Raw genomic sequence first — 137390 nt, 5'->3', positions numbered from 1 at the left:
TCACCAGCTTTCCTTAGCCTCGGGGAGATTCCACAACCCCTTTCTTGTGTCTTTGACTCTTAAGCCAGAACCACATGGCAGAAACTGCCAAGCTCTGCTGTTTGCTGGAGCTGTAATTCCGTCCCTCCCCAATTAAATTTTCACCACCTTTCTGTTGGTGGTGGTTTCCTTCACTGATGAAGCTTTTCTTTAGCTCCTTTCCATAAGTTGGAAGTTTAGCTGGTGAGGTGTTGCTCTGAGGTCACCACTCCCTTTATTTCATTTAGCATGATACTTTTCTTTAAACTCTTTATCTCCCTAAGCACTATACTTAGCTCCATTACACTTCCTGGCGCTGCTTTTCTCCCCAAACTAATTTGTATTTCTTTGTCCAGCTTGCTCCTTTTCATCATTATAGATCTGCATAAGAATAATTACTAATAACCACAGGACAGAGTCAATACTAGGTTATCTTGAAATCTCCTCTGCCAAAGCCATTAATCCAAAACTCTTCAATTTAGCCTCAGGCAGATTTTTACGATGAAGACAAAAAGCAGCCACATTCTTTGTCAAAATATGGCAAGAGTGGTCTCTAGGCCACTTGCTAATATTCTTCCCCTCTGAAACTGCATGAGCTGGGCCATCATAATCTATGTTGCTTTCAACACCATTGTCTTTCATGTTCCCAGTAAGCCCTACTTAAAGCATTCAACTACCTTCCTAATCCAAAGTCTGTATTCGGCCAATAAGCAGCAATACCCCATTGCAGCAATACCCCATTCTTGGTACCAATGTCTGTCTTTGTCAGTGGGCTTTTTCTGTGAAGAGACACTTAGGCCAAGACAACTATTATAAGAGAAAACATTTGATTAGGAGCTTGCTTATACTTTCAGAAGTTTAGTCTGTGATCATCATGGCAGGGAACATGGCAGCATGCAGGGAGTGCTGGGACAATAGCTGAGAACTACATCATGGTCCACAGGCACAGAGAGAGACTATGGGCTTGAAATTTCAAAGCCACCCCCAGTGACACATTTCTTCCAACAAGGCCTCCTAATCCTAATCCTTCTAATCTTTTCAAATAGTGCTACTCCCTAGTGACTAAGAATTCAAATATGTGAGCTTATAGGAGTCATTCTATTTTTGTTTTTGTTGTTTTTTGTTTTGTTTTTGTTTTTGTTGACAGGGTTTCTCTATGTAACAGCCCTGGCTGTCGTGGAACTCACTCTATAGATCAGGCTACCTTGAACTCACAGAGATCTACCTGCCTCTGCCTCCCAAGTGCTGGGATTAAAGGTGTGTGCACCACCACCACCCAACTATGGGAGTCTTTCTTACTCAAACGACCACAAGCTGTAACTAACTAAGATGCCTCAGTGATTCACTTCCATTTTGCTGCACCTGATAGTGTCACTGCTTCCAAGTTCTGATAATTGTGAAGAAACTTAAGATGTAGTTCTGGCCCATGTTTGTATGCCATTGCCTGGGAGGCAGTTAGAGGCTCTCCAGCCTTCACTCACCTGTGCTTCATAGTAAGATCCTGGGTTTTGTTGTTTGGAGTTTTTGTTTGATTGTTTGTTTGTTTGTGGGTTTTGTTGTTTTCTTAAAGTTCTAGTCAGTGATTGGAGTAATGCTGATTGGAATCCCATCTCCAGCTGCCTTTGGGCATTTCCAGGCTTGTCCTCTTAGATCAAGTGTGCCTTATCATTGGCTGGTTAGGGAAATTGGGAGAATTCAATGATTAGAAATGAGAGAAATCAGGCAGGTGGTGGTGGTACACACTTTTAATTCCAGCACTCAGGAGGCAGAGCCAAGAGGATCTCTGTGAGTTCAAGGCCAGCCTGGTCTACAGAGCGAGATCCAAGACAGGCACCAAAACTACCCAGAGAAATCCTGTCTTGAAAAACCAAGGGAAAAAAGAAAAGAAAAGAAATGAGAGAACTCTTAGTTAAGAAATATTTTGCTAAGGTTGAGAAGCCAACCTTATTACTAGGCCTCATGAACAAAATGACAAAAAAATCAGAATTGCCTTTACCAATACCTTTCTTCTAGTGTTTAAATATTTTGATTCTCATGTTAATTGGCACTAAAAATCCCAGAATGGGAGTTATCTCCATGAAGCAGATTATTCAGAATACCAGAGTTCCTGCCTTTCCTTACCTGTGCATTCATGTGCATTTGAAAACTGGAAGTCATTTTGGGTGGTGGGGACTTCTGGAAGGAAAGAATTGGATCATACCCATCCCCTAATTGAAGCCCAGTATGTTTTTGCACTGGACAGGCCTGGGCTGCATCTGCCCAGATAGAAAGTGAGAGAAAGCAGTGACTATGAGAATGATAATGTGGAGTGTCCAGGAGTGGACTAGGACTCAAGATCTCAATCAGGAAGAAACATTGCCAGTGAGGCTTGCATGATGGGGGAAACAGCCTATGTTCACACTGGAAATCTGGGTACCTGGAAGGAACAGCTCTAAGCTATCACAGGACTGCCTGAAGACTGAACTGCATAACAACAACAAAATCTCCCTTGCACTTGGGAACAAGAAATTGGTGGTTTCCCATTACCCACAACTGAGTTAAATTAAGACAACCCCCTGCAATGTCTGAAAGTCTGACATTCCCACAGAAGACAACTCTCTCACCCTCACTCTCTCTATTGAGAATCACAGATAAGAAAAAAAAAAAAAAACTTTTCAGTCAGGTGTACTTATGGGAATATGATATGGAATAATCTTGTAGTACACTGTAAAGATTTGTCACTCAAATTGGTTTAATAAGAAGCTGAAGGATTGGGGATTTAGCTCAGTGGTAGAGTGCTTGCCTAGCAAGCGCAAGGCCCTGAGTTTGATACTCAGCTCAAAAAAAAAAAAAAGAATCTGACTGATTGGTATCCATGACAGCCAAACTAAGGATGCTGGGATGAAAAAGGCATAGTCAAACTCAGAGAGAAGAAAGATAGGCATGCTGTACTGAGAAAAGGTACCAAGCCATGTGGCAAAGCATAGATAAGAAATATGGATTAATTTTAATGTAAGAGTTGGCTAGTAACAAGCCTGAGCTGTTTACCGAGCATTTATAATTAATATTAAGATTCTGAGTGGTTATTTGGAAAGTGCCTGCTAGGACAGGAAAATTCCCCCTAGAGGAATACATTATATTCATCAATATGTTGCCATAGAATAAAGGGTAAGAATCAGTGGCCACAAATATCAGAACACTTTGTATTTCCAGCTTTAGTAAGATATAACTGCTACAGTCCAGTTGATCCTCCACCACAGCATCTAGCCAGATTTTTCTGACTTCCATTTTGTTTGGAGCTATGTGGTTTTGATGAAATTGGTGAAACCTGTCAGTTGTTAAAGGTAGATGTGATAAAATTTGGACAATCACAAATTTTTATAGCTCTTCCCCTCAAAGTGTACTTGACCAGTAGTATATAATATGACAGACATCATGCCATGTGAATTCCAAGTGAAGATGACAGGAAGCAGTTATGCTGTTGAATGGCTTTAACCCCAGGACTTTGGGAGACAGAGGAGAGGGATCAGCTGTTTGAGGCCAGCCTCGGCTATGTGAGTTCAACCAGCTTTGTCTGCACAAGACCCTGCCTGGAATCAAACAGCAAACAGAAATAGAAGCAAACAAAACAAATTTTGTGTTTTCCTTAATACTTTTGTAGTTTATGCTTCGTTTTATGATTTTAAGGAAACTGTAATCATCTTTTCCACCAAATCCCAGACTGATGTTCTCTCTAGTTTACTAATGGGTTGCATAGATTTTGTTGATTCTATCTGGGCTCTGACCTGAATAAAGAAAGCACTAAGCTACAGAAACTCACCCATATACAAGCACCCTAAGCAACATATAGTAAGACATGCACTTCACTGTTGATGATAATGAAGATGAACTCATGAATCACTTGAATGGTTGTATAACAGTGTGATAGATTCCTGGAAGAGAACACTATTTATAGAATAAGAGAAATGTATAAGTCAGAAATACATGTAAAAATGGGCAAATCTCAAAAACATAGCTAAATTGGGCTAGGTATAGTGGTAGATGCTTCTAATTCCAGGTCTTGGAAAGCTAAGGATGAGGATCACTGCAAATTCAAAGCTAGTTTGGTCTATATAGTGAATTCCAGGCTAGCTGGGCGACACAGTGAGACCTTGTTTAAAAAAAGATAAATGTTGAGCCAGGCGGTGGTGGCACATGCCTCCCAGCACTCAGGAGGCAGAGGCAGGCAGATCTTTGTGAGTTCGAGGTCAGCCTGATCTACAGAGTGAGTTCCAGGGCAGACTCCAAAAAGCTACACAGAGAAACCCTGTCTCAAAACCTATTGCTAACTATTCATGCAAAATTAAAAAAAAAATACAAATGCTATACATCTGTGGACATACACATTTGTGATAGAATTTCAGCAGCATACATTGTAACTGAAGAGAAGAGAATAAAATCTGTAAGGCTAGTGTTGGAGATTACACAACATATAACATTGTGGAGTGTACACACACACACACACACACACACACACACACACACACACACGTGTATGTGTGGCTTTTTGTTTTTAAGGCAGGTCTCACTGTGTAGCTCTGCTGGCCTGGAACTAACTATATTGACTAGACTGGCCTTGAACTCACAAAGATTCACTTGCCTCTACCTCCCCAGTATGCATGTGTGTTTTCATTCTGTACTGCATTTTTATTTCTTTTCTGTGGCTGTGGGTAGCCATATAACACAGCATACATGTAGAGGTTATAGGATAACTGTGCATGTAGGGTGTCTCTTTCCACCATGTTGTGATTTGAATGAGTGATAAACATCCCTCAGAACCTATGATATCTGATTTGCGAGTTTAATGACTCACACTATTTTTACTTCTCTCTTCTTGCTTCATGCTTGCTGTTCAGTGTGAGCCCTGAACTGCTGCTTCAGCTGCTGTCTTAGTTACTTTTTCTGTTGCTATGACGCAGCACCATGACCAAGGCAACTTAGAGCAGGCAGGCAAGGTGCTGGAGCAGTACTGAGAGCTTGCATCCTGATCCACAAGCATGAGGCAAAGAGAGCTAACTGGAAATGGTGTCAGTTTTGAAACCTCAAAGCCCACCCTCAGTGACACACCTCCTCCAACAAGGCCACACCTTCTAATCCTTCCCAAATAGTTCCACCAAGTAGGAGCTAAGTCTCCAAACATAGTAGTCTATGGGGGCCATTCTCATTCAAACCACAACAGCTGTCATTCCTACTGCTTGCTTCCATGCTTCCCCACCATGATGAATTCTTTCTTTCATATAATTTTTTTCTTAAGATTTATTTACTTATTATGTATACAGTGTTATGCCTGCATGTATGCCTGCAGGCCAGAATAGGACACCAGATCTCATTACAGATGGTTATGAGCCATCATATGGTTACTGGGAATTGAACTCAGGACCTCTGGAAGAGCAGCCAGTGCTCTTAACCGCTGAGCTATCTCTTCATCCCCCCATGATGAATTCTTATTCTCTAGACCCATAAGCTAAACAAACTCTTCCTTCTATAAGCTGCCTTGGTCATGCTGTTTTATCACAGTAATATAAAAGTAACTAATATACACCATGTGGGTTCCAGGGATCAAAGTCAGCTAGTTAGGCTTTGTGGCAGGTGCCTTTCCTGGTTGGTTTTTTAACTTGATACAAACCAAATTACCTGAAAAGAGGGAACCACAACTGAGGAAAATGCCTCTGTAAGATTTGCTTGTGAGTGAGCCTATGGGGCACTTTCCTGATTAGTGATTGATGTGGGACAGCTGAGGAGCCACTCAGCCAGCCCATTGGGTGTTGTGCCAGTCCTGGACAGATGGTCTTGGGTAGTATATGACACCAGGCCATAAGAATCAAACCAGTAGCCAGGCAGTGATGGCACAAGCCTTTAATCCCAGCACTCGGGAGGCAGAGGCAGGCGGATCTTTGTGAGGTTGAGGCCAGCCTGGTCTATAGAGTGGGATCCAGGAAAGGCACAAAGCTACACAGAGAAACTCTTTCTCAAAAAAACAAAGAAAAAAAATGAAAAAAAAAATTAAAGCATTAAACATGGCCTCAGCATCAGTTCCTGCTTCCAAGTCACTACCTTGAGTTCCTGCCCTGAATTACCTGGATGATGGACTAAAAGCTGTAAGATGAAATAAATCCTTCCCTCACTAAATTGCAAAAGGTCGTGGTGTTCTAGCAAAACAATTAGAAGCCCTGACTTGTGTTTTATGACTTGTCTCATTATGTAGCCTTGGCTGCCCAAGGGTCCTCTGCAAGTATATTAAATGCTCTTACCCACTGAGTCATTTCTCTAGCCCAACTGTCATATACCCTTTTTTTGTTGTTTTAATTTTAGTTGTCTTGTTTTTTTATGTTTGTTTGAGACAGGGTCTTACTATGTGCATCACTCTGGCCTTGAACTTGCTATATAAACCAGGCTGGTCTTGAACTTACAGAGATCCACTTGCTTCTGCCTCTTCAGTGTCAGAACGAAAGGGATACACCACCATGTCTGCCTATTAATTTGATTTGTTGTTTAGATTTATTTATTTATTGTGTATGTGTGTGTGTGTAACTGTGAGAATCAGTGTGCACCAAGTGCATGCAGAAGCCCATATAATACTAACTTTAGTGGCTAAGAGAAGGATATCAGATGCCCTGGAACTGGAGTTACAGGTAGTTGTGAACCACCATGAGGGAGCTGAAACAGGATCCTCTGCAAGAGCAGTAACTGCTGAACCATCTGTCCAGTCTCTCCTACCACCTCTCCCTCTTTTTTGGTGGAGAGTTTCACTGGCCACAAGACTGACAGTTTTCCTGCTTTTGTCTTTCCAATTCTGGGTTTACAGACATGAACCACCACACCCACTCTCCTTGTTCTCTACCTGGATCCACTAAAATCATTACTAATAGCCAGAATGATCTATCAGTAAAGCATATCCAAATACCCTTATTTAGAACTACAACAGCTGCTGGGCGGTGGTGGCACACACCTTTAATCCCAGCACTTTGGAGGCAGAGGCAGGTGGATCTCTGTGAGTTCAAAGCTAGTCTGGTCTGCAAAGTGAGTTCCAGGATAGTCAGGGCTACACAAAGAAACCCTGTCTCAAGAAACCAAAAATAAATAAAATAAAATTACACTAGTTTAAAAGGAGAATCTAATTCCCTACCACAGTCCTTTAGTTCAAAGTTTCATTGTCCTTTCACTCCATGGTCATTATCTGTCTTCTGACACTGCTTTATTTTCTTTATAAAATGAACCACTATCTTAAATCATATTAATTCATGGGTTATGGATATAACAGTCCTAACATCTGGCCCCTACTAGAAAATAAGTTTCATGAAGGCAGACTTTGTCTGAGTCTCTTTTGCCAAGAACATTGATTCATAACAAGAATGAAACAAATCTCTTGTAAATGAATGGATAAATAGATGCCTTTATTTTCACTTGAAGGAGGGAAGGCCTAAGGCATGGGTTCCATCTGGAGCTCAAAACTGATGTAAAGAGGGAGGAAGGGAGACAGAGAGAAAGGAAGGTCATTTGAGCAGTAAACATGGTGTGATGAAACATGAAGGCAGAAAATAACAAGGGACCTACAAATACGAACCTTAGTGGCTAAGATCCACTAGAACTATGTGCTGGGCATTTCCAAGCGTTCTTGTCAGATACTTTTAGGTTGGTGGGCACGTCAGGGTTGCTCTCCCTCCAGGAGGCTCTTGCAGACCTATTTCTAGTATGAGATCATACACTATAGCCAGGGCTGATCCGTCGTCTGTCAGCCAGGAGAGAGACATTCCATATCTTCTAAGTTTGGGCTGAGTGTCACATGGCTAACGAGGCTTTAAAGTGAGTCATGCTAATGGCAGGACACTTGTGAGTGAAAGGGACAGCTGCCGAAGCTGCTCTGGTCACAGCCCTTTTGGAACTGTGTTGTGCAGTACTTTCTGGTATAGTGATCCAAATAACCACATTTATTCCTTCCAGTAACACATACTCCTTTTTGTGTGTGTGTTTTCTTTTAAAACTTGAATACACTTTCATTAGAGTTTAAATGAAAATCTGGGTGGCAGAGATAGGCTGACTCTATGAGTTCAAGGCCAGTCAGGTCTACAGAGTGAGTTCCAGGACAGCCAGAACTATTACACAGAAAAACCCTGTCTTGAAAAACCAAAAATAGAAGAAAGAAAGAAAAAGGAAGAAAGGAAGGAAGGAAGGAAGGAAGGAAGGAAGGAAGGAAGGAAGGAAGGAAGGAAGGAAAACTCCAGGTTAGGCAAGCCCAGAGGAGGAAGACAGAGAAGAGAAAAAGACAATACCTCAGAGATTGAGTTAATCTGGGGCCAGCTACATGGTGGAAAATACATATGGCACTGAGGGGAGTTTTAGAGAAAGAAAGAAATCCAGAGTATTAGGGAAAGCATACATAAGAAAAATATTGAGCACAGTGCCACCAGCCTTCAATCCCAGCACTTGGGAGACAGAGGGGGCAGAGGCATCTGAGGCAGCAGAGGCAGGTGGATCTCTGAGAGTTCAAGCCAGGCTAGTCTACATAGTGAGTTTTAGAACAGCCAGCCAGAGCTACAAAGTGAGACCTTGTCTCAAAAACACAAAATAAAACAGAGGTGGGGAGGGGAGGGAAGGTACACTCTTCTGAGTCAGGACATGGAAAGATGGGCAGGTAAAACAGAACCTCATGGTAATCAAGGGTTGCTGTGTTGCTGTACAGAGGGCAGGAAAAAAACCTGGTTTTATTTTCTTGGGTCAGGCAGGGTCTTACTTATGTAGTACTGTTGTACCCGTTTCTCAAAACTCTCAGAAACTACCAAGGAGACAGTTTCCAATGCAAGCACATAGGGGTGGGTCCTTTTATTGTCAGGTTCTAACCTGGGCCGCCAACCTATGCTCCAACACAGAAGATGGAGGGGTATATCATGGCCCAGGGCTCAAGGGTTGGGGGATTTTAAAGGAAAAAAACCACAAAACGGGAATTACATGCCTTGGTGGTTTTGGGGATTGGATAGAAGGGATATGGGGCAAGGTGATTTTTTTGAAACTATTGGTCTAGACTTTTGGCGCAAAACTACATTTGAAACTATTAGGTTAGACTCTTGGTGGGGGGACCACAGCTTGCTGACAGCATTATCTGGATATCTTCAAGGGCCATAAATCTCAGACAGAATGTCTGCAGGAGCATCTGGATCTTGTTAAACTTTAGTGCTCTATATCTGTTTGAGGTGTCATGGCACATTCCTGAGATTCTTCCTGGAACTGAGTACAGCAGGTGGTCTAAGAGAGTGGCCCTTCCCTAAGATGGAGCCTGTAAAGTCAAGTCTAGGCCTTCACAGTCTAGGTTGGCCTTGAATTCAAGATCCTCTTGCCCCAACCTCTCTCAGTGGTGCTAGAATTACAGATAGGAACTATCATACTTGGCTAGCACTTTTTTTTTCTTCAGTGATAGGAATTGAACTCAGGACCTGACAGGCATCTTCCTCAGAGTGACATCCCCAGCTGTCTTCAGTTTTTAAGGCCAATATAGCAAGATTTATTTGTTTTGTTGATAAACACTTCTAAAAACTAAACAACCCAAATTTTTGGAGACAAGTTTTCACTGTGTAGCCCTGGCTAACCAGGAACTTCCTGGCTGGCCTTGAGCTCACAGAGATCTGTCTGCCTTTGCCTTCTGAGTGCTGGATTAAGCCATGCCCATCCGAAATCAATTCTTTATTTTGTTGCTGTTGTTTTTTTGGGATAGAGTCTCACTAAGTATCCTTGGCCAGCCTGGAACTCTCTACGTCAACTAGGATGGCCTCAAAGTTACAGAGATCCACCAGCTTCTGCTTTCTAAGTGCTGGGATTAAAAACATGCACCAGCACACACAGTTCAAAACCAATTTTTAATGAAACTGGAGTCTTGCCTGCTCCATTTAATCCTTGCACAGCTGCACATTTTACATAAGAAATCAAGGCTTGAACCGCACTCATACATTTCTTAGAACAGAGCAAGAGTCCACCCCTGACCCTGTATCACCTTAGACAGGGTTTTGAGGCCCTACCTGTTTCTGAGGAGAGGCATGGTTCTGTGGTTTAGGATAAATAAGAAAATGGGCCAGGTGTGGTGGCACATGCCTTTGATCTCAGCACTCGGGAGGCAGAGGTAGGCCGATCTCTGTGAGTTTGAGGCCAGCCAGGGCTACACAGAGAAGCCCTGTCTCAAAAAACAAAACCAACCAACCAAACAAACAAACAAAAAAATCAAACAAGCAAAAGAAAAAAATTTCAAAAACTCAAAAAGGAAAGAAAGAATAAGGAAGGAATAAAAAGAGGGGGAAGGAGGAAAATACAATATTGGTAAAAAGAACAAGTGAATTTCACTTAGGTTCACTCAAAGACTCTGCATTCTTGTGCATCAGCAACTACTGGCAGAGAAAGCAACATCAACACAGAAAGTCCAAAGGATGAAAACATTTTTTTCTTCCCAATAACAAACAGTTGACAGTTTTTAGCATCATAAAGACCCATTTTTAATAATTTTTGCTCAGAGATGGCTGCTCAGGAGGGAGTCAGACAGCAAAGAATAGAAATGGATAGATTGTAATGATTTTTTCAAAGGTGTATTTATTTTTATTTTATGTATGTAAGTGTTTTGCCTGTCTGTGTGTACATCATATGCAGATAGTACCCAGTGAGGCCAGAAGAGAGTGTTGGATCCTCAGGAACTGGAGTTACAGATGGTTGTGAGCCACCCATGTCACTAAGTATGTATGTGGCTCACATGCATAAAATAAAAATAAATAAAATCCTTTTTAAAAATGTCCTTGCTATAATCAAAAGGAAAAAGAACAAGTAGAATAACAGTCTTTTTTTGAGACAGGGTCTCTCTCTGCAGCCATGACTGTCCCGGAGCTCACTTTATGTAGACCAGGCTGTCCTCCAAATTCACCTGCCTCTGCCTCCTGAGTTCTGGAATTAAAGGCATGCACCACCACACCTGGCTTAATAGCTGACCTTTTCAATACCTTTAAAATATACTTTGTTAATGTAGAGAAAGGCCAATAAAACAAAGCATGGTGGTGTAGTACTTGGGAGTCAGGAGGGTTGCCCCAAGTTCTAGCCTGGTCTAAACAAACAAACAAAAAACCAAAACCAAAAGAAAAAAAAAAAAAGAGGTAGAGAAAGAAATGTCATTAATCATCATAGAATACAGAAATTTGGTCTTTGCTTTTTTGTTGATGTTGTTGTTTTGAGGAGGGTATTTTTATTATTTATATTTTAATGCTTATGGTTGAACCCAGATCCAAAGCATGATAAGCTTGAACTCTACCACTGAGCCCATCTCTAGTCCCAAATAATATTTTTTTTGTAAACTAGTCCCTTCTCACATTTTAGTGCAGGCTGGTCTTGAACTCACTTTGTAATCTAGGTTGGCCTCAAACCTAAAGCAATTCTCCTGCTTCATCATCTCAAATGCTGAGATATAGGATTGAGTCCACTACTCCCAGCACAAATCATTTAAATTAAAATTTTTTTTATTATTGGTATATGAGTGTTTTGCCTACATGTATGTCTAGACTCCACATGTCTTCAGTGCCTCTGGGGGCCAGAAGATGATGTCAGATCTCCTGGAATTGGAGTTACAGATAGTTGTTAGCTAACATGTAGGTGCTGGGAATTGAATCCAGGTCCTCTGGAAGAGCAGCCAGTGCTTTTAACTATGGGTCCATTGGCTACTGGACCATGAAGGCAATGGTACAATGGCAATAGCCTTCTGGGAGACTACTTCAGTGTTATAGCTCAGCTTTATTCCCAAGTGAGGGGACAAAGGCTGGGCATCACCTAAATTGCATTAAACAGCACTATCATAAGGCTCCATGAGTAGCAACAGGGTCCTACCGCAAAGCTCCTAACACCATGTCTGATCACCAAATGGTGCTTAGCAGGGGGAAGCTTCTACAGGGAACTGTGTCAAGGGTCACACAGGTAAGTCATGCATCTGACCCTAGAGACAGTCTCCAAGTAAAGTCAGGTAGAGAGCAGGAAGCCCTCCGCCAAGGTAGGGGTAGGGGTGGGACAGGGGATGGAGGATGTGAGGAGACCTACCTGTTGCCAAGCTCAGAAACAGCTGCCAGGCCATGGTAGACCTCAACCTCTGACCAGCAGGTCCTCCCAACCCTTAACCACTAAGCCATCTCTCCAGCCCCTAAATACTCTTTTTTTTTTTTTTTTTTTTTTTAAAATACACAGGGTCCTTGGGGTTGGAGAGATGGCTCAGTGGTTAAAAGTACTAAGTGATCTCCCAGAGAACCTGGGTTGGCTTCTATGCATCTACACAGAGGCTCAGAACCATCTGTAACTCCAGTTCCAGGGCATCTGACACCTTTTTCAGGCCTCTTTGGGCTCTAGGCACATATGGTGCACAGACAATACATGCAGGTATACCACTCATACACATAAATCACAGGGTTGCTACAGTTCTTAGGCTACTGTTAAACTATTGTGCTCAATCAATCCTCCTGCCTTGGTCCTCTAGATAGCTAAGATAGCTTCCTTATAAAGCAGGGGAATTCTTAATTGTTCTGTAGGAATTAATGGTTTAGGAAGTAGTAAATTGATATTTTCAAGTAATTATATTTATCTTTAAGCTTCTTTTAGTCCCCCTGTCTCCTATGGTTCTAATGGAGGGGAGATTTTGCCTCCAGTGGCCATTTGGCAAATATCTGACAGAAGCAGCTGAGGGAGAAGACATTTCTTTTGACTCAGTCCATCATGGTGGGGAAGGCACAGGGGAGGCTCTGGCCAAGGGTATGTGAGGCAGCTGACAGGAAATGAGAACACAGGCCAGAACCAGGGCTTGGTCTAGGCTTCAAAGGCCTGTTCTTAGTCAGCTGTTCCATCACCAAGCCCACCCCTGTCAAAGCCTCTACAACTCTTAAAACTCAGCTACAAGTTGGGGACTGAAAATTCACAACAGGAGCTCAAGCTTGTGGCAGTGTCCAGGGTGCATTTCTGATCAAACCCTGACAGCCAGGCCTGAAGGAAGATGTCTTGTGGTTGTTTCAACTTGAAGGCAGGGTACAGGCATCTAGTGGACAAAGGGGAGGGGAACTTCCTCCAGTGCACAGGACAGCCCACAACAAGAGTGTGATCCCAGATGTCAGTGTTGATGAGCCTGAGAAACTCCATCCGATCCTAATAAATCCAGCTTCGGAAAGCTTCCTGAGAGCAAACTGTGTGGTTCATACTTGGAATCCCCACACTTCAGAGCCAGAGATAGGATGGGTTGTGTGGTAAGTTCAAGGCCAGCCTGAGCTACATAGTGTCTCAAAATGATAAGAACTGAGAATATAGCGTGGTGGTAGATCTTTGCTAGCATGTGCAGGGCCCTCAAATCTCTATCACTACAAAATTCAAACAAAACTTCCCGACAGGAAAGAAAACAATTCTTCTTTCTGCCTCTGCTTCTTTCTAAAGTAGTGAGATGAGACTCAGGCACTGTTCCTCAATGAGGGGTCTAGGTGTTCTGTGACACCACAAAAGGCTGTGCGGTAGTATTTGTAGGATCATACTCTAGAAAGGCCAGGGCCTGTCTCATAAGCTCCTTCTGATCTCCATCACTCAGCATTTGCCCCTTCAGAGTCCTCTTGGGGTTGTTTTCCTTTTCTACTTTCTTCACTACTTGCTGTGCAGTCCGGAAAGGTCTGGAACTCAAAAGGTCACAGAGGCTGGCCTCAACCTCTGTGTTCTGCCTCAAGTATTCAGTGCTGCCAAGTATTAGTATTGCAGCCATGTGCAACCATACCCCAGCTCCCGAAACTTTTCTTTCTCCCCCTCTCTCCTTGCTCCCCCACCCTCTCTCATCTTGCACTATAGTCTGGGCTGGATTCGAACTCAAGGATCCACTCCAGGTTCAGCCTCTTGAGTGTTAGTTAGGGCTGCAGGCGTGGACCACCACGTCCAGCTCATGAGTGCTATTGATGGTTTCTGGAATGGCAAATCCCAGCATGTTTCATTTTACTTTGCCCAGATCTTTAAGAAAAGGTGCTGTGGAATCACTGCCTATGCCACAAGAGCTTTATGTGTCTTAAATACAACTTGAAAGTTAAATTACTGTATTACCCATGGGCTGAAGATGTCTTTTTCAAAGACATGAAAACATTAATCTTGTAGGTCTCCATTGGAGCACTTGGGTAACCACAGGAATTGTTGATGAGCAATATTATTTTGAAAGACTCGTTTTTTCTTCTGATCAGTAGTTCTGAAAAGTGCTTAAAATATTGAGTAAAGCATGTTGTAACCAGATGTACAGATACTCAAGCTTTGTTATTCCGTTTATAGAACACAGACATTTAAGAAAATGAGGCACCCTAGGAGGTTTTGAACAGGAAATAAACATTGCTTTCTTCCTTTGCCACCAGTCCCATTCGCTCCCAAGAGGAGAGTAAGCCTGTCCTTTGAACTAGGCATTGACTTCTTTCTACATGCTGAAGTCCTAGATAGCATCCTTTCCCAATAAAAGTCTGTTTCCTCTCCACTGATAATCACTTTATTGTTTAAGACAGGGTCTCACATAGACTGTTTTAGACACTACCTCTCTATGTAAGCAAAAGTGACCCTGAACTTCTGTCTCAGCCTCCCGAGTACTAGGAATATGAGTCTGCACTACCATGCCTGGTCTATTCAGCTCTGTGAATTGAACCCAGCCTCTTACATTCATACATACTCTCTGGTAACTGAGCTACATCCCAGCCTGATAATTAGTTTAATATAGCCACCCTCATCAAGAATCTTAGCTTCATTTTCTAGACAACTTGCTTCAGCTTTTACATCAGGCTTTGTGCTTCTTTTTGTATCAAAAAAAAATCTTTCTAGGAACACAGGAGACTTTTAAACAATATTTATTTTACTTATATGTATGAATGCTTTGCCTGCATATATTTGTACACCAGATGCATGCAGTGTCTGTGGAGATCGGGAAGAGCTTATCATTCTCTGAAAATGGAGTTACAAACACTTGTGAGTTACAGTGTGTGCTGGGAACCAAACCCAGGCCTTCTGCAAGAGCGAGTGTTCTTACCCCCTGAGCCTCTCTCCTTGTATTTTACACTGCAAAGCCAGCTTATTTCATTAATCTTCATGAACCAACTTGTGAGCTTCAGAATTGTCTGATGCTTCCTTACATGGCTTGGTTTTCATTGACCTGAAGCCAGGCCCTTGCTCAGGATGAGATGCTGGCTTGGTGTTCTGTTCAGAGTGTTCTCAGGAGGTGAGCTGCCTTCCTTCCTTGTCAAGGGTGCTCACTCAAGCAGCACTTTCAGTTTCCTGCAGACACTTCCCCTTTGCATTTATGACTTGGCTAGCTGGTGTAAGAGATCTAACTTTCGGCCTACCTTGTCCTCATCTGTTCATTTATTCATATAGTACCACTGGGGACTGGACTGAGGCTTTCACAGAAGCTGGGCAAATGTCCTAGTACTGAGCTACATACCCGGCCCATTTTAGCTTTTGACACATCTTGCTCACTTAATCATTACAGCCTTGTGATTTAAAGTGATAGGCACAGGTCTCTTTCTTTTAGTTGGACACTTAGAGGCCACTGTAGGTTTTTAATTGGCTTGATTTCAATATTGTTGTGTATCTAGGAATCTATAGGCCAGTTAGTAGGGGACTGTATGAATGCACACACCACATACCAGTTTAGTTCATTATCTTATATGGGTACAGTATGAGATACACCCCCAAACAATTATAATAGTAACATGACAGATGTGGCACAAATATAGCAGTTAAACAGATGCTGAGAAAATGAGACCAATTGTTTCCTTACTGCAGGGCTGCCATACACCTTCAATTTTTAAAAATGCAGGGGTGCTGGGCAGTGGTGCCGCCCGCCTTTAATCCCAGAACTCAGGAGGCAGAGCCAGGTGGATCTCTGTGAGTTTGAGGCCAACCTGGTCTACAGAGTAAGTTCCAGGAAAGGCACAAAACTACACAGAGAAACCCTGTCTCAAAAAAACCAAAAAAAAAAAAAAAAAAAAAAGCAGGGATAAAGAGATGGTTTAGTGGTTAAGAGCACATACTGCTCTTGCTGGGGACCTGATTTTAGTTCCAGTACCCATGGCACCAGCTTACAATTATCTGTAACTCTGGCTTCAGGGAATTTAACATCTCTGACCTCTACAGGCACCCACACTCACTCACAAACAGACACACACACATATACTCACATAATTAAAAATAAAAAAATGTGCCGGGCAGTGGTGGCACATGCCTGTAATCCCAGCACTCGGGAGGCAGAGGCAGGTGGATCTCTGTGAGTTCAAGGTCAGTCTGGTCTACAAAGCTAGTCCAGGTCAGGCTCCAAAGCTACAGAGAAACCATGTCTCGGGAAAAAAAAAAAAACCAAAAAATTGTAATAAAAACTAAAAAATGTTTTTAAAATACAGTTGCTTCATAGGGCAACAAAACACAGCACAATAAAATGGGGTAGGACTGACTCTAAATCACATAGTACCTGGGTGCTATAGATGTTTAATAAATTATAGATGGTAGTACTTCTAAAATGGTGGTCAACAATTTTTAAAAACAACAAATTAGAATTAAGAAGGCTGGGTATGGTTGCTCATGCCCGTGATGCCAGCACTCAGGAGGCTGAGACAGAAGGACTGCCTCAAGTAAGACCCACCCTACCTCCCCAAAAAAGACAGTGTAAAATAAATTGTTACTGAATTTTCCAAATAGGAAAGAACCCAAAAGTGCAGGTGTAGAATGTGTTGAAAGTGAATATGGGAGGAGAAGGGGAAGACTAATTCTTCCAGAATGTCCATAGTGGCCGAGAGGCATCTTAATTCGATGGTTAAGAAGGCAAGACTTTGTTTTAAGACTGAGGACACCAGTATTTTGTATCTGGATGGGAGAGAATGGATGAAGAAGACAGAATATAACCAAGAGGGAAGGTTTGGACAACAAAGATAGAAGGGAAAAGACACAGAATTGCTGTGGGATGTCTTTCTGTATGCTGTGAATATATTTCGTTCCCACTGGTTAATAAATAAAGCTGTGTTGGCCTATGGCAAGGCAGGATAAGAGCCAGGCAGAAAACTCAAACAGAAATACAGAGAGGAGAAGGGCGGAGTCCGTGAGCCTGCAGCCCAAGGAGCAACAGGCCACCACACAGGTAACCACGTAGCCACATGGCAAAACATAGATTAATAGGAATGGGTTGAGTTATGTTATAATAGCTAGCTAGCAAGAAGCCTGAGCCATTGGCCAGTTTGTAATTAATATTAAGCCTTGGAGCAACTATTTTATAAGCAGCTGGGCAGACCAGGGAAACCTCTGACTACACAGTATAGTCGCTCATGCCTGTAAATCCCACAGCTATGGAGACAGAGGCAGGAGGATCACAGCAATATAGAGAGAGGTCAGTCTAGTGAAAATAGTGAGTTCCAGGCCAGCTAATGCTGCAGGATGAAAGTTGAAAACAAGAAACAAGTGGGGCTGAAAAGATGACGGTGTGGTGAGCACTTCTTGCCGGAGGACCCAGTTAGGTTTCCAGCACCGACATGCTAGCTTATAACTGCTTGTAACTCCAGCTCCAGGGGATCAGATGCCCTCTTAAGGCATGTATTGGCACTCGACCCCCATACACACACACACACAAAATAAATAAATAAATAAATATTTTTGTTGTTGTTGTTTTTCGAGACAGTGTTTCTCTGTGTAAGAGCTCTGGCTGTCCTGGAACTTGCTTTGTAGATCAGGCTGACCTCGAACTCACAGAGATCCTCGTACCTCTGCCTCCCGAGTGCTGGGATAAAAGGTATGAGCCACCATGCCAGGCTTAAAACAAATCCTTTTAAGAGAGTGTTCTATTCTACGTTAGGTTCTTCAAAAGAAGAGGAGGAGGAGGAGGAGGAGGAGGAGGAGGAGGAGGAGGAGGAGGAAGTAGTAGTGAGGGAGGGAAGAAAAAAAAGGAATCCAATGAGGTCATGAATGACTTAATACAGTAAGAAGGAAATCCTAGAGTCCACGTGTGTCCACTCCTGACGGAGACCGGGCCGATGCAAAGGTAGATGAAGATGGGAAAGCTTGGTGCGCGGTTGTATTCCTGAAGGCCACTGACAGAGTGCTGGTACCCTTCCAGTCCGGGCACGATTTCAAAGAAAAGCCCTGGTAACTGCCTAACCTTTACCCTTTGCCGCGGAGGCGGGGTGTCAAAACACAGCCATTGGGCCACAACCGCCTCACCAACTGCCCAGACCAAGGACAAGCACGAATTAGGAGGATCCAAACAATCGCAAAGCCCGCCCCCAACAGCTCTACCAATCACACTCCCTCAGTTTCTTGATTGACTGGGATCGCGCAAACGCTCTGGATCAAACGTTTAGAGTAACCTTGATTGACTCGTTAAAGAATCTGTCTGAGGCCGATGATTGGCTGGGGCGTCTGGGCCCCGGCCAATCCCGACGGGGGCGGGCTGGTTGAGCGTCGGATTTCCAGCAGCTGTCCTTAGACACGGGTCCCGGGACTCCTCTTCACTCCTTGTAGGGCCCTGTCAGTGTCTAATGGAGCTTTCTTACCAGACTCTCAAACTCACGCACCGGGCGCGGGAAGCGGTAAGGAAAGCTATCCCAAGCAAGCAAAACCCAGGCTTGTGCCAGGAACTCCTGTTGCAACAGGCAGATTCGCGAGTCTCCAGTTGCTATGGCGACAGAGGCGGCTGCCCAAGTGGCGCAAGCGCATTGGCCCTAGGTACCCCTGGTGAAGGAGGCTGGGTTTGAAGTGGTGATCAAGGCAGGATAAATCTAGGGTCGAAACATGGAGGAGGGTTTGGGCATGACACTGAACTTTTTGAAACATAGCTGCACGGTCTGTATGTGATTAAGGAAACTGGATTTTGAGCGTCAGGTTAGGCTGCTCGTGGATGTGAATTTGGAAGTGCGCAAAATGAGACTGTTGAGCGGGGCACGCCTTTAATGTCCGCTCCTGGGATGCAAAAACTGGCTGGTCTGTATAGTAAGTGCCAGTCCAGTCAGGGCGGATACATAGTGAGAACCTGTCTCAAAAACAAAACAGAAAGAGAGAGAGAGAGAGAGAGAGAGAGAGAGAGAGAGAGAGAGAGAGAGACGGAGAGAGGGAGGGAGTTGAAAGAGCCTCCCCACCCCCCAAAACAAAACAAAACAAACCAAACAAACCTCCCATAACCCGAAGAGAGAATTCTAGGTTTGGGTTCTCAGTTGTCCTCACCAAGGCTAGAGCTCATAGGCATTAATTCACTCCCCCTACCCCACTTCAGGGTCTCCCTGTGAAGTAAGAGAATTAACTGTGATCCCTTTCACACGAGGTTTTTGTGAATTTACAATACATCCCATGGTATCCTGTGGTCTGGGTCGTCTGCTACTGCCAGCAATATTTCCACAACAACGAGCATGAATTGAAAGCTTATCGTATTGCAGGCACCGGGCATGAAAACAATACTGTGGGTACTGGGGGTGGGGTGGGGAGTGCTGCGGGTGCTGGGGAAAGATGAATAAAATTAAGGCCAAGAAAATACGGACATCTGGCGCCTACTCGGGGATTCAAGATGGGTCCTTTCTATTGATATATATATTTTTAAAGCTCCACAGGTGACCACTACATTGTGTAGCGAAGGTTATGAATCGCTGTTCTAGTGTCTTTTATCTTTTTTAAAAAGTATTTATTTTTTGTGTGTGAGTGTTTTATTTGTGTGTATGTCTGTGCACCACCTGTGTTCAGTGCCTGCGGAGGCCAGAAGAGTGCATTGGAGCCCCAGGGTCTGGAATTACAGATGATTGTTAGCTGCCGTGTAGGTGCTGGGAATTGAACCCAGATCCTCTGGAAGAGCAGAGCGATTGTTGTTGTTCTTTAACTTGGTTATCATTATTATTTTTTAACCGAAGGTTCCCCTCCCTCCCACCTCCCCTCTGCCCCTCCCCCATCCACTCCTCCATTTCTATTAAGAAAAGTGCAGGCCTCCCATGAATATCAACCAAATATGGCATATCAAGTTATATTAAGACTAGGCACCTCCCCTCGTAGTAAAGCTGGGCAAGGAGTAGGGTCCCAAGAGCCGGCAAAGAGACAGACTGTACCTGTTCCCACTGTTCAGAGTCCCAGTAGAAGACCAAGCTACCCATGCAACTACAACAATATGCACAGGGCATAGGAGAGTCCCATGCAGGCTCCATGGTTGTCCATTCAGTCTCTGTGAGTCCTCATGAGCCCAGGTTAGTGGGTCTTGACCCTTAGGGCAGCCAGTGTTCTTAACCACTGAACCATCCCTCCAGCTCTTCTACCTTTTGACCTGTCAATAATACCCCCTCCCCCCCAACACACATCCTTCTGTTAGGCAAGTTCTAGTGAGAGAGTTGCCTGCCCGTAGCTTCTTCCTCACCTTCGCTGGTGGTGGGTTAAGCCTACTCCACTCTGAACTTGAACTACCTGCATCAGAATCAGAAGCGCAGCCTGATAATAAAATCGATTCTTGGGCTTCAGCAGGACTTACTGAAACAAACTGGGATGGGGCTTGTGAAACTGGCACCATAAACACAGGCCATGCTTTTTTAAGCACAGCCCTAAATGATCTCATGTTTCCACCATTCCAATTCTATCTAGATGTAGAAAAACTCCAAGCTACTTCCAAAGCACTCTGCTCAGTGGCAGATACTCTACAGAGAAGACAGTGATTGCTCATGACATAGCCAGTGGGTTATCTTAGGAATCTTTGTCTCAACTTGTTCAATAACCAACTTTCCTCCTTCCTTATACCTGTTCCATCTTCCTGACTCTGAGATCATGCACCAAGACACACCAGGTTATTCGAAATCTCCCACAGTTTCCCTTATAGAAGGAAAATGTCAACAAATATTTTTTTCTTTCTTTCTTTCTTTCTTTTTTTTTTTTTTTTTTTTGAGCTCAGGATCGAAACCAGGGCCTTGTGCTTGCTAGGCAAGCACTCTACCACTGAGCTAAATCCCCAACCCATATAAATATTCTTAATTCTACTTCTGTAACTTATCTTTAGTAGTTCCTGTTACCACCCCCATCCTGATACCCAGTGAGTCCTCACCTGCTTTGTTGAGTCTGCCTCTCTCCAGTCTTCACTGAATGGGATCCTTTTAATGGCTTTCCATTACACTTGGAAAAACAACTGCAAACTTTGACAGAACCTATGGATCAGTACTACAGTCTGTCGCAGGGTTCTTCCTCACCACCTTCTTCATCTCCCTCAGTAGCAGATTTATTCTTTCTGATCAGACATATCTCCAAACGCCATAGAGTTTGTACATTAAGAGCTAGTATCCAACTGTGATTAATTTATTACCTGTTGTCTGTAGGTAACATACTCTCAAAAACGAATTTTCTAAAGCAGAAAGACAAAGATTCAAATCTGGTTTTGTTTCCTTGTTTAGTTTTAGGCCCTAGATGGCGCCAAAGCAATGTTTAGATGTACTCAGGGTTAAATGCTACAGGATTGTTCTGCTTGTGTGTCCTAAGGAGGGAAAAAGCCATAGGTGGAGGAGGTGACCGGTGAGTTCATTATAAAGAGAACTGGCTGTCCACAGGAATTTTGGTCGCCTCATTCAGATACCATATCAGGATTTCCAGAATGTTTCCTTTAAGCCAAGTGTCTGGTGTGGCCCAGTATGTTCTCAGATTTGTCATATTTAGATAAAAGGAATTCATGCCCTCAGCTCTGAAAAGTACTGTAGCATATTGTAAGATATTTTCCTCTTCTCTCCTCCTCTTCTCACTCATTTTCTTCCTCTCCCCTCCTTTAGGAAGAATTTTTAATGGATAAGTAGTCTAGAGATGACTTTAGGTATATGGGGGAAAGTGTGTGGGTTATGTGCAATATGCTGTTACATTTTACCTAAGACATTGGAGATGCACAGGCTCTATCATCTGAAGGGGGTTGTGGAGCCAATGCAGCCCAAGACACCAAAGGATGCCTCATCCTCCACCCCGAAGTGTGTGTGTGTGTGTGTGTGTGTGTGTGTGTGTGTGTGTGTGTCTGGTATGGTGTGTGTGTGCAGGCATATATGTTGTATCTTGCAAGTTTTATCTCTTTGGAGAATTCTGATAAATACAAGTTTGTATCATAGAATTCTATGAAATACTGATGCTATTGGTGTCTTTGGGTGGCAGATTTTCTCTTACAGTATTTTAAATTTAGTGTTTAATTAAAATTAGACTATATCCAGGGGCTAGGAATATAGCTCAGTTGGTAGAGTATCTTTGTAGCATGCAGGAAGCCCTAAGTTTCATCTCCAGCACAATGTGAACTGGATATGACACTGAATGCTTGTAATCTGAGATAGGAGTTCAGGGTCATCTTTAGCTACGCGGTGAGTCTGATGCCAGGCTAAGATACCTGAATGGGACCTTGTCTAAACACACTATTAGAAACAAATAATGACTGGATGAATGCCCAGGAATGGTTTTTGGAAAGCCTGGTGTACACACTCATGTGTATATGCCAGATAACTGGGACACGAAGCCAGTTTTCCTTTCTCTCACCCAATCTCAGCTGATCAGAAGACGGCTATCCACTTCTTCCTCATGTACTTTTTAAGAGGTTTCTGCTTTGCCTAGGGTGAGCCTTTTATATTAAAAATTATTTAGTATATGATTAGCTAATTGATGAAGCAGTTGAGTAACTTTTAAAACGAGTGTTAAATGCCTTAGCTTTTAATAATTGCATGGATTCCTAAAAAAACAAGTAATTGAAAAATCTAATTACTTCAGTGTTTTCCTTCAAAGAACTGAGGCTTATTAAACTTTAAATGTTAAAACATTTAAGCATCTATTGAAATACCAATAGCTATAAACAATGTTCAGTTCTAAATACTGATTAAACAAGTTCTAAATCACCATAAAGCTAGGCTGAATTTTACGTAACTCACGCTTTATGCTCTGCTCGGTTCTTACACAAGGAAGATGAACCTACTTCAACGTTGACCACTGCTGCAGCCCTGTGGGCAGCTTTCAGAATGCTGCGGCTTTTAAAGCCGCACGTTGTATGCACAGCTGTATCCCAGCACACTGGAGGCAGAGGCAGGAGCACTGTTGGGAGTTCAAGGGTAGCCTAGGCTATATAGTAAGTCGTGGGCTGAAAAGCTTGACCATGTTTCAAAACAAAACAACAACTCAGAACATAAATAAATGAAATGCTGTTGTTAAACCATGTTCTTCTTGTACAACCTGGACCAAGAAAGGGAGACTTATCAGAGAAGCTAGAACACTTTGCCAGCATCATGTGGTACACATGGAGACATATTAGCATCACCAGGAATATCCAGGTTTTGTGTTAAAAACATTCTTACTGGCTTTCTTTTGCACAAATAACTTATTTTGGGAGGAGGGTTGAGATAGGGTTTTTACAATCAAACTCACTGTAGATTTTGCTGTTTTCTAACTTGCATTGATTCTTCTGCCTCGACCTCCCATGAATTACTGCCATGAGTCACTGTGCCTTTTAACCACCAAGATATATCACCCAGATATATCTTTTTTCTTTAGATTTTATTTTTAAGGTTTATTTTATTTTTCGCTATATGTATAAGTACGTGTATGTGCAAATGTGAGTGCAGACGCTCATGGAGTCCTAAGACAGGACAGTTGTGGGTGCTAAGAACTGAACTAGGGTCCTTTGAGAGAAGCACATGCTCTTAACCATGGAGCCATAGCTCCAGCCCTGATTTGATCTTTATCTGGATGTAGGTGTGTCTGCCATGTTCGTGGAGATGCCTGCAGAAGCATGGAACCCCATAGCTGTTGTTATAGGCAGTTCCTAGTCACCCAGTTAGGGTGCTGGGAACTCAGGTCCTCTGGAAGAGCAGCAGATGTTCATAACTTAGGAGCCCCATCTCCAGCCCTACCCAGATACATCTTAAAAGGACTTTTAAAAACTGGTATATGGCTGGGCATAGTGGCACACACCTGTAATCCTAGCACCTGGGAGGTAGAGGCAGGCAGATATCTGTGAATTCAAGGCCAGCCTGAAAAAGTTCCAGGTCAGCCAGGGTTACAAGTGAAACCTTATCTCAAAAAATTGATGTAGCCTTCTAATCCAATAGCTGGTGGCATAGCTGGTCCCAGAAGTAGCTCCCTTGCTGTAAGGACCCACGTTTGATCCCTAGTGCCCATGTAAAGAGAGGGATGTGGTGGTGGATGCCTATAGAACTGGACCGGCAGAGACAGAGGTTTCCCTAAACTTCATTGATCAGCCAGTCTAGCCAAATTGACAAGCTCCAGATTCAGTGAGAGATCCTGTCTTAAAAACAACAGGGCTGGAGAGGGCTCAGTGGTTAGGAGCACTGACTGCTCTTCCAGAGGACCCGGGTTCAATTCCCAGCACCCACACAGCAGCTAATGACAAGATCTGACACTCTCACACAGACACACATGCAGGTGCAGGCAAAACACCAATGCACATTAAAAAAAAAAAAACAAACAACAACACTACTACCACCACCAAAAAACCTATAGAAATAATTGAGGAAGATACCTGAGTGGATCTCTAGCATGCATGTGAGTGTACACACACACACACACACACACACACACACACACACACAGAGAGAGAGAGAGAGAGAGAGAGAGAGAGAGACAGAGACAGAGAGAGAGACAGAGACAGAGACAGAGACAGACAGAGACAGACAGAGACAGACAGAGATGAACAAAGAAAAATGAACTAAATACGCAACACTGGACCGCTGACTTTGGACAAAGTGGTGAAGTGGTGAGAGATGATTTTCTTCTTGGGAGCAGTGCCTGGATACAGGCACAGGATGGAGACCTTGAAGCATGGCAGGTTTTCTGAGTCAGGTTGGGATTTGGGGATTGAGGAGTCATAGAGAAGAGAGAGCTACACTGAAAAGTGACCCCATAGTTTTTCAGTTTGGGCTGGATATTAAGTTGCACGTGTGAGGCTGAGGAGACCCGTTACCAGGGAACTAACTGTAAACGGAACACTCACTGGTGCTCTCACATACTGGGAGATGTCTGAGTTCTGACCACGCCTGTGTGAAGAAAACTTGTGACTAGAGATCCCAGAACTGCAAAGGGACAAGCAAAACTTGGCTGAGTAAAGCCTGCTTCCGGCACTCTCCTCAGCAAGCCTTGGTAGGATCAGACTGCCCCGGAAAGCTACCCTGTCTGCCAAAAGAAAACAATTTCAAACAATGCCATGAAATGCTGACCCTCTGCGCTGTGCTGGTGACTTGCAATCACAGCACCTGGTAAACTGGGTCAGGAGGATCACCAGTTCAAGGCCAGCCTGGACTACCTGGTAAGTTTTGGGTCAGTCTAGACCTTATGTTAGAAGACAGCAGAGGCTTGAGAGTGTCCTGCTACCAAGCCTGACAACCTGAGTTCAGGACCTTCATGGTTAGAGAGAAAGCCAACTCCCCTGGATGTCCCACCTGTACTCCCCCCAAATAAATACAATTTAATAATGTTTTTAAAATAGAGAAGACAAAACAGAAAGTCTTGATATCCTCAATGTCTGGCACCTGATGAAAAATTGCTACAGCCATAAAAAACAAGAAAACCAGGACAAAAACTAGCCAGTATCAAATTGATCAGAAATATTACCAAAAACAAAATTAGTAGACAAGAACTTTAAAAAAAATACATAGTCAATGGGGCTGGAGAAATGGCCCAGGCTTAAAGGCACTTGCTGCTCTTGCAGAGGCCTGGGTACAGTTCCCAGTATGTACATAGTGGCTCGTTATTGTCAGTAACCACAGTTCCAGAGGAACTGATGCCCTCCTCTGGCTTCCACAGGCACCTGGCACATACATGGTGCACAGTCCCACCTGCAGGAAAGACACGCATAAATAAATACCCTGTCACAATATATTTAAAGATCAGAAGGAAAACTTGACCACAAAAAGGAGAAAAGCACGGGTATAAGAATAAAGTGGAAAGCTGGGTGTAGTGAAGCACACCTTTGTTTGTTTGTTTTTTGAGACAGAGTTCCTCTGTGTAGCCCTGGCTGTCCTGGAACTCACTCTGTAGACCAGGCTGGCCTCTGCCTTCCCAGTGCTGGGATTAAAGGCATGCACCACTACCACCTGGCTAATCCCAACATTCAGATGGCAGAAGCAGGTGGATCTCTCTGAGTTCAAGGTCAGCCTTATCTACATAGTGAGACCTTGTATGGTCAAACATATTCCTATAGATCATAAAAACCCCAAAGCCTCCAAGCAGGAGAAACACTTACTGACTTTGACAAAGCAAGCTGTTTTTGTGGGCTGCTGCTTTGAAGCCGAGATGACAAGGAACTGAGACAGCTTCCAGCCAACAGGCAACCAGAAACAGGCCCTCAGCCCCGAAACCAATAAGGAGCTTTCCACAGTCCTCCCATTTCAGTATTCTGAGTGCTGGAATTACAGGCATGTACCTTACCCTGCTTTTAAAAAAGAAAAAAAAAAAATCTAGATTCTTTGGAGAGAGCATGTGACATTTGTTTTTCTGATTCCAACTTACTTTGTTTAGCGTGATAATCTCCAGTTTTGCCCATTTTCCTGCAAACAATGTAATTTTGTTGTTAAATTTATTCATAAAAATTAACATACTGTAAAATTTCTTCTCCTTAGTGTATAGCTTCGTGAGTTCTGACAAGTGCATACAGCCATACAGCAACCCCAACAGACAGATGTAGAATGGATCTGTCGTCTCAAGAGGGTCCCTCAGGTCTTCCTTTATGCCTTCCTTACAATACATTGGAATCCCACACTACACTTTGTCCATCTCTCCACTGGTGGGCACCTGGACTGACTCCATAACTTGTCTGTGGTGAATAATGTCTCCATGAACATGGATGAGCAGGCATCTTATTGTATTCTTACTAAGATTTTTCCAAGTCTATATGCAGGACTGGTGTAGCAGATCATATTATACCTTTGTGTCTTGTTGGGTTTTGTTTGTTTCTGAGACAGGGTCTCACTGTGCTCTTACCACACGTGTTCTGTCACCCTCCCTACTGTTCCCTCTAAATGCTTTAGGAAGTAGTCTTGCTTTTCATTGCCCTTGTTGTTGTTGTAAGACTGTATCACTTGTAGCCCAAGCTGACTTCAAATTCTACTGTTGCTGAAAATGACCTTGACTGAACTTGTGAGTGTTGGGATAATAGCCATGTACTCTGTCCGAGTTACTTTTCTATTGCTGTTGTGATGGCTGTTTTTGGTTGTCAACTTGACTACACCTGAAATTAACCAAAACCCAAATGACTGGGCACACCTGTAAGGTTGTTTTCTTAATTAAATAATTTGATGTGGGAAGAGCCACTTCTAATCTGGATCTTTGTGGGGAAGATCCACCTTTAATCTGGGCCGCACCTTCTGCTGGCAGCCTATACTAAAAGACACAGAAGGAGGACACTTGCTCTCTTTGCCTGCATGCTCTTGATCTCCCTAGCAAGTCCATCCCTTCACTGGCATTAGAGCCTGTTTCTTTGGGATTGTGGCACACACTGAAGACCAGCTGAGACATCAGCCTCATGGACTGAACAACTACTGGATTCTTGGACCTTCCATTGGTAGACAGCCATTGCTGGACTAGCTGGACCACAGTCTGTAAGCAATTCTAATAAATCTTTCTCTCTGTATATAGATTCATTCTATATATTCTATTTCTCTAGAAAACTCTAATACAGCTGTGAAAAGATACCATGACCAAGGCAACTTGTAAAGGAAAACATTTAATTGGGGGCTTGCTTACAGTTTCAGAGGATGTCTTAGTGTTCTGTTGCTGTGAAGAGATACATGACCATAGCAACTCCTATAAAAGGAAAGCATTTAACTGGGGCTTGCTTACAGTTCAGAGGTGTAGTCCATTGTCAACATAGAAGGAAGCATGGCTGCACATAGGCAGACACAGTGCTGGAGAGTAGCTGAGAGTTCTACATCCAGATCTACAAGCAGTAGCAACATAGTCAGACACTAGGTCTGGCTTGAGCATTGGAAACCCCAGAGCCCACCCCCCCGTGATGCACTTCCTCCAACAAGGCCACACCTATTCGACAAGGCTGTCAAGTTTCTAATCCTGTCAAGTGTCACCACTCCCTAATGACCAAGCATTCGAATCTATGATCCTATGGGGGCCATTCCTATTCAAACTGCTATAGAGGGTTTAGAGCCACAGACAGGCAGGCATGGCATGCTGGAGCAGTAGCTGAGAGCTTAGCATCCTGATCCATAAGTTGGCGTCAAAGGGAGAGACTGGCATGGATTTTTAAATGGGCTGACAATGGACTACACCTCTGAAATGTAAGCAAGCCCCAGTTAAATGCTTTCCTTTTATAGGAGTTGCTATGGTCATGGTGTTTCTTCACAGCAACAGAGCATTAAGACATCCTCAAAGCCCACCCCCAGTGACTCCTAATCCTTCTCAAACAGTTCCACCAACTAGGAACCAAGCCATCAAATATATGAGCCTATGGGGGCCATCCTCATCCAAACCACCACATATTAGCAACTATGAAGGGAAAGATTGATAAAGTAGTCTTTATGAAAACTCTGTGTTTGTAAAAGATCCCTTAAGGAGAGGGAGAAAACCACAGGCTGTCCAAGGAGATGCTGGCAATCCAGGAACATCTTGGTCCAGTTTCAGGGATTGAAATTTTCTAGGCCTTGTACAGAATAGGAAAAGTGATCATGTGTGGCACAAACCTGTAATTGGAACATTCAGGAGGCTGGGGTGGGAAGCTTATGAGTTTGATGCCAGCCTAGGTTAAATAGTAACATTGTGTCTCCAAAACACTCCAAGCAAAACAAAACTGGGACAGGAAAGTGGGCTGAAGCAGCTTGATATCTTTTATTTCTTTCTAGGACAGAGCCCTTGGTGTTTTACAGGCCTCCTGACTTTCTGGGTCCAAGACTCAGCTTTTGTGACTGACTGGATCACTAAGAAGTCGACATCACCACTCAGTGTCTTAGACTTTTTTTTTTGAGACAGAGTCTCACTATGTAGCTCTGACTACACTCACAGAGATTTGCCAAACTACCTTTTGAAGCTGAGATTAAAGGAGTACACCATGATGCCTGGCCCAGACTTTTTGAGAGCAGTAAATAGCCTTGGAAAAGGTGGATTCAAAGGCCATCATGTTCTGTACAGCAGAAGATATGCACACACATACATATAGGTATACCATAAGGATAAACTCTGAGAGTGTGTGTGTGTGTGTGTGTGTGTGTGTGTGTGTGTGTGTGTACCTTGAGCCTATGTGCACAGGCTGTCCTTGAATGCCAAGGAATGACCTTTAACTCCTGCTCTTCCTGGCTTGCTATGTCCTGTCAAGACAAGGGACCTTAGATAAAGAATATTTCTGGAGTTAAATGGAAACCAGCGAAGAGAGAATGAGAGATGGTGTTTTCCAGGGCTGGCAAGAGAGTCCACCAACAGCAGTCTTACACAGAGACTCAGAGGCACACAGCAGAGAGTGAGAGCTTCCTTATGAACAAGGAAGAGGGGCTGGAGATTTCCTTTTTCATTTTTTTTCCTTGAGACAGCAGCTATGTAACTCACTCTGGCCTTCAATTCACTGTGTAGTTCTGAATCTGTATCTTAAGCAATGGGATGGCAGCTGTGTGCTACCATGCCTGGCTTGTTTTCTTTACAGTGAACTATGTTTCCTATGTCTTCCTTGTCTATCATTGTCTTTTAAAAAAATAATTTATTTTTATTTTGTGTGCATTGGTGTTTTGCCAGCATGCATGTCTGTGTGAGGGTATTGGATCCTGGAGATACAGATAGTTGTGAACTGCCATGTGGGTACTGGGAATTGAACCCAGCTCCATCTGGAAGAGCAGTCAGTGCTCTTAACTGCTGAGCCATCTCTCCAGCCACCCATCATTGTCTTTATATAATCAAATTTATCAAGGAAATCTGGAATACAAAGGGACAAAAATTGCAGGAAAATGGGTGAAACCATCACAATGCTTGGCAGAAGAAGCCAGAAAGAGAATCCCACGTGCTCCTCATATGCAGAATCTAGATTTTTTTTTTTAAAGATTCCATCCTGGCTAGTTTTATATCAACTTTACCCATGCTAGAGTCATCTGAAAGGAGGGAACGTCAATTGAGAAAATGCCTTCTAAAGATCTGGCTGTAAGGCATTTTCTTTCTTTTTTTTTTTTTTAATTTTATTTATTTTTATTTTATTTGCATTGGTGCTTTGCCTGCATGTATGTCTGTGTGAGGGTGTCAGATCTTGGAGTCAGAGACAGTTGTGAGCTGCTATGTGGGTGCTGGGAATTGAACCCAGGTCCTCTAGGAAGAGCAACCAATGCTCTTAATCACTGAGCCATCTCTCCAGCCCCTTGTAAGGCATTTTCTTAATTAGTGATTGATGGGGAGGGCCCAGCCCACTGTGGGCTGGAGGTCCTGGGTTCTATAAGAAAGCAGGCTGAGCAAGCCATGGAAGCAAGCCAGTAAGCCCTCCATGGCCTCTGCATTAGCTCCTGCCTCCAGGATCCTGCCCCATTTGAGTTCCTGTCCTGACTTCCTTCAATGATGAACAAACAGTATTGGATGTGTAAGCTGAATGAACCCTTTCCTCCCCAACTTGCTTGGCCATGGTGTCTCATTGCAGCAATAGAAACCCTGACTAAGAGAAGTAAAAGTAGAAGGGAATTAAGGGGACCAGTGGGAGAGAGAGGGGTTCAAGAAAGAAAGTGAATATGATTCAAGTACATTATATACAGGAATATAAGTTCATACGGGGCTGAAGAAATGGCTCAGAGGTTAAGAGCACTGACTGCTCTTCCAGAGGTCCTGAGTTCAACTCCCTACAACCACATGGTGGCTCACAGCCATCTGTGATGACATCTGGTGCTCTTCTGGCCTTCGGACATACATGGAGGGAGAACACTGTATGCATAATAAATAAATCTTTAAAAAAAAGTTCACCAGGGCGCAAAAGCAACTCCTTTCCCAGGCTGCATCAGGTGCCCACCCATCTGAGCATGACCTGGACTTGGCCATCTTTCCACATCCTGGGGAAGATCATTTGCAGCTGACTAGGGGTTGAGAGGAAGCAGCTTCCAGACACAAGAGTCTCCTGGGCCAATCCCCAGCAAACCTTCTTTCCAGCCATAGGCAGAGGATCCAGGGTGTGCTGCGGTGGGGGATATGTGTGTCACTTTTGCCATAAGCAAACTTTGTGCCTGTCCCACAAGTGAACGTTGTTCAGTCCAAGAAACTATTGTTCCTGAGCTTATTTAAAGGCTGCAGCTTTTTTGTTGTTGTTATTGTTGTTGATGAAAGAATTCTTTGCACGATTGTGTCATTGTTTGACAGCGCCTTGTCATTTGCCTAAGACAGCATTCTGACCACACTTGTGTGCTGTAACCTCATCTACTTCGGATGGTTTTTTTTTAAAAACTATTATGACTTTAAAATAAGGAGATTAAAAAAAACAACACTAATTTTTGCTTTGTTTTCTTGAAAAAAAGGTCAACACTGTTTTGTGATTTTTTTTTAAATTTGTGTAGCTTATGCACACTGTTTTGATAAAGGAAGGCAACATATTGGGGTCTATTTAAACTCCCCCTCCTCCACGCATAAGACCGTCTCTTCAGCTATGTGAAATTTTCTCTAAATTCTATGTGCAGAGCAGAGCAAACCACCCCCCAACTTCCTTTCCCTACCCCTGCCCAGCCCAGTGGTACTTTTACTAAATTGTTGTCTTGGATTTTTTTGTTTGTTTTATTTTATTTTTTAAATAAACTGACAAATGACAAAATGGTGAGCTTACAATGTTTACATAAAAGTTCTATAAGCTGTTATTTAAAATTTTTTTTTAAAAAGTTCATACAAAAACCCATTATTTAGTACAATTAATTGATGTTAATAAAAAAGGAATTTTAGAAAAAGTGTTGAATACAAGTATAGTTACTGTAGATATAAAAAATAAGATAAGTCTGGGTGTGATGGTTCATGCCTTTTATCCTAGCACCCAGGAGACAGAAGCTGGTAGATCTCTGTGTGTTTGAGGACAATGTGACCTACATAATGAATTCCAAGAGAGCCAGAGCTACATAATAGAGACCCTTTCTCAAAAAAAAAAAAAAAAAAAAAAAAGAAAGAAAGAAAGAAAAGGAAAAAAACAGCCTTCAAATAAATATGTCAAAAATTGTCAGTGTTTTAAACTTCAAGACTCTAAGACTTGGGGTGTCTGTCTTTAGTCTGAGATTTAGCAAAAATCCCATGTATTATGTTTTAGTAATTTCTCGGTTTATACAGTGTAACCAGAGATAGTTATTTATGCAAGTCCTGCACTGTCTACAAAGCAGGTTTTTAAGGAGGAGCAGCGATTTGAGGTGGGATGACAGGCACAGCCCTAGAAACCTGCAGGGGTCAGAGCCCTAGTTGGGATCATGAGAAGGATTCTCATTTCTGTCACAGTTTCAATCCGAGGAGTGCTCCTGGTATATCTTTGGTCCAGTCTTCTAATTTCTAACCTACTTGGCCACAGGGTGGGCAGTTCTCTGAGCAGTGGCTTGCCGTTGACCATTGGCAGGGTGAGAACCTTTCTGGTGCTGTGAACTGTGTAATCCAAGCTGCTCCTGTGGCTGGCACTGCTGGCAGCGGTGTCTCTGTGGGAAGGGCTGGTGGGGTCATGGCTCTGTGGTAGACTGCTGCCCCTTCCCTCCTGTTCAAGACTTCTGCCTCCCGGACATGGCAGGGTGGTGTGGTCAATGTCTGTTCCGCACCAGAGCTGTGTTTCTCAGGATTCTCCCCTCTTAACGCCTTTGCTATGGTGAATTTTCCATAACTGGTTTGTCTCTTCAGGTGGTTCCTCATTGTGTGTCTCTGTGCCATACAGTTAAGCAGGCATGCTTTCCTGCAGAGCCGGCTCAAGGACAGAAATGGGGATTCCTGTCACTTTTGAGATGAAATCTACCTGGTTTGTGAGTACCAGGTTGCAAAGCCATCTTTTTGGGAAGATCGCCACACCTGGTAGCAGCAGAATACACTGGCACTTTAGAACTCACTGTGACCAACATGACCAGACCCTTCCTCCTTTTCCTCCTCTTCCTCCTCTTTCTGGGGTGAAGTGTTTTTCCATCTGGTTGGAAGGCCATTCACTGGGGCAGGAAGTGGACTACTGTTGGCCTGTAGCCTGGGTAATTCAGGGTGTGGCTGCCCTGTGGCTTCAATGAGACCGTTTCAGCTTGCTCCATCTGTTTTTACAGGTTGCAGCTTCTCTGGCTTTTTTCATAGGTAAATAAAACCATGCCCACATTTTCGCTTTTGCTTTAGGAATCCCTCTTACACTTCTTTTCTCCTTGAGTGGAGGCTGAAGTTTTCATTGTCTTTTTCATAGGTAAAGTATGCCTCAAAGACAAGCTTCCGTGCCGGCTGGGTATATGGGGCTTCCCTTTCTGTGACTTGGGAGTGCTTGAAATCTGTTTTGCCCCGGGGAACCAGGTCTGCCACCATCTCTCCTCTGTTCGAGCAGTTTGGATCTGGCATGTTTGGGTCAGACTGGGTTTCCTTCAATTGCTTTGGCCTTTCCACTGGTTTTCTGAGTCCTGCCTATATCAGAAGGCATTGGTGTGGCCTTTTCCAGGAATTGACTGGGAGAGGTGGGGTCGGATTCTCCAGGGATTGATTGTGGTTTACTGATGTGGGATAGGGACAGGACAGGTAGACCAAGAGGAGGTCTTTTCATTGTCCCTCCCTCCTTTTTGAGACAGGGTCTCATCTAACCCAGGCTGGCCTTGAACTTTGATTTTCCTGGTTTCACCTCCCAAGTGGTTGAATATACTCCAGTGTATATCTCTGTTGGTCTTACAATCCTGAAATTTAAAAAAACAATGTAAATTACCTTTATTCTAAATCTTGTTCAGATGATTATTTTTATTTTTATTGTTCAGATTATTAGTATTATCTATTATCTGAACACTATCATCATCCTGACTCCCCCTCTCAATGGCTATAATTATGCTCTCGGGCCCAACTGTCAGTTTTTAAAACTGTGAAAGCTTAACTTAGGATTATTTGAGTTGCAAAGTTATAGTACTAAGGATATTGAAAGCAGTAATAGCAGTCAAGACCTTTTAATCTTATAAACTGCTAATGACAATAGTATGGTATGGGAATCTTTTCTGCTTCCCCAGACTTTGTTTTTTCTCTGAACTCCTAGACCAGTAACTAATGCAGACTTATATTAGTTACTTTGTTGCTGTGATGAAGCAGCATGACCCAGGCAGCTTATAAAAGTTTACTGGGCTCCCAGTCACAGAAGGTTCAAGTTCATCATGGTGGACAGCATGGCAGCAGAGGCAGGCCTGGCAGTCAGAGAAGAAAGCTGAGCGCTCACATGGTGAGCTGCAGGCAGGAAACGACACAAGGCCTTTTGAATCAAAGCCTTCCCCTAACAATGTACTTCCTTCAGCAAGGCTGCACCACCTGAACCTCCCCAAACAGCACCACCATCTATGGACCAAGTGTTCCAATGCCCGAGACTATGGGTGGCATTTCTAATGCAAACTAATAGAATAGTCATGATTATAAACCAGTCTCCCTCCTCATCAATGCCAGAGTTACAGGTCTTCACTACCACCACATCTACCTCAAAACTTCTTTTTATATTCAGGAACGCAGTTGGTCAATTCTGGATCTGTATTAAATGCAACAGTCTCCTTCTTGAATTCTGGAACATTCTAGTTCTAGTTCTAGAACTAGAACATAGCTGTAGTGTTCCGTTGAGTTCTAGTGTTCCGTTGGGGTGTGCAGCCTGTGAAATTTAGGAAGTTTCTCAGTAGAATCAGGGAGTAATCAGAAAACAAACAAAAACAGATTAGTAGCTGTGGGCACATCTACTCAAGCTTTTAGGTGAATATTAGAAGCAGGGACTGTAGACTAGAGCTATAATAGAAAGCATTTGAAACAAGAGATGTGTCCTTCTTAACTGTTTATTTTTGAGATGGAAACCTCAGTGCAAAATTTAGATCTTATTACAGAAATTGAAACAAGCTCATGCAAATTAATCTCCGCTGCACCCGTAAAAGGAAATTGAAAGCACTAATGTTGCATGTGTTGTACATACAGTAGCATTTCCTAAATATCTTTGGGGTCTAAATCTGGGAATGATATTCAATGCTTCCTTTTCCTCAGGCTACAGTATCATAGGATTCAATTTTGAAGCTGATAATGGAGGCATTTTGTGGCACACTAGCCCACAAAGGAAAGGAAGGAAGAAGTAAACAGCCAGATCATTGAAACAGGCAAAAAGATTAGATGTTCACTTCTGAGCTTCTTTTTGTTGGTAGACAGAAATTAATTGAGCGTCCAATTGTGTCCGTTTCTGGGGCACACTGTCACTTAGACTTTTAATTGACCATTTGTTGGTGGCTCATTCTTGGTTTTTAATTTAGAAGATGATTTTCTATGCTAATTTGAAAGGCATGAACAGAAAGATATTGTAGGCCTGGAAGACTTTATACCATTAATTTAAAATTTTGTGAGTCAGGCATGGTGGCTCAGGCTCATAGGCAGAGGTGGGAGGATCAGGAGTTCAAGGTCAGCCTCAGATAGAGAAAAAGTTCCAGGTTAGACTGGGCTACAGAGGGAGACCCTGTCTCAAAATTACCAGTAAAAGAAAACAAATGGGGTCATGTGACGAAGATGAAGTGTTGACATATATGAAGTGGTAAAAGACATTCCATTTAAAACCAGCAAGCAATTCTGTATGACCATTGTGCTGGTTAGTTTGGCACTCCCAGAACCACTGGGAAGAACCTCAGCTGAGGAACTGTTTTATCAGATTGACCTGTAGGCATGTCTCTTAGAGACTGTCTTGATTGCCTTCATTGTATGTGAGGACCTGGCCACTGTGGGTGGCACTATTCCCTAGGCAGGAGACTCTGAACTATATACAAAGGAAGAGAGCTAGCTGGGCAGGCAAGCAAGCAGCCTGCTTACACCCTTTTCTCTCCATCCTTTACTATGGATGGTGACCAGTTGCTTCAGGCTCCTGCTTCTATGACTTCCCTGTTGTGATGAACTGTCCTGGAATTGTAAGCCAAATACACCTTTTCTAAGTTGCTTTTTTTGTCAAGGTGTTTATCACAGCAACGGATGGGAAACTGGAACAACCATATTTTGTGTTGGACAGAAGTACATCTTAAATATTTCCCATTAGATTTTTCTGTATCTCCTTCCACTGTATTAAATGGTGAGTTTCTATCTTCTTTTTAAAGTAAAAATTACTTTTTACTTTATTTCAAAGCTGGTGACTCCAACTGTAAGCTTCATCTCAGTTTACGTAATACAGAAGCTTTTTTCCTTCCCCAGTACTGGAGACTTTAATAACTAAGGCCTCTTGTATCTTACCATCTCCGGCCCTTTGGAAGCCATTTTTAAAATGGCTCCATTCTCAAACAGGATTCTATCTGACTAAACTATAGAGTATTCTGTGATTTTTACCTTCTGTGTGTTTTACAACAGGAATGTGGAGACTGCGTTTAGTGAATGAGAATCAAACAAAAGGAAATACTTCTGGAGAGAAGTGGAATGGTTACTGTTTTCCAGGAATGCCGCAGAAACTGCACGTTTCTCGGATAGGCCGTTCCCCCTTTCTTCTTTTGAGACTGCGAAGCAGGCCCCCACCCCCATCTCCTGGGCCTATAGGCATGTGCCGTTGTGCCAGGCTTTCTGAGAAACTGCACTGTGTCAGATCAGTGTAGGATCTGCACTCCCCTCCATCTCAAGAGTCAGGGGTTCTGTTGTTGTTGGAGTCAGGGCTCTCACCTTCTTGTTCATCCTGATCAAGTATTTTCCTAGGTTGGTGGGTCAGGGCCTAAAGATTCTCCAAAGATTTGATAATAGTCAGTTGTTACGATCCTGACATATTGTGAAGCCCACTCTTTCTTCTGCTCCTCTAGAGACCCTGGCATACGGTGTGTTTATTTTCTGCAGTCTGAAGAATTCCTTCTAGCACCCACTGTGGAGCCGGCTTAGTGTCCTGCTCTCCTTTAGCCTGCCTTTGTCATAGACTGTTTGTATTCCTCCACCAGTTATGACAGTCAGGTATAGTGGTCTGGGTTGGCATCTCTGGTTTTCAGAACTTGAAATGTATCATTCCTTGCCCTTCCAACTTTTAAAGTTTCTGTGTGAAATCTGCTGTTGTTCTCATCTCATAGGCCTGCATTTATACATGATTGGGTGTTCCTCTCTTGCATATTGTAGTACACTTTCTGTTCTGTATGTTTAGAGTTTTAACTGAAATATGATGTGGGGAGTTTCTTTTCTTGTTCCATCTAGTTGGTGTTCTATATATATATATATATCTGTTGTATTAGAGGAGCCTTTCCTAAGACTTACAAAATTCTCTGCTATGATTGTATTGAAAATATTTTCTATGCCTTTGACATGAAGTTGTCCATCTCCTGTGCTCATAATTTATAGATTTTATCTTTTTGTAGTGTCCCAAAGATCTTGCCTGTTCTATTCATATGTTTAAAAAGTTATCATTGGTCAGGTGTGGTGGTGCAGCAGCTGGGAGGCAGAGGCAGGCAGATCTCTGTGAGACAAACCTCTGGGCCTGTCTGTGAGGGATTATCTAGATTAGGGTAACCAAGGTGGGAAGACCCACCGCACATGTGGGAGTCCTAGACTGAATAAAAGACAGACTGTGAGCTAAGCATCCATTTCTCACTGCTTCCTGACTATGGTCACAGTGCCATCCGCTGCTTCCAACTTCTGCTGCTGTACCTTTCCTACTGTGACACAGTCCCTGGAACTGGAAACAATAAACCTCTCTTCCCTTAGGTTGTATTTTGTCATAGCAACAAGACAAATACCTGGCCTGAGGAAGGAAAGTTTCAAAGGGCAATCACAATATAGCTCCAACCTAAAGCAGAGTGAAGATGGAGGTGTTACAGGAAGTCACTGTCTCAACCAGTTTTTTCCTGATTCTTGGTGTTATATCTAAAGAACTGTACAAGAGAACCCACGCAGCAAAGCAACAAGAAGTTTTTTTTTGTTTTTTGTTTTTTTTTGTTTTGTTTTGTTTTGTTTTGTTTTTCGAGACAGGGTTCCCTGTGTAGCTTTGCGCCTTTCCTAGAACTCACTTGGTAGCCCAGGCTGGTCTCGAACTCACAGAGATCCACCTGGCTCTGCCTCCCAAGTGCTGGGATTAAAGGCGTGTGCCACCACTGCCCAGCAAGAAGTTTTATGTAACAAGAAAGAAAGTAGGGTACACTGCAAAGGACCAGCAGCCTACTTGAGCTAGAGTGCCCAAGACCATCAGCTACTATTTGATAAGTCCTTTCATGGGCTCCAGGAGTAGGAGTCAGTTGCTAAGGGATATGGTGTGGGTGGTTCTCTGTTTTGATTGATAGGCTTGAGCTCTATAAGCCTTTCCCTACTACGCATGTCCTTTCCAATGATGCCTCTAATTTTAATGATATATATAGCAAACTGGGCAGAGACATAAGATAGTAAGAAAAGGGGATTTTTTCCAATAAGTTCACTAAGGGGACACAATTTGCTTTAATGTATACATATCCAAAACCAATCAAAGTTAGATGGGCCCATTGTCTATAGCTCCCAGATAAATTCCAGTATGTATTTGGTAATTCAAGGGGAGTTATCACAGAGTTGCCAAAGGAGAGTGACCTATTGCATTGTTGGGAGCAGCTTGATGCAAGTGAGGGTCCTAGATTGTTTGGAGCATGGTTAGGTAAGGCGTGTGTGTATAACCCAAGTTTCTAGGCTCTGAGCTGTCTCTATGCTTGACTGCCTCAGACGTTCTTTGGGGGAAGCCATGGGGTGAGAGGAGGCATGTAATAGACAGACTCTCTGATGTGTTCCATATTGAGGAAAGTGATAGGACATTTTTGGGGATTTGATATATTAGTTACTTTTCTATTGCTGTGATAAGCATCATGACTAAGGCAACTTACAGAAGAGTTTATTTGGGGCTTACCATTTCAGAGGGTTAGAGGCTATGATAGCAGAGCTGAGGTAGGAGGTAGCAGGTACAGGAGCAGCAGCTGAGAGCTCACATCTCAAAGCCCACTGTGGTAGTAGAATATAATTGGCCCCCATAAGCTCATAGAGTGTGGCTTTGTTGGAGTAGGTGTGGCATTGTTGGAGGAAGCGTGTCACTGTGAAGGTGGGCTTTGAGGTCTCATATATGCTCAAACCATTCCCAGTGTCTCAGTTCACTTCCTGTTGCCTGCACAAGATGTAGAACTCCCAGCTACCTCTTCAGCACCATGTCTGCTTACACACTGCCATGTCCCACCATGATGATAATGGACTAAACCTCTGAACTGTAATTAAATTACAGTTAATTTAATACACCCAATTAAATGTTTTACTTTATAAGAGTTGATGTGGTCATGGTGTCTCTTCACAGCAATAGAAACCCCAACTAAGACACCCATCCCCCAGGGACACACCTTCTCCAACAAGGCCACACCCCTAATCCTTCCCGTACAGTCTCCCCAGCAGGGGCCGGGTATTTAAACAGACGGGCCTGGGGACCGTTCTCATTCAAACCGCCACAATAGGCATAGTATATTGACACGTGATCCAATAACTATTAATTACAAGGAAAATACAACTGTTAGAGAACAGTAACCATGATAACTTGTAGCTCAGCTGTGGACAATGCTTACGTGGTCCTAATAATACAGTCACTGGATAGTCACGTAACTATGAGGGAGGGAAAAGGGAAGGTGTGAGATGCTTAAATACCATCTAGCTTAACAAGGTAGTCATAGTTCGTGAAACTGATGTGTTATTCAGAGGCATGGAACAGAATATTAGATTAGCTAAACTAAACTAATGGTCCCCCCTCCCATAGAAAGTGAGTTTGGGGGTTAATGTAGTAGGATTTGGTATAAGATTATTTGGTAAAAGATTATTCTAAAAATTTTATGATAGTATATTATTTTCAGTTTCTAAAAAGCAATGGGCTGGAGAGATGGCTCAGTGTTAAGACCATTGGCTGCTCTTGCAGAGGTGAAGGATTTGAAATCCAGCACCCACATGATAGCTCACAGGTCTGCAACTCCAGTCTCAGGAGATCTCACACCCTCTCAGGCACTGCATGCACATGTTGGCATAGACATACATGAAGGCAAAAGACTCGTACACATAAAAATAAATTACAATGTTTAAAAGTTACACTTGTGGGTTGGGGATTTAGCTCAGTGGTAGAGCGCTTGCCTAGCAAACACAAGGCCCTGGGTTCAATCCTCAGCTCAAAAAAAAAAAAGTTACACTTATTGTATGTGTATGTACATGTGTGCATGATGTGCATGTGAGTGTGTATTGTGGAGACCAGGGGAGTCAGTTCTTCCACCAAAGGGACCAAAGGATTAACTTGGTTTGTCAGGTTTGGTAGCAAGTGCCTTTACCTAATGAGTCATCTCACCAGCTCCTGTTTGCAGTTTAGAAGGAGGGAAAGTTTGACACATGCTACATTGTATTGAAGACCTTGTATTAAGTCAATTTTACCAAACACGAAAGGACAAAGACTGTGTGATTCTATTTGTGTGAGGGACCCAGGATAGGTAAGGTCATAGAAACAAGGTAGAAGAATAGTAATTGTAGAGGCTGGGAGAACAGGGGCGGGGGGGGGGGGGGGCTGGGAGAACAGGAGCAGGGAGGGGGCTGGGAGAACAGGGGCAGGGAGGGGGCTGGGAGAACAGGGGCAGGGAGGGGGCTGGGAGAACAGGGGCAGGGAGGGGGCTGGGAGAACAGGAGCAGGGAGGGGGCTGGGAGAACAGGGGCAGGGAGGGGGCTGGGAGAACAGGGGCAGGGAGGGGGCTGGGAGAACAGGAGCAGGGAGGGGGCTGGGAGAACAGGGGCAGGGAGGGGGCTGGGAGAACAGGGGCAGGGAGGGGTCCTTAATGAGTACAGTTTCAGTTGAGGGAGATGACGGCATTCTGAAGATGGAAGGTGGGGACTGAATGTATTCTGTGCCTCTTACCTAAACACTTAGATCTATTTTACTACAATAGAAAGTAACTCAAAGAAAAAAAGTGGATGGGTATGGTGGCTCGTGTCTGTAATTCTAGCACGTGGGAATTGGAGGCAGGAAGACCAGAGTTCAAGGTCATCCTGAAGTACATAGCAAGTTTGAGGTCAGCCTGGGCTATGTGCTCGAAAAAGAAAAAGGGAAAAAACACTACTGCTGTGGCTGTTTGAAAGAAAATGGCCCCCCAAAAGGAGCGGCACTATTAGGAGGTGTGGCCTTGCTGGAGGAAGTGTGTCACTGTGGGGGCGGGCTTTGAGGTCTCTTTTGCTCAAGCTTCCCTTGGTGTGACTTTTAGTCAACTTCCTGTTGCCTCTGAGTCAAGAGGTAGCACCCTCAGCTCCAGCACCACATCTGCCTGCTCGCCGCCATGCTCCCACCATGATGAGAATGTAAGCCAGCTCCCTCAAATAATGTTTTCATTTCTAAGAGTTGCTGTAGTTGTGGTGTCTCTTCATAGCAATACAAACCCTAAGACAACTGTTTTTTGAGTAGTTAATTATATGCATGCTTTATTTTATAACAACATTAGTTTTTAGAAAGCTATGGAGGTCATGTGTATCATGAGTGTTTGTATATAAATTTCAGTTTTTGAGACAGGAATTTCCTAGCCTCAGACTCTCCATGTAGTTGAGGATGACCTTGAACTTATGACCCTCCTGTATCCATCTTTCAATTACAGGGATTGCAAGCATGTACCATCTTATCCAGTTTTAGGTTTAAGGCAGTGCTGGGGTTTGGGTCCAGGTCTCTGTGCATGCTAAGCAAGGACCCTGCTAATTGAGTTACATCACCATCCCATGTCCGTAGACTTTATAATTTGGACTACATAGAGTCCATTTACCCCCCCCCCCCACTTCTTACCTTTGGTCTCTTTAGATAAGGAGTTATTTTCAATTGGGAGAAGTATTATTGGATATAGATATTTAGAGAATACATTAAAAGCATTTGAAATTCCAGAGTACTATATGTGCACATTAGCATTGCAAATAAAGGCAAATTCATCCAGCTTGGATGATGACCTTATTATGCTAGAATTTCCCTTCACTGGTTCTGCTCATCTCAGTGGCCAGTCTGGGTTCTTGATGTACAGTCATGGCTTGGGGGAACCCATAACTGAGTTGGTCCAGGAACTGGGTTGGACTCCGAGTGAATTAAAGATATTTTATCATGTGAATATGTGTTGTAAAGCTGTTTCTAGATCACAAGTTTAAAATCACAAGTTTTAAAATCTATCTTATTGTTTTGTTTGTATGGGTGTTTTGCCTGCTTATACATCTGTGCACCATGTGCATGCAGTAACCCTGGAGGCCAGAAGAGGGTATTGGATCTCTTGGGAGTAGAGTTTGTGAGCCCCCATGTAGGTTCTTTACCCTGGTCTAAATAGCAGGAGTATGTATATTTATTTCCTTCAGGTTTTAGGCAATAAAAGGCTGGCGAGCTTGGCAGTAAGTTCAGCTAGTCGCGTGCAGTCCTAATTCAAGTCAGTGTCTTAAACTTACTGATGAGGAGCTGGACCGAGGGCGAACCAGGCCTTTCCGTCCTAGCCTTTCTTTCTGTGAAGCGCTGCTGTGCCCTGCTGTCCCATCTAAACTTTCCTCTTTGTTCACAGTACGAGATGAGGACAGAAGCACGGCGCAAGAATCTCCTCATTTTGATTCTGCATTATTTAACCCAGGAAGGGTATGTTATCACGTGCATTTACGATGATGCCTCTCCTCTCTGACCCTTCAAAAGCAGGGGCTACACTGTACTTTCAGAACAGGTTGATATTTACAGAAAAATGAGCAGAAAGTATAGTGAATCCCTATACACGCTTTCTCCTCACCTGTTTCCTATCTTACTATTACTATTAATAATATTATTATTTGCAGTGTTGGCAATGGATTCCAGGAAAGCACTCTACAACTGAGCTCCAACCCAGTCCCTTGTTATTAATATCTCAGATTAATGTAGTTAATTTGTTATAACTGGTGAGCGGTGCTAATACAATGACATTCTCCAGCCCATAGTTTACCTCATGGCGTTTTACCACAGCAACAAAAAAAGCAACCAAATACAGCATCTACACCCGTATTTGGCTAAAACTGAGAAAAGGCAATCCAAAGACAGTTTCTTAACTGACTTACTTATTTGACTGTAAGCACTTTCAGAATTGCTTTGGACAATGGTAACATCACTAGATGTCACTAGAAGCAGGTAACGTCCAAACAGAACTGTTGTGAATGACAGTATTTGGGTATATTTAACATGTGATTCAATTACATGTCTGTAATCTCAGGGATTCAGAGGCTGTCACAGAAGGGTCATGAGTTCTAAGACAGCTTGAGCTATGTAGTAAAAGCTTGTCCCTAAAACAACCAACTGGAAAACAAAGAACAAGAACAAAATTACCAGCAAAAAGACACACTCCCCCCACCCCCATGTAGCACCATTAAAAAACCCAACCGAGAAAACAAAATCCAAAACAAACCAAAAAAATCCTACGTACGCTTCCTCACTTCTTCCTCTCTTCCACACCCGTTTTTCTATAATGTGCTGCTTATTGTCTGCTTGTTCTCTGTGCTGAGTCTCTGGGTCTGCGGCCCGTCCGCCTCCACTCTTTAATCCGGACTTATTCCTTTCTCTTATGTAAACTGGCAGCTATGTCGATTCGGCAAATGCTCTGGAGGAGGAGTCTAAACTGGGATTACGGCGCTTTGAAGTTTGTGACAATGTTGACCTGGAAACAATTTTGATGGAATATGAGAGCTATTATTTTGTAAAGTTCCAGAAGTACCCCAAAATGGTTAAGAAGGCGCCAGACCCAGGTACATAGCTTTGTGCTAGAAATGATGCTTTATGCTATTGTTAAGAATGGTGTTTCTGTTGGCCCACCTCTGTAACACCAATATCAGGAAGGTGGAGGTCTGAAGATCAAAAGTCTGAAGACCAGCTTATCCTATCCCTCCCCCAACAAAAGTTGTTCCTAGGAACATGACTAGATGTTTCCTTTATGTGCCTGGAAGTGTAGGCCAGAAATTCCTGGAGCCTATCTCAGACCCAGAGCTGGCCACTCAAACAGGATTGCTTGGATTTTTGACATCCCCTAGTCCCCTTGTTTGAGGACTGTGTTTTAGGGTAATGAAAGCAAAGCCCGGGTGTATTGCAGTGCTCTTTAGAAGAAAGACCAGCATTAACTTCTGGAGTGATGGAAAGGGCTCTTGGAAGACCATAAATGACAGAAGACCTCTTGTTAGGAAGACCTATTATCTATCTTGAAAATAACATGGAAATGAGTATTGGTGAAGCTAATAGCTCATGTATAGATAATGAAATGCTTTTGAAAGCCATCAATCCAGATGGTGATCAATAGAATGCAAAGACCCAGGATAGGTCAGCCGTCAGGGAGGCTCTATAGCCGAGGGCCTGGGTTTGTAGTAACATTGACTTAGGAGTCTGTAAGTAGGGGAAGTAATTACAAACCAAGGCAGATCACTGTCCTGTTTACAAGGCACTTGTCAAGCCACAGACGTTAACATTTCATGTAGGGACCAGGAAACCAAGAGGAGTATCAATTAAAAATAGCCAGGGCAAAGCTAGACTTGGAAGAGGTCTGAGATTTTCATTTTCTTTTTTTTATTTCCTCTGAGCTCTCTTCCAGTGACGGGCTCAGAGCTCAGCTTATTTGGCTGGTTGTTTAATCTGGGCACTGGCTCCTACACAGAGAGACAAGCCCTGTTCTCAAGGAACTGATTTCTAGATGGGCTGTTCTCATCTAGCTTGACATTCGTTTCCCCTGTGATACTGAACACAGTGCCTTAACTCTCCAGGTCTGTAGGTAGAATTTGACTCAATAAGTGAATTCCTGTCAGACCCATGCAGTCCTGGAGTGCTATGTGACCCAGAAAAAACAGTGGCAAATTCATGAAACTTCTGTGGACTGGCAAGCCTAAAGTCAGCCTGTTGTGGGTATCGCTCCCACATTTGGGGTCTGTGATACTAACTGAGATGTCTTTCTATGCATGGCTCAAAATTTCTGAGAAGCTGTGAGTTCCTTCTGTTCTCTGGTCCCTTCCCTTCTCCTTAGCACAGCTGTCTGTGGTCCAGAAGGCTGAAGCCCAACGATGTAAGAATGTACAAGAACACTGTGGAGGAAAAATATACCTGGACATTTGTTTGCTCTTTCTTAAGACTAAATTCTACCCCCATGTTTGTTTTTCCACAGTAGAAAACAATTTGCCACCAAGAAATGGAGGGAAGAACAAAAGGTAAAGTGATTCATCTTAATAAACTTTTTTTTTGAGACAGAGTCTCTCTATATAGCCCTGGATTTCCTGGAACTCCCTCTGTAGACCAGGCTGGCCTTGTACTTACAGAGATCCACTTGCTTCTGCCTCCTTAATGCTAGGATTAAAGGTATGCACTAGCATGCCAGTCCTGATCAACTTAACTCTTAAGAGTCCGTGGGATTTCTTTCCTGAAGAGTCTCCAGTGCAACTCCATGACTGCCTGCCAGCAATACAGACGAGGCCATGTGACCTTGGAGTCCCCTCCTGTCACCATTGCCTGAACTTAAGCCAGTGTCTTTGGAGTCTCCCAGGTCACTGAAAATTATGCTCAGTGACACCCAGTCTTTCTCAGCCATGTGGCCTGGAAAGTCTGGATCATCTCCAAGGTTAAAAGTTCCCACCACTGCTTTTTATAAGAATGGACAAGCTTCTGGCATATGTCCCTGGGTTGGCTGGCTTGGGGCAGCAGAGACTGTAGGTTTTTGCTAGTATAAAAAAATGCCAAAAGCTCAGGGGCAGATGAAGGTACAGTTCTGGAAGGAACTTCACTACACGCTCTATTTAGGCAATGAAAAAAAAATTTTTTCTAAATCTTAGAACGTGCCAGAAAAAGGAAACTTGGATTGAGATAATAAGTAGTTAGGTCTTGAGAGGTGTGCATTCTGTATGCCCCATCAAGTGCCTCAGATTTGTGAATTCAGTTCCCTGTATCCAGCCAGGGAAGAAAGAACCCAAAGACCTCAACAGGACTGCTTGGCATCATTGCTAACAATGGCTGGATGGCCCATGCATTCTTCAGAACAGTGGTTACAACTGTCTTCAGCCTGAGGCCACCACTGCTTTGCTCTATCCTTTAGGGACAGTGTCACTGTTTTGATGGAGGTGCTATTGCTTTATTTACAGTTTCCATAAAGCTGGTCGGTCTTGGTGATAAATGATGATGACTTTGTGAGTAGCAACAGTGGAGGCATTTTAAGAGGCCAGCTTTGGAGCGCACTTGGGCTCTGATTGTTTTTCAGTACATTCATGCCTGCTCTGTGCTCAGGGTACTTCACCTGGTAGGTGTTTGGTGAGCGAATGTTGGACAGCCTCATGTAAAAGAAAACGGGGCGGGGGGAGGTAGTGGCACATGTAGCCATTTGGGGTTTCCTCAATTCTTCTGAGTTGATGTATGTGTGTGGCAGGCACAAAAGTTGACACCAAATGGTTAGTCAGGATGGAGAATCAGGAAAGCAATGGACAGTGTTTCTGGCCACTGTAGGCCTTTTGTTGTTGTTGTTATTTTATTTTTATTTATGTGTGTGAGTGTTTTAAATGCATGTAAGTATGTGCATCACATCTGTGCAGTGCCCACAGAGTCAGAAGAGGACATTAAATCCCCTGGAACTGGAGTTACAGGCAGTAGTGATCTCCCCAACATGGTGCTTGAGCTGAACTTAGGTTCTTTGCAGGATCAACAAATGCTCCTGAACCATCTCTCTACTGCTCTGGGTGCCAGTTTATGCTGAAATACTTGCTTAGTAACAGGGTGTGCCATCAGGGTGTTCTTTCCTAATTTTGTGCCTCACACCAGAGATTTCTCCCAGTTATGGATCTGCTGATGATCCAAGGGAGAGAAGTTATCTAATGAGATAGGTGACAGAATTGGGGTCCCAAAAGGCTTAAGAATTTGTGGGATGGGCCTAAGATAATGGAATTTGATGGAATAAGGTTCAGGCTCTAACAAGTAGCTTCACCACTGCAAAAATCAAATACCTAGAAATCAAGTTAACAGTAGGGCAACACCGCTTGAGTGAAGTGTGGTTTCTGATGTGGTCTCAGGCCTCATTGATAGAAAAATGCCGTCCAAAAAGTAGGTTAGTTTATTCTGGTCTAAAGACAGTGGGCAAAGAGTAGCTAACCAGGACAAGAAGGGATCTGGGAGCCAGGTGACTTTAGCAGTGACAGGAACAAGTAGAGGTGTTTGGCTTCAATACAGAACAGCAAAGCATCTCCTTCATCCTCCTGAGGGTTGTGTTAGTTCTCACCACTGCAACCAAATACTCAACAAAAAGCAGCTTAGGGGAGGAGGGGCTTCTTTTTTGTCCAGAAGAATGTGGTCCATCACAGTGGTAAAGCATGGTGTCAGGAGTAGCTTGGTCTGTGGCACTGGCCAGGAAGCAGAAGAAGGACAATTGGTTTTCTCCTTTTTCTCCAATACTTCTAGAACTCCAACCCATGGGATGCTGTTTCACAAGTCTTTTTCCGTTCAGCCAGCCAGCTCCCAAATAATGACATGGAGACTTCTTATTAATTATGAAAGCTCAGTCTATAGCTTAGGCTTGTTCGTAACTAGCTCTTATAACTTAAATCAATCCCTTTATATTAATCTACATTCTATCATGTGGCATCTCTTGCATCTTGCACCTCCTGTTTCTTCTCCATGTCTCCTGATGTCTCTATGTGCCTAGATTCATCTCCTACTTCCCCTCTCTATCTGCCTGGAAGTCCCACCTATACCTCCTGCCTAGCTATTGGCTGTTAAAGCTCTTTATTAAACCAATCACAGCAATATATCTTCGCACAGTGTACAGATATCCCACAACAAGGCTGCTGCTCACTTTTAGGGTAGGTCTTCCCTTCTCAATTAAACTTCTCTGAAAAAAAGCCTCACAGACATGTGTGGGTCTGTGTGCCTCATTAATGCCTTCGGTATTTCTTTATTTTATGTTCATGAGTGTTTTGCCTGCATATGTATCTGTGCACTACATGTGTACAGTGCTTGCAGAAGTCAGAAGAAGGCATTGAATCTTCTGGAATGGGGCTTACATGAGTTCTGGGAAAGGTCACTGAGCCATCTCTCCCGCCCCTTGTCAGGTGTTTCTTAATTCAGTCAAGTTGACAGCCTTAGCAAGAGGCTGGACCATCTCTGTGGAATTGTCTTGACCACAGGACTGGTGGACAAAGTTAAGGCTGAAGAGGTTTGCTTCTATGTTCAGAAGAATTTTATAATCATTGGTGGTTTTGTCTTGAGTCATATTAAAGCAAACTTTGTGGCTCATTTTGCTGTTAGTGGGAAATCAAAATGGGAAGACAAGAGATCTGGTTCTCAGAGACCTAAATGGATGTTGAGACGTGTGTGTGTGTGTGTGTGTGTGTGTGTGTGTGTGTGTGTGTATTATTTATAACTTCATTTAAACCAACCCTATTAGTAGAGTTTGTATGTATAAAATGCTTGATAATTATTTTATGATTATTTCATTTTTGTGCCAGCAGAAGGCCTGAAGGACAGATTTTCTTATGTCTAAGTTAGAGATGAAAAAAAGATGCCCTAGGAATAGCCCATGACCATTTCTCATGAGAGAACATTAGAGTGTGGACACCAGTAGTATTCTTGACATGGTAATTATTTTAGAGATGACCAGCTTTTCTTTTCCATAATGACTTGGAACTGAGGCAGAAGCTGTCTGAGATCATTTAGAACATAGAGTCATTCCTCTAGTGAACCTCCTGCAGATACCTTGCAAAGAGCTGAGAAAAGAGAGCAGCTTAAGACATGGGAGCTCATGTTGGCCTCCTAAGAAGGTCCTGCATGTCTCTGACCTTGTCTTCCATTGCAAATGCAAACATCCCAATACCATTTTTTTTTTTTTTTGGTCTACTGATGAGGATGTACTGAACAAATTAGTTCTGCCCTTGTAGCAATGTGTAACACATACTCAAATGTGTGTGCCGTGACTATCATGACAGCCCACCAGCAGACTCCCTTTATCCCTTCCCTTCCCACAAACCCCATCTTTACCAGAGTCATCTACTCTCCTGATTTCCAGCCCCATCAGTGTTTTTCCCGAAGTGAATATACTGATGAGAAATGGTTTTACAAAGATGAATGACATGTGACAGTGGACATGGGCTAAGGTTAGCGCCCCCCCTTCAAAATGTTGTATTGCTTATGTATATTTGGGTATATCTGTGTCTAGTTATCTGTAAAGGCCAAAAGAGGGTGTCAGATCCCCTGGAGATGGATGGAGTTACAGGCAGTTGTGAGTTGCCTGATATGGGTGCTGAGGACCAAACTCAGGTCCTCCTGGAAGAGCAGCCAGTGCTCTTAACCGCGGAGCCATCTCTCAAACCTATAGGCCCTTTGATGGTTTTGATGCTAAGAGATGTTTTACATAGAGGAGTATATTCAGTATACAGGGTTACAACCCAGATCCCTAGATCTTCTGACATTTTATAACTCACTGGGTGCAAAGATTGCTTCCTCCCACCACCCCCACGTTCCCCTGCTCTGATGCTCATGAGGAGGGTGGGAGATGTTAACAATGGAAGTATTCTTCCAAAGCAGTGGTTCTCAACCTTCCCATGCTGCCACCCTTCAATATAGCTCCTTCTGTTGAGGTGACCCCCAACCATAAAATTATTTTTGTTGCTGCTTCATAACTGTAATTTTGCTACTGTTATGAATTGTAATGTCAATATCTGACATGCGGGATATATGATATGTGACCCCTGTGAAAGGGTCATTTGACTTCCCAGAGGGTCACAACCCACAGGTTGAGAACTAATGTTCTAAAGCAATGTTTGTTGTCGTGTTTTATTTTAAAAATTTTGTATTTGATTCACATGGGTGGGTTTTTGAAAACTAAAGCAACCTTCCAAATTGTGGAAACCCTGTGAAAGAGAATGGAAGAGGGTGGGTGGGTCTCTGGGAGGGCTGGACACTCTAGCTGGGTCGGGAGGAGCCCAGCGAGTAGTCAGGAGGGAGTTGGAGCCGGGTCAGACAGGAGTAAGTAGATGGAAGTGCCTCCTCATTGTGCTGTGCTCATACGTCTTTCGAGAACTCTCTTTAACGGTGCTACACTAGTTACTTACTTCCCTTGAGTTCAGTGGTTAGAATACTTTCCTGAAGGTTTTGTTTCCTCTCTTAGGATGACAAATGACAACTATCAAAATCTTCCCAAGATCTACCAGCAGCGGCTGCGACCCAAAACCTCAGCAGGGAAGACAGGGGACACCAAGTCTGTCAAGGAGCATCCTAAACAGGTCGAGATGACTGCTTGATGTCGGTAATACCACACTTGGCTGATAAATGGCCTCAAGAAAAATCACTTATTTCTTTGTTTTTTTAATTTCTCTTTTTAAAAATTGCTGTATGATTTAATTAAACTGTAGAGGTCCCTGAATAATATAAGACATTTTAGTAGGCTGGAGAAAAAAAAAAAAAAGAAAAAAAATGGACAAATTCCTAGATTTGCTAGTTCTTTCTCTAGTTTCAGCTCGGGGTGAGGGTACTGGATGGTTTTGGGCTGGCTGGTAAGATTCTCATAGCTGAGATAAGTGCAGAAAGCAGGTCTTCCCATCCCAGACATGTCCTCCAGCTCCCCAGTGTGGTCCAGAACAGTCTGAGATAGAGCTGGGCCTTGGCATCTCCTGCTGGGCTCCTGCAAAGCATGTAGGTTAGTCCTCACCCCACACTGCAACACTAGATGTTCTAGAAGGGAGAGGGGCAAAGGAGCGGGCCCAGCAGATGAGTGAAATCTATGGCTCCTGCCACAGGGGATCTACATCCAGAACCTTCTTATCTAGGACAAAACATTCCAGGTTTTAAAGAAAAAGGACCAGTGAAAACTGAGAAAAGGTGCCAAAAAGGTTAATGCTGAGGACTAGTGGGATGGAAAGAAGTGATTGTGGGTATCAGTTGACTTGACAAGGGTCTGTGGCTGTTCCCGAGGTAGAAGGGAGGGGATGTGGGGGCACAGGGGAGTTCTGCAGGAGGCTGGGGAACTCTGCTGACTCCCCAGACTTGGCAGCCTTGGCCAGAGGAGAAAGGACCAGTGGGAGTGGGCTGAGTATGGGTGTTTTCCCATAGGCAGGGCTACTTAGAACCCATAGCCTGGAGTCTTCTCAGCCTCTGGGATTAGCTCCTTCCTTGTGGTACAGGGACATGATTAATTCGTTCTGTAAATCTGAACGAAATTGGCCAGATTGCCATTTTACAGAAGTGGTATCCAGCATTTGGTTTTGCATGGGGCAGTCAGAGCCAGGGTCTCAGCTGCTTCCACATCTAACTTCTCACAGTCTTCCTTTTTCTCCAGGAGAGCATCAATAACGCCCAAGTAGAGAGTGCTGACTTTGGCCTAAACATATCAAAAATCCACAAAGACGGCACCGAGGAAAAGGCCCACCCACAAAGAGTAAGTGGAACTCAGGGTTCTAGGGTAGAAAGGGGAGTTCGTTTCTCTCTAGGAAAAGGCAAAGAAAGCACACAATGTTTGCCAAACATGCAAGTGAAAACAGAAGTATTAAAGGTAAGAGGACTATCCTGCGAGGATCAGAAACCCTGAATGCGATTCTGATCTGCCCTCTCCCTTCTGGAAGGATGATCTAGAGTGTCCTTCTCCGGGGACCACAGCATCCTCATTTGCAAATGGAATGTTCAGAAGAGAGAGGGTTCTATGTTCTTTTCAGCTGAAAAATTCAGAGATTAGCTGGGGTGTAATCAGGTGATAGAGTGCCTTCCATTCACAAAACTCTGTATTTGCTCCCCAGCATCAAAAAGGGTTAAGAAAACACAAATAACCCCACGATGACAACAATTACTTAAACATTGGTGTGCTGCATTATAGTGAGCCTGCGAAGGACAGCTGGGAGGGCCCCATGCTCACTGTTTTTGGCCAAGGGCAGTTGTTTGAAGCCCTTCTGCTTGGAAGTTCGGCTCCAGACTTCAGTGTAACTTTTTGTGAACCCTGAAAACTAGTCGGTTTAGAGCTGATCCTGTGCTTAATAGATATTCTGCTCTCCTCCTCCTCTTCCTCCTTCTTGGTTTTGTTTGTTTGTTTGTTTGTTTGTTTGTTTTTGAGACAGGGTCCCACTAGCTGGCATAGAACTCACTATTATACACTAGGCTGGCCTCAGACTCACAGAGATCCACCTGCCTCTGCCTCCCGAGTGCTGGGATTAAAGGCGTGCGCCACCAGCTATTTCTGCTTTTTTTTTTTTTTTCTGATGAAACTCTGGTCTGGCTTGTAAAGAATAGTTTCTCCAAGAGGAAAGTCCTGGGTGGGGTAGATGTAACAGGTGGGGTGGTGGGCTTTTGGTAAGGAAGAGCACCTCAGGGTCCTCTTGAGAGCCCCTCCAGGCTGCCCTTTGTTAACTCTTCTCCTTCAGTCAAGTTGTTGAGCTGTGGGCTGCTGGCTTAGCTCTGGCCTGCCCTGTAGACAAACTGATCCGTGGGGTGTGTGCTGGAAGGGCTACCAGACCCGCTGGCCTGCAAAGCCTGGGGACTGCCTTACCGGCCTGCATGGGCTCCCGGGAGGCCTCAGTGAAGTGACCACTGTAGGAGATGGTGCATTTGCCTCCCACGGGAACTGCTCCCCTGTTAGTCCTCACTGTCCTTGTCAGACTCTTAGTCCCTGTGGTGTATCCATCAGGTTTGTGGCTTTAGTCTCTTGTGAATGTCTCACCCTGATACAGACAGGTGCCTCTGAGTGAGTCACAGGGAAGGGACTATTTAACCCAGCACTTAACCTTTGAAACAGTCTGGCTATAAATTCTGTTTCTAGCAGAAATGGCTTCAGGGTAAAGGTAGATAGATTCCCCCCCCCCTTGATTTTTAAGTGTTCCTGGGTTGAGTGACAGTGCCTAGGAGTTTTCCCCCAAGAGGCTCTCTCCTCACTATATTAGGGACTCTAACTTTGGATGCTGGTGCCTTGCTGAAAATGTCAACAATGTGTTGTTCTTTGGAGCACAGGCTTGGGAGTCAGCTTGCCCAAGTCCACAGTGCTACAGTGGTCAGGTTGCGGTCAAGGCTTATGTCTTGTTTTGCTTTTTAATCTGTATGGTGGAAACCATAACACCACCTGCTTTAAATATAAGAGTGAAAGGAGAGCCTTGTGCCTTTGCTGCCACATAATGAACACTCAGTAAACACTGGTGACTGTAAGTGTGTCCTACCTCTCTGTTGATTTCCTTTCCTGACGCTAAGGGAAACAGCGCCAGGAGCTTGGAAGATTATGTTAGTTCGTCTGTCTTGTCACCAAAGGCCAAATGCCTGACAGAAGCAGCTTAAGGAAGGGAGGAGATGGCTCCTCACTTCCAGGGATGGCCATTGTGGCTGGCAAGGTGTGGTGGGGTGGCTAGGCATGGTGGGGTAGCTAGGCATGGTTGGGTGGCAAGGCATGGTGGGGTGGCAAGGAGTGGTGGGTGGCTAGGCATGGTTGAGTGGCAAGGCGTGGTGGGGTGGCTAGGCATGGTTGGGTGGCAAGGCATGGTGGGGTGGCAAGGAGTGGTGGGTGGCTAGGCATGGTGGGGTGACTAGGCATGGTGGGGTGGCTAGGCATGGTTGGGTGGCTTCTGTCTGTGGTAGTAAGAGCTTGTGGTTGAAGCCCTTCCGTGGTATTCAGCCAGGATGCAGAAACTAGACTAGAGTCAGAGGTTAAGTGTAACCTTCAAAGAGCTGCTGGTACTGACCAATGTCTGCCAGGCAGGCACCATGTCCCATAGGTTCTACAACCTCTGGAAAGAGTGCCACCAGTGCCACTTAGGACCAGATATTCAAATTCGTGACACTGTGAAGACATTTCAGAATCAAACATAATATCTGGGTTTGAGTCCTGGCTTCAGTCATTGTTAGTCTTATGGCCCTGGGCAAACTGCTTAACTCCCTCGGCTTCCCTTCACAGAAGCAAAATTAAAATGTCACTCTCCACTAGCAGGGTTGATTGTAGCCTGAGAACCTTGCATACCTGTTTTGTCTCAGGCCATCCTCTCCTCAGAACACAGGGCCTATCTTTATCCGTGTCCCAGTGGGTTCTTCCTGTGATGTAATGTATTAAAGGGATGTGGTCAGACAGGGCAAGCAGCCACATAAGGAAGCCTACGGTGAGTGTCAGGGATGCAGAACAACCATGAATTTCACTCATCTTACTCCATTCTAAAGAATTATTTAGCTTTGCCTTTTACAGTCCCGACTTTTGTACATCATGGTGCTCAGCAGTAGTTCAGCTTTCTCTTAGGATGAAGTTTGCCTGGCATACAAAGACATAGACACTTAGCTGCTAAGGCTACTCCACTCTCATGTGCTTATGGCTTCAATAACCATTGCTTCCTTTTAGGGCCAAATCATTGACTTCCGGGGGCTGCTCACAGATGCCATCAAAGGAGCCACCAATGAACTTGCCCTGAACACTTTCGAATGTAACCCAGACCCTTCAGTAAGTGACCATGTTCCTCCGCTTTCAACTGCCCAAATCTCGGGGAACTTGTAGAAGTATCCCCCGAGTCCAGAGACCTGAGAAACCTAGTCGACGGTCCCTGCGACCATCACCGTTCGCGCTCCAGGACCCCGTTCTTCTTCCTGAATTATGAAGCAGTTCTGTAACGCCAGCCTCTCTGCTCCTCTCACCAGGAACGATTGCTGAAACCTCTGAGTGCATTTATTGGCATGAACAGTGAGATGCGAGAATTGGCAGCGGTGGTGAGCCGGGTAAGATCTGCTATTCAATTCACAAATTTATGGAGGCAGACCAGGGCTCCTGGAGCATTGTGGGCTGCTTCTTTTATTAATAACAATAAATATGATCATTTATTTATAAAGTGCCCCCACTTGCAGAGGCACTCATATTGTTTAGAGGCACAATAATGCATGATAAATAAATTATAGAATCATAAAATTACAATAGAAAAAGCCCACCATCCTACTATAGGGGCCAAGAAAACAGACAGCAAAAAAAGATACAGAATGGAAGGGACAGGTGAAAGGCTTTCTGGCGGGCCCCTGAGCTGAGGAAAGAGGGTTCTAAGAAAAGCAAGGTGCACACGTGTGTTTTGTTTAAAGAGCCACAGTCTGGAAATACAGGGTCTGGGAGTGTGATGACCTCACGCTTGGAAATTTCCATGAGCATAACAAGATTTGTAAGAAAGATTTTTATCATGAGGGTACAGATACTTCAAGCTTACATTCTGGAACCTAAAGGCAGTGAAAATTAATGGTTAGTGGTACAGCCCTGAAATCAATTGACGTGTATTTGATTTCTAGAGCCTTCTCTTTCTAGCTATATCATTTTAGGCAAGCTTCTTGGGATAAGAATAGATTATTGATTACAGAAGACTTTCTAATTTCCACTGATCTCAATTTAATTGAAAACTGAGGTAGGGTCAAGAAGATGCTTAAAAATCCTCCAAAAAGTGCACAGTTGCTGAGATGCAAAGGTGTCGGTGCCTCTCTGTTCAGTCAGCAGATGTCCACTGCAAACCCAGAGGCATGCAGAGGGCCTGTAGACAGAGAGGAGTGACTTGGGCTCAGGCTTACCTCAAGAGACTGGTTGCATGGATGAGTGCATCTGGAGAGCATGAAGAAAAGGATGGAGAAGAGGGAGCTGGAAGGCACTCGGAGCACAGGTCGGGTGGAGAGGGGCAGGATTCTAGAGGAAGGGTCTTTGAGTAGTATCCAGAATGGAGAATTGGGCAGAGAGATGAGAACCTTGGAATGGCGTCCCTCTTGGGGGGCAGGTGAACTGTGTGTTGATAGGTAGTTTCAGTGAGGTGGATGGTGGCAGAGCAGTGGAGAAGAGAGGCCAGCTGTGAGGTTTTCACAGTGAAGCAGGATAAAGATTAAGCTGGGTCAGGATGCACGAGGAAGCAGATACTAGCACTTCTCATAGCCACAAAAATCTGTAGTCTCCCTCCTGCTTTTGCAAAAGGATGGCGTGACTCAAGTTCGAAGCAGAGAGTGGAAGTGACCTGAAAGGACCCCACACGACTGCAGGAGGCGGCACAGCTCCCTGGGGTGCTTCCAGTGATGGGAGGATCATGACTTCACGAGGCAGACCTCTTGAGTGGGACAGATGACTCTGGATGCATATAAGGAAGAACTTTGGGTTGGGAAATTAAATACCACCTTGTTAAACCCAGTGTCACCTCTAGACTGTGGAGAGAAATACACTTATCTATGGATCCTCATTGTGTGCCATGATTTCCTAAGAAAGGCCTTAATAAGAGACATGTGCTCTCTCCAAGTTTTGCAAGCCTTAGTCAGTTGTGATAGAGTCTCTGTCATGCCAGTACTCAGAGGACAAAGCAGGAGGACCCCAGCCACACAGTGAATTCCAGGCCAGGGGTACAGAGTAAGACCCTCTCTCAAAACACAAAACATGGAAGACTGGGTTCTTTATCTACCACCCTCTCCAGAAATGGATGATAAACATTGTCTATGACTCAATCATTTCTAATAAATACTTTTTCTCAGTAGAGTGGAACTCCTGGTGGAGAACCCTGGAGGTAGGGGAGATAGACATAGGACCATAACATCTTACGCCATTGTGAAAACATACTTTTATATATTTGAAACGTGCACATATCACTTATTTAAAACACACACACACACACACACACACACACACACACACACACACACAAAGACAAGTAGATAGAGAAATAGTTTCCAGATTTGTTCTTTAGTCAGAATGACATAGGAAAGGACCTTTAAAAAAAAGTAATACTCCAGACATTGTTTGCCTGAAATAGCTCCCATCAAGAAGGGCCCCTGAGTGACTGTTCAGAGGCGTCTTGTGAAATTGAAATTGGGAAACTGTAAATTAGTTATCAGTAAAAGCTACTTAATTGATTGCCCTAGGGTAGTTGCTACAGGCTCTCCTGTAAGAGGGGAACTGCAGGCACGTGGCTGTTGGCCTCCTTGAGTGTTGCAGAGGCAATTGCTCCAGCTTGAAGCTGGGAATGCTCACTGGGGAAAACGGAAATTGGTTTCAGGGGAGCGTAGGAGAAGCATCTCTTTGTAACAAATTACATAAGCACTTGCCAGATCAAACAGCTAAACAGACGCTCAGCATCAGTAAGGACATGGTTTTCACTAAAAATTAGGATAATTTGAAGGCACTTCATGACTCTGGTCATAAATCAGCAGAGGTTGCTATTGACTAATGGCAGGCATAGCTCACTGTTAGACAGCCCCCCCCCCCCCACCACCAAAGTACCATGTTATACTATCAATATTTTCTTTGGGGAAAATCATTGACTACTTTCCATCTCTTTGGTAAACTAACCCCAAATTATAATGTGTGCATACACGTTATAACAATCATGAAACATTTGTTTATCACCAGCACATTATATTCTATTAAGTCAGGTGTTATTTGCTGCAGTGTTTATTCCAGAAGTGGAAGACAATGTTAGTTTTAACAAAACAATCAAATACACATTGCAGGACATTTATCTCCATGATCCCAACATAAAGTGGAATGACATTATTGGACTGGATGCGGCCAAGCAGTTAGTCAAAGAAGCCATTGTGTACCCGATAAGGGTAAGTATAGGAAACCATGTTCTGATCTCTATCAACTGGACAAGTGTGTCAGGAAGGGAAGGCACGGTGACTTATCAGTTTGCAAGTTAGCCTTTGACTGGGCCACAGTCAGTGCTGGAGCATCGAGCCTGGTCTACACTATACCAGTGCAAGTCCACTTGTTCCAGCTGCAGGTGGTGGAGAACTGTACTTTTCTCTGTTGGAAGCAACTATACAGAATTTGGGGTTAGGGACTATAATTTCCTAAGGCCAGGATTACATACTCTTTAAAACAACAACAACAACAGCAACAACTGTATATTGCCACTTCTGATTCCATGAAGCTCTTGACGTTAGGATACTTTCGTTCTAAGGGAACAAAAACAATTAAATTCAGATTATTGTTCCCCCTTCCTTCTTCTGCTCAGGTGGGAGTAAGAAATATATTCAGAACTAAGAGTGAAACCATAGCACAGAACTTTTAGGAAGGACAGAGCAATTCACTGGCATTCTGGATATGTTATTTTCTCATTATTCTGGGGAAGAAACCCACAGCCTTTAACGTGGTAAGCAAGAGATCTACCACAAAACTACCATTCTGGACATGTTATTTTCATGGTATTATACATGCCGTAGGCGATGGTATCGCGTTTGCCATCAGCTCTAGAGAGACACTAAGAACACGTAGTAATTTCACTACTGTTTCCCTCCCCCCGTCCTCTACCAGTCCTGTCCAGACCCTAGAAGGTTCAAAGTTGAACTAATGGAAGAGACTCAACTGTAATCTGTGAGCATCCTCTGAGACTCGGTGTCCCCAGCCTCTACAGTAGCCTTCACCATTGAGCTTCACATGGGCATATACCTTTATGGGTCAGTTCTAGGAGTCATCTTGGACTTTTGTCTTCTTTACAATTTTAAAATGAGCTAAATGCTCCACATAGAGTTCTCAGAGGGAAAGCAAATTATATGCATAAGAAATAACTATGGTTGCTGGGCAGTAGTGGCTCATGCCTTTAATCCCAGCACTTGGGAGGCAGAGGCAGACGGATCTCTGAGTTCGAGGCCAGCCTGGTCTACAGAGTGAGTTCCAGGACAGCTAGAGCTACACAGAGAAACCCGGTCTCAGAAAAAAAAAAAAAAAGAAAAAAGAAAAAGAAATAACTATTGACACAGAGAAGAAAATAGCTGCATATACCTTTCTTTTCCTTATCTATCTATCTATCTATCTATCTTTCATTCATTCATTCATTCATTCATTCATTGCTTTCCAGAAGCCACAAAAATTAAGTCAGACATTGTCACCCAGTGTGACAGTGCCACTGGACCAACAAGATACACTCAAAGGAGCAGACCTTAGAAAGGGCCCTGAGCTATAAAGTGGCTGTTTCTCAGGAACTCCTGCCCTGTTTGCTAAGGCCTCGCGGGTTGATGTATGCATACTCATCTTGTTCTTTGTTCTCCAAGTACCCACAGCTCTTTACAGGAATTCTCTCCCCTTGGAAAGGACTGCTGCTTTACGGCCCTCCAGGTAAATGCTTCTTTCTGTTCTGCCCGTGGACTGGGTGAAGGATGCCTGTGGGAGACTATCAGTGAGGCAAGCAAGGAGCAGAAGCCCCTGCTCATGTTTGTCCTCATGTGTCCCCAGGTACAGGAAAGACTTTACTGGCCAAAGCAGTGGCCACTGAATGCAAAACGACCTTCTTTAACATTTCTGCATCCACCATTGTCAGCAAATGGAGAGGAGATTCAGAAAAACTTGTCCGGGTAGGAATTCTTAACGTTTTTAAAAATCAGTTTTCTAGAATACCAAAGTACAAAGCTGCGTTAGAGCTTATTTGTTTAAGGTGGTATATATGTTAGACTCTACTTGGATTGTGACTACCAAAAGCCTAGGAAGTGGATTAACTGTCACGTGTGGATATTAATCATATTGCCATCAGCAAAACATGGACTCTCTTCTGGAATTTTACCAATAGCCCTTTTTTGATTCGCACAATTTAGGAATAAAAGCTAGAATAAAAGTCTCTAAAGTGGCCTACTCTTTTCTCGACTCAAGAACCATTCATTATTAAGCGGGTACAGTATATCCAGTCAACGTTTAGTGAGAGGCCGCTGCTGTGTGCCAGACCCGACACTAGGTACTCTGTGGGGGAATCGAGAGACTTAAACCTTAATTATTCTTTGGGATGTTCTGAGCTACTTTTCTTCTCTGCTCATGCCTGTGCGCTGTGTTCTTTCCTTGAAGGCCATTCCCATCTTTACAATATCTCATTCCTGGCTCACAGCATCTCTTACACTGTAACACTTTGCTGTATCTTCCTGTCACCCTAAGAGAGCAGCTGCTTATGATGTACACCTCACCATAAAGGGAGTCCTTGCCAGAAATCCTGTTAGACTATAGCCTGCTGTGTGAGGACTGATAAGTAATCAATACTAAGTGAATGTAAAATATACTTGCTGAAAAGAAATTATCCTAAAATATTACTCTGAAATTATGTTCCCTCCAAAAGCTAATTTCCAAATGATTATAGACTGCTTGGAAGACATAATGGAATATTTTAGAAGGGTTGGTTAAAAAAATAAAACCATACCTATTATTTATTACTTTATTCTTTTTTTTTTTTTTTTTAAGTTTTTCGAGACAGGGTTTCTCTGTGTGGCTTTGCACCTTTCCTGGAACTCACTTGTTAGCCCAGGCTGGATTCAAACTCACAGAGAAATGCCTGGCTCTGCCTCCTGAGTGCTGGGATTAAAGGCGTGCACCACCACTGCCCGGCTCATTCCTTCTTTTTCTGGGGATTAAATGCAGGCCTTTTGCACGCCAGGCAAGTGCTATAATACTAAATTAGTCCTGAGCCCCTTGATATTGTTTTCAAGTTGTTTCAAATGTTTAGGTTTTTATGAATTTTTATCACCCCCTCAACATTGTCTTTCTTTCCTGTTGTTCTGTTTGTTGTAGTGGTGCTGTTTTGAGACAAGATCTTTTTGTAGATGTAGTCCAGGCTGGCCTTGAACTCATGATCCGTCTTCTGGGATCACCTCATTCTCCTAGGTGCTGGGATTATAGACGTAATACCACCATGCCTGGATCAAGGTGAAATCTGTGAATATATATCTACATTTTCTGCTTTGATCTTTATCTTGAGGCTAACCCAGGTCACATCCCCAGGGATTCCTGCTTATCTATAAGCTCCTACATGTGTGGATCTCCAGAGTTCTGGTTAGCTCAACTTCAAAGAGCTGAGATTCAATTAACTGCAATCATTATCAGCCTAAAACTGTTTGGGATGTGTGTGTTTAATTTCTGTGTGTTGAGTAACAGCAATACAACTACAAAAGATGCCCTGAATAGTATAGATTCATGTCCTGTCACAAAAAGTGTTTTGAACCATGAGCACAAGACATTGCAAAGTGCTTAAAGAAAGATCCCAGACTCCCTGGATAAGCCTTAGGTGGACAGACATGTACATTTGGATATTTCATGAATAACCTCAACAGAGATGGAAAGATGTTTAGTGTTGAATGGCTACAAATGCCAGTTACAAGAATGTTCCCTTCTCTGTGAGTATTTTATTCAGTTCAGTTTTTTTTTTAAATTTAAATTTATTACCTATACAGCATGTATGACTGCAGGCCAGAAGAGGGCACCAAATCTCATTACAGATGGTTGTGAGCCATCATGTGGTTGCTGGGAATTGAACTCAGGACCTCGGGAAGAGCAGTCAGTGCTCTTAACCTCTGAGCCATCTCTCCAGCCCAAGTTCAGGTTTTTTCTTTTTTTTCTGCTTTAGTATTATTCCAGGAGTGAGGCATTGCTCCCTCTCCCAGTTCTCCATCTCTTTCACCACATATTTAAAAGAATAAATCTGGATTTATGAAAAATGCATGAGAACATACATTTCTTTGACTTGGAATATATGAACTCATACTCTCCTACTCACATGGCGGGCACCTCACTGAATGAGCCATCTCCCAGGCCCCTAATTCGGGCGTTTTACAACTTACTTTAGAAGATACTTGTATTTATTTTTTCTTATGAAAAATATATTTTAATTTAAAGATTTGAAAAAATATTCAAGAGGAAACTGGAAACCTCTGCCAGTCTCGAAGGATCTTGTCTTACATCCGCGTGGAGGTTATTTTTCCTCGTTCATTGAGATTTGGGGAAGATGCTCACCTGGAGAGTGTTAGTCCTTCTATCAGCTTCTCCTTCCTGTAAAGGTTTTCAGCCAGCGCAAACCCTTTAGGACCTTCCCCTAAATCAGAAAAGCGTTTTCTCCCACTTGCTTCTCTTAAGGAGTTATTTATAGGGGACCTTGGGCTGTGAACCCCCTCCTCTGCTAATGCTGCTGCCTCTCAGGAGTTGAGCGCTGTAGAACAGCTGAGTGATCGCTTTAGCAAATGCACACACCTGTTGCTGATTACGTCTCCCTCCCCCTCAGATGATTTAACTTCCTCCAAGCACCTCTGGACATTTTAGACTAATGCTTCTAGAAGCACTTACCAGGGTTCTATTTATTCTCTGGGAATGGAAACTCAGTAATCTGAGCAATGTGGAGACCTAAGCTCTGAATGCAGCTAGTTCTTCTTACTCCATGTATAGGAGCCCCTCGGTCTCCTACACCCGACTAAGCTCCTTGAAATTGTGTGTAGGTCGGATAGAGGGTCCTACTATCCTCTTTTTCATTGTGTAGATTGCTGCTATTGTAGTCACCTTGAAAAATCAGGTATAATTGGGCTTCTCTTTCTGAGACAGGAAGAAAAGTTACTTGCTCCTAATTAGCTGGCCTCCAGAGTATGAGAGAGGTGTTAGTGATAAGCTTCCCAGAATTGTCCTTCCTTTCATGACTTTGCTGGGGAAGTGTGAACAAATGTGTATCCACCCAGAGAGGGCGCTGGTAACATACCAAATAGAGAATTCTACTCAAGGGTCAGCCAGGGAGGTTTTGGAGCATAGATGAGTGGTCCTGGAAGTAAAGGCATCTGCGCCCCAAAAAGCCCCCCAAGCTTAGGTGCTGCATACCTGCTGCTCCCTAGACAGCTTGCAGGGTGCTCCACCAATCATAGAATCTCCTCGTTGTTCTAGTTGTTCATGCTTCTACAACCAGGGGATCAGCCTTGTAAACCTTGTATTTCAGGAGTTCCCTGAGCCCTGTGAATTTCTCTTACTCCCCTAGCCTGTAAATTCCTGTTATTCTCTGAGCCTTGCAAATTCCCTTTATTCTTTGAGTCTCTTAAGTTCCCTTTATTTCCCAAGCCTGTAAGTTCCCTTTAGTTGCTGAGTCTTGTAAGTTCCTTTACTTCCTAAACCTAGAAAGTTCCCTTTATTCCTGGAGCCTTATAAATTCTCTGAGCCTTGTAAATTCCCTTTACTTCCTGAGCCTTTTAAGTTCCCTTTACTTCCTGAGCCTGTAAGTTTCCTTTATTTCTTGACTCTCCTTAGCTAACCTCCTTTGTCTAGGAAGGGATATTTCAATTAGGGAAATTCTCTTAGTTTATGAGAAGGAGCCAGGTCCTATGAACCAGGATTCTGTCACAGAGAAGTGCTGACACATCACCTTGGACTCACCATACCCTGAGTCATAGGGATGAGAGAGATTTCCTCCTTAGTGACCAGAGGCTCGGAGGGATGTTCTGCTGATGCTCCTGAAAGCCACACTCTAGCTTTTCAAGACCCTCTTACTGTCCTGGGATGCTTTCCTTGTACTAAGTGACATGGAGAATAAATCTCCCATGGCAACAGAAGAATCTCTGCTCTTTCCCATATCTCTACCACATTCTCTGATCAACCAGTGAAGAATTGTATATGGTGCTCAAGAGATCAGTTGCAGGATTTAAAAAAAAAAAAAAAAAAAAAAAAGATTTAGCTCTTTTTACTGTTCACCACCACTATATCTCCCTGTCGAGTTCTTTATTATTGGTTTTTATGTCTGTTCTTTTGCTGGCTGTTTTCTTGTTCTTGTTCAGTCTGTCATATTTTACTCTGGAACAGAACATCGTATTCAATCAAAATTGCTTTTGAGAATCTGCTCCTCTAGTATTTGAGAGGCAGAGCAGAAGGATCACTCCGAGTTCACCGGCCAGCCTGAGTGATACTGTCAGTTCCTGTCTAGCTTAAGCTGTTTCAAGACAACAACAAAACCCAGCAACACTAACAAACAAACAAACAAAAGAAAAAAGAGTGTTCAAAGAACATGATCCTAGCCATCAGTGTTGAGGTGGGGTGAGGCCCCGTGGAATCACTCGGGGAGCAGAGAAGGACATTTTCAGTTTGTTACCCACGAACGCCCCTTTCCTCAATTTCTTCCTTCTGAGAATAGTTCTGTTGTCCCCAAGGATGAAAGGGGAAGTTACTACATGACCTTATATATTCTAAGGATGTTTGTGTCCACCGGAAACATGTGATTGGCAGGTGTCCCCGGGGTAAACTAGGCAATTAGAAGCTTGGGAACTGAGTTTTGTCTTCAGCTCTCGTCTTCATCTTTAGTAACCTTGAACTAGCTACCCACTCTCTCTGGCTCTAATTTTATCAAATGATAAATGGAAATAATTGGACCATCCAGCCCCCTAGGGTAGAACTAGGGAGAAATAACAGTGATGGTTATAATGTTTCCTCAGAGTACTGGTGTGGAACCAATGCTTAGTATTACAGCAGTTCTAAACTTTTAATCTAGGATTATTTGAGGGCTTAAATTGAAGTGTATGACACGGACTAATTTAAGAATATATATTTGAACCTGCTCTTGCTTTTCCTCACTCAGGTGTTGTTTGAACTTGCCCGCTATCATGCCCCCTCCACAATCTTCCTGGACGAGCTGGAATCTGTGATGAGTCAGAGAGGCATGAATCCTGGGTAACAGACTTGGGTTTTTTTTGTTGTTTTTGGGTCATCATTTCTCCCCTTTGTAAGTGTGTGTGATGGTCGGAAGCCCATCGACATTTACCAGCAGAATGAGCCTATTAATAAGCCCACAAATTTTCTGCAGACACATGGAAAGGTCTTTAAATTAGATCCTGTTAACTGAGTAGCTGATTTAAATAGTTTTTATAACCGGAGGAAATATCATCCTCCCTTCCCCCTTCCCCACAGAGTGGCTTTCAGGCCTGAAGATCATCCAGCCGCAGGATCCCAGGCTGCCATGATGGCCTGGCTGCCTCAAAATAACCTCCTCTGGAGCCAGAGGGCTGCCAGTGGGGACTGGGGCTCACCCATGCAGCCACAGGATGGGCTGCTTCTGCATTACATTCTCTGGAGGCGGTCCTTGATGGTGTGGGAGGCCAAGGAAAGTGGTGATTCTTTGACATCTGTCACATGCATTATTTCTAAAGATTAAGTGTCCAAAAATGTCCTCAGAAGGAAGGTTACAAATGCTTTCTGGTTATGCTTTCAAAAGGGCAAATAGGCTTGTTGGTTTTGCCTGCTTGATTTTGTGAGTGTGGCATATGTTGTGTGTGTGTGTGTGTGTGTGTGTGTGTGTGTGTGTGTGTGTGTGTGTGTCTGGCTTTCTGTGTGGATGCTGGGATCAATACTTAGGTCCTTGAGACTTAGACAGCACTACATTACCAACTAAGCTACTGTCTCGGGCCCCATTTTTAAGTTCTGAAAAAAATATTTTAAAATATTTTTATTAATTCTTTGAGGATTTCATACAGTATATTCTGAGCACATTTGCTCCCAGTTACTCCCTTTAATTTCTCCAGGTCTGCACCACCCCTCACTTCTTTCTTTTCTGTGTAGCCCTGGCTGTTCTGTAGCTTGCTTTGTAGACCAGGCTGGCCTCAGACTCAGAGATCTGCCTACCTCTGCCTCCTGAGTTCTGGGATTAAAGGTGTGCACCACCACCACCTGGCTCATGTCTTCATTTTTTAAAAACTATTTATTTGAAAATTCATTGACTCTTATTTGTGCTGACTATATACTTCTGAGTGTAGGGCCATCCGCTGGAGCATGGTTCACTTACCAGGAACCACACCCTTAAGAAAACTGACTTTCCCTCCCTTAGAAGCCATCAGCTGTCCATAGCTCCTCAGTTAGGAGTGAGGAATCATGAACCCCTTCCCAGTCCATGCTAGAATGCTGACTGGCTTGCTCCTGTGCAGGTCTGGTGCAGGCATTCACAGCTGCTGTGAGGACATGAGTGTAGCGGTCCTGTCATGCCCAGGGGATGCTGTTTACTCCAGTTCTCCCTGACCTCTGGCTCTTACATCTGTCTACCCCATCTCTGAAATGGTCCCTGAGCTTTAGGAGAGGAAGGGTGTTATAGGTTTGTCCCATGTGTGGCTGAGCTCCCCAGTCACTTCTCTGCACTTTGGCAGTTTGAGTTTCTGCATTAACCACTGTCCATTGCACAAAGAAACTTCTCTGATAAAGTATGAGAGCTCCTCTAATCTATGGGGAGAGAGTTATGAATTTAGAGCACAGTTTTATACTATGTCCAGTTAGCAAAATAATAGTAGTAGGTTCACCCCTGGGGCCTGTGGACTCCCCAACCTTGTGTTAGTGGCTGGATTTGCAGTACTAGGCATGTACCGACTCCAGTGAAGGGGGCCTTAGCTCCAATCAGAAAGCAGCTGGTTACCCCTGTAACATTCATGTGACTATTGCTATCCCAGTCATTATTTCAGTTCACAGGGCTCACAGCTGGGTAGGACTGTTAACTCCCAAGCTAGGCACAGTGCTGCATGCCTTTAATCCCAGCACTCAGGAGGCAGAGGCAGACAGATCTCTGTGAGTTCAAGGCCAGCCTGGTCAACATAGTGAATTCCAGGACAGCCAGAGATACAGAGTGAGAGCCTGTCTTGAAAAACAATAACAACCAAAAACTGTTGACATCCATTGCTGATGATCCCTCAGCATCCTGCATAGCACCCTCTGGTACTTACCCAGTAGGGAGGAAGCTTCCTGGTCAATATTGACATGATTTTTCAATGTATGTAAGGTCTTCAGCAATATTGTCTTACAATCAAATTGTGATGGGCAATCAAGAGCAGTACCAATAGCCTGTCTTGTTTGGGGTTCTCTAGGATACCCTTGACCAACCATAGAGGATAGCAGAGTGTGGGACTTTTTATTTGACAACCTTTGGGTGGGTTCTGAGATGAAAATAATTCCCTGTGAAGGGCAACTCCAATTAAACTCTTTTTTGTTTTTTGTTTTGTTTTGGTTTTTGTTTTTAGCTGAGGATCAAACCTAGGGCCTTGCATTTGATAGGCAAGCGCTCTACCACTGAGCTAAATCTCCAGCCCCCAATTAAACTCTTTTATATGAATATGTATGTGTGTGTACACGCAGGCGTGCACGCGCGCGCGCACACACATAAACACACACACACACACACACACACACACACACACACACATACACACACACACACACACACACACACACACACACACATACACAGAGGAAACATAAAATAGTAGGTTTCCATATAGCTTTCCCAAACATCCTTAGAGTTCTCATGTATCCTAGGCTGGCCTTGAACTCACTGTGTAGATTAGGATGATCCTGAACTTTGATTCTCCTGTGTCTACCTCCCAAGTGTAGGATTACATGTGTGAGCACACATGCTGGGGATTGAATCCAGGGCTTTGTGTTTGCTAGGAAAGCACTCTATCAACTTGATTGATTTGTTATGATCAGAGATATTTTTTGAAACATTTTATTAAATTTGGCACCTCTATCTGGAAAAATAAAAACAGGTGTCTGGAAAAACTCTGTGCAGCTGTGTTTATTTGTGACCTTTAATTGTCTGTTATGGAGACAAGCCCATGGTAAGAAAAGGTAAAGGATTTGCTTGTTGGAAATATAAAAGTAGAATTAGAAAATAATATGTGAAATTTTACTCAGTGGAAACCAGGGAAACAGAAGAACAAGGCTGCATCCAAGGTGGGTGGGTGTTTACAGCTGACTGAAATGGGACACGGACCTGACCTTACTGTACCTTGTCAGATCCAACTGCAGCCCTCTGCCTTGCCACACCAGCCTGCCAGGATCACCCAGCTTTACCCACCCCACAGGCGCCTGAGTGCTCTAATTGTTCTCCCTTTGCAAAGACAGGCTCTCTGGCCTGCCTCAGGGGTGGCCTTTGCCTGCCTTGTAGAGTATCCTTCCCAGAGTTCCCTGTGGCCTAGATTTTGCTAATTTGGTTCTTCCTCTACCATCCCTGATAGCAAGTGCTTCATCCACGTTCTTCCTGAGTTTCGGTGTCCCTGGATGGGACTTGAAGATCCCAGTTTAAAAAATAAGGGCAACTAAGCTGAGCATGATAGTGCACTTGAGGCGCAGAGGCAGAAGCAGGCAAATCTTAGTGAATTTGAGGCCAGTTTGGTCTACATAGTGAGTTCCAGACTAGCCAAGGCTACATAGTGAGACCCTATCTGAAACAAAAACAAAAACAGATAAAAAATAAGGGCAACTGTTTTGATGTCTTTTGGGGTCATATTATGCTAGTTGTGCGTAAGTACGGGCAATTGCATCAAAATTAGCACATGTACACATATTATGCATAGTTGTGGGCAAGGGCTATGTGAACATGTAACTGTAGAGCGGGAGTCTTTCCTCTTGAGAGTCACTGATTGTATGAAGTCACACACAGGTGGCGCACCCTCAGTGTGAAAACCCAGTGCTTGAGCAGACCTGTTCTGTGCCCTTCCTAGTGCTGGCAGACAAGGGGGAGACTGTGGTGGTACCGTGTTCCCCAAAATATTGTGCACTCTAATAAACTTATCTGGGGTCAGAGGACAGAACATTACGTGATGCCTGCTCTATAAATGAAGGGGTATTATATTATACCATTTCAATTAATTAATTAAATTTGATTTGTTTTAAGCCCAAGCTGGCCTGAAACTATGTAGTCCAGGCTAGCCTCAAACTCATGGCCATTTTCCTGCCTCAGCCTCACCCGTGTCAAGCCACTACCACGCCTGGCAATTATGGCATTTTTAAAGGGTTAAATAATGGAGCCGCTGGACGCAGCTGGATTACGTTTAGCCATTCTTCAGTTATTTCTTTTTAGTTCTGTATCGACCGTTGTTTTTCTCTTAAATATCATCTTTGTATCGTTTACCTTGCCCATTTCCTTTAACTTACTTGCTGTCAGGATGGAGCTGGTTTTACAGTCACAGGGCCGTTGCTGTGAGGGCGAAGGGTCTGCTGTGAGAGGGAATCACATCTCCCTGTCTCTGTAGGGCAGAGCATGAGGGAAGCCTTCGGATGAAGACGGAGCTACTGGTGCAGATGGACGGGTTGGCTCACTCGGAGGATCTGGTGTTCGTCTTAGCAGCGTCTAACCTGCCATGGTAAGGTATCCCGAGAACACCTCACACACATTTTCATGAGCCACTACATACAGATGAAGATGTCAGTGAGAGCTCCGAGAGGAGGTATTGAAGTTATACACAAATTGAATGCACAGTGGATGTGGGTGTGACAGGGAATCAATCTCCTTTGGATATAAAGACCAGCAGCATAAAAGTGGGCAGCGCCATTCCTGGGGTGTGAGTTCTACACTATGTAGGAGTAGAGTGGAGTTGATCAGGAGGCATGCATGCATGCATTTTTCTCTGCTCTTGGCTGTGGGTCCTGCCACTCAGCTGCCCTGCTGTGATGGACAGTAACCTGGAACTGTGAGCTAAAATAAACCGTTCTTCCCTTAAGTTGCCTTTGTCAGGTTTTTAAATATTCTTATTAAAGTAACAGAAATTAGGACATAAGGAGGAACTATACTTTGTTGTTGAATCAAGCAGAGGTTTTGCATAGACCTATAAATGCTTAATATCTCTAGTTCTCAAAGAACATTCCAGAAATAATGTTTTGATTTTATTGGTATTAAAATTAAAGTTTTTTTAAGTTAGGAGGAAAATTCTTTCTCTAATGCCATATAGTAAATAGAAAACTAAATAATCTTTAATTGAAAATATAATCTACTCTCAGAGTTTCCTATTCAAACTGTATCCCAGAGTGGTTTAAGAACAATTCTAGAAGAATTGGGAAATAAGAGATGTTGATTAGGGAAAACAACATTGACTCAGAGAATATATTTTAAAAATGTTATAATTCTCTTACAGTTCTCAGAACATTTTCACATTGTTATTTCTTATGTCCTGGATAGGGAAGGAGATATATAAGGAAACATTCTTAGAGTGTGGTCAAGGCCATGAAATCAGGCAGTGTTCAAAGCAGCGAGCAGGGAGAGGCTCTCTCTCCTCCCCCTCCCCATATAGCAGTGAGCAGGGAGGGGCTCTCTCACCCCACCCCCCCTATACAGCAGCGAGCAGGGAGGGGGCTCTCTCACCACCCCATCTCCTTTCCCACATTTAGGGACAAACAGAAAGCTCCTTTGATCATGCTAGCCATCCAGGTCCCAAACAAGAGACTGGAGACCAATTTTAGGCAATTAGTTTGTAATCTGTTCCTTTAGATACATTTGTAATCTAAACCTGGCCCCACCTCCTTACACACTTCTAATACTTGTTGTGTTATGCTCAGATGATCAGCATTTAACATTTTGAAGATCTAGTTATACACAATGTTAAAAGTGGAATCCAATAGAGAATTACTATTTAAATGTTTAAATGAACCTCATTGGAAGCCATTGATTGATGCTAAGCTTCTCCATGGGGTTGCAACGGCTAAAGTCATGATGGGGTCTCCCATGTTAAAATTGCATTCAGCCAAACTGGGAGAGTTGCCATTTAACCTTCTGAGAAATCAAGAGTGATAATAGGCCAGAATTCTAAACAGACCAGTTCCACATATAAATGCTTCAAGGCTCTGGGTTGCACCCTCTGCAACTGCCACAACAAGACACAGCAACCCAGCAACTGGATGTTGGTCAGTCAGTTATTAATTTTTTTCTGTTGTTTTGTGTCCTTGTCCCCTACTTTCCAAGGACTGTTACTTTGAAATGGACCAAATTGCTTTTGATTTTTGTGTCTTTATTCTGCTGCCGTGTGGCCATGGGTGTTCACTAGGGTGGGTGTGAAGCTGTAAAGCTCCTAACACGAGTGTGGCAGGTCTGTACCTTGAGAGACTTGAACATTTTTCTCCCCTCACTGTGAATTCAGTAGTCCTGCAGCGCTGTGTGGTGTTGATCGACCAGGGTCAGCTGTGGTCTTGGCAGTGTCTTCTTCCTGCTCTGAGTACTCGAGGCTGAAAATGAGGCTGGCTCAGTTCAACAGATTTTCTTCAGACTTTACCTCAGTATTGGGAGCATCACACCGCATCACATCCTGAGGGGGCAGTGCCTTGTTTTCTCACTTTTGCCAAACTTAATCTTTGGGATCAGGTCTACTGGTCTGGTTTCTCTGCTGTACATCTCTCTGAGGTTAGCATCTCCTGATCAGGGTTGACTCAGTAGTTAAGAGCACTTTTTGCTCTTGCAAAGGACCCAGGTTCCATCCCCAGCACCCATGTGATGGCTCACAACCATCTGTCTTCCAGTCCTGGGGGATCCGATGTCCTCTTCTGACCTTCTCCCATACCAGGCATGCATGTAGTTCATAAACATGCATGTGGGCAAAATACTCTTACACATAAAAAATAGCCATTCTTTATATTTTAATAAAACTCTCTGAAGAGTGACCTTGTGACCTATAACCTTAAACTGAACATGCTCAGAAATGTGCACCTTTCCAAGTATGCTCAGAAATGTGCCTGCCCCAAAACGTGTCTTCCTATGTAAATGTGCATGAGTTCCCTGGGTAAAACCTTCATGTTCTGCTCGGGAAGGAAGGCATCGCTTTGGAGCAACCCTGATGCGCTCTTGCTCTTCCTCAGCTGCAGTCCTTCCTACCCTCTTTCCCCAACCTTCTATCTTCTGTTGCCTTTGTACTTACCACAATGTAACCCATTGCTAGAGGTTAGGGTTTTGTCATGACTTCTGATTGACAGCTAGAATCACTATAAGAGGGCCTTCCCTCACCCAGTGGGGCTGCTTGGTTACCCCCAAATGTAGAAAAACAAGTGTCACCACTAGCAGTGAGTGCCCCCCCCCTACTTCTCCAAACAGAAATATGCTTTACAACTTTTGGTACAATACCATTGCGTTTTGTGAGTGATTTTTTTTTCCTGGCTTTTGTTTTGTTTTGTCAGGATCTTGCCCAGGCTGACCTTGGTTTCCTCGGTCTTCCTACCTCTGCCTCCTGGCTGTTATGATTACAGAAATGCAGTACTGCCCTTGATGAGTTCTGTGAGTTTGAAAAAAACTTTCTCAAGCACATTCTGCATGGCTCATGGCCAGTGCTTTTAAGTGGTCAAGCCATTTAATTGTGCTATATGTTTTCATTGTATTACTATTATTATTATCATTATTATTTTATCATCATTACTATTTGTAGTGTGCAGAAGAGATTAAAGCCAGGTCCTTGTATGTGCGTGGTTTGAAAAATGTGTATCTGTGATTATAGGGTGTATTAGAGTTCTCCAGAGGAAGAGAACCACTAACATGTATGTTTATTATAAAACAGAATTTGTACTGGGCCTGGTTGAACACACCCGTTATCCCTCCTGAAACAGACGCTGGCAGATCTCTGTGAGCTCCAGCCAGCCTGCTCTCCATATGAGTTCCAGGACAGTCAGGGCTCCATGATGAGATCTTGTCTTAAAACAACCAACCAACCAACCAACCAACCAACCAACCAACCAGCCAAAGGGAGGTGTTTACTAGAATGGTTCCAACTGATGGTGGTTTGCTAGTCTAACCCTGGCTGCACACTGGAATAGCTGAGAGCCTGGCAGCTGCTCAGTTCCTGAAGGGGATGGATGTCTCAGCAGCCCTAGTCTGTGTTGAAGGCCTGAAAGAGCTGGGGAACCACTGGTTCTCGGGCCTCTCTGGAAGGCCAAACAAGCTAGATTCTGACGTCAGTTAGGGACGGCTCAGCAGCATTAGCTACACCGCCTCCATGTACTCACTAGCAAGACGCTAGCCAGGCAAGCAGCAAGCCACTCTGCGTTCTCTCAGACCTTTTTATATTTGTGCCATTTAGTCCTGAACAGGGTCTTTTCCCAACTAATCCTTCTGACAGATGCCTTCCCAGATCTGCGCAGAGGCTTGTCTCTTAGCCCCATTAAGTGGACTGTCGAGATTTACCGTCAGGCAGGGAGGCAAACCTGGATGATGTAAGCCACTCACTCAATGCAGCCTGGATGCAATCAAGAAATTCAGCAAATGCCTGTCCTGGTAGCACAGGCAGATAATCCTAGCACTTGGGAGGTAGAGGTAGGAGGGTCAAGAGTTCAAGGTCATTGTTGGCTGCATAGTGGTTATGAAGTTAGTCTCAGCCACGTGAGGGGTTTGTTCTAAACTGCTTGTGGTAACAGTTACATAATCCTATGAATGTCCTGAAACCATGCACCACATAATGGTGTCTCAGGCAATGATGGGCTGCATAGACAGTGGTCCCATGAGGTAATAACGGAGCCACAGAGGTTCCACACCACACAGTGGGAGCACTTTGCTCACATGTCTGTTGATGCTGGTGTCAATAAGTGTACTCAAGTGTTAACTGTGTCAAAGTGTAGCATACACAGTACAGGGCCTAATGATGAGAATAAACAGCGGTTGCTGATTTGCATGTTTTAGTAAACATGTTTACAGTTCGAGCTTTTTATTTTAAAATCTACAGCTTCTAGCTGTTTAGACCATTTTACTGTAACTAGCACTCCATATTATAGGTCGTAGCTTCACACATCCTGTATTTATTTATCTCTTACACAAAAGGCCGCACACCATATAAATTGTTGTATGTTTTGGCTTTTTTTCTTAACAAAATATCAGAATATCCTGGAGATCTTTCCAAATAAGGCCATAAATTCTTCCTTACTCCCTTTCTAGTTATATAGTACTCAGTTGTGAATCTCTGAAAACGTACCTAATCTGTCATCTGGTGATGGCAACAGGGCGGCTGCTACTCTTGCCGTTACAGATAGCAATGCAGTAAGGAGTGGGCACGGGTGTGTTTCACCAGTGCAGCTTTGGGATAGGTTCCTGGGAGGGGAACCACCGGGTCGCAGAGTAAAGTGCGTGGAATTAGGGTGGAGCCAGCCAAATTCCCCTCCGCGGAGGCTGTGCCATCCTGCAGTCCCACTAGTGTGCTGCTTTCGTTACTTAACATTGTAGTGAGAGCATTTCCAATGTCGTTAAATAATGCTGGAACATTGGATTCGGTAATGGCTGCCCAGAATTCCCACATGTGACTACACCTTCATTACATCATTCCTTTCTGTTGAATGCGTATGAAGTTCCCAAACTTTCTTTATGAATAAGTAATACTGAAATGAGCTTCCTTGCATAGAAGCCTTTGTATTGGTGAAATTATTAAGGCCACTCCATGTAGTTAAAAGGGAGGTTTATTTTGTGGGGTAGCTTACAAATGAAGGGATAGGTTGTAGGGTCTGGCAAAGGTATGGTGCAGTCTGGCGGCTGTGGCGTTCTCTGGAGAACTCTGCTCGGTCTACCTCCAGCGTCCAGGGTCCAGGGTCCTGGAACCAAGAGAAGCCTCTCCTCTTGATCCTGGGTCTTCAACATCCTCCCTCAGCCCCGCCTTGTGGGCGTGACCATTACCGAAGCCTCAATGGCTACCCACTACACCTTTGTGAACTGGAGGGACTAGGGAGAAAGCTCAGTCAGTGAAGCTTGGTAATACCAGCACGGGGGATGGGGTGGAGGATGGGGGGGTGGAGACAGGTGGATCCCTGGGGCTCGATGGCCAGTCAACCAAGACTATTTAATAAGCTTCAGGCCAGTGAGAGACTCTCTCAAAATGGGGGGGGGGGCGGCACCTGAAGAATGACACCCCATGATTGTCCTCTTGCCTCCACACATACATGCCCCCCCATGAGTGTGCATACATAAACCAGTGTGCACACATGCACAAAACAACACCCTTGGGCACAGTTCTGGTTGTTATGAAAGATATCTAGAGGTAGAATTACTAGATGAAAGGGCTTTGTATTTTAACTCCCTCATGACATACTGATATTCCTTTTCATAAGGAAAGATTCTAGGAAGAAGGAATATTCCTCATGAATAAGATTTTCCTTGGCTTCAGGATCTTACTTGAGAAAGGAGATTTATTTGATCCAAGGGGTCTAGCCTGGAGAAACAACTAATTCAAAACACCATGTGAGGACTCAGTCCTGAAATATCAAATGCCTTACAGTCCAGGCATTCCTCATCACTCAGGCACTGGGCAACCCTTTACCGCTGTCTCAGCAGTGAGGTGGCGTACAGCTTTTGCTCACCTGCCTTGGCGGGTCTGTAGCATGGGAGAGGGCCAGAAGGAAGAACAAGGAACCACTTCTATGTGTCATCTGATGTGTAAGTGAGCAATAAAAAATGTTGCACATTTAATATTACCACTTAATGTAATAGTGATGTTAAGAAATTTAGCTAGCATAATTAGGGCTAATTTGACCTGCTTGATTGCTGCATATTCACAAGCTCAGGCCTAGTAGTCCAGAGGGAATGAGGTGCTGAACAGTGCCGTTAAGGCACATTCCATCTAGAGATGTCTATTTAACTCTATGGTAGCTTGCACAAATAACGTGTGGGGGCTGTGAGTGACATGCGGACACTCCTGTCTTCCTGGCTGCTTGCCAAATGTCTAGAAATTCCAGGAACCCTCTAGGAAAGCAGATACTGGTCCAACAGAGCAGGTTAAAAAACTAGAAGACAGCTTTCTTCTAATCCTCAGAAAAAGGCACAAGGGACTCCTGCTCTGCAAATGACACTGTCCTGGGTGGCTTGGGGACACTGGGAGTGGCTCAATGGCCATCTCCTTGTCACTGTACTTCCATTTTCTATAATATTTAAAGTGCTCCTAGGGTAGTTGTTAGGCTCGCTGCCTTTCTACCACTTGTGTGAACAGACTTCTTCCCACCAGGACGCCCCTTCCTGCTGTGGCGTTCCTACAGATATGCGTGTTTGTGATGGAAAAGGTCAGTAAACATAACCCCAGGTCTTTTCACAACAGCCTTGGCTTTGACCAGTCTACATTTTCCTAATGTGGTCTACCACAGGTCAATAAGCACTGTGCAAAAAGCAGGGCCTACCTGGGAAAGGGGAGTGCTCGCCTAGCACGTGTGAGTGAGGCCTTGGGTTTCATCCAACACAGCAAACAAACAAACAGAAATGAAAGCAAGATCTTGTGGCCTAACACTGCAGAGATACCATGTGCTGGAACCATCCACGTGGAGTACATGGAGCAACAGAATGGAATCATCCCTTGGGTGGAATTGTGTTGTGCTGTGGCCTGCTGTGTATTCCTGGCTCGATGTGCTGTGGTCACTTATGCAGACTTGCATAATTCTATAAACAATTCCATTATGTCAGTGTCCCGTCATTTTTAACTTTTCTTTTTGAGGACCCCCCCTCCCTGCCCCCCTCCAGCCTCTCGTTGGGAGGGGTACCTCCAGCAGTGCTTGGCTAGGTTAGTGCAGATAATATGGAAAAGGTTTCTGTCTTAAAATCTCCCTTTTCTCGTCCTGTGGCTGGGGAGAGCAAACTCTTCTTGGTGCTTTGTCCGTGCAGTTTTGAGTTATAGTCTTCTCCAGTGAACCATCAGGACAGATGGGAGGCAGGAAAGCCCAGGATGCTGGTTGCCATGGCAGTGGTTAAGTGTGAGGTCCCCAGCCAGTCTGTCTCCTTCTCCTGCCTTTCAGTCTCCTTTTGGTTATTTATGGTATGAAAGCCACAGGTGACAAGGGCAAGTCTCTTGCTCATATTTCTGAGCCACCTATTTCCTTCTTTATACGTTTTAAACATTATTTTATTCTCCAGTCAAAGGAATGTATTTCTGTTGTTAGTTTTTCCTTCTTCTGACTTTCATTCATGGTGGTCGTTACATGTGATTTTATTAATGCTTATTTGTTAATGGTTGTTTTGTAATTTTACTAATGACATAGATGCTATCTGTGGGAGTCATGCATTGGGACCCTCTAGAGAAGAGTTGACTGTTTGGGGTTTTGAACCACCACTTGGACTTAATTTTTCTTCTCAGCTTAAGATATCTGAGACTATGACAATGAGGCCAATAGTTTTGAACTATCCATGAAGATGTTCTCTCCCCAAAGTGCAAGGCAGAGACTCGTGTCCCTGATGGCTTCCATTGCTAATGGTGAAATATCCTAACCTATGCTATTATAAATGCACATGTGCCCTTCAGCCATATAGGTCTTTGCTTTATGTTGCAAGCCTTGGCTCTACCTCTGAGGAATCCAGGCCTTCTGGGTTGCCCCACCTGAAGCCTTTTAAACCTAACCCTTTTGCAACCAAGAGGCAAATAGCCCAAGTCCCCCATAACTTCAACTTTATCCAGTCTTGATTTTGAGCCTCTTTATTTTTGACATTTGAGAATTTTGCTTCTGCCTCCAGGAGGGCTCCACTGTACATTCAAAAAGTACTTTTTATAAACTTGAGCTTTTAAAGAGGATTTAAGATAAGATTTCCGATCTAGTTCATCCTTTGGCTATGGTCAGGGCCGTCAGTTTTCCTCAGTATTGTATTTGAGGTGGGAGTAATCAATAGATAATGTGAGGTAATTTTCACTCCTAGGAGTGATACTTGTAGCTCACACGTGAGCATACAGACTGCACTTGCTAGATTCTCTGGCCTCTCAGATAAGAGGAGAAGCCCCACCAAGTCCTCTTCAGAGGCACTACCACGTGAGCCTGGCAGATTAGTCCCCAAAGTCACAATTTCCATGATTTTCTCTAAGAATGAAAGTACAGGGCTGTGTTCCCATTGCCCAAGTCAATGGAGCTTCTCCCTATTAGCCTGAACTAATTATGACTACAATGTACTAATTTTCAACAAAGCACATTCCCCTTTACAAATAACTCAAGGAGTTTAAGAAAGCAGGCCATTTTATACAAAGCCAGTAACTGGGTGCACAGTTCATTCACCCACCCACCTGAGTAGGATTTCTTGGGAAGCAGGAATTCAAGGCATACTGTCCATGATACTTGGCCCTTAGGAACTAGATAGAACAGTGTTCCACATATATATAAATAGCTATGAGCTGAGAATGCAGTCAGCACCCTGTGAGCTGTGCAGACAAAAAGAGTGGTCTTGCTATATGGGTTCAGGCTAGCTTTGAACTCACTATATGGCTCAGGCTCTCTCCAACTCATGCTTCTCCTACCTCACCTCACAGGTGTTGGAATTACAGGTGTGCACCACCATGCCTGGTGTAATAAGTACCTTTTATAATAGACATGAAAGCAAGTCAAAAGCCTTTGCTGCATACGGAGTACTTTCTCTGGATTTTTAACAGTGACTTCCCTTTTGACAGACAAAGTAGTAAGTCTCCATAAAGAAAATGACACAAAGATGCCAACAGCGCTCCAGTTACCGCCATGCCTTCCTCCCTTTAGTGTGCCCAATAACACACACACACACACACACACACACACACACACACACACACTCACGTCAGAACTAGAATGGAAAGTGGACTCAAGGACAGAGAGTGGATCCATCGGGGAAATGTGTAAGTATGCGGCCTTCCTTGTGGGGCTCACTGTAGAAGACGGTGCTTGAACCTCTGGCTCCCTGTGATCTATCAAAGATCACATCCTCTTAGCCTGCTCTCTCGGGCTTATCATGACCATCCACGTCATGTTGAGTGGGATTGACTCTTCTGTTAGCATACCAAGATAGCTCGAACTTGAAATACTGGAACTGTTGAGGGAACAAACTTCAACTGTACTTGGTTCCCTCATGCTGTAAATTTGGGAATGATCTCAGTCCCAGGGCGATGTAGTATGACAAGGACAATGGTCAAGGCCTGAGGAGGGTACCCGAAGGTCTGATGTGGTTACTGGGGCTGTCAGATCCAAGGCACTGTGGCCCTTGGTAGCGCTCAGGGTGGCCAGAGGTTTACAGTAGGCAGAGGTCTGAGAGCCTTGCAGTGTTTCATATGTCTTATGTATCCCATGCTTACTGATTGATCTGACCACCGATGGGATAGAAGTGCTGACTAACCAGGAGGGCAGAGTCATGAGAACAGAAATAACTAGTGTAAAGTCTTAAGTGCAAGAGCCAGGAGGAGTCTTTCCTGGTGGCCACAAGTTACATTTTTTATATAAATGTAGTGGCATAAAGAATGATTTCTGGGTACATTCCATTTGTCCTTTGTTTCCTCTCTCATATGCTTATATGATTATTGATGTCATTAAGAGTGCATTCATCAGGCCTGGCTGTCAGAGACTTGCACTCATTTTGTATCCACAAGCAGTTTTGAGGTAAATCTCTCGCTTTAGGGCATTAGCTGATCAATACAGACATCTGTATTGAATAATTGCTGTCCCACCCCCTCCATCTGCTTCTGATGTCTTGATCTTCCTATAAAGAAGCCACTCAGGATGAGATAGGGACAAGAGTTAGATACTGTCCAATCCACACTTGCTTGATAGCCTCAGATGTACCATTCTAGCAAACTCTTCTCCTTGCAGAGATGTCTTCTAGAACCTTCATACCAGGTCCAAACCGAATTGCTTGTCCTGTGCACCTTAGATGCAGAGGGGACTGAGCTCTAGCCATGCCACCCTGGTGATTTCCTCCTCTGTGCCAGGTCCTCTGGTGCCTGGATCCTGCCCAGCTTTGGTAAGTTTTATTGGTTAGGCTTCACACGTTGAAGCTATCTGTATTGTCGATCCATGGCTTGATCAAACTATAGATTTTTTAATTAGAAATTATTTTTTTCCTCAAAATCTTGAAGGCATTGGCCTCCTTTAACATCTCATGTTGCTATGGATAAAGTTTTTTGCTGTTGTTTTTAATTAGATGTGATCTTGCTCTGCTGCCTAGGCTGGCCCAGAACTTGTTGTGTAGCCCAGGCTAATCCTGAATACTTGGTTCTCTTCCTTCAGCTTCCCAAGTTCTAGAATTCCAGGTATGCACTGCCATGTGTGGCTTGAGAAATGCTGTGTTTCTCTCTGGAAAATTCTGTCATCCTTTCTTTGATCTTGGTGTTCCGAAATCTCACCATGAGGCAGCTTGGGAGTCAGTGGGCAGAGAATGGTGTCAGCCTCAGTTTTCTAGTCATCCTGTCAGCCCTGAGGCATCAGTAGCTCAGGTGAGCTACTTACCCTTCTTCAGCCTTTGTTTCCTCCAAAATGCAGGCAAGGACAGCACAGCCTCTGGTGTTGTGAAAAGTAAGTGAAAAGCATCTGTAAAATGCGTCAAGCAGTCAGTTAGTAAATGCTGTTTAAACTTAGGCCTCATTAACATTTCGGATACAGAAAACCTTTCACCAGGAATCTGGACCATTCCCTTGAGTTGTCATCTTCCTGAGATTCCTGTTATTTTCTCTGGAACTCCTGGTATTGGTCTGTTGGCCTTCTAGAATAACGTTTTCCTTAAAAAAAAAAAAAAAAAAAAAAGACTCTGTCCTTCATTGAGTATGATGGAGCTAGGAACCCAAAGCAAATCTGTGAAATTTGCACAGCAAGAGAGTTGCTATGGAGAGTTGTAGAACAAGACGCTTGAGGCCTACCAGTGCATGTCAGTATTCAGACAGAGGGCTGTTCCTACAGGTAATGTTAAATGTAAACACGCTATATCAGAGGTTTTGAGGGATTCCTGAGTGTTTTGGGGGACTTGTGTTTGACTGCTGTCATTGTTCCTGGATACTGATGCCATTTTAAAAACTGTTTTATGTGTATGGGTGTTTTGCCTGCGTATTTATCTGTGAACCATGAGTGTGCCTGGTGCCTGTGAAGGTCAGAAGGGGGCATCAGGTCTCCTGAGGCTGGAGTTCCAGGCAGTTGTGAGCTGCCGTGTGGATGCTGGAAATCCAACCGGGCCCTCTGCAGGAGCAGCCAGTGCTCTTAACTGCTGAGCATCGCTCCAGCCCTGAACCGTGTGTGATAGTAGAGGTTTACTAACTTTGTTTATCTAAACCATTAATTTTGTTCAAGTTCTATACAATAATTAAAATTTGAGCAGCATGCAATAATAAAGAAAAAACCCTTTTCTTTATCCTTTTGAATTTCTTAATGAATGTATGTCTTTCTTGATCTAGGAAATTGCTAGTTTTCCATTTTAAACTTTCCTATGCTCTTAATTTCATCTGTTTTGTTTTGCTGTATTTCCCCTCTGAATGATTCTTTTTAGATGGCAATCAGTTCTTGTTTCATAGATACAACATGTTTATATTTGAGAAGAGTGATTTTTTTAATTGTTTTCCTTAAGATTCGTTCCCTGTCTGCTTGTTTTCAGGTCTGTCTTGTGTTAGAAGCCATCCATAGAAGCAGACTCTCTTTCACCTGGTCCTGTTTATGAGCACACTAAAAATGCCCGAGGAAGCTCTGTGCCTGTGGGGAGGGTCCCCCCGTATGGCTGCATGTGTGGGGCCTGACAGGGCTGTGGTGTTGGAAAACCCTCAGCAGCAGCTATGTCTTCTCATTGTTCTCTCTGGATGCTCAAGCTGCAAAATGAAAATTCTTAGAGTCTCTTGCCTGGGAGACAAGCACCTGGCTGCCAGTCGTGTAGGGGTAGGAAGCTGGCGCCTTACTGTTGAGTGAGGCCTTACATCATCATGCCGTCAACACAACACACTGTTTCAACCTGCTTGGTGTTTCTCAAAGCAGAGATGCTCCTCCACATTATCACCTGCCGAGTATGGTGGAGGCAGCCCTCTCCATAGGAGGCAGGGAAGAAATCTGTGATCTGTTTCTTAACCCATCTTCCCTTTTCTTTTGATCGTCACCTCAGCCCCAAAGGAAAGAGATGCTGCCAATCCCAGGTCTCGTGTGTGTGTGTGTGTGTGTGTGTGTGTGTGTGTGTGTGTGTGTGTGTGTGTGGTCTGATTCACACCAGGCTGTCTCTTAGTGGGGGGGGGGGGGGGGTGTCTGGTTCACACCAGGCTGTCTTTTGGTGGTGGTGGTGGTGGTGGTGGTGTGTGTGTGTGTGTGTGTCTGGCTCACACCAGGCCGTCTCTTGGCTTTCTTCACTGCTTGATTAGAAAGCAGCTTCTCACCTCTCACTGAAAAGCGCGCTTTCCAGCTTAAGGGTTCTGTTGTTGTTACCAGCTCTCCTGTTCCATTTGCCTTTGTAGCTTGTAGGGTGTTGCAGGAGGAAGTGGGGGTGGCTGTGTCTCCTCTCAACTTTGAAGAGCATCTTACTAAGTTAAAGTCCTCCTCTGTTCCCACCCCCTCTCTCTTTCAGCGTAGCTCAGGCTGAACCCTACCCCTCAGCCCTCCTTCAGCCCGCTGACCACTGGATTACACTCGATTGTTACTTTTTATCAGTGGTGTAGGTGGGCGAGCACACAAGCATTTCCTCATTTCTAGTAGAGAAAACTAAATGTTTCTAGGCTTTTGGAAGTTTGAATATTTAACATATGAACAATTCACAGATCGCACACAAAACCATTAATAGCAAAGTAAGCTAGGTAAGGTAACCAAGCAGCCCCCGCTGGTGAGGAAAAGCTCCTCTCTACATAGTGGTGATGTATAATGCCACAGGATTCCTAGTAAAACATCTGGGACGAAAACAATATTAAATCACTACAGGAAAGCTTATGTGAACAGTGATTCCTTCAAATAAAGGTCACCAACAGATTCTACAACTACTAGTTGAGAGAAGATGGGGAAATCATGTGGTGTCAAAGGCTTGTACACACAATGTTGAATACTTATTAGAAGATGTGCCCTTTGTAATGATGATCTCACCATGTCACTGATGCTAACATATATATATATAATATAATAATATAATAATATAATAATATAATATATAATATAATATATAATATATTCCAAGCTTTCATCCGCAGCTGGGTGACAGGAGGACCTGTCACACAGTGCCACAAGAAAAATACTAGGTGAATTTAGGATGCGCAGGATTTTACAATGAGCCCCATTCCTTCTCTCTGGGACAGAGAGGCTGGCTTTGAGTAACAGGTTTAGGAGATATGACTGTATACAATACATATCTATGGTATTTGGTTGGAAAATCCTGCAGAGAGATTTTAGACTGAGAGAGTGGAATTTAGAGATGGAGTCAATGGTGCAATTTATTAGAAAAGCTTAGTAAGACTATTTGGGAAGTTACATGAGGCAGATGTGGCCAGGTGTTGTTGGATACTGAGTCAAAAAGGCAGGATATAGATGGATTGCATTCTTTTATTCTACTTTTCTACTGAATTTTTCAAATTAAGAAGTTTGGGGAAACTACCTACTAGTATGAAATTGCATAAGCCTGGCCTACTGGAAGCAGGGACCAGTGTTTCATAAGGCTACGTTGGCACTGGGCACCTAGGAAGGAGGGTAGTGGTGCTGAGTTCACCAGAGCAGTGGAGTGAGGTGGTTATTCCCTCCAGGGTGGAAGAGTTTCAGAAAAGTGAATGTACTCTGGAGTGTTCAGGTGATGGTACAGAACAGTCGACTCCCTGGCAAGATCAAGTCCAGCAGTTGATACTGAAATCTCACTGAGATGTCCCCCACCTAGTTGTGAGCTGTCTCTGCCACTGTCACTCAAGTATCTCCTTCATGTGAGGAGTCTTGAAGGTGCTCTGTCTTCCTCCCTCTTCCTTTTCACAATTTTTTCACATCTTTAAATTTTTTCTTTCTTCAAACAACATGAAGTAACTGCCCTGACTACTCAGTTATAGACACAGTGACAATTAAGATACAGAATTGCTTCTTATAGAGCCAAATCACCCTAAGGATATAGTTCCTGGGGCCAGTGAGATGGTTTGGTGAGTAAAGGCAGCCGCCTCCAAGCCTGATGACATGAGTTTGATCCCTGGGACCCACAGGGTAGGAAGAGAGAACCAACTTCCAAAATCTGTCCCCTGACCTCCACACATGTGCCATGCACACATGCACATGCAGTAAACAAACAAACACACAAATAAATAGATGTAAGATCTCTGTCTGTGTGCCTATCCAAAGCACTGTTTACTGCTCTATCCATTTCTTGTCTTGTGATACAGGGAGCTGGACTATGCCATGTTACGGCGCCTGGAGAAGAGGATTCTGGTTGGTCTCCCCAGCCAAGAGGCCAGACAAGCCATGATCTACCACTGGCTGCCCCCTGTGAGCAAGAGCCATGCCCTGGAGCTGCACACAGAGCTGGAGTACAATGTGCTGAGCCAGGTGGGCAGCCTTAGAGGGTGGCTCCAAGCTGCCCAGCAAGGCAATGGACCCCTTTCCATGAAAGAATGGGCTCTGGGAGACTGGGCTACAGTGGAGCAGAAAATGGGAGCTGCAGGGAGTAGTACAGGATTCAGATTCAGAGAGCCCAAGTCAAATCCTGGCCCTGTATCAGAGAATCCAGAGAGGGTTATTATGATGAATAAATTGACGAATCCTTTGCAAAGAAAAGCTCAAGGTATATATGTTGTTAATCATCATTGGGAATTGTACTAATGGGGGTTCACAGGAGAAACAGAACTTATAAAATGAATATATGTCTATTCAATATATATGTATATGCATGTGCATATGAAGGGGCTATATTAGAACGGCTTACAGGCTGTGGTCCAACCACTTCAACAATGGCTGTCTCCCATAGTAAGGCCCAAGAATTCAGCAGTTGTTCAGTCCACGAGGCTGGATGTCTCAGTTGGTCTTCAGTACACTCCAGAGTTGAATAGTTCGCTAATGCCAGTGAGGGAATGGACTTGATAGCGAGAGTGAGGACAAGCAGACAGAGCAAGCTTCCTTCTTCCATGTCCTTTATAAAGGCTGCCAGTGGAAGGTGTGGCCCAGACTGAAGGTGGATCTTCCCACCTTTAAAGATCTGAATTAAAATATCCCTCACAGATTTACCAGCTGCCTGGGTTTTAGTTAATTCCAGATGTAGTCAAGTTGACAGTCAAGAACACCCATCACAGACATCATTCCCAGGATATCTGCTGCGGGTATACATCGAAGCCCAATGGTTTTGAAAGTCCCTCAAAAGCAAGAATGGCCTTATTTACACATGAACAAAATACCCACTGTAGCCATCATGCACTTAGGATCAGGGCCCCACCAGGCAACACTGGGTGTCCAGTGCTCTACCTGGCATCTCACAACGTATTTGAAGGTGCGAGGAATCTGTCACCCAGATGGCCAGTTAGCTGGGCGTGTTAGCACCTTCTCCATCCAGCATTACTTCCCCAGGGATGCTAGCACAGTGAACAGGGATGACAACATTCTAAGCCAGTGTCTGACACTGGATCCTGCCTACAAGAAGGAAGCAGACACCAGCATTCTGCCTGCTGACTGATCCTGGCTTTGCTATGCTTTCAGGAAACAGAGGGCTACTCAGGCTCTGACATCAAGCTAGTCTGCAGGGAGGCAGCCATGAGGCCTGTGAGAAAGATCTTCAGTGTGCTTGAAAATCATCAGTCAGGTATGGTTGGTGTCCTGCGGTAATGGCGGCTTGGGAGAGAAATTTGTGCATATGTATCCCAACTCTTGGAGGGATGTGGTGGTGCATGCTTGTGCCCAGTCACTTGGGACCTAAGGCAGGATCAAATTGAAGGCCAACTTGGGTTACATAGTGAGCTCAAGGCTAGCCTGGGCAACTTAACAAGACCCTGTTTCAAAGTACAAATACTAAAAGGGACACAGCTTGGTGGCAGAGTGCTTGCTTTGCGTGCAAAAGTCCCACCCACTCTGACCAGCAGGTGGAGCCTGGCACCTTGTTTTCCAGGCTCTGTGGTTTTTACATTTGTGTGCTCTGTAGTCAGTCAGATCATCATCTCCCATGCACTCAGCTGCCTCCTCCGCTGCAAGACTCCCATTGCTGGGTTTTTATTTCTTCTGGCACGTGCTGACATGGGCTGGACCCATCTGAGGTGCTAGACAAATAATAAATAGTACTTTGATAACAATATATTAAGTCCCTTTTAGAGGCAGGGCGGGGGAGGTCAGGCCTGAAAGCCTCAGTTGCACCTTAGAAAGTTCCCCCTACAGCCCTCTTCAGATGTGCATTTGAGCTGCATTAGCTGCCAAGAACGAGATGTCACGCACTGTCTCCAGACCTGGCCTTTCAAGAACTTGTCACCTCGAGGAGGTGCAACGCTGTGTCCTGACTGTTGTCTTTTTGTCTAGAAAGCAGCAATTTACCTGGGATCCAGTTGGATACCGTGACTACGGAGGACTTTTTGGATGTGCTGACTCACACCAAGCCTTCAGCAAAGAATCTGACGGAGAAATACTTGGACTGGCAAGAGAAGTTTGAGTCTGTGTAAAGCTGCACTCAGCCTGACCTGGCCAGAGGCAGCGAGAGCCTCCCAGTGTGACCAGGATGGAAGGGGGGAGATTATCCTTGAGTGCTGGATGGATTTGGACAACTGCATTATTTTGGAAATGTGAGATCTAGTGTCATGGATGTCAGCAAAGTGAAGATTTTGGTTGCAAGTCAGGCTGTTGGGTCAGGCAATGGAGGGTTTTTCCTCACACTTCGACTATAAAATTTTGAAGAAGTTTCCTGTGGTATTCCTTATTGTTGACCTGAGGTCTTCATTTTGAAGAAAAGTATTTTCTTAGTCTCTGTTCTTAATTTCTTTCTTGTAACACATTCTCAAGCCTGTCAGATACCATCACTATCCACCCTCTTTTCCTCCCTCCCTCCCTCCTTCCCTCCCTCCCTCCCTCCCTCCCTCCCTCCCTCCCTCCCTCCCTCTCTTTCTTCCAAGACAAGGTCTCATTGTGTGGTGCTGGCTGGCCTGGAACTTGCTCTATAGACCAGGCTGTCCTTGAACTCACAGAGATCCGCCTGCCTCTGCCTCCTGAGGGTTGGGGTCAAAGTGCTGCACTAACCCACCCAGCAGTATACTCTCCTAAACAGCTGAACACCTCCTGTAACCCGGTTCTCCTAACTTCTTTTGCCCCAGGGGAAGGAGACCGCCCTAGAACCATATTTGTCTCCATCCTCTCTTTTCAGCCGTCTTACCCCAGCTGACCGTCATGACCACTGCTTGCCGCCATCCTTGCCGTCCCCAAGCTCCTGGCTTCTGTTTTCCCGGAGAATAAAGGAAAGCCTCAATTCTCTTGCCCGGCTACTCAGGGCTTCTGGATCCCAGTCAGTCTGTTAGCTAACTTTCAAGCACTTGACTTTTCATCCCTGCCTCACATCTCACTCTCCCTGTGTCTGGAAGGCTGGCTGCAGTCTCTGGGAGTGTCCTAAAGAACGAGTGTGTGTGTTGAAGCTTTGGCCTTGTCTTGTATTTGCTGCTCAGTTCGCTGAGCATCCGTCCATCTATTTTGCATCGTCCATTGTTAGACCACCTCATCTGCGTTCTCTCACTGGCTGATCCTGTGGGTTTGTAACTCTCTGTTCTCTTCCTTTAGTGGGTTTGAGAGAGGAGACCAGCTAATACAGGGGTTTACTCTAGAGTGTCTACAGCTATTTGTTTTGTGTGAGTGTATGTCACACGTGCAAGGATGCCATGGAGGCCAGAGGAGTGTATCAGCTCGCCTGGGTCACCCATAGTTAGAGTCACAAGCAGTTGTGAGCTGCCCAGCATGAGTGCTGTGTACCACACTAGGCTCCTCTAAAAGAGTGCAAGTGCTCTAACCACTGAACCATCTCTCCAGCCCCCTATTTATTAATTTTTTTTGACAGTTTCATACATGTGTATAATGTATTCTGGTTACTCTCGCCCCCTACCCTTTCTTCCCTCCCCCCCGACTCCCATCCCATCTCCCTCCTTTCCCCTTGAAAATGCCTTTTTTGTCTAATTACTCATTGAGTTTAACCAAGGCACGACCACGGGTATGGAACTGGTGGACTCATCTGTGGGCATACAACTGAATATAATGACTCCTCCCAGCATCCATCAATAAACAGTAGTTACCCATGGAAGGGTAGAAACCCCTAAGCCCCTCCCCAAACTGGGACTGATTGATAGGTCCAGTCTCCACACCCCCCAAGACAGGGTTTCTCTGTGTAGCAGAGCCCTGGCTGTCCTGGAACTCACTCTGTAGACCAGGCTGGCCTCAAATTCACAGAGATCCTCCTGCCTCTGCCTCCTGAGTGCTGGGATTAAAGGCGTGCGCTACCAATGCTCGGCAATAGGCTCAGTACAGGTAACTGCAGCTGCTGTGAGTTCATGATTGTAAAACTATGACATTCTTAGCAGAAAGTTCTTTGCAGCCCATCTCCCTGTCATCCAGCTCTTACATTTTTTTCTGTCCCCTCTTCTGAGATGTCATCTGAACTATAGAGGGGCCTATAGTTAACTTTTTAGTAGGTTAAAGGGTTGGGAAGATAGCTCAGTTGGCTTGCCTTACAAATATGAGGTCCTGAGTTTGATCCCCAACATTCACATAAAAATGCCAGGTCTAGTGGTGCACGTTTAAAACTCCAGTGTGGGGGAGGTAGCAGAGAACAGGAAGAAACCCTGGCTCACTGGCCAGGCAGGGCTAGCCTAATTGGTGAGCTCCAGGCCAATGAGATCCTATCTCAAAGGAGGTGGATGGTTTTCTGAGGGTGACACTTGAGGTGATCCTCTGGACTCTAGAACATATGTACACATGCACACACATGCATTTAAAAAAGATTATACACACATTTTATATAGTATGAGGAGTTGACTTCTTAGTAGTTGGAATAAATAAAATTTGACTTAATTCAACATGTAGCGTATTTTATTGTTATTCATTGTAAATCAGAGTTCCCAACTCCAATGACAATGGTAGCAAGGAAGTTGATACCACATGAGTCAAGTGTGCTAGGTATAGTAGAAGGCAAAGGCAGGGAGGGAGGTGAACTGGTGAGGGCCAGAGACTCTCTAAAGGACACAGTAGTGACTAAGCCCAGGTCAATATGGAAATTTAGGCCTAACATTGCCAGATCTAATCTGCATAGAAGCGGCAGCGAGGGACTTGCATTTGAACATCATTCTCAAAATGCTGGCAGCTAGGGTCCATCACCCTTGCCCCTGTACCACTGGCATCCTTTAGATACCTAGCTGGTGGACCACACTTAGCTCCAGTAACCCAGCCTTATTGTCAGCGGTTGTCTGCATCACCATCGCTCATACTGTATTGGCAGCTGTGTGCTGGATTCCATTTGCCCTCCTCAGACATAAGCTCCATGGTCTGAGGTCATTTTTCCTTTCCTACTGATTTAAAGACATTTCTTTAAAACAGTGTAGGCCCCAGAAGTTATGAAACCTGTTCCCAAGCACTCAGTCTTTGCATTCCATATAGGAAGTCTATGATTGTTTTGAATTTGTCAGAGTCCTTTGTATTGTTAGGGTTCTTGTTGTTGTTGTTGTTGTTGTTGTTGTTGTTGTTTTTAATATGCCTCAGTGCCCTGACTAGAAGATACTCATCTTAGTAAGCACTTAATATAAATTTCTCAGGAACAGCAGTCATGGAAACAGTTCCAATGTGTATGACATGGAAGCAGATACTTGCAGATGCTGTGAGTGATCTATGCAGTTTATAAGGTTTTTGACCTCCTGTCTCACTGCTGCCTCTTAAAGACAGAAATGTGCTTCTAGCTAGTAGGTCTTGATGGCTGGTGTCATAAAATGGCAGCAGAACCCCCATGAATTTATGTGGAAAAATGTCTTTGTGATTTACGACAAATAAACATGATGATGTAAACATGGCTCCACACAAATGACTGTAATATGAAAAAGGGGTTCATTCTGCCACTCCGGGAGGAGTATTTCGGTCAAATAAATTAATGCAGTTTTAAAAATTTTTTATTGCAGGCGCCTAAGGTCTTTAATTTCATGTTACTGGAACCACTGGTCCAAAGCTAACTGAACATAATAAATACAGGGTGTTTCCACCTTCCCCACCCCACAGGACCCTGGAGCTTTCAAGTATGGGATTAAGGGCGATGTGACAGTGTTATCATTCCACGGGGGCATCTGACATCACACCTGGAGACATTTGTGGAGCTGTCACCGTGGGGTGGTCCCTTTTCTATGCGGAGCCACCACAGTGAGGTGGCCTCTGTTCTGTGCCTTGTCACCAGGATAGGATCTGACACACGTGGTGTGGCAGGCAGGCAGGACTACACCCAACCTGCAGCTGGGTGATGGGCTAATGGATTGGCTCACACTCCACCACAGGGTGTTCAGTGCTCATGAGACTCATCATCTCCTACCATGCCCTATCGCCAGCCCCTTTCTACTCTCATAGTATCCTTTAGTCCATTTTCTGGCCTATAACATAACTGTGAGACCGATATGGATGCAGTCTTTCATAGCAATACAACATAACCCTTTAATTGTGAGATGGTCTGTGTGGTGGCTAGTGCTGTCCCAACAGAATCTAGAATCACTCTGGGCTGCTGATGGGAGATTATCTTAATTTTGTTGAGATGGTAAGAACTATGTGCTCTGGGCGGCACCATTTCCTGGTTGAGATCCTGGGCTGTGTAAAATGGAGTAAGGTCCCTGAGCAGTATGGTACATTCTTCCGAGTGGGGCTGCACTATGGACAGATGCTTCAAGCTCCTACCATAAAGGACTTGTACTGTGAACTGTAAGCTAAAACTTCCCTCCCTCCCTCTCTCTCCCCCTCCCCCCTCTTTCCCTCCCTCCCTCCCTTCCTCCCGTTCCTTTTCACAGGCATTTTGTCACAGCAACAGGAAAGAGGAAGCCCCTTGGACATCAGTTACATTTCCTACAGGAGGCCAAGATGCCTAACAGGCAGAGGCACTTTCTGCAGTGTTTCTAGCAAGTTTAAGATAAGCTTCTGCACTATCCTCCTGGACCTCCAGACAGGCTAGTTAACAAGCCCTAATGTGTGTTACATGTATTACAGAAACACCCTGAATTAAGAGTCCCATGGCTCTCAGGGACCCTGGACTGGATGCCTGGCTGAGCTCTCTCCCGTCCTGTGACCTAATACACGGCTCCACCACGAGCTGCCTTTGTTTTAGCTCTGTCCTATCTCCAGAGCATCAGCCCCACTGTTTGCTTCCCTCCATCCACAACAGCCAAAGAGCATCAAATTCCTGTGATGTTTAGTTCACATCCACTGGTTCAGTTGCCTGTGTGGCAGCAGACATAAAAAGAATGACTTCAGTCTTGGCCAGGGAAGAGATGTGGGACCACTTGAGGGAATAGGGCAGGAAGCCGTGACACCATCTTGCATGTGGGGGGTTCACCAGAGAGGACACAAGTCCCGCCTTCCTAGTGATCTTCAGTATTGTCTCTTAGGTTCTCAACTAGAAAGCCCCTTGGGGTAAAAGCCTTTTCTTCTACACTTAATATTTTACACAATAACCGGGGTCAGCACAGCAGTTAGTGCACAGCAGCTATGGAATATAATAATTCCCCAGCAAGGAACAATTGCCCTTGGCACCGAGATCACAGACCACAGATGGATATGGCCCCTTCCCCAGGCACCAGGGCAGTTCTGCTTTCAAGGTTATGCTTTTATCCACACGCAGCTCTTCCCGAGGTCTATGTAGCACAGCATTTGACCCTTAAGACCAATCTCATCAAGACAGCCAGCCCTCTTCAGGTTGTCTAGGCCAAGTACTTAACATAGGTGCCCACGTTTGATGCTCACAGCAATACTGTGTGGTGAGGGTCGAGATGGCTCACTCTTGCTCACCAGGCACCAGAAGCTGTACCCTCAGCCACTCCGCACTTCTTTCTGACTGTGCATGGCGATCATCTGCACTTGACAGTGTGTAAGTAGTAGGTTGGGGCATTTGCAAAACCAAGAGAGAAGCACTTACTAAAGTACATTTATTTAGCTTTGTTCCCTTCCATCCAAGACAGAGCTGGTCTCTAAACAAGCATCAAAGCTGAAGCTCCTCATTAACATTAGTGTGTGCCTCAGTAAGGTGAGCACGGCAAGGATACACAATTACATCCTAATAATTCAATGCCCAAGAGCCCTGTAAAACAACTGCCATGGCCTCGGATTAGCACAGCATGCAAATGCACCAGGAAAATCATTACCTACTTAGTCTCCTTCATTTGGGTGGCTTTAACACGAGAAGAATAATCCAGGCGCCGAGACAAGATCTCATTTTACAACTGTAGTAAGAAGTACATAAAAGTTTGAATCTGTCCCAATAGTTCCTAAAAGACTTCTCCCACAGTGCCAGAGGCAAAAATAATGAAATCTTGCAAATGTACAGTTAATAGGTCCCCAGTGGACACTAACTTCAAAAATGCACGGTCTATAAGACATTAAAGGCTTGATTTCAGTTTCTGCACTGTTCCTGTTAATAACAATGTCTAATTAAAACATCTGTAAAATACTGATAGTTTTAATTTTACATAAAATTTCCAAAACAACTGTTACACAGGATAATAGGTATCTGCAATGAATAGGTTATTAATGGAAATATTATTTTAAATTAAATTCGGGTTCTAAATTTAAATTAGTCATCTCTGGCTAATGAAGAGAAAAAGAAGTCATCTGTGCTGGGAGTGCAGTGGAAGATTTGGCTTTCCACATCTGTTGAAGCACTGGATCTCAGCGGAAGGACCTGCCACGCTGCTTCTGCCATGCACTTGGGCTTGTCTGCTGGGTTTCACAGTGAACTCTGCATCTCCATGACAGCCTAATGCACCCTTCGTGCATCCCTGTGTGATTCGGCTGTACTCACAGACAACCCCTCTCATTTCCAGCAAAGAAGTGGGGACTACTGCTTCTCTACTCCCCAAGGAGCTTCTCTTCCCAGCCCAGTGAACCTGATGAATATTTTAACAGGAATGGCACAAAATCTCAGCTCTCCCTTTCTTCAGGTCTCATCTCCTTTTACAAAACAAAAGAGATTAGCAAGGTTTAGGGCTGGCTGCAATTCAATCCCCTCTTTCTAATTAATGCGCAATGAAAGAGGTTCAACAACAGATCATCGCTGGATGGCGCTGTCTACTGAGGCCACTGGGTTAGAAAGGGATCCATCCAGTCTAGACAATGGAAGCTGTGGATCAAGCAGCCTCTTGTCACATGTGGGTTCACAGGAGATGCTGCAGAATGTGGTCCACAGCGTGAGGGAAGCTTTCGCAAGTTAAGTAGGGAGGTGGATTAATTTTTTCTTCATCTGCGGCTCGGTATTTCCCTGAAAGGAAGGCAAATCCAGTGAACAAAAGCTACAGCCAGAATGCCAAGTTCAACACACCCAAGAGCACCCCTGCAATTACCAGAGAATCAAGGGCTCTGTCTCCCCCCAAAAGCACCTTCCCCTGAGGCTTTAGGAGGTAAGGGGACAATTCAGAGAACTGTCACATTTATCAAATCCCAGGCCCTCTGATCTTTTACAATGGATAGTTCTAGGTATGGGGTCACCTCACAGTTAAGGCTTCCTTCAAATCACAGAATCATGTTCTCCCCTGCTTTTGTCCTAAAGATGGGCTGGTGATCTAACTAATCAATGCTTTTTAAAACAGGAGACTAGATATACACCAGGTGCCAAGGCAGGCCTGCTGCCTAACTTGTGACTCTGGAATTCATGGGCCTGGCACACCACAGTCAGTCCAAAGGGGAACCAGTCCGAGCAGGGGGTGTGGGGGCGGTTTTCCATAAGTAAAGGAGGCCACAAGGTCCCGTTCCATCACTCTTACTGGGTCAGTGCCTTTCCCTCCCTCCCTCCCCTCCTAGCATCGGGTTGTCTTCACAATGTTTATAATTTGTAGCTACCCACTTGTTTAATGACTCACAGCTGGAGACTGTAAGCTTCCTGGGAGCAGGGATTAGGTCTGCTCTGCACCCTGAAGGATTCCTAGCGCCTAGCATCATGATGGCCACATGGTAAGCATTCTCTAAAATGCCTTTAGAAAATGGACAGGAGAGAAGAGAGGTGAGGAGAGAGGAGGAGGAAATAGGTAGCTCGGCTCCACCCTCCAAGAGGGAGGGGCACTGGCCTGTGGCCTGCATGATTGCAATGCATCTTGCTTTCTTTCACTGTCTTCTTTTCTATGACCTCTGTTTATTCCTCAGCTTTATCAGGGTTTCTCTGACTGAATTCAGCTTCCCTCACAAAACAGACTTCTTTCAGAAGATGGCTCTTGTTCTGTCCTACTGGAGCTCTTCCAGTGAAGGAACAGCATCAAAGGTCTAAAGGTGATTAACACATTCTCCTCTGGCCCTCACTTCCTCAAGGCATCTACACTTCAGTTTTTGTTGCTTCACTCAAAGCAGCTCTTAAGAGATCACTCTTTTGTGGTCACGGTCCTGGAAAAACTCTTCTGTGACTTCATGTTTTCATTCCTGCTTGATCCAGCCAGCCAGTCAGCACAGAGCTGAGGCCAGGACACAGGGCAATTAGCCACCTCTGTCAAAAGACTGGATTAGCGGAACCTGCCACAGGAGGCATTTCCTTTTCCTAAACTTGAGAGACTGTGTGAAGGAAACTAATTTTAGTGGAAATAGTTTGTAAACTTTTGTTTTTCTATGGTGCTAAAGTTCAAACCCAGGGCCTCGTGCAGTCAAGCATTCTACCTCTGAACTATATTCCCAGGCCCCTAAACTTTTGATCACCAAAACAGAGCAAGTTAAGAGACAAGAAAAATGTGTTTGGCATTTCTTTTAAAAAGTGCACAATGAACAGACAGGATAGGAGCATCTGGCAGGTCTGTTCCTGGAGATCAGCTTCCTCATTGTCCAGCCACACAATACAGGAGTTCTTTTCAGAGCCCCATGACGCAGGCCTCCTGCTTACTCTGATGTGAATCACATGTGTAGGTAATGCTACAAACTGTGTGTGGTTCTGCAGCCTGCCCTGGCTTTGCGCAGCACGGCATCCTCGCTGCCTTTTCTCTGGAATCCTAAGCTCAGTTCCTTTTAGTTATGGTAGAAAGAGAACCAAAGTGCCAAAGAGCTCTGCCACCTCTGCCACCTCTGCCAAGGCTCTTCTTGCAACTGTGACCTCTACTATCCTGGTTCCTGGAAGACAGGGTTTCCTGACTGGCCTAGAACTTGCTACATAGGCCAGACTGTCCCCAAACTCACTGCAATCCTCCACTCCCAGCCTCCCAAGTGCTGGGGTTAAAGGTGTGCCACCATGCCCCACTCCATCCTTATCTTTGAAAAGGCATATATAGGAGATACATACCAGTTTTGACCAAGATGCCCAGCATGCCAGTGTTCTGAGCCCCACCAACATCATCCCTGCAATCCTGGAAAAACATAAAGACATTTAGTCCAGAGTCTTCACTCAGCTTGCCAGCAAACTCCATCAATGACTGAGTGGGCTGCACTGGCCATCTGCAATTCCCCGAGTCTTGGTTAGGGTTTCTAGTGCTGTGAAGAGACATCACGACCATGGCAACTCTTATAAAGGAAAATATTGAACTGGGGCTGGCTTACAGTTTCAGAGGTCTAGTCCATTATCTTCATAGTGGAATGCAGGCAGATACAGCACTGGAGGAGGAGCTGTGAGTTCTACATCTTGACCTGCAGGCCCAGAAGCAATTGTCCCACTGGGCGTGGCTTGAGCATATATGAGACCTCAAAGCGTGCCTCCACAGTGACACACTTCCTCCAACAAGGCCACACCTCCTAACAGTGCCACTCCCTATGGCCAAGCATTCGAACACCTGAGTCTATGGGTGCCATATCTATTCAAACCACCCCTGCTTTCCTTTCTTAAAATGCAAGAAAAGAACATGTGTATGAAGGGTAAAGGAACTCTGTGTAAACACTCTTGGGAGAGAAGCCATGGTGACACTTTCGCGACCAGGGACTAAGAAACTAGGAGGGAGCCCCAGAGGCCTCCGTCCAGCTGTGCTCGGCAGGAGACCCGCCTCTCTCGGTTTCAGTTTTCTAATGTGGAAAATGAGGGTGGGCCAGACAATCTCTCTGGTTGCCTGGCATGCTGTCATTTATAGCTACAACAAACCATTCATACCAACTTACCCTACACAGCACACACAGCAAATACTATCAGCCCAGTTTGTGAGGCCAAAAGCAAGGTGCATATCACCACAGGTGACTATCAAGGGCTTCTGCTCATTCCAGGCTCCGCCCCACTACTCAAAGAGCTATAGTGGTCAGTATCCCTCACTAATAGATACGTTGATCTGGTAATTCCATAAGTATATGCCAAAAAGACAATGATGGTAGAATTCTTCTGGTATATATTGTTTTCTGCATAAGCTACATTTTAAAAAATTGAGATCTATCTTGGAGTTTTCTTTAGCAGGATACATAAAGAATTTAGCTGACTGGAGTATAAATGGTTTTTCATATTTTCATATTCAATCGCTATGGAGACATGTTGGACACAACATCTCTATTTTTACAAGAATAACACTGAACGTCTACAGGAAAGCTGCTCCAAGAAGCAGGGATTTGAAGCTGTATCTCCTAGCATGACAGACAACTCAGGACATCCCTTGGGCTCTTCTACTTACATCTCCTATCATGACGGCCTCCTCCGGTGCACAGCCAGTGTCCCTCAGTGCCTCTAGGAAGAACGTCTTCTCTGGTTTCCCCACCACTATGGCTTTTGTGTCTGTGGCATACTCTAAAGCAGTCACGAATGGTCCTGGTCCCAGGGCTAAGCCATCTTTCCTCTTGTAATACCTGGCCTTGTGGATAGCTATCAGAGGGGCTCCATCCAGGAGCAACCTAGAGATGAGGAAATGGAGACAGGCTTTTCAAAAGCAAGTCTTTCATGAGTGGGAAAAAATGTCAGACTTACAAAGTGGTTTTATTCACATTCACAGAAACAAATAGTTTCATATTAACTTTTAATGACTTGCTGTCTTCTAATGAATTCACAAAGAACTGCTGGGAATTGCACACAGATACACTAAAGAAAGGTGATAGATTATTAAATTTGGGATTGCTTCAACCTTTTACCTTTAGTGATTTTACACACTTTACCCAAACCGCCAGGGAAGGAGAATTCGAGAACTAAAACTAAACAAGGCACTGGAGGGAAGAAGCTTAACTTAATGAGACGAGTCGTCCCCCAATGGGAAGCAGGAGGCTCCAGAGCCTCTGAAGCCACCACAGGGTTGTTGCTGCCGTGATGGAGGGGTGCACACACCAAGTACTTGCAATTCCGTCTCCTCTACTCCAGAATGTAAGTTTCTTTTTCCTCTACAAGTTTAACAGAGAATGTTCTGGTTTCCTCATACAGCCTTCCCACTGCTCTCAATACTGCAATCAGGCCATCACCCCAAAGCTCACCAGCAAGGTCTGAAGGACGGCCTACCATCAAGTCTACCGCAGGATGAACCATACTCCTTTACTGAACAAAAGGTGCCAAGACTCCAGTAGTGTGAGAAGCAAACTCGACATATAACCAGGGAGCTGGTGCCTGGGGCAAAGACACTGCAACCTCCACAACGTAATACCTACCCTCAAACCGCCACCTATCCCCACAACGGCTTTGGTCACACAGGAGGCAGTCACGTTTGGATTGCATCTAACAGGGTATGGGACATGATATTATTACTTCATCTGATTTAACCATGAAATAAATGACCTCACTAGCTTAATTTACTTTAAGTCGTCTACTTATTTAAAATATTTAGTATGTCCATGGAGGAGGAATTCATCACATCTTATCCCTCACAATTATGAGTAATTAAGCGCTCAGCTATGAAACTGCTAAATTATTCTTGTCAGTGGGTACAGAAATAACTTCCTGTGGGAGATGCAGAATTCAGACATTTATGATTAAATATTTTATTAAGTAAAAACCAATGCCGGACTATTATAGAGGTTTACCGTTAGTTACTACAAATTGCTCACAGCCCCTGCAGGACAGAGCCTGCACAGCCTCTCTGATGTTCTTAAACAACCACAGTGATAGCACTGACTCACACCTAGCCTCGCCTCCCAACCTCACTGCTTCTGCATCATGGAACTGAAATTCTTTATGCAACAGACCTCAAAATTGCTTTCCACTTATATAGCTAAACTAAAAACTCACTTGATTTAGTTTGGTTAATATTTTATTATATATTAACTGGGGATGAGAATTACCATCTTGATTGATGTGTGTACTTAATTTCGAGCGTCTTCCCTGGAAGGGCTGAACCTGTAGGTTCCTCTACATCTCTGTAAGCCTGAGTGAGCTCTGGAGTGGCTGGGAAGGCGGCTCTTGTTCTCTGCCGAGCATTAGCCTCTCTGGATCTTGGAACGGTTGAAGCACATTTGTGGTGGTATTGTGTTCCCCAAAATATTGTGCTCGCTAATAAACTTATCTGGGGTCAGAGAACAGAAAAGCCACTAGATACCGAGGCTAGAAAATGGTGGCACTCACACCTTTAATCCAAGCATTCCAGAGGCAGAAATACCTCTGGATCTCTGTGAGTTCAAGGCCACATTGGAAACAGCTAGGTATGGTGACACATCTCTTTAATCCCAAGAAGTGAGCCTTTAATCCCAGGGAGTGATGGCAGAAAGCAGAAAGACATATAAGGCATGAAGAACAGAAGCTAGAAGCATTTGGCTGGTTAAGCTTTTAGGCTTTGAACAGCAGTTCAGCTGAGATTCATTTGGATGAGGACTCAGAAGCTTCCAGCCTGAGGAAACAGGATCAGCTGAGGAACTGGCAAGGTGAGGAAGCTGTGGCTTGTTCTCCTTCTCAGATCTTCTAGCACTCACCCCAATAAATGGCCTCAGGTTCAAGGCTCTTTAAGATTCCTGCTACACACATTTAAGTAAATGTTTTCTAGCCACAGGTTTAAAGGTCTTTTGTGGTAAAATATTTTTCAGAAAATATGAAAACAGAGCCAGGCATGAAAGATCTCAAGTTCAAGGCCAGCCTGGACCACACAGTCTATGGTACCTGTAGTAAAAACGGCTACTTCTCTACCTTGAGTGCTCATGCTGAGGGAAGCAATGGGTGGCTCTCTATTTTTGTTTCTAGAAGTAACATGTTGGCAGGAAATGGAAAACTTTTAAACTTAAGCCTATTATGGCATAAGAAATGAGGGGGGAAGACAAGAAGGCCTGATAGCAAAGCCTCTGCCTGTAAATTTCAGGCTAGCAAAGGAAAGAACTGAAAAAATCCCAGCTGGAGAACAGAGCTACACAGAAAACACAAGGCAGCACAGCGAGAGACAAGCTGCCCGGAAGCAGATGGGGTACTACAACTCAAAGCTGCGGAGTATCTTACAGCGATCTTCTCACATATCAAGTCCACTTTGTCTTGTTCCACAGAGATCCAGAACCAGGGTCAGAACCTGGAACTCTCTTAGATACACGACACCACCTTTTCAAGTAACTTCACTAAGGACAGGATCAGTCTGTCAGCATTTCCACTGAAGATGGGCTACAGCTTGAGTCTGTGTCAGAAACCTCTAAACATCTAATGAGCCAATCTCCCTCACCCTAGCCTCTCAAAACCTCCCTGCCTGTTTTGTCCACCAGTGACTCAAGCCCAGAACCCAGGTTTACCTGGATTTCCCACTATCTCTGTCTTCTGAACTAACTTCTTTTAGAATACAAATGGAAGTATCTCAAAACCCTCTTCTTTCCCCTGACTGGACACAGCAGCCTCCCAGAAGATCTCCTGCACGCTGCTCTTCCCGTGTCCCAGGCCGGCACAGGCCAACAGTGGGAGTCTGAGCACGTTCCCTCCTCTTTAAGACCTTTCCTAAGTCCTCACTGCAGGCGATAAGGAATGCAGCTCACATAGCGGTTAGGTCTTCCCCAACCCCACCCAGTGCATCTCCAGCCACCTTCCTAACCGTTCAGACACTGTCTGCTCTCACTTGCTAGGGAAACTCTAAAATTCTGTCCTGCTTAGCAGACTCAGTGTCCCCCGACCTAGATGGTACCATACTGTCCACCAAGCTTTCTCCTGCCATCTGAGAGTTCTGGGCTTAACTGTTAGGCATAAAAGAGAACATTCACATCTCCTTTGAGTAAATGGACTCCCTCGTCACTTGCCACAGTAGTTCTATCCATCTGTGTTTGGTTTGTCTTCCTCACTGGAATACAATCTCCAAAATGCCCTTCAGTGGGACTCCTCACTGTCGAACCTCTCACAAAATGGTTCTGAACAAAACTCCAAATAAATGAAAGTACATTTGATTTTTATAGGCTGGAAGACATTATGATTTAGATACAAATCCATATATTTAATAAAGCATCAGTGAACTCCAGGGAGCTCCTAAAATTTATATGGAAATGCAAAGGATGAAGCAGAGCCAAGGTAACCAACCATATGGTAGTGTAGAGAGGAAGGATCTAGAAACAAGCAACATACATGGTCACTTGGTTTATGTCGAGTCATTTGGTAGGGGGAAGAGCAGGTCTCTCTCTATAATAATGTTTCTTGAACAAGTGAATATGTATTAAGAAACGACTGCTTCACCAGGCATGGAAATGCACACCCAGCTCTTGGGAGGCTGAAGCAGGAGATGACAGATTCAATGCCAGGCTGGGCTAGACAGGAAGAGCCTGTCTCAGGCCTCACTCAATCATGCATTCTTACCTTATACGAAAGACTCAAAAAGATCCCATACCTACTTATTAAAGGCAAAACAAAGCTTACAGAAGAAAACATAGTATCTCCATGTCCTCAGGGTATAAAGATTTATTAAGCAGAACAGAAGAAAATAGTGACAAACTGGACCCATCAAAAGTAAGAACTTTGTGCTCTCATATTAATAGGAGAGCACAAAGGCCAATCCAGTCCAGGCTGAAATATCTGCAGAACCACTATGGAAACTAACACTAGTATATATAACACATAAAAGCCAATTACATGCTCAGTGGCAGTGGTGCACACCTCTAATCCCAGCACTGGGGAGGCAGAGGCAAGTGAATCTGTGAGTTTGAGGCCAGCCTAGTCTACAGATATCTCCAGGACAGATAGAACTGTTACAACAGAGAAACCCTGTCTTGAAAAACCAAAATAACAAATAAATAAACAAACAACTAAACAAACATAAATAAATAAATACCAATTTATACATTGATAAACAAAGTAACTCAGCCAGAAACAGCAAAAGATGTGAATGGGCACATCATAAAAGAGGCCATCTAATGTACAATAACAAATTAAAAGCTTTCCAACATTACTCAAAGAGAAATTACGAAGCCACTGTGTATACCAAATGGAAGAGCCACAGTTCCACAGATAGTCAACAGACTGGTGAGCATGTGGAGGAAGTGGAGCTAGTGAGAATGTATGACGTGTGCCAGCACTGGGAAAACCGGCAATATTGACGGAACTAAACCATCACCTACCCCATCCATTATCTGACAACTTCACTCCTAAATACATGCCCAAGAGAACAAACGTGTGTGTTCCCCAGAGATGTGCAGAAGAATGTTCAAGTTAGCAAAACTGGAAACAAACAAGAGCCCAGGAACTGTGGATAGAGGCATGGAAAGCTCATCCAATATGCCACACTACACAATGCAAGAATGGGCAAAGCCAAGAGGAAGCTCTGCTGCCTGTTACCACATGGGCAAATCTCGGAACAACAAAGTGACCTGTGCATGGTCACTTAGCGAAGCTCATGAACTGGCTTCAGTGACAGAAACTAGAGCAGGGGCTACCTGGGGGAGGAGCAGCACCGCCAGCAGTGGAGGTGTCTGGGGTGCAGTGCTCTTACTGTGAACATGGTTCAGGTTACACAGGTGTCTGATCTTCTGGGGTGCATTTTCTGCATTCCTCATGCCCAAAGCTTTAACCTCTTATTGTTTGGACTTGTAGGAGTAGGTTCTCTCTTTCCACTATGTGGGTTCCAGAGATGGTCCTCAGGTCACTGGGCAGCAAGCACCTTTATTCACTCAGCCATCTCACTGATCTTTTGGACTTTTACTAGGACTACATAGTAGATAGCTATTTCAAAGATAGAAGACTCTCACAACAAATTTCTAATTTGACCTTGGTACCACACTACTCTGAAATTACTCCTGCCCAGGGTTCCAAATAGATTCAAGCCTTACATGCCAACAGTGCTCACAGAGGTCATGACTATTCATCTACCCTGTCTCTTACTGTTGTCTTATTCTGATTCATAATTCAATATACTGGAACACTTAAGCCTCATTTTTGTTGCTATTAAAGAAGATAAAGAAATGCATGAGAACCAGAGTACCACATTCATGGTCCTAATACCACAATGACTACCAAGGCATTGGGCAGGGGGTGGCATTTGTAGGAGATATCAAATGTACTGATAATTTCTACTTCTTAAAATAGCTGATAGGTACAGGAACATTAATTATTCCTGTAGTGTCCATTCAGCAATGAGGAAAGAAGTTACCACAGGTTCTTAGGATTTGAATGTTTTAGACAAAACAAATCTAGATCATGCCTATTTTTTTTTTAACAGCTGATTTACATCCTTTCCCCAAATCAATTCTTTAAAATCATTTGCAATTTACTCAGGCAGGTAAGACAGATGCATCTATGTGCCATGCATTTTAGAGAGGCCAGTTCATTAAAAATATAATAGGGATGAAGCAGAGCAATATGAAATTTGATGCATCTGTCTTGATGCATAATGCCTGTGAAGGCAGTTATGCAATGGGCTTTATCATCCAACATTTATTCTCATTATCAACGTGAATAGTAATTTAATCGGTGGTTCATTTGAGATGCCTATATTTGCCACATATAATCCAAACAGCTGCAGTCACTGGTTGGAAGGCACAGTCTCTGTGGGAACATCAATATGCAAACAAGGCCAAGACCTAGAAGCTTTGTTAACTCTCCATCCAGCTGTTAAGTGCGTTTGTGAAATTAGAGTTGACCTATAAGTACACTGTAATGCTTTAAAATGTGGTGTTTGAAAAAATCAATATGGTTAGGAAAGTGTACTAATTAGACAGCATCCGAGCAATTACAGAGCCAGTATTATGTCAACATACATTTTTATTACCCTGAGTCTAGTATTCATTGAAAAGAGACCTCCCAACTTCCTATTAAATATGTCCTTCCCAAATTACCAGCTAAAATCAATCAATAGTTTCTTCTTGAAATCTGTGGCTAGAGGAATTCATAAGAAGTAACAGGAGTAAGGAGCAAAGCAGGGTTTCTATTTCAAATAAACCCCAACTCTGATTTGGCTGGAGGTTATAAAAGGAGGGCAGACAATTCCACAAGAAACTAAAGTAGGACAATTAAAGGATTGTGAAGCATAAGATATTTTAATACTATATACTGTGAAATAGATCCTCAAGCCATTCAGCAATTACTAGATGAATTTTAAATAAAGGCTTGAGCATCACAGTGCCTACGAGAGCTGCACACAATGGTGGTTTGCAAGATTAACCCATTAACCAAGGATTCAGTGACCACGCTCAGAGAGGAAAAACTGCCCCCAAACTGCAATTTCTGCCCATTTAGATTTTACATGGTGAAAGCAAATCCTCTGAACTCGATGCAGTGACAGATGTGTGAGTGAGCATGTATGCATGTACACACACAGAGAGAAATTAAAAACAAAGCTGGGCATAGTGGCACACGCCTTTAGTCCCAGAACTTGGGAGACAGAAGCAGGTAGATCTCTGTGAGTTCAAGGCCAGTCTGGTCTATGTAGAAAGTTCTAGGACAGCCAGATCTACATAGAGCAACCCTGTCTCAAACAAACAAACAAACGAATGAATGAATACATGAAAACAAAACAAAACCCAAGATAGTATTATTAATGTTGACACTGAATTGACTTTGAAGATGTTTGTCCTCATGTAGGTAATCAGAAGTTAAAACACAAAATCTTATGTGTTAAAGTCTAAAGAAGAAATGAAGGGAGAACATCTGGACAGATGAAAAATAGCTAGCTTACCGAAATGCTTGATTCAGAAGCTGGTAATGGAAATGTTCTGGTGCCAGGCCTATGACCACAGCATTGGGAGCATCTGTTTGTACTCCTGGCAATGGAAAAATGTAAGAGTTTACAGCTGTCACACTGTACAAGAAAATCTCCAATTATGTGCACATTTTGCTACCACCATAATTTGAAGTATATTTTGGAAGTCTAAGAGAAAGGAAAAGAGAGGGGTGGGTAGGCAGAGGAAGTAGAAGAGAGGGACATTAATATTTTTCTATATTCTTCATATATGGTTTTATAGCTATTGAGTACCTAGAATATCTGAATGAAAATTGCAACTCAATATTCACTAGTGATTCATGATTTCAAACTGTTTTACTGATTACAACCAGGAGAACACCTATGAGTTTTATCAGAGCAACAGTGACTGATGAGGGAATGGAATTCTAAGAGGTAAGAGAAATTATAGACAAATATATGGAAAGCACCATCGTGTTGATATTATAATAATTTCCTAATCTACTTTTAGTTTCATGCATATTAAAGCATGCTTAAGGCTTTAGTATCTAATAATAGGACTTCAGATATGACAAGCCCATTTACCTTCATAATAATAATTTATGTACCTTCACATACGTAATTTTGCATCTGCTAATTCACATTTGCCCATCATTGCGTTCAGATACCCATTTTCAAATTTCTTACTTACTAATTGCCATGAGTATTACATAACTTGTTAAAGTTTGTTAAGGGAACAAACTAAAATAATTACTTATAGTGAGAACTGAGTATTTTTAGTGTTAATTCTTTTTATTACATCTACTACTGAAGCAGAGATAATATTGGCAAAGATAGATATTTTCATTTCCTTAAAATATTCACATATATTGGTTGTTTTCATGTATATAAACATGTTCCAAGAGGTGTAGTCCATCACTGAATGGCGAGATTTCTTTCAGCCCTGACTGAGGATTTGCTTTTATGGCCCAATTCTAGCTTACTGCTGCCACATCAGAATCTTATTATTTTTTTAAGTAGCTAGAATTTTAAAATTGTTTTTACTACAATTTTAATAGGAACTTTTTTAGGAAGGAAAAATCAGACTCAAATCTTGTGTGCTATCCTTCAGCTTATTCAGAAACAACGATGTTGATTACAGAAACTCGTTTTGGTTTTCAGTTGCTCAGCTTCCACATCACGTTGATAATCAGAGAACTTGTTGGCTCATGCAGCATCACAGGGGCAAGAGGGAGAGAATACCCGAATAGTGCGTTTCCCTGCAGCTAAGGAGGTGGCCCGAGACTAAAGCTCTGCTAGTCAGTCTGAAACACGGGGAAGCAGGAAGTTACTCCTCCCAAGGGGCTACCAACCTTATCAGGGTTCCAGCTGCAGTACCTGTGGGTGCAAATGTGAAGGTCAGAGGACACCTTGGAGTTGCCTCTCCCCTTCCACAATGTGGGTCCCCTTGGGTCAAACCCAGAGATTTTCAGGCTGGTGGCCTTTATCCACTGAGCCATTTTGCTGTCCCAGGACCTTTCTCATTATCATGAAAATATATATAAACACACAAGAGCAGAAGGCCTAGTATTATAAGCCTAGATAGATCTGTCGTCTAGCATTTTTCAAGCATCACCGTTTTGCCAATTAGCCTTTGTATTTTTGGAAAGTCTTTTTAGAGCAAATTGCAAGTTATTGTGTCATTTTACCATTTCGTATTTCAGTACTTGTTTTTCATCAATAACGAAAATATCAAAAACCTTAATATAAATATACCCAAAAGTTAATAGCTCCTAATATCCAAATCTTGAATTTCCCAAAAAATCTCAAACTGTTTCTTAATACAGGGAGTGTCAAACTGGCAACCCCAAGGCCCATGTTGCCTTTGACTGTTAACTTTTATTTTTCATTTTATAAGTTCACTTCCAGTCCTTCTCAGTGCAATTAGACACTAGCCCTGGAGAAGGCCAAACATTCTGCACTGGGCTGATTATCTGTAGCACTGTTTAAGTTGTTCCTTTATCCCTATCTCTCCTGTACACAGGACATTAGATTGAGAGCCGGTATAGGTTCGTATGCATAGTTTATTTCATAGGTGATGCTATGAAAGATTCTGGTTACTCCACTTGCAGCGATATTGAAATTGATCAGCAAGCCGAGGAGCTATTACCCAGACCCCTCCACTCTGAAGGTCACATCACCCTTACAGCTAATGCTTTAAGATCTATTGACAGTCTTGCCTGTTTCTTGAGGGTGTCTCGAGTGCTAATGTTTAATTCTATCATTTCTGTGATTCTTCTATAAAGAACTTAGTTTTATCAACTATTTGGTTATCCTAAAATACAGCTGAATTGAAGAAGTATGGTAAGTGCTTGTCTCTTAATTCTTTTCAGAGTTAAGGAGCTATAGTCCCGGTCTCAGTCGTGGCCTATAAGCAGTGGACTGAGCATCACTGGGCTTGTCTGTATGGTGTGCTGTAAACCCACATCGTTCATTTCAACATTCAAATCATCCCTTCCAGTGTTCTTTGGACATGCCCTCATCATGAGGTCTTCAGTAGTTTCTTTACTAACATACTGTACCAGGCAAGACTCATTGACTGCCTGTCTAGGCAGGGAGCCAGCCACTTCTCCAGGAGTGACAGACAGCAGGGAAATGGCAGAGAGACAGTCTGCGCACTCATTGTCACTGCAAAGGCACACTCACTGGAAGACCTACACAACCTGCAAAGTTTTCAGGGATGGGAATACATTTATTTTTCAGTTGAATGTAGTCAAAGTTGTTTCTGCTTCTTACAAGTAACAATTCTGATTGATACATGGGTTTAGAGGTCCTGACCAACCTATAAAGCTATCAAATGGCACTATAATTAAAATATTCACATCTATTTTGTATATTGTATCATTTCACAAAATACCATTTATAACAACAAAACAGTGCAGCAAAGTTTCATATAACCATGACATTTTTCTATAGTTACTTTTTCCAAAGTAAAAGAATATTCTCTTTATTGAAAAGTATTTCATATTCATTGTGAAATACTTACACTATCTATAATGGTATCTATTTTTAAGAAGGCCTTGATTTATCTCATTTAGCCAAGATAAGAGAGCATATCCTGGATTATGAGTTGTAACACTCGAAATATTTCTTTTTTTAAACCATGGCTCACAATTCTCTAAGAGATTATGAAATTAATTTGGAATGCTCTAAGTAACATTAAAAATCAAACTACTCAGCCAGGCAGTGTTGGCGCACGCCTTTAATCCCAGCATTTGGGAGGCAGAGGCAGGCAGATCTCTGTGAGTTCAAGGCCAGCCTGAACTAGAGTGAGTTGCAGGAAAAGCACAAAGCTACACGGAGAAACCCTGTCTCAAAATAAATAAATAAATAAAATCAAACAACTCAAACAGATAATACAACATATCTCACAAAGTTAGAGTACTATTTAACACATAGAAACACACACACACACACCATTACACAGTGAATTTTTCTTTTTGTGGATGGTGGTTAAAAAGATGTGAGAAACATTAACTCAGATTCAAACTCTATCAACAGAGCTGGTGACCTGGAAAAGACAAATTCAGAAGTACAAAGGCAGCTTTCTTCCCCTCATCTATAGCAGCTCCCAATGTGGTAGAGCTGGCCCGCCCAGCGTTAGGAGGGGAGGTCACTGTACTGCTATGGACAAGGTTGTTACTGTTTTGTCTGTTTGTTTTGTAGACCATTCAGTAATAACAGGGACATCTAGAAGATGCCTCTTCCCCATGATTTCAGGTATGAAGAACTTGTTCGTAACTTCTTCTGAGTCTCTCTCACCTGTGAAATCAGGCAGTGCACGGTCATCAACCAACAACATGGGCCTGACTTGTTTCTGCTCTACTAAGTTTCGGGCTGCTGTCAGAGAAGTGAAGATTTCGTCTTCGGAGATGTCAAACTCCAACTTTTTCAACCTTTCCAGTAAGTCTTGCTTGCTCTCTTTGGTTGTGTTGGTCACAAACCTAACCACCACAGAAGCAGCGCGTAACCTGGAAAAGTAAAACTCAGAAGTGAAGAGGCAGTTTTTCCCTCCTAGTCCATAAAGCCTGCTAGAGGTCAAGTGCTCGGCGTGAGGGTAAGTCACAGTGCTGTTATGGACAGTTTTTTGGATTTGTTGTTGTTGTTTTAAGTCTCCCAATGCTTACAAAGTATCTACACCCTGTGGGCAGTGCTTCACCTCCAAAAGCTGGAATGTTAAACTTTGAAAGCTACATCCACTTTTGTGGGCCATCTGGACTTTAGCCACCCTTTGCTGTGGAGCTCAGTAAAGAAATGGACCCTACTGTACTTACAGGTCTGAGAGGTGAGTTATCTTAAAGATCATCTACTAATATAACATGATAAAAACTAAGGCTTATGGAGACAAGTAACTCCCCAGTTTTATTCAGCTAAGTAGCAGTGGGGCCATGGCAATGTTTTCTGTGTTCTGGCATAGTGTTTTATTTCCCTTGCTAAAAGAACCAAGGATGCCACAGTTACTAGAGACTTGTGAAAGTAATTTGGAAGCAAGAAACGTTTAAAAAAGAAAAAACCCAACAAGTCCAATAGATAATCCAGTACATCTCACAAAGTGAGATGTTAGTAGAGATGGCTACACCCCAGTGAGTCACTGTGTTTATCAACAGAAGCTACTTGGATAGCTCAGAGAGATGCTCAAAACTGGTTTTCTTGTCAGAATCAGGAACTTGTAGAACAATGGAAAGTCTGAGGCTGTCCTGGGCCATAGAGTGAATTCAAGGCCAATCTGGCCTACACAGCAAGGCCCCGTCTTCTCTTGACCTGTTTACATGCAGGAATGATTTGATTCCATAATCTGCTTGTGAATAATTGGCATGGTTTTAGAGAAAGAATTTGTGAATCTATCCTTTAAAAATATTCTTTGCTTGGTGTTTTAACATAAAACCTAAAAGTAATTACAATTTAGCTATAATTTAGAATTTATATTAATAGCCCACTGCTTTTTATATCTTCCCCGGAAGGTTACAAGGCATAAAAGTACTAGACACAATTAAAGCAAGCAAACAAATAAAATATAAGAGTTTTAAGAATTCACCCAGAGAACATTAAATAAATTTATTTGATTAATTCACTGTAATCATGATTACCTCTATAATATCTGTGTGGTTGCTTTTCAGCAAACATATTAAATGTGGTGGTTTACCTTACCAAAGAAACTACTTTGACATGCTCTTATCCTAAAAATTTGAGGTTACTGTGTAAAAACCACATTAGTTTCAATGAATTTGTTTAAAAACAAACAAACCAACTTTTTGTATAGCTAGTCCTTCAACTTCCCTTGTCTATTTGTTTCCATAGAAACCACAGTGGTGTTGCCTGTGCAGAGATTTCCCTGGTAGGAAAACCTTCCAGAGACTCATACAGAACAATGGACAGCCTCCTGCCTGGCAGAGTGTCAGGCTCATAGGTTACACAGCATCACAGAGGTGTCTCTGTTCAGCAGAGATAAAAAGGTTTTTCTCTCAGTCTAGAGCAGAAAGCTCCTCTTCAAAGCAGTGAGACCTAGTATTGATGTGTGGTTTTGCTGAACTTGTGGATAAAAATTTAAAGACAGGTGGGAAAATAAGCCCTCTTTTTCAACCCAGAACTCTCTGTTCAGTGTGGGTTTATGTACATATATACGGAGGAATATGATACTCACAACAATCAAAAGTAACAGGTATCAACAATAGTTTTTATTTTGAACATGAGGTCTGGAGTTGAACGTACATGAATTACTGTGAATGAATGCTGGTTTTTCAATGAAGCACTGGCATATCCCAGTCTGTAGTGTGCCTCAGTGTGACTGACAGCTTGTGGGAAGACTATCTGAGCTCACTCGTGCTAGGAGGAGTGGCCCAGCATCCATTCTAAAATAGATTCTGAAGTACATTGCTTCTAGAAATTAATGGTAATAATCTTAGATAGGCAATGCTGAATTTGCCATCAGTATTTCCATAGTTCAAGTGTAGATCAAAGAAAATCAAACAAAATAACCATGGACTGGGAGGGCAACTGGAGTAGACATCAGCTCGCTCCAACCAGAAGGCAATCTGGAAGAGAGATCTGGAGCTTTGGCGTTGGAGAAGCCACATTGACTCTGGTGAGTAGTAAAGGAAGCACAAAGAAATCCCTTAATAAAAACCAAGAGTTGAAGTAATTCTGCCTAATTTTACTAGCTTTTATAAAGCCCTTTATACAGTTGGTAGAAAGTCAGCATGAATTTTTAGCTCAGCTTCTCTAGCGCTTTCTATGTAGGAAATAAAAATTAAATTTAGCTGTTAAAAATAGAGCTGGGGATATATCTCAGCTGGAAGAGTGCCTGCCTAGCAAATCCTGAGCTCTATTCCCCAGGACTGCATAAGCTGGGGGTGGTGGCCTACACCTGCAATTCTAGCAATTAAAGAAGGAGGGTTAGAGGTGCAAGGTCATGCTGGGCTTGATTTGACTTTGAGCCTGAGGTACTTAGAAGAGCGAGAAAGCAAGCCTAGGAAGTCTCTTCACAGAAGCTCACTGATCACTGACGCGCATCCTGGCCCTAGAAGGCCTGACTCAGACAGAGACTATGTCAAGGATGGAAGTCTAGCTGTGCACCCAGCTGTCTTTTGGTTTTAAACACTGCACTGCCCATCATTCCTCCAAATACAGATAACACCATGACTCCAGCTGAAGACAGCTGCACCTAACACGTCCCAGGGACACTGGCTTCTCATGTTCGATCCTCTCCATGGAGAGTAAGTCCCAGGGACACTGGCTTCTCATGTTCGATCCTCTCCATGGACAGTAAGTACCAGGGACACTGGCTTCTCATGTTCGATCCTCTCCATGGACAGTAAGTACCAGGGACACTGGCTTCTCATGTTTGATCCTCTCCATGGACAGTAAGTCCCAGGGACACTGGCTTCTCATGTTTGATTCTCTCCATGGAGAGTAAGCACCAGGGTAAGGATGAAGCCTGTGTCTGCTGCTGCCCTCATAGCCAGCAGTGGTGACCCTTGTCACCAGAGTTTTGGATTAACAGCACACAATGAATACTCTAAAGTTGGAAAATTACAAGCACCAAATTTTACATTGTTGATTTTGAAAATCTCTACATTTTTTCATGATGCCTAGAAGCAAACATCTACATTCAGTTCACATTGTGTATATATGTGTAATGTGCACACATGTGTGGGTGTGCATGTGTGTACATACATACAGCCAGAGGACAACCTCAGGTGTTACTCCTTTGATACTGTCTACCTCTTTTGAGACAAGTCTCCTATTAGCCTGAGGCTGGCCTGCCAGTGAGCCTCGGATCTACCACACCCCGCTTTACATGTGTGCTGGGGACTGAACTCAGGCCCTCAAGCTTGCAGGACAAGCACTTCTTTACTGACCCACCCTCTAGCCCCTCAGTTCTCTTTATCATGCTTTTACCATGTATTCTCTGCTTCTTTCTAGACTTGTACTTGTTAGTACTGTAACTGGTGAATCAGAAATGTAAGACAGTCTTTAATCTTTGGAAGTACTAAATTTAGTTGATAGAAATATTTCTAAAAATTCCAAGTTTTTCAAGCAAGCATTATTTTCAGCAGTTTTAAATTCAGGAGGTTGAACATGCCTGCATGCCTGTATATATATATATTTCAGCTGGATTCCAGGAGTCATGTGATTTTCTTTCCAGTGCTACTGATTCTGTACTTTTAGAATTAAATTATTATTTAGTTTCTTGAGTCTTTATCCCCAATTTACATTATCGATTTAAAAAACTAGAGTGGGGGAGGGAGGAGAGAGAAGAAAAAGGCTAGAGCAAAGGCCAAACCTAATAAAGGCAGGGAGAACAATGTTCGGAGGATATTACAATGCATACATCTTCTAGCGAAACCCAAGGCAGCTCCCCCACGTATGGTAGGCTGGTGAAACGCCATCTCAAGGCCATCCATTTAGCTAATGATCTGCCTTGGTAAAGCGGCACTTAAAAACGTATTTGTCATCTGAACCTGGAGGATAGCTTGCCTTTTAAGAGCTTCCTGTGCGCCTGGCACAGCTGCATCTTCAATGTGAAGTGTGCCACTGAGATCTACCAAAACAGCTTTTAATGCACGGCGCGCTGCCATCCTTCATTCCCTAGGAGAGAGCAAATGAAATTAAAAATACAGTTTAACAAACAATGGACAATTAAAAACTGGTAAGCAATCAAAAATACCATTCACACCCAGGAAGATATTGCTTAGTGTTAAGCTGCTTCTCTTTTGGAAAAAAAAAATAGCATTTAAAAATAATCAAAACCCCAACATTTAATGCATGAAACTTTTAATAACGCTTAGGTTTTTATATATTTTCTTTTTAATCTTGAGTTAGAACTTGGGAAGGAAATGCTAAAATGAGATGCCACTAACTACTTTCAGATTTCTTAGAATAACTCTGGTGAATAATTCGTTTAAGTATGAGAATAATGAATACATAAACAGGAACACTACATTAACAAGGTCTTTTCATTTTTGGTTATGGACAATTAAAACATTCTAATTGCCACTGCTATGTCTGAACTGGTGTGTGGCCGAGTAGCTGCCAGTATTTATAGGTTACTAAGGATGGAAAAATCAAGTTATATAGTAACAATAAATAAACTGTGTGTGTGTGTGTGTGTGTGTGTGTGTGTGTGTGTGTGTATACACACATATATAAGTGTATTTAAAATAAGGTCTCATATAGTCCGGTCTGAACTCCCTGTGCAGCTGAGGATGACCTTGATCCTCCGGCCTCCACCTCCCAGCCATGCAACACCATACCAGGTTCTTACAGTGTTGAGAACTGAGTCCTGGCCTTTGTGCATGCAAGGATAGCATACTCTCAGCTAAGCTACAGTTCTATCTCCATGTAGCAAGTTTTAAAGATTGCTTCCTCACTTTCTAATGTGCAACTTTACTTTGCACATTTCCCCCTCAAATACCTGTTAAATACTAAGTTTATTTGACAAGGTCTTGTTACAGCCTAGGCTATCCTTGAATTTATAATCCTCCTGCCTCCTAAGAGCTGGAGTTACAGGCCTGTGCTACCATGCCTGACCCCTTAATCTCTATTGTGAGTTATAGTATCTAATGATAAATACAGTTTATAGATCATTGCAGGGGTGGGCTTAAAGTATAGAGGCTCAAGAGAAGGAATGTTATTTGATTTGAGACTTAGGGTTTGTTTTGAGACAAGGTGTCACTATGTAGTCATGCTTGACCTGGGACCATTCTGTAGACCAGGTTTGCCTCCAGTTTGTAGCAATACTCCTGCTTCTGTCTCCCAGTGCTAGCATTATAGACATTTGTCACAATGCCTAGTGATTTATTAAATTTTTAAATTAGCTAATCCATTTATAAGTCACTTATTTTTTCTATTTGTTTGTTTCTTGTCTTTACAAGATGTCTTAATTAGGGTTACTATTGCTATGATGAAACACTATGACCAAATAACCTTGGGGAGGAAAGGTTTTATTCAGCTTACATTTCCACATCACTGTTCATCACTGAAGGAAGTCAGGACAGGAACTCAAACAGGGCAGGATCCTGGAGGCAGGAGCTGATGCAGAGACCATGGAGGGGGCTGCTTACTGGCTTGCTTCCATGGCTTTGCTCAGCCTGCTTTCTTAGAGAACCCAGGACCACCCACAGTAGGCTGGGCCCTCTCCCGTCAATCACTAATTAATACAATGCTTTATAACTGGATCTTATGGAGACATTTTCCCAATTGAGGCTCCCTCATTTCAGATGACTCTAGCTTGTGTCAAGTTGACATAAAACTAGCCAGGACACAAAGAATACTGTCAACTATACAAAAAGGTATTAAGAACAATAAAATCATCTCTTTTACCTATCCTTCAACTTCACAAGACAGGGATATATAGTCAAAGCCTCTTGTTTACCTTCTTTCCTAAATCCTCTTCTTATATAATTAATGTTTTATATTAATAATATAAAGTGTGTATACTTAGCAATTTGCCACATCATTCCCTATCATGTTAGATGTGTGTAGCTTACTATAGGGAGCTTTGCACATTCATTTTTACTACTGTATTCTACCATATAAATGCAGTATAATTATGTTCTCCTAATCATGAACAATTGTAGTTTTCCTGCTTTAACCAGTTTGTGTGTCTCTCATGGATACCAGTGAGCATTCCTCTGCAGCCTTGCAGGGTCTGAAGGTGTACACTCATCCTCCCTTTATAGAATACTGTTAAGTTGCAATCATGGTGTCATTTTATACACTTGGCACAAAACTCCTCCACAGCAGAATTTGTTCATTTTAAGAAAAAGGCTGGGTATGGTGGTGCAGGCCAATAATGCTGGCTCCAGAGTTCAAGAGCATCCTCGGTTATATAGTTAGCTGAGTTTGAGGCCAGCCTGGGTTACATGATATCTTCACCCTAACCCACCCCAAAAAGGAAAGAAAAAAAATGAATTCTGCTTGTCTTTGCCAAATATCTACTGGGAAAGAAGAGTGCAGAGACCGAAAAAAAAAAAAAAAAAGTTTAAGAACAGCCAGCAGTCAGGGCTGGAGAGAGAGTTTAGTGGTTAAGACCACTTACTGCTCTTATACAGGCTCAGGTTCAGTTTCCTGAAGCCACACAGCAGTTCAGAATTGCCTGTTCCAAGTAACCCAGTTCCAAGGAAATATGACTTTCTCTTCCGACTCCCTTGGGCTCCTGCCTGCACACAGATACACTCAGGCGCGCGCGCGCGCGCGCACACACACACACACACACACACACACACACACACACACACGTAATTAAAAAAGAAAAAAGCTGCAGTCAACCAAGGCTCAAGTGAAAAATTCTCCCTTTTATGAGTCTTTATGACATTCTATCCAGGTCTTTGTTGTGACCTTAAAAATGAAGATATGGTTGTGCATTCCTATGATCTTAGCATTTGGGAGGTCACAGCAGGACCACAGCAAGAGACCAGTTTGGGCTGTAGAGCAAGTTCATGATCTACATGAGCAAATTAGCAAGGCCATGTCTCATACTAAAAGGTAACTGAAGGTTATATTACTAAAGGACAGAAGACTAGAAAAACACCACCAGGGAGAACCGTACTTAAACAACTGTCCAACTAGTGTCAGGGAATAATCACAAAAACTACTGATGGTTTTAATTCCTCCAGAAGCACCAAAGGTATAATGTTATTTTAAAAGTCTATATCTTTTTTTTCTTTTTTATCATTTCCATAGAGCATACCTTGTTCTTTCAAGAAGGGAAAACAGAACTTAGATGCTCCAGGCAAACTTCAAAATATACCCATTTCTCCAGCTAGTCCTTGGTCACATATGCATGGTTCTCTTCTGAACTTTTAAAATTTCTGTTAACTGAACTACACACTAGTATTTGACAAAAGAAACTTGGTATCCATGGGCATGGTCCCAAGAGCCCCTAGAGATACCAAAGTCCTCAAATCCCTTTTCTAATGTGGTACAGTACTTGCTCACAGCTGTCCCCTCCTACTAGACAACTGGATTAGTGTTTCAATACAGGACTTAAAACAATGTAAATAAATGCTGTATGGAGTTGTTACATGGACTCCTTTATGGAATGATGACAAGAACATCATACTGGGGCTGGAGAGATGGCTCAGAGGTTAAGAGCACTGACTGCTCTTCCAGAGGTTCTGAGTTCAATTCCCAGCAACCACATGGTGACTCACAATCATCTGTAATGAGATCTGGCACCCTCTTCTGTGTACATAATGAATAAATAAAATTAAAAAAAAAAAACTTCATACTGTTTAACATAAATAAAATTTTATTTCTCCTTTAGAATATTTCTTGCCCTCCCTCCTTCTCTCCTTCCTTTATGGTTTTCCTAGAACAAAATCAGCCCAAGCTGGCCTTGTACTCATGAATCTGCCTCCTGAGTGATGGAATTGCAGGTGCCCATCAGTGCATTTGGCTTTTTTTGAAGTCGTTCTGATCGGCAGTTGATTGAATGTGCAGATACAGACCCTGCAGATATGGAGGGCCAACTGCAATGATAAATATGAGTATCAACCTGGAAAGAAATATAAGGGCTTCAAAGGGACTCTACAGTTTTGCTCTAATCTGGGACCAACACTGTCCATTATCCACAGGTTATTTATTTATTTATTTATTTATTTATTTATTTATTTATTTATTTATGCTTTTTCCTGAGACAGGGTTTCTCTGTGTGTATTCCTGGCTGTCCCTGTAGACCAGGCTGGCCTCAAACTCAAACTGCCTGCCTCTGCCTCCCGAATGCTGGGATTAAAGGCCTGTGCCACCACCGCTGGGCTTATTATCCATAGTTTGAACAAATTACACAGAATCTCTCTTTAAAAGTTATAAACAGCTGGACTATCAAGGTAAGTTAAAAAAACAAACCAAACCAAACAAAAAACCCATAAATGACTGATGGGAACCGTTCGGTGCAAAGAAGAAAACACATTTATTTTTACACCAAGCAGAACTGATCCAAATAACTGCAAAGTGCAGTTGCCCTAAAAAAATCATTGAGCCAGTTCAACCTTCACCTGAAAGCTGCTCTTCCATCTGTGAACCATGAGTGACAGTCCCAGGAATCCAGATGCTAAATCCAGTCAGTTGTACCACCTTTGGTTTTCAGTCTAACCGCTCTTTCTTAAAACGAACTTAGTTTTAAGATCACCTCTTAACTATGTTAGGAAAATCCCAAACCTCCTCTCCAATGTCTCTTAGTCCAGTCCCCAGTCATTACCCGGAATGCAGGGCTGGCAGCTGAGTATAAGAACATGCCTAGGTAGGAACCCTGCCTTCACGAACTTGGGACATTTTAGCTGCTAAGCCTGTTTCTTCATTGCTGAGAGCATTACATGCATGGACAGGGCTCCAACTTGAAAAGGTGGGGTTCTGTATCTGAGGTCGAGGAGGGCGAGTACATAGTGATGTGAGATGAGCTATAAAAAAAAAAAAAATCACCAAGATTTGGGAATCAGAAGAGTTGGAAATTTGATAAAACTATCAAAATATTTGTGGAATATAATTTAAAAAACTTGCATAAATACGATAAAACATGAGATTTCAAAGAAATATTCTCATTGAGTTTTTCCAATAATGCCACTCGGACGCTCAGGCTTAAAACGCCTCCCTTTTCTTACAGTTCCCAACCTTTTGGGAAACCATTATGTGCATTAATAAATGACACTATTATTCATCCAGCCATTCTATTAGGTCTTCTGTAGGATCCCCATACCCTCAAGAAGTCCAAACAGCGAACAGCAGTGTAGGAAGCGGTGTCCTTCGCCTCTTCAACTGATGTAACTTTACTCCCACTTCCTCATTGGTGGCTAAAACTGCCGCAGCCCTTACCATTCTCCTTCCCTCTGGCCACCCGCTTTAGTGCTTAGTCTCAGGTATCATTTCCTCTAACCTCAACTTCTCTCCGGGCGCCTGTGCGTCCCCAGTATAAATAAAGCCTACCAACCTTGCGCCACCTGCTTACATCCCCTATTAAACTGCAGAGCTCAGAAAATGGAAGGGCCGTTGCCTTTTCCTACGAGGACGCTCAAAACAGACCCTTAAATCAACTGAACTCGTGCATTTATCTCTGAGCTGGGAAGACTTAAGAGCAAGGACCTCTTTGCAAACTCCACTGCCATGGCTTCCACCTCTCGGGGGTAAGGCGCCTCGGCCCCTGTATTCGGCCCTAACTCGAATGCCAGGGTCTGGGGAGGCTGGCGTCCGTACCTACAGGGCAGGACAGGAGGAATGACGACCACATAGGAAGCACCCGCCTTGGGAAACAGCCCCGCTAGCGCCAGGGCAAACCCTGGGAGACCGGTTCTGCGCGTGCGCAGGCCGCAGAGGGGCGGCCACCGGCGGGACGCGGGGAGGCCCGGCCCGAGCCGCGCGGTTCTCAGGGTGTCGCTGGCGTTTCCCCAACCCGCTGCATTTCCCCAGTGCAGCCTCCGGCAGGGGCGCGACCGCCATTCCCAAACCCTCCGCCTCCTGGCTGCGCGCGCCTCCTCACCCTCGCGGCCCCGCCGTCCTCTGGAAAGGCGTCACCGTGCACAACGCCTGACCCGGATGGAGTCCGGACGAGCCGGAAGTCCCGCCCTGCGGCCTTCTGCTCAGCGCCCGGGATTTCTGGTGCGCCTCCAGAGGTGAAGAGGCCGCAGTTGGCAAGCGAGCAGCCTGTGAGCCCCGGTGCGCGAAGGAGCCGTCACTTCTGCAATTGCTCAATCTAGAACCCCACACCGCAGCACCGTTGCCCAAACATAGCCTCCTCCGCCTATCGCGTCCCTATTTCTTGTCCTTTCTAGAGGCTTCAGAAGTCTTCATAATCCTTCAACATCCCATGCCCCATGTCTACTTTGGTACTGAAATAGCGTTGGCGTTTGTGTCCCAGTAACTTCAGGCCTCTGCATCTTTCAATCAAGCCATCCGAAACTGTGCCTTCGACTCTCCTTGTCTGCTTTTCCTTCCATGAGAGCTCCCATGGGCCTTACCTGTTTTTAGGGGAGCAAGATCTTCGTCCACTTGCCTCGCCTGTTTCACCACCCTATTCTGCACACTGCTCGTCTCCTTATGCTCCAAATGAACTGAATGCAGGCATAGGCATCCTTATATGTCCACAATGTGTGAGGGTTAATTTTGTCAACTAGTTTTGAAATCGCCTAGTGACATACCTTTGGGCATGTCTATGAAGGTGTTTGCAGAGCTTATCCAAGGGAAGGACCCATCCTTAATGTGGGCCACATCATCCTATGGACCGAGTTCCCAGGCTAATTACAAAGGGGTTGGAGAGAAGCCAGCTAAGCGTCAATTGGTCTCTGCTTCCTGTGGATGAATGTGACCAGCAGCCTCATGTTCTTGTTGCCATGCATTTCCCCACTCTGGTGGACCATATCCTTAAACCAAAACAAACCCATCTTGAGTTGTTTTTGGTCAGGTACAGTAGTGGGAAAAGTAATTAATACACCAAGAACATGAATTAAGTTTTCAGGAGCAGTGTGAGGTGACGGTTTACACATTATGGAACCTCTTGTTGAGATTGCTGCTCTGATGCCGACCCAGAACCCATATGCTATTAGAGCGCCATCTAGCACTTTCTCTATGCAGTGTTGCAGTCAACAGGGTTGCTGAGGCAGATGAGGGAGACCCACCTCTCCTTGGGAAATGGGGTGGATTAGTCTGTTGAGATCACTTTGTGTAGTAAACAGGCCTTACTGTAAGCACTCACTTCATAACAAGCAAAGACCCTGTGGAACCGGCAGCTGTGAGCAGAAAGCCTAAAACAGCCATCCTGACTCACCCTATGCCAGCACCAGTCATCCGGAACACTCCACAGACACTGTGGTGGTTGGAATAAGAATCCGCTTCTCCCATGTATTTGCGTACCCAGTTGATGAACTGTTTGGAAGGGATTAGGATGTGTCCTTGTTTGTCATTGGTGGGCAGGTTTGGAGGTTTCAAAGGCCTGCCAGGCCCAGTTTCTCTCTGCCTGCAGCCTGTGGATTAGGATGTAAAGCTCTTAGCTACTGCACCAGCACCATGATTGTAACAGGCCGACCCTCTGAAACTGTAAACTCCCAGTTAAATGCTTTCTTTTATAAGCGTTGCCTTGGTCATGGTGTCTCCTCACAGCGATAGAAGAGTGACTAAAACAAGTCTTGAGATGACAGCTGTGATGGCTATTATTGGTTATCACCTTGACGACATCTGCAATCAACTACAATTCAAGCTGAGGATACTTGAGCAATTTTTTTTTCTTTCCAGTTTTTTGAGACAGGGTTTCTCTGTGTAGCCCTGGCTGTTCTGGAACTCTTGATGTAGCCCATACCGGAGGAACTTTTTTCTTAAATCATTTGAAGTGGAAAGACCCACCTTTCATCCTGATCTTTAGAGGTAGGAAGATCCACCTTTAACCTGGGCCACATTTCTGCTGGCAGCCTATGTAAAGACACAGAAGGAAGTTGGTTCTTTTTGCCTGCTTGCTCTCGCGGGCAAGTCCATTCCTACACTGGCATTAGAGCCTACTCTGGGAATCAGGCATGTACTAAAGATGAGGCATCCAGCCTTGTGGAGTGAACCACTACTGGACTCTTGGACTGTCCATTGGTAGATGGCCATTGTTGAACTAGCTGGACCACAGCCTGTCAGCCAGTAGGGTGTAAGCCACTCTAGAGAACCTTGAAGAACACAACACCACCCTGTCGTGCCTGGATACTCTACCTTCTGAATGTGCAACCTGAGGCAGGCCTAGATGAGTTTGTACCGGGCGTTGTGTTACCAAGCCTGGTGCAACAGTTGTGTGACTGACCTCAAACACAAGCCCCAATGGCTGTAAGCTGGGAGGAAGGAGCGAAGCAGTGATTGGTTCCAGCATCCCTTCTCGGCTCTGGAAGGAGGCTGTCTAGGTTCACTGCATCAACAGGGGGACACTTTCCTGTGCTGCCTCTCCTAATACTGCAACATGGGGTGTCATGAAAGGCTTCTCTCGAACAGTCTTCCTTCCTTCTTTCCTCCCTCCCTCCCTTCACGTAGGGCGAGTTGGTAATGCCAACAAAGAAGCAGGAGAGTAACAGTGGCATTTATATAGCTCAGCAGGTGGCGTGGTTGAGTTTCTGAGGGGCAGCCAGCTGCAGCTAAACAGCTAGAGTGGCCAGAACAGGAAAAAAAGGAAGGGCAGCACAAAAGAGCAAAATGGCAGAATGCAAAGACAGGTCAAAAATAATAAAAGCCTGTAAGGAGCCAGAGAAGACAAACTGTAGGTTTGATCACTGGGATAGTTCATGAGAACAGCCAAGTCTTTAAAGCTAAGAAACTCCAAATGCCTAGGCCTATACAAGAGCTGTAACACTGGCTGCTGCCAAGGGCTGAGACATAAGACTGCCTGTAGGCTATGATGATGCCGGACACAGTCAACAACTTTTGTAACTCTTGTTACACCAGAGTTGTAACACTAGGAGGACTAAGGGTGCTGAGGCCCTCACCAAGTCTGCAGCCCTCTCATGCTCCTCCCACCTGCCTGCCCGCTCCAGTCACTGCTGCCTAACACCTACAGAAACAACCACTGTCAAAGACCAGCTCCTTGTGGAGCTTTACCTGTCAGAGCACCATAGTTCTGCTCTTTTCTAGTCTGGGACTGCAGTTGGTAAGCAAAGCCTGAAAACTACACTATACTTGAGTAAAACTGCGTTGTGGATTTAGTGTCTAGAGTAGTATCAAGACCCTTGAAAACAGAACAAGGCACAGACATTGGCCAGAGCACAGGGACCATAATTACTACAATATTTGGAGTCTAGAAAGATCACTTACTGTCAATCCTGAGAATGGACAAGGGGGAGGATGTGGGAGGGAATTGGGAATGTCAGGCTACTGTCGACTAGAAAAAGACACTGCAGTTTCTGAATCTCATCCACTACACGGAAATCAGGGCCCCTGGCCACCATCAAAACTAGATTATGAGCAAGGCCCCAGAAGCAAATGTTCTGGAGCCAGTGCTTCATGCTCTCAGAACTGCTTTGCTACAGAGTACGCTGGTCCTGCTGGGCTCTGAGTAGAGTGAACTTGAATAATATTCCAAACTAAATCATTAGAAAGGTGTGTTGTTATGTCTTACATGAACAGTGGGGTTAGGACCAAAGTCTCTGAAAATTTTGTATGACTCAGTACATAGAAACAGGAACGCCCTGAATTGATCGCTTTTTAAAGATCTGAATAGAGGCTCAAACTTGGACTTAATCATCTTCAATGTTTTAAAAAAATAAAATGGTGTGAGTCATTGAGATTGGCCTATTAACTCTTAGGCTAGAGGAACATCCTAGTACCAAGTATGCTAGCTCCTTGTAAAAGCCAAGTGTTCAAAGGCATTTTCCTGGTCCAGCTGCCAGTCCTTATGCCCAAATGAAAGATCAGCCCTCTCCAATTGAGACATGACCAGGTCTTCAGCACCTGCTTCAGTTTTAGAAGTAACTTAAGCCATAAAAGTTCTTTGAGGATCCTCTTCATTTATGTCAGCAATTCAGTCAATTCACTAAAGTAAATGAATTATGAATATTAATGTTATATCTCTATTCAGCAATTTTACAGTAAAAAACAAAACAGACATCAACAAATTAATAGTGCTATGTTTATACTAAAGCACAAACCAAATGCTTGAGTTGAAAAGTCAACTTTATTTATAAAAGTTTTCCTATACAGAAAGATGCCATCCCACCCCTTTAAAACATTGTAACTGAAACATTTCACACAATAGTTGCAGTTTAAATCTTCCCATATAAAACTTCACTGTAGTATTATGGAATAAGCAAAGAACCTCACAAGGTTGGCCAAAAACATTCACAAAGGACATAAAAACAAAACAACAAAAATAAATGTTATCTAGCATAAATGGTCTACTGACAGACAGAATGAGCAACCAAGAATCATACCTTTACCATGCTACTCTACCAAGAAATGAAAATATGACCTGGGAGCAGGAAACACTTCAGGCCTGCTCCAACAGCTTACTTTGTGATTGTATCAGCTGATTTTTGCCAACTAACAGTTATACTGATTTTATCAAACAAACCATTGTTGTAAAAAGGGAAGACTTTTTACCAATGAAAATATGTAAATAATCTGGTCTCACTGTTCAGGTCAACAACAGCATAAAAAGAACTTAAAACCATAGTTACCAAACAACTGATTTACAGAATTAGAATTCTCCCTGAAATCAGGGTACTGCCCCATGTAGTTATCTATACATTTCTTTATAGCAGAGATGATGTAGACTAGTTAACCAAAGAGCTCAAAATAAATTATCAATTTGTCAATTATATGTAATTGTTCCTTTAAAAAACTCTTTAAGTTTATATAGGAAGTTAATTACTCTTAGTTCATACCTAACCGACAAAGAATTCCAAAACTTTGGAGAAAAGTCCATCCCTGAGTTGTGAGACAGAACAGTATCTAATAAGGCAGAGGCAGCAGCCCTTTAACAACCTCTACCTATTTTAACCATAACAAGTGTGCAATCCTGGAGCGTTCCTGCCTCTGATGATCTCTTCTTTTTGTATTGAAACTACAAGTGCAACATTAAAAAAAATCAGATAAATAGAAACTGGTTTTATTGTCAACTTTACATTTTTTTTTTTTGTCAGCTGCAAGATGAGCCTGCTAAAACATGAATATTCCAGTCACGATGGAAAGAGTAACTTCTGGGGCATCTCTTCTGAGTCTCTGGTTTCCCAATGTTCAGCCAAATAACAAAAGCAATACAATAGTAATTGAGTTTACTATTATCAGTGGCACTGAAAGGGGAAAAAAAAGTTTGTTATTATAAAAAACAAAAAAATAGAAGAAAAAATTAAACAGTAGCAAGTAGTTTCCAAGGAGGACGGAAGTTATCTAAAAATATGCCATCATAATCACACTGTAATAATAATAATAATAGAAAAATACATTATCATAAAAACCTAAGAAATTTTCCTCTGTACTCCAAGCTGGCCTGGAACTTGCAACAACAACAACTTTCTTTCCTTGCCTCCCAAGGGATGAGATTATAGGTGTGGACCACCACACTGCATGTCTACATGCATGGAGGCATCTTTGGAGGTGCTGGTGCAGCTCTGGGAACACAGAAGACCAGGCACATCCACATGGCTGCACACTTGAGCGGAAATACAGTTCTGCAGTTCCATCAAGAATAATAAACGTATTAACAATGAATCCAAAGTTATTATAAAGACATGAAAAGTCTCTAATCTCAGTTTTTAAATACAAGCTATCTGAACTCTTTCTTGATTGAAATATTGCTCCAAAGTATTTTCCAATACAATGGCAACTGCAGAACCTTTATTTCTACATTACAATGTGGAAGTCACTAGTAACATTCCATCTCCTAGAAATCAGATACAGTGTAAGAAAGAGACCAGCATCCTCCAAGCAGTAAATCCAGGTTAACAAAAAGTTCCCACTACAAATGAGAACCCCATAGTCCCCACTCTCAAAAGCTTTGCTACTTAAATCCTACCCCAAAACAGTACCTTAAAGTGCCCTGCACAGTTTTCTTCTTACCTCTCATCACGGTTCTTACAGATCGAATAAGGTTCATTAGCTGAGATTTAATCCCTGGCTCCTCTCCGAATCCGCCAATTCCCTGGTCTGTTCCCCAGCCAACTGTGCAAGATAAAGATGATTAGCTGAGTTAAATGTATTATGTGCTTGTCTTGTTCCCTCATTAGACATCTTTTAAAAGATTAGTTTGAGCCCTGCAAAGACAAAGTATAAGTCATACATCTTAAAGTTAAGATATTGAGTTCAATAGTTATTTCCCCTCTTTTGAGAGTGGCAACCTTTACATTCTCTTCATTCCACTTTGAGTTTATAAAATAATCTGCAGTTCAAATGACTCCATGGTGTTCAATTCACCAAAGACGGTTACTGTCATAACCTAATTCCTCCCTTCTTTAAAATTATCAAAGGAATCTTTTCAGTGCAGAACTAAAAATATGCTAGGGCAAAGAATTAACTAACTCAATTAAAAAGTTAAATCAGCCAGATCTCTGTGAGTTCAAGGCCAGCCTGGTCTACAGAGTGAGGTCCAGGACAGACTCCAAAGCTACAAAAAGAAACCCTGTCTCGGAAGGAAAAAAAAAAGTTAAATCATCTAATAAAGTATCTATGGAAATGCAGTAGCTGGGAATCATGTGGGCAAATTTTAATGTGCAGTTTGGGCATGCCTTCAGAGCACAGAGTTCTCCATTTTCCTTGATCATTCTTCATTTCTGCATTCTGAGCCATTCTCTACAAATGAGTCTTTTCCCTCTGTCATTTCCCCAAGCAAATACTTTCATCCTTTATCTACTAGTTCTTTTGGTGTCTTTCTTCTAAAAACATGTCCTCATTTCAGCAATGTGTCCTTCTCCTGTCCTCATTTCAGGGCCACTGTTACTCTCACATGAGTACAGAGTTAATTAATTCCTGGCATGCTGACCTCTAAACCTAAAGACAAAGAACAAGTCTATTTTATACACGAGAGAGCCAGGCGTCAGGAAACTCTCACTTCATCAGCTCTTATTGGGTTGAGATAACAGTTAAATAATGGTTGGCTGCACTTCTGTCCAGTTGTGGCATGAAACCAATTTCAAATTCAACTTCACAGAGCTGACTTTAGTTCCCACCTCCGACCCCAAGCCTGGCTGAGGGTCTGCTTCCAACCCTTCAGCTCTCAAGGGCCTCGGCAGTTTTCTGCTTCCACAGTGCACTCCATTAGAGTTGTTAATACCGGACTTTCAAGTTAGCTGTCTCTTAAATCTCACTGTTTCCATCCCTTTATATTTTCTTTAAACTCAGAATTCAGTGACGATGGTCACTGGACTGCAAACCCCTTAAACTGGCACTGTGGAGCATGTTAGGGTGAGTTGGACAACCCCCCCACCCCCAGCACATACACTAAGGGACAATGGCCCAGCTAATTACCCATCAACTGTTAAAGGCAGTTTCTGATCTGGGTCTGACTGGCACATCCAGGCCCAGGTACAGTAAACCCTTTCTCCTTGTTCCCCAAATCCCACTGATCATAGGGCCTTTCTTCTCCTTGGTTAGGGGCTTTCAAGAATTTCCCATAAGATTACAAATTCCTGGAGGGCAGGGCTGTAATTCAGTCACCTATCTTAATGTTTCCACTTTGCCCCGTACTCAGCAAATGGTCAAGGAACTGAATTACAGTGGACTGAGTTAATCTGGGATAATGGGAGATAAGATGAATTCTTGGCTGTGGAATTGAACTAAACTACAGTAGACTGAGTTAAAACCGTGAAAAGGGAATTTAATATGAATTCTAGGATCATAAAATCTCTGAATAACCCCATTTTTTTAATTCCTAATACACACGAATTATAAGATGAACAAATCCTTCAACAGCAGTTTTAGGACTAGGCAGAGCACTTGTGCAAGCACAGAGACCTGAGTTCAGATCCCCAGCACCCACATAAACCCAGCTGCACATCTAATGCCAGTGTTCCCATGGAGAGATGGGAGGTGGAAACAGGAGAATCTCTGGATGCTTAAAGGCCAGCAGTGCTGGTTTGTGCAGCAACAAACAGGACATCCTATCTCAAACAGGGTGGAACACACGGACCTATACCCGAGTTTGTCCTTAGATCTCCACATGTGCTTGCCCTCACACACATGCACACATAATGATCAAAAAACAAAACAGACATTTTAAAATAACTTAAAAAAACCAGTGCTCTTAAACTATGAGCCATCTTTCCAGCCCCAAGAAAACAAACTTGAAAGATAAACAAAAACAAACAAACAAAGAAAGCTTTTAAAGAAGCCTATAGAGATGGCTATCTACCAGAGAAGAAATATGAATGGACAATTCCTATATGGATGTGTCCACAGACAAACATAAACACGGCATGTGAAGGACCAGGGAAAGAGATAATATGTCACAGACAGTTTCTCTCTAAAGGCTGCACAGGACTTCTCAACTGTTTTGTTCATGAATTTGATATGCATTGGTGTGTGGTGTGCATATACCTGTGTGCATGTAGAAACCAGAGGTTGACATCAAGTGTTTCCCTCACTCTTCTCCACCTTATATCTTGAACCCAGACCTCCCAGATTTGACTAGTCTACCTAGCAAGCTTGCTCCAGGCATCCCTTATCTCCACCGTCTCCACCCCTAGAGTGCCAGGGTTACAGGCGGGCCACCAAGCCACCCAGTGTTTTTGTGGATGGCAGATTTAAATCAAGTCCTCAGGCTTTTATGGGAGGCCCTTTACCAACTGAGCCATCACTCCAGCCCCAAACAACAGGTCTTGTGTTTTCTTGTGTTCTACAACCTTAATAAGCCTGTGGATTATTAGCCTTACAGCTTTCTAATGAACTGTTGAGGATTTTCTATGTACACAAGATAGTTTTGCCTTTTAAACCTCACAGTGTAGATCTTTTACTTCTTGCTTCTTGTCAAATTTTCCTGGTCAGAATCTCCAGCATAATGGTAAACAGAGATAGCAAGAGAGGACCTCCATGTTGTATTCGCAGTCATAAAAGATGTACAGCTGTTTGGGGAACTTCCTCCTATTTTTAGTGTGATAAATACTATTTTTGTTTTCTATGTGTATGTACATGTATATGAACAGGCTAGAAGTTAAAATCTGGTGTCTTCCTAAATCACTACCCACTTTATTTGTCTTTGAGACAGATTCTCCCATTGAACCTGTAGCTTACAGATTCTGTTAGAGTAGCTGGCCAGCAAGCCTCCTGTCTCTGCCTCCCCAGAATGATTGCGCTGGGGATCAAATTCTTATCTGCTTGCTTTTGCAGCAAACACTAGCAACTGAGTCATTCCCCAGCCCCCTTGATGAATACTATTAACAGAGTACTGGGCTTTCTGAATGCTTTTCCTGTGCCTATTGTGTTGGTTATGTGATTTTGTTTGTTTGTTTGTTTGTTTGTTTGTTTGTTTTTCGAGACAGGGTTTCTCTGTGTAGTTTTGGTGCCTGTCCTGGATCTAGCTCTGTAGACCAGGCTGGCCTCGAACTCACAGAGATCTGCCTGCCTCTGTCTCCCAAGTGCTGGGATTAAAGGCATGCACCACCACTGCCTGGCATTATTAATATGATGAAATGTTGAACTAAGCCTGCAATTCTGGGTAAATCCCATTTGCTCATGATAAATAATTTTTTTTTTTTTAATACATTGATGGATGTGGTGGTTGGAAAGAAAATGGCCCCCAAAGGGAGTGGCACTATTAGGAGCTGTGGCCTTGTTGGAGGAAGTATATCACTGTGGAGGTGGGCTCTGAGGTCTCATATATGCTCAAGCCACACCCAGTGAGACAGTTCACTTCCTGTTGCCTGCATATCAAGATGTAAAACTCCTGCTCTAGCACCATGTCTGCCTGCAGCTGCCATACTCCCTACCATGATGGTAATGGACTAAATGTCTGAAACTGTAAGCTGCCACTTCAAATAAATATTTTCTTTTATAAGAGTTGCTGTGATCATCATGTCTCTTCACAGCAATAGAAAACCTAACATTACTAAGACAGAAGTTGGTACCAGGACTGAGGTATTGCTGTGATAGGCTGGACCATGCTTTTGTTTGAAGTAATATGGACTTTGGGACTGTGGATTAGAAAAGCAATGGAATGCTTTTTAAGCGCTCTTTGGGCTGCCAGCTCACAAATAAACTTGGCCTTAGCTTAAGCCTTTTCCCAACTAGCTCTTATAACTTAAATTAACCTGTTTCTGTTAATCTACATTCTGCCACATGGCTTAGTTACCTCTCCTCTGTACTGTATGTTCAACTTTTTCAGTATTTTGCTGGCATTTCTCACGTGCCTAGATTCATCCTGAGTTCCTCTCTCTGCCCAGAAGTCCTGCCTATTCTCTCCTGCCTAGCTATTGGTCATTCAGCTTTTTATTAAACCAACCACAGTGACACATCTTCACAGTGTAAACAAATATCCCTGCAACATTTCCCCCTTTTTGTCTAAATAAAAAGGAAAGGGTTTAACTCTAACACAGTAAAACACATATAATAAGAACAATTATCAGGTAAGAATTACATTCACAATGTTCAGTCCATTTGTATTTGTAAATTTCAGAGAAAGTACTCTACTATCTATCCTATCTTGGTGAGTACAAAGTTTTGTACCTAATTCACTTTCTATCATAATTTGTATTACCTACCTAGAAATATCTTTTTAGACCTTAAAAGATTTTCCTAAACAACTCAAGCCTTTACGTCTCTCAGCCTTATACATTTTAGAACTCTTTTGTTTGTTTTAAATCTGGTAACAAAGAAAACTGAAACTATCTAATCTTCAACCCCATCAGAGACCTGAGAAGGATATAATATTACCTGAGTAAACAGGAAGTACAGAGCAAATAACTTTCAAAATTATAGGAATGCAAGAGACATCTGGCTGCCTGGACGGTCACCCAAGTTTCCTCTGCAATGTTGGGTCTAGAATATCTGACTTTTTTGAAGGACTATCCTACCTTTATTGGCAAAGTTTGGCAGTCACCTTCTTTTGTGTCCTGCGCATCCAATTGTCCTGCTTGTCCTGCATACTGTTAGCAGCCGAGGCAAGGTCTGTTTCTTACCCAGTGGCTAGCTTTGCCACACTGAAAGCACACTCTATATGGAGGTTCTCTGATGCCCATCATCTTTTTTTTTTCTTTTTTCTTTTGTTTAAGTAGATTGGTGCTGCCAGGAGCAGACATATCTCAGTGTCATGAAAATCCTTATGTTATTAAAACATTTTAAATGCCATATTCTGTACATCTCTGAAGTGTTTGAAGACTGCTGCTTAATGGGCCATACTAGTAGGAGCATGAAAGACAATGGTGCTAAGAATTATTTGAATTGTGTGGGGCTGGCTCAAAAGGTTTCAAAGGAGAATTTTATTATGTTGCCTAGAAATTGTTCTTTGTGATACTCTGATGAAGAATGTGGCTGCCTTTTGCCCTTGTCCAAAAATTTGCCTGAGGCTAAAATGAAGAGTTTTGGGTTAATTCCAACAGAGGAAATCTCAAAACAGCCTAGTGTAGACTCTGTCATGTAGTTATTAGTGGTAACTCTAGTGAAGATTCATAATGAAAAGGAGCAAGCTGAACAAGGCAAATTACAAAATGTAAAATTTGAAGAGAAAAAGAGCACCAGGAAGTGGCATGGAGCTAAGTCTTCTGTTCAAGGAGATAAACAGATTGAGAAATGGAATAAAAGGAGTGGTGACCTCAGGGTGAGATCCCACCCAGCTAAGTCTCCAACTTGTGCAAAGGAATTAAAGAAAAGCTTAGAGCAGGTGTGATGGTGCATGCCTTTAAACCCAGCACTCCAGGTAGAGAGTGACAAATCTCTGAGTTCAAGGCCAGCCTGGTCTACAGAACAAGTTCCAGGATAGCCAAGCTTAGGCAGTGAAGGAAACTATCAAAACCTGTAAGCTGGTGAAGATATAGTTGAACAAGGAAGCCATGTTCCAGCCCCAGCAAGCAGCTGAACTTGGCAGCTTAGGCCATTAGTTCTGGCTTTAGAGATATAAGAAAGGAGATATGGAATTTGGCTCCACAACTAAGGAAAGCTGCTGAGGCCAGGCATGTGTCAGGGGTTTCCCTGAATGGACACCTAAGGAGGCCACTGCATGAAGCTGTGTAGTTTAAGACTGGGTTGCCTTGGAGATCCTGAGATATTGGAGATGCCAGAGCCATAGGACTTCTCTCTTTCTCTGCTTAGATTTGAATGATGTTATGACATTTCACTCAAACATTTCAGTATATTTTCTGAATGCCTCCCTAAACAACTCTAATACTATCTTCTCTCTCTCTCTCTCTCTCTCTCTCTCTCTCTCTCTCACACACACACACACACACACACCATGAATTCTAATTGGTCTAATAATAAAAACCTGGAGCCAGATACCACAGTAAATGCTGAAAAATCAGAGAGACAAAGGAACAAGCCACAGCCACACTCTTACCTCGCCAATTCCTCAGCCAAAAGGGGGGGGTGAGATCTTGTCTCTATGAATCCTCAGACTGAATAGCTGAGGTCCTGTCTCCACCTCCCTGGTGCTGGCATTAAAGGTGTGAGTCACCACCACTTGACTGGATCTGTTTCTCTTTTAGACTGGTTCAATCTCATGTAGCCCAGGGTGGCCTTGAACTCCTGATCTTCCTGCTTCTTCCTTCCAAGTGCTGGGATTAAAGGTGTGTGCCACCACTGCCTGGCCTCTATGGTTATCTAGTGGCTGGCTCTGCCCTCTGATCTGCAGGCAAGCTTTATTTGTTAGAGCATAAACAAAACACACACACACACACACACACACACACACACACACACACACACACACGATTCCTTATTGTCATCAAGTACCTATTCAAATCTAATCAAATGTTCTTTAGAGGCTTGTGGTGGCTGTTCTTGGTTGTCAACTTGACCACATCTGGAATTAACTAAAATCCAAATAGCTGGGTACACCTGTACTGGACTTTTTCTTAATTAAATCATTTGAAGTGGGAAGCCCCACCTTTAATCCAGATCTTCTGAGGAAGGAAGATCCACCTCTAATCTGGGCCACACCTTCTTCTGACAGCCTATGTAAAGGACATGGAAGAAGGAAGCTTGCTCTCCCTCTTCCTGGGAGGTTCATTCATTCACTAGCATTGTAAGTGTGGGCCACCACTGCTCAGCTCAAAAACTGTCTAATGAAACCCCACCATATCTAGGTTTTCTGTTTTGATCCATTAAGCTTTCCTGTCACCTGTTCTGCATCACTCACACATTATGTACTACAGGAGATTTGTAGTCTTGAGTATCAATTCTGTGTATTCTCTCTTTCTAGTACTTTATTTTTAGATTTATTTCTATTTGGCCTCATGTAGTGTATACAGTGCCTGCAGAAGTCAGAAGAGGACATTGGATCTCCTGGAACTGGAGTTACAGATAGCTGTGAGCCATCGTGTGGGTGCTGGGAACAGAATCTGGGTGCTCTGCAAAAGCAACAAGCACTCTTAACCTCTAAGTGATCTCCAGCCCCCTTTTCCTAATAATTCTATCTCCTCACACAGCTTTATTTATCATCTGTACTTAACACATCTGAATTTCAATCTCCACCCTGGTTCATTTTTACCATCTTCAATCCATCAACTATTCTCCATCTATTTGCATACCCCACAGAAATCTCAAACTGAGCCAGCCCAGACTCATTCATTCTTGTTTTACCTGACCTACCACCATCATCTGATTTTCTTCTGAATTTTTTTTTTTTCTAGCACCATAAAGATACTTCACTCAGTGGCTTAAGCCAGAAAACTAGGAGAATTTTTGGCTTCATCTTTTCCTCCTCACTACTAGTGTCCAACATGTTCTTTGTGTGTGTGGCTGGGAGCAGCATGGACTGAACCTAGGGCTTATGCATGGGAAGCAAGCATTCTATGAATGAGCTGTATATCCAGCTTCTGAGTCAGGGTCTCACTAAGCTGCCCAGTGGCCTTAAACTCACTTGGTAGCTCAGGGTGGCCTTAAAATTTCAAGCCTCCCCAACAATACATTCTGCCTTGTTTTTCTGGTCTGTATTAGTCTCCTAGGGCTACCTTAATAAAGCACCATGAACTAACTAATGCTTAATGGAAATCACTTCCTCACTTATCCTCATGGGAGGATAAGTTCAAAATCCAGCAGAACTGGTTCCTCCTGAGAACTCTGAGGGATAATCTCATCCATGCCTCCAGTAACATCTGTCTGGTAGTTGCTGGAATTCCTGGGTTCCTTGGCTTGAAATCAAGCCACTCCAAACTCTGCCTTTGTGGCCACACTGTCGTCTTCCTTAAGTGTGTGTCTGTGTGCTTCTGTATCTTACTCTCCTTATAAGGATATCAATGACTAGATCTAAGGCCCAACACTTTATCCAGTTATGAGGAGCTCAATTTGATTACAAATTTTCATATTTAAATTTGTAAAAGGTCATAGTACCATGGAGTCAGAACACAGTTCAACCCATCACATGAACATTTTCTGTATAGTCCAGAGGTGAAGAAATGGACTCTGGAGCCAGTTTGCTCAACTGTGCCGCCACCTTCCACCCATGTGATCCTAGAAGTTACCAACTCACTTCCTGCGTTAGAGTCCTTACCTGAAAGCTGGAATAAAAACAGTAACTCAGTAACTAAACTGGGTGGTGGTGGTGGTGGCGGCGGCGGCGGTGCACGCCTGTAATCCCAGCACTCAGGAGGCAGAGACAGGTGGATCTCTGTGAGATCGAGGCCAGCCTAGTCTACAAAGTGAGTTCCAGGACAGCCTCCAAAGCTACAGAGAAACCCTGTCTCAAAAAACCAACAAAAACAAAAACAAAGACAAAAACAGTAAGTATATCACAGAGCTGCAGTAATCGCACCTTGCACTCCCCCCCCCTCTCTCTCTCTCACACACACACACACACACACACACACACACACGTAAAACACCTAACACAAATCCTGCACACAACTACATAATTACTGGTTATTATCAATATTAAGGCTGTACTCATCTACCTGCTCTATCTGAGAAGGTCCTTTCCAAATCCACTCCTCTCCCTCTCCATCACTTCTCCATACTGCACCTAACAGGACTTAGTAACATAACCTGGCTGTGTCACATCCTTGGTTACAATAACTATTTTTACCTACCTTGGTTTCCACACCAGAGTGACACTACTCAAGACTTCAGCCTCTATATTTTTCCCTATCTTTTGCTTTCAACTAGTTAATGTTTAGTCACTTGTCAGACTTCAGATCAGACACACTTCCCCCAGGCCTTTTCAGATTCTCATGTTAATATCACCCTACATCTTTCTAATATTTGGCACATATGTTGCTCATTTTAAGTTAGTTTAAATTCCATTTTAAGGGCAGGTGATTGGTGTAACCTGCCTCTATTATGTAGGCCTGGCACGTATTTGTGTTCATCTCTTCCGAATAAACAAAATGCATCATTCTTGCCTGTGGGCTTGAGTTTCAATGATTCCAAGGACACAGTTGGTATACCGAAACAAATGACTCACATTATGTAGTCCTGTTTGTTCTGCCCTATACAGCAAGAAGCCGCTGGAGCAGGCTGGCAAGAAGATCTGATAGTGAGGTCGAAGAAACCACAGAGTGTGCGTGTCTTCATTTTTGTATTCCCGGACTCCAGCACGGTCCTTGGTACATAGTAGACACCCAATGGGGCGTGCTTATCGAATGCCGTGCTTCTGGCAAAGGAGTCCCTGCTAACTCTTTTTTCCCATTAACCCCAACTCCCACCAACCTCTCCAGCTCTCCAGCTGTCAGGCTCCCCATCAGTCATTCTAACAACCACAGCGCCTCCGCTCCCAGCTCTTAAGTCAACACTCCCATGAAGCTTTTCCATCTATAAAATCGGTAACACCACCACTGTCAAAAACGCAAGGATATGACTGAGCGAAACACAAGTCGGGCAGAATCGAGTCCGGGTTCCTCGGCCGCCCGCCCCAGGCCCCGCACACCCACCCCGGGCCGCCACGCGGGGACGCCCCTCTCCCGGCCAGCCCCGCAGTTCCCAGGCCCCAGCCCCGCCGCGACACTCACTGTTCTTGAGGAAGCGCTCCTCGTGCAGCACGGCGATGGCGTTCACGCACAGCAGGGCCGCCTGCAGCAGGGAGTACAGCGTGAAGGCCATGGTCACTCTAAACAGTTCCCAGGCCCCACTGACTCCTTCCCGGACACCGCCCGGGACGTGGCGCCGCCACCGCGCCCGGCTACGGGAGCCCGCGCGGCCCAAAAGCGCTTACCCAGGAGCCCCGCCCCGTCTGGCTGAGCCCCGCCCTCTCTGGCTGAGCCCCGCCCCGCCGTGCTGAGTCCGCCGCAGAGTAGCGCACCCTGGGCGGGAGCCACAGGAAGTCTCGAACACTGGATACTGTAGTCATTCTTCACAGGCAGGGGCTGAAAAAAAAACAGATGTAGAGTATCGCATAATTTAAAAGTGTTCTTCATATTTGAAGTAAATATTTTTCTGTTTTCCTGCCTACTTCTGCTTTTTTGTTTTCTGTGGCTGTAAGAACTGAACCACACGTGAAGCTTGTATTGTGTGTCTGTCTGTTGAACCCGGCTGCCCTACGTGGTCCCCAAGAACTGTGTGAAAAGTTTGTGCTCAGATTGTACCCCTGAAGAAATGCAGACGGTCAAAATGAACTGGATCAAACTCTAGCCAGAATGTAAATCCTACAGAATGGGAAAGCAAGCTCTTTTACCCAAGGCCACATGGAAAGACTTGGATATATTAACATTTCTAACTGTTCATGGCTATAGCCCTAGGAGTTTGACCCAGACAGCTCTCCTTGACAAGGGTCCAGTGCTTTGTCTCAAACGAGGGGGTCATGGTGGTGTATGCCTTTCATCTGAGCACAGGAGCAGAGGCAGGCAGATCTCTGGTCTACAGAGCTAGTTCTAGGATAGCCAGGGCCACACAGAGTAACTGTCTCAAAAAACCAACCAACCAACCAAACAAACAAACAATAGATAAATAAATAAAAGTCTCTCGACAACAGAAAAGAAACTAGGCCATGAAAATGTCTTTGAAGGTTGGTGTTTTAAACTAGTTGTGGCTTGGTGCTGAACTTCAGATTTGAGATTTTATGTATTCCTGTTAATCACCCTATCAGACGTTCCTGCTGGAGGTGAAACTGTTTTCACAAGGTTAGACAGTGACGACTTCTTATAATTCCTTCAGGATGTTTTGTTTGTTTGAGATTTTTCTCTCTGGGCTAAGAGACAACACAGTTCATTATCGTCTAACATCTTACCATAATTTCTTTATAACTGCAAATTTGGAGTCAGTGTTTTTATTTTTGCTTAACAAGAATCAAGACAGTTTTCATATTTGGTCCCAGGGTAAATGAAGGCTTTCTGGAGAGAAATAAAATTATGGGGTTCAAACTTGCCTTTAGAGTAAGTTCCAGAACTTGGTCCTTACATACATTAGAGATTACCTTACTGAGCCTTTTATATTCTCTCTGTTTTAACTTTTCCTTGTATCAACGCCTTTGACTTAGAATTGCCTGATCTTTAACTTGAGGTTTCAGCTGTGATTTACTTTGGCTAAGAATGAGGAAGTGATAATACGCATGCTCTGAGCAGAGACCTCCAAAGACGGTACACGCTCCTGCCTTCTTTTCATGCCTCGACATTGTCAAAAGGAAATAATAGGGCCAGAGGCAGGACTTGCCTACACCAACCACTCCCCGTGCAATCACAGAGCCCTGAGAATGGACACCTTAAGTCTGCCATGGTAGCCATGGACTCACCCTCTGAAACAGCCTCCATGAAGTGTTTTCTTCTACAAGTTGCCTTCGTCACAGTGCTTTGTCATTGAAGTGGAAAAGTAACTAAGACATCAGCACTATAACCCAAGCTTTTCCCGTCAAAGTCTAGGCCCTGGCAGCCCCAACAAGTTAGGCCTGGCTACTTGTCCCCTGTATGCCCATTAAAACCACAAGAGTAAAGAGCCAGGAAACTTACTTGGTGGGGAGACATCCAGAAAAGGAACAAATGAGGGGCTCCAGTGACCCCCAAGCCCATATTTGGGGATACTGACATGGGGTTTAAGCTTAAATAAAGGACAACAATTGTGCATAACTAAGCAGTCCTACTCAAGATGTAGCCCTGCCCATCACAGACCTATCATTGCTTATCTCTCTCTGGTCCATGTTGCAAGATGGCCTGATAAACTGTTTAGAGTGGTGTCACATCTTTTTTTGTCTGGCAAGTTCCTCTTCAGGCTAGCACCAATGCTTCTATCATTTCCTTATGTTAATTCTTTAGGCTTCACTGTTTCAGTCATCTGGTAGTCAAAGGGAGGGCCATGTGTGTCTTTTTAGTGTATCTCCTTTCCTTCCAAGGTGAATACAGGGCCTTTAGGAAGCAATTAGGTCACGAGGGCTCTGCTTGTGAATAGGTTAATACTGTTAATTCAAAAGCCAGTTCATTATAAAAGGGCAGATTCCTGTCTCTTTGCCCTCCTACCACTGGATGACACAGCAAACATTCTCTCTCCACTTGTAGAAAATTAGTTACAAGTGGTTAGCAAACATTCCCTCACTAGTTGTCCGCTACTGCTTCCACACCAAGCCTGAAGCCATGCTCTCATGACTTAATTTCTAACTGCTTCCCACCTTCTCATCAACTGAAATCCTGGTCTCAGCTCCCATCGCCTCTGCGTGTAGCTCTGTGAGGTTGCCCTCCAAACAAGCTTGCGTGTCCTGGGAAGGGCTTCCTCTTTCTCAATGAATTCTTCCTAGAGCATCCTAAGTACTTACGAAACCAAAGAATGAAAAGAAGTTCTTTGTTGGGAGAGTTTGGGTCATCTGTCCCATGGAACTCTCCACATTTTTATATTTCCATTGTCCTGTCTGAGCCAAATCATAGGAGAAAAATGAAAACACTGACTGATTAAAGAAACAGTCACTGTATTTACACTGCCTAAAACCTTTCACTGACTATGAGAGCAATGAGGTAATTGTTTCCCCAAGTTAGATCTTAGAAGACTCTTTCCATAAACTGTTTGATTTTCTGGTTTTAAATCTCAGCATCTCTATTCCTGCAGTCATTAAAAAATAGCCCATGGAGAGAAATATTAATTGTAATTTATTAAAATTTAAACTCAGTTTGAAGTTTGACAAAAATGGATTTTTTTAAAATATTTTTGTCCTGGTAATATATTTAGTAGATATATTTATTTTCTTATCTGTGTCTGCAAAGGGAATCAATGGTGACTGAGGTATGTTTGCTTTTAATCCTGTTATTTACAAGAGCAACCCTGAGTTTAAATGGGCTTACAGCAGCAGAATTCACCCAAATGGCTTCTATTTGGGTCAGCATTGGACCAAAATAGAAAAATGCCACAAGTGAGCTCCATTCATGTTTGTGGACACGTATAAGCTATTTCTGCTACAAGACTCAAATGAAGCCATCTGCAAGCTGAAAGCTTGTGAATTATAAAGGGTTTCTGGAAATAGGTTCTTAAGATGGAAAGTTTCTTCAGGAAATAAAAATGAGTCACCATACCTATTTTAAAATGGTATTAATCCTAAGTACCTATGTTGAGCTGACTAATTTTATGTCAAAAAGTACCACTTGAAGTAAATAAAATCATAATTGAAAAAAATTAAAGAAACTACTTAAATGAATATCATTTATTCACCCATTCATTCATGTGTTCATCTTTTTCATTCATCAAGAATTTATTGAACTTTTAGGGATAGACAGATGGTTCAGAGGCCAAGAGCACTTGTTATTCTTGCAGAGGATCTGGGTTTGGTTCCCAGCACTCATGTGTGGTAGCTCAACACCATCTGTAACTCCAGTTTCTTGACCTTGAGGGTGTCTGGCACACATGTGCACAGACATACACAGAGTCAAAATACTCACACATATAAAAATAAATAAATCTAACAATAATTAAAAGGAATTTATTGACCTTTGAAGAAGTATGTTACATTATGCAGGGGGCGGGAGAGGTACAGTAGGGTGAGCACAAATAATCAGGTGTGTTTCTTTTGCTGGGGTGGGAGAGGCTGCCTACTAAGAAAAATGAGTTATAGTCTAAAATAAAGATGCAGACAGTCAGTGCTAAGATGAGTTGTGGTGGTATTGTGTTCCCCGAAATATTGTGCACCCTAATAAATTTATCTGGGGTC

At 43.5% G+C, this 137390-nt stretch overlaps 3 protein-coding genes and 1 non-coding gene across 8 annotated transcripts; 2 read left to right on the top strand and 2 right to left on the bottom strand.

Moving 5' to 3' along the window:
* Positions 1 to 18444: 18444 nt before the first annotated feature.
* Katnal2 (katanin catalytic subunit A1 like 2) lies at positions 18445 to 86125 on the top strand. Of its 2 annotated transcripts, XM_036204942.1 has the most exons (16): positions 18445 to 18602; positions 42627 to 42697; positions 43658 to 43824; positions 45222 to 45264; positions 50196 to 50310; positions 51363 to 51461; positions 54381 to 54479; positions 54674 to 54751; positions 57488 to 57586; positions 59030 to 59093; positions 59211 to 59329; positions 64327 to 64418; positions 68756 to 68866; positions 83510 to 83672; positions 84813 to 84915; positions 85620 to 86125. In XM_036204942.1, the coding sequence occupies exons 1-16, from the start codon at positions 18552 to 18554 to the stop codon at positions 85757 to 85759; spliced, it is 1614 nt and encodes a 537-aa protein (XP_036060835.1). In that variant the 5' UTR covers positions 18445 to 18551; the 3' UTR covers positions 85760 to 86125. The 2 variants fall into 2 exon arrangements, with proteins under 2 accessions (XP_036060835.1, XP_036060836.1); XM_036204943.1 differs by lacking the exons at positions 42627 to 42697; positions 43658 to 43824; positions 45222 to 45264 and having other exon boundaries at positions 18574 to 18602.
* A 5092-nt stretch (positions 86126 to 91217) lies between these two features.
* On the bottom strand, positions 91218 to 117292 carry Hdhd2 (haloacid dehalogenase like hydrolase domain containing 2). 4 transcript variants are annotated; one of them, XM_036204845.1, is made up of 7 exons: positions 117225 to 117292; positions 111230 to 111340; positions 107015 to 107223; positions 103211 to 103295; positions 95855 to 96071; positions 94555 to 94618; positions 91218 to 92562 (listed from the first exon to the last, which is right to left on the bottom strand). In XM_036204845.1, the coding sequence occupies exons 2-7, from the start codon at positions 111328 to 111330 to the stop codon at positions 92459 to 92461; spliced, it is 780 nt and encodes a 259-aa protein (XP_036060738.1). In that variant the 5' UTR covers positions 111331 to 111340; positions 117225 to 117292; the 3' UTR covers positions 91218 to 92458. The 4 variants fall into 4 exon arrangements, with proteins under 4 accessions (XP_036060738.1, XP_036060739.1, XP_036060740.1 ...); XM_036204846.1 differs by lacking the exon at positions 117225 to 117292 and adding an exon at positions 116942 to 117215; XM_036204847.1 differs by lacking the exon at positions 117225 to 117292 and adding an exon at positions 115953 to 116137.
* On the top strand, positions 108757 to 108885 carry LOC118595095. The gene has a single exon (XR_004946468.1). It is a non-coding gene; the product is annotated as a small nucleolar RNA SNORA40 (small nucleolar RNA).
* A 4062-nt stretch (positions 117293 to 121354) lies between the features above and the next one.
* Positions 121355 to 133474, bottom strand: Ier3ip1 (immediate early response 3 interacting protein 1). The gene is made up of 3 exons (XM_036204849.1): positions 133285 to 133474; positions 123257 to 123358; positions 121355 to 122490 (listed from the first exon to the last, which is right to left on the bottom strand). Exons 1-3 carry the CDS (start codon positions 133373 to 133375, stop codon positions 122435 to 122437), a joined length of 249 nt encoding a protein of 82 aa, XP_036060742.1. The 5' UTR covers positions 133376 to 133474; the 3' UTR covers positions 121355 to 122434.
* Between the last annotated feature and the right edge of the window lie 3916 nt (positions 133475 to 137390).

This window comes from Onychomys torridus, chromosome 13, assembly GCF_903995425.1.
Source record: "Onychomys torridus chromosome 13, mOncTor1.1, whole genome shotgun sequence".
NCBI classification, from domain to species: Eukaryota; Metazoa; Chordata; class Mammalia; order Rodentia; family Cricetidae; genus Onychomys; species Onychomys torridus.
Note: the sequence above shows the minus strand (reverse complement) of the source record. Positions and strands in the feature narration are given on the sequence as shown.

What these genes read in the sequence shown, in the direction of transcription:
- Hdhd2 (XM_036204845.1), bottom strand. Translation starts at nt 111,330, where the DNA reads ATGGCAGCGCGCCGTGCATTAAAAGCTGTTTTGGTAGATCTCAGTGGC. An exon ending in TGCACTGCCTGATTTCACAG is followed by an intron (nt 103,296 to 107,014) that starts GTGAGAGAGACT and finishes TTCCATTGCCAG; the next exon opens with GAGTACAAACAGATGCTCCC. An exon ending in GGGCATCTTGGTCAAAACTG is followed by an intron (nt 92,563 to 94,554) that starts GTATGTATCTCC and finishes CCTTCCTTTCAG; the next exon opens with GGAAATACCGAGCCGCAGAT.
- Katnal2 (XM_036204942.1), top strand. Translation starts at nt 18,552, where the DNA reads ATGGAGCTTTCTTACCAGACTCTCAAACTCACGCACCGGGCGCGGGAA. An exon ending in CGCACCGGGCGCGGGAAGCG is followed by an intron (nt 18,603 to 42,626) that starts GTAAGGAAAGCT and finishes CTTTGTTCACAG; the next exon opens with TACGAGATGAGGACAGAAGC. An exon ending in CAGAGAGGCATGAATCCTGG is followed by an intron (nt 64,419 to 68,755) that starts GTAACAGACTTG and finishes CTGTCTCTGTAG; the next exon opens with GGCAGAGCATGAGGGAAGCC.
- Ier3ip1 (XM_036204849.1), bottom strand. Translation starts at nt 133,375, where the DNA reads ATGGCCTTCACGCTGTACTCCCTGCTGCAGGCGGCCCTGCTGTGCGTG. An exon ending in GGAGCGCTTCCTCAAGAACA is followed by an intron (nt 123,359 to 133,284) that starts GTGAGTGTCGCG and finishes TATCTTGCACAG; the next exon opens with TTGGCTGGGGAACAGACCAG. An exon ending in TGTAAGAACCGTGATGAGAG is followed by an intron (nt 122,491 to 123,256) that starts GTAAGAAGAAAA and finishes TTCCCCTTTCAG; the next exon opens with TGCCACTGATAATAGTAAAC.